We start from the raw sequence: 121896 nt of genomic DNA, 5'->3' as shown, positions 1-121896 counted from the left end.
TTTATTTAACATATGTTAATTAATAATTTTGTGATACAAGTTTTTTTTATTAGGCCGAACAAAAAAGTGGAATTATTGCAAGCCTAATATGTTTAAAACTAATCAGTCTTGATTAATGTTTCCTATATTATATGGCTAAAGTAATTTGTGATTATTTGGGCCAAAATAAAAAAGAGAGATCCCAAGCCCAATAAAATCAAATTCAGCCTTATATAATTCTTGTTATATGATTGTTGGCTGAAAGGTTTTATAAGTTGGGTCAGATTGGATATTATTGCTATAAACCCAAATTAATATTGGTGCTACATGACCTAATACATGATCCGAAAATAATTAACCAGAAAAGCAAATGTTGATATTGCTTTATGCCTTCAACGGATCTCACACTTCACCATGTGATGGAATTCAAATTTCATTATAATAAAGTTAATAAATGCATTGGAACTATGAGAGAGAAAGTTTCACTGTTTGATTGATGGCCTTAATGAAAGGCACGCCACCAAGAAACAAAAGGGAAGTGGACATTTAATTTATTTTGTCTAAATCCTTTAGTTAATGTTCATATCTTCCTTTCTTCTCTCTTTGCTTCTAACCTTTGGTCATAACACAGAGAAAACTATGGAAGCTAGGCATAGCCACCGAAGAGAAAAAGAAGCACGCTACAAGACCATTAAAATAATGGCACGAAAAAGAAAAAGAAAAGTATGCTGTGGTTAAGATTCTTATCACTTGTAGTAAGATTTTGTGATAAGATCTTAGCTTCTCCATACCAAAAATGGTTGAAGAAGATCTTGGCCAGCAAGGTGAAGATCTTTGGAGGGATGATTTGTCTCTGATTTTACTCAACCACCACAGGAAGTAGCTAGGGTGGCTACGTGATGGAAGAGGCAGAGATTGGAGCAGATGAAGCTATCATCATCATGAAGCATCAAGGGCCAGAAATTCATCTTGGAGAGCAAGCCAAGGATGGAGCGCTCGGATTGATGAAGATTAATGACCAAGGAAGAATTAGAAGTATTTGCATGTTGGGTTTTGCATGGGTTACCTCTTCTCTCTCTCTGGCCGAACCGATTACGTGTGAAGGAAAAGAAGTTAAGCTTGGTTTTTAGCTTCAAATGTGGAGGCTTCCATCTTCTATAAAAAGAGAGAACAGCCACTGTTTGGAGCAAGGAGTTAGAAGTAAGCAGTGAGAGTGCAAGGCACAGGATTCTCAGAGTTACCTAAGCAGGGACGGATCCAGAAATGATATTATAGGAGAACCAATAACACATATAATATTAAAAATTATGTAAAAAATATTATATAATATAAGATGTATTACAAAAATATATCGATAGAGAATATATTTTAAAGTAAAAAAAATATGTGTATACTTTTTACTAACGAAGTGGTCGATTTTTCGTATCATAAAATTCACCGATAATGGAATTTGTGTCAATTTTTTCAGTAATTTTCTTTTCAATATAATTAAAATATAATTAACAAGAAATTCATCTTTTATTTTGTTTCTAAGTTATTTTTCACAATATTCATAGTTGAAAAAGATCTCTTAATTGTAGCAGTTGAAACAGAGAGAATTAATACCAAATGAATAAAAAAAGACGGACACAAGAAGAAAAAGAATTCACTTTATGAGATTTGAAAATTTTTATTTAATTAAAAAATATTAGTAATAATATCTTTTTGAGATTTCTTTAATATTGTTACTTACTTTTTAGATATTAAAAATTATTAATATTTAAATTAGACTGGACTTTTATTTATACTAGACTAAATACTAAATAAATTTTTAAAAAAAATTAAATTATACATAATAATTTATTACTATTAAAAAAAGTTGGGGGCCGAGGCCGCCACTCGCCCCCTTATGTCCGTCCCTGTACCTAAACTTATAGATTTTCTTCTCCTTCAATGTATTCTGTTTAGTATTTTTCTGTTTAATTTTGTCATGTCTTGAGTCTCATGGAAAAAAGGCAAACAGTGAGATTTGTATGAAAAAGTCATAGAGCAAAAAAAGGCAAAGAGTGCAAAATTAAAAGAAAAAGCCATAGATGTTCTTAGAGTTCCTTTGTACGTCTATGTTGTGTTTCATGATTCTGTGGGAATCTCCTTGTAAGTTGGGTTAGCACTTTATAGTCTGTAATCAGGAAGATTATAGTGAAATTCCATCATTGTTGTGATGGAGATTGAATGTAGACTGCACTGCACTTAGTAGCTGAACCATGATATATCTGGGTGTAATTTTCTCTCTCTACAACTCCATTTTTTTTTCTACTGCACAGTAGCTAAAACTGAAAAATATCTCGTGCCAAGTGACGAGACAAAAATAAAAGTCTCGTGGCTAAGAACGAGACAAAAATAAAAAAATCTTCTCAAAGACTAGCAAATGTAACTAAGCAAAAATGAACTAAGATTCAACCCCCTTTCTCTTAGTCACTGAAAACATCACAAAGAATTTATCAATTAGCAATATATATGAATAGCGTGTAAATAGGAACGGTAGTTATTTTTATTTCTTCATTGTGATTATGTTTCTGTCTCCTAATTCTTTAGAATACGAACGTATTACTCTTTTTTTTATTGGTGAAATTATAATAGAAGCCTTCTCAGTAGTAAATTTGAAGCCATATATATAGATGTGTGTGTGAAAAGTATACTATATATATTCGTGTACCAAACATTTTTAATATCTATATAAAAATATAGTCATTATAAATTAATTGTGTATTTAAATTATTTTATAATTAATAAAACGAGAAAAACTCGTATATAATTATTAAAAACATATTGGTATCAAAACAATATTATTATAAAAGGGTGTATATATTTTGGAATTTTATATATATATATACCAAACCGCAAACATTATTCACATATGTTCGCAATCTATTAATATCAAATAATAGAGTGAAAGACGCCAACCCAGGGCACTCGCATTTCGCGAACTATTTGTACAACGTATTCTTAAAGATTAATATGTAAAAATTTACGTGTAATTATCTTTTATATTATTAAATAATTATTTAGTTAAATATATTAAATTATTTAATAATTTTTATTTATTAATTTTATATGAATATTTTTTTATTGATCTTTAATATTAAAAAAAAAATTAGACAAACAAAAATATAATTCTAAACGTTATTATGGTAATTATAATTTCTTAATTTTTTAGAATTTATTACAATTTTATAATTGGAATTTATAATGATTAAAAAATACAAAAAATGACACATATTTAACTTGAATATAAACGTTGTTGAGATGTCGGTTTTGCTCTGCTATCCATATCAGTCTTTCTTCTTAGCTCGGTCTAGGGAGTAGGGAGTGATGGAGAATCACGTGTGTTGTGTGTTGAATGAATGAAGGGAACAGCCGAACAGAGACAAAGTATGATTCGAGAGCAAATTGATTTGCAGTTTTTCTTTATTGCCAACCAATGCATTTCGAGTACGTGTATCGGTGTATGTAAGTTGTAACACGGCAATGTGAAATTGCCTTGTTAGAGCTTGTAATTTGTAAGTGAACAAATCAGAAATTTTCAATGTGAAAGCTAAGAGAAGAAAAGAAAAGGGGAAGAAGTCATCTATTTTGACCAGAAAAATATTATACACTAGAAAATACATGGTTAGTTCACTTAGTTGCGGTGGCAATTGCATTTAAGTATATTAGCTAATATTTACTATAGAAAAAATGTTGAGTATTATCGAAATTTTCGTCGATGATAATTAAGTTACTGTTAAATTTATCATAAGAAGAAATAAGATGGTATAAATTTTATCAGTAAATATTTATTGTCGAATTTTTTTGTCTGACGATAATTATTATTAGATTCTGTAATAGATTATCTAGTTAAAAAAAATTAATTATTAACAGATTTTTTTGATGATAATATTAGCACCACAATATATTATTTTCCGCACTATTATTGTCAGAATATTTTTTTGATAAATTTGATGGTAATGTCAATTTAAAAAAATGTGAAATAAATAGTTAATTTTAATTTTTATTTAAATTTATTTTTTACATAATTAATGATCAATTTATAAATAATAAAAACATATTATTTAAAATAAATTATCAAATGTTCACATAAATTAAAAGTCAAGTAAATCAAATAATTACAATAAAACAATAAAACGAAATACTAATCAATAAAGATCTAGGTAGTCTTCGTCGTCATCGTTGTTTTTGTGGTCCTAAAGAGGTCGTGCAGAAAGCGGTGATGTCTGTGTGCTACCAATAAAATCGCTGCTACCAGTAGAGATGATGTCAGCGGCGTGCATTTGAGTTTGGTACATCTCCATCTAAATCTCTGCTGAAGTCGCTTTCAGTTTTTTCATTCAAGTCTGAGATCATTTGTGTCCATTATGTGTGTGAAGATTTTCTGATATCTCTCATTAATCGTTAAGTTCCTTAGTCTGCTGATAAAAATTGCTGATGAATAGTGTAAAACATGTATCTTATAACATGCATAAGATTTTTACCTATTCTGAGTAGTTAAAAGTATTTTTTTTAATCAAACAAATCTTATCAATAGATTCTTCTACTAAATCAAGACCTAATACTTTTATCTTGCTACTCCCAAACCAACCCATTAGAGATCTACATCGACATCTATATAAAGCTTCGAAGGCGTCATCTATATGCTCGTTTGATAAGTGGTGTTGTAAAAGAATTTTATCAACAATGACAATTATTTACTTTAATTCATACTAAAATCTAAGACACATGCTTTCGATATGTGTTCCATAATTTGAATAATCTTTATAAATGTTCATCTGTGTGAGGATCGAATGTAGAGCTGGAAGTGAATCGAGAGATGTTTGTTGAGCTGGGGGATATTCCGGATTTTTTCTATCACTGTTGATGATGCTAGTTCAAATGATGTTGCACTTTCTTACTTGAAAAATAAAATGGAGGATTGGAACTCACATCCATTAAGGGGAGAGTTTTTACATGTTAGATGTTGTGCTCATATTTTAAATCTTGTTGTGAATGATGGGTTGAGAGAAATGCATGAGTCAATTTTAAAGATTAGAAATGCAGTTCGGCATGTGCGTGCATCACTGGGTCGTACTGAGAGGTTTAAAACTATGATTAAGGAAGCTAGAATTCTGGAAAAAGACTGTCCATTTAGATGTTCCTACCAGGTGGAACTCTACCTTTTTAATGCTTGAAAGTGCTTTGAAGTTTCAAAAGGCATTTAAACGTTTGGAGGAGAGAGATTCTGAATATGCTATGATGGCTGGTGGGATTCCTAAGACTGAGGATTGGGAGAATGCAAGACATTTTGTCAAGTTTTTAAAAATATTTTATGAGGTTACTAACAAAGTTTCTGGTTCAACGTTTGTGACATCTTCTCAACACTTTAATGATTTTTGTAAAATATTGTCTACACTTAAGCATTGGATGGGAAGCTTAGATACGGTACTTTCAGGCATGGCTGAGAAAATGAAGTCCAAGTATGATAAGTATTGGGGAAATATAAAAAATACAAACATGATGATTTTCATTGCAGTTGTTATTGATCCTAGGTATAAGCTTCAATTGATTAAGTAGAGTTTTGAAAAGTTGTATGAAAAAGAAGATGCTGAATTCTTAACTTCAAAGGTGAAGGATACGCTTTTTAAGGTGTTTGATAGCTATAGGCTGTTTGGTGGGAACTATCAAAGATCTACTCGGCAAGATCCTCTTGAAATTAGCACACATGAGCTTGAGGTACATGAAACTTCTTTTGCTATGGAATTTGAGAAGGAAATGCAATTCAATGAGATTGCTAACAAGAATGAGGTGGAGTTATATCTTATGGAGGCATTAGAGAAGAGTGGCGTGCAGTTCGACATTCTAAATTGGTGGAAAGTGAATTCCACTAAATATCCAATTCTTGGGCATATTGCAAGAGACGTCTTAGCCATGCCAGTTTCCACAATTGCTTCAGAATCGGCATTTAGTACTGAAGGAAGGATGTTGAATAACTATAGGAGTTCTCTAACTCCGATGACAGCTGAAGCGTTAATCTGTACACAAAATTGGCTCCGAAACTCTCCAAAACTTGTCCTCGAGGAGCTCATCGAGGAATTGGAGAAGTTGGAATTAGGTATGGTTAAGTTTCTACTTATAATTTTCTTTACTTTAATCTGGTTTTTATTAATATATATTATTTGTTATGATTGTTTCTTGATTTATATATTTTGTAGAAGTTGCACCCACTCCTGATCCCAATGAAGAAGATTCTGGTGTTGAGTCTGATTGAGTACATCTTGTTATGGTAGTAATTGTTCTCCTTATATTATTATTATTATTATTATTATTATTATTATTATTATTATTATTGTCGTTGTTGTTCTTATTATGTAATTGTTTTTTTTATTTCAGGTTGGTTTGCATTAAGAAGTTTAGCTATTTTGTTGGAGAAGACACTGTAACTTTGCTATCAGTTTAATGACAATTTACTTTTATTTTCAGTTGTGTTGACTGTTGAACTATTGAACTTCTTTAATTGTCGTATTTGAATTCTGTTGTCGTTAAATTTCATTAGATCAAGACTTTGTTAGCTATTGTGTATTTTGGTTTGTCGATTTCAATGTTATGACTTTGCATAATAGTATGGTAGAAAATTTTTTTTGATTGAAAAAACCGAACAAACCGAACCAAACCAAACCGATTTTAATTGGTTTGGTTTGGTTCGGATGACCTTGACAAAAAAACCGAACAAAATCGAACCGCACTTTAATTAAACGATCGGATCGGATGGCTTTTCCCTCAAAAACCGAACCAAACCGCACCGCGAACACCCCTAGAGTTGAGCTAGACCGAATTTAAACTCGACTCATAAAAATTAAGCTTGGCTTACAGTTCGACTCATTAACAATCGAGTCTATTTCGTAAACTCAAACTCGAATCAACAAAAGCTCACAAGTTGGCTCAAATAATAGAAACATAATCTATAATTATATATCAATAAATTATAACTTATATATATTAAAAAATATTTGAAAAGGATAAATTTTATATATTATCTATCTATCAATTAAAATTTTTTTATTTATATCCTACATCAAAATTATATATAAAAATAACTATAAAATTTTAAATAATTAAAAATATTAATATACTTGTAAAATTATATATTACTATTATACATATATTAAATTATTAATACGTATATCATATATGCATTTAATCTATACTTTTAATATTATATATATAATCGAGTCAACTTACAAGCTAATGAGCTGAGTTAATCCAAGTTCAAGCTCGACTCATTTAATTTATGAATTCAATTCCAAACTCAAACTTAGTTTACCAGCTCACGAGTTCAACTTATCGAGCTATTAATAAGTCGAGCTCGAATTAGCTCATGAGCTGACTTGACTCACTTCTAACCCTAATCGAATGTCATATTAAGATTGAGTAAGTTCCTAAAGTCATGAAAAGCTTTCCAAAAGCGAGAGGTGAATTATGTGCTTTGGTCTGAGATGATAGATAGAGAAGTTCAATAAAACTTAACTATCTCCTCAACATATAACTGATGAGCGTATATTGATGAAATGTAAAGATATTTTTATTCGAAAAAAATATGCTAACTTGGTCTTTCGATCCACTATGACCCATTCTAAGTCAATACCCTTGATGTGTAGTCTTGTAAAAAAATTTATAGTAATTCTTTTCCACTTCTATTCTGGTGTCTAGATTTGTTGGAGTAAACCCAGAGACTTTTTGATGTTCATTCTTGATTTGTTGGCATCAAATATTGTGATAAGAAACCACTAATATCTTTTTAGGTTAATAACTAAATTCGTCTAAAAAAGATTACCTATTTTTTAAATTAGTTCTTAAATAATTTTTTGGATCATATTAGTCTTTAAAAAATAAAATGTAAGTCAAATTTATTTTTTTTAGTCATATTAGTCCTTAAAAAATAAAATTATGGCCTATTACTTTATTTTCCAAGATTGAATTTAATTCATTAATCTTTTTTATTTCCCCAACCAGTAATCTTTTTTATTAAAAAAAATGAGTTAGACTACCCATAAATTAAAAGAAGGAGCACTTATGAACGAAGGAATGAAAATGACAACTAATGAAGACGGGACTATGGTTTTAATGGATGATGTTTTTTATTTCTAAATTTGATTGTATTTAGTTTTAGAGTAAAGTATCGTTTTAGTCCCCAACGTTTGGGGTAAATCCTATTTGTGTTCCTAGCGTTTAAATCGTCCTATTTGTATTCCTAACGTTTGTAAAAGTGATTTAATGTTATCCTGCCGTCAATTACACATCATGAATACTTTAGTTTGTGTTTTAAAAATCTCTTCTTGAAGTTAGAATACAAATGTCTGGGATAGAATCGATGATCCACTCCAAAAAATAGCTCATCAAAAGTTGAAACTAATTCCTACAACATTTACATAATTCATTTTTCTAGGGACATAATTGAATCTAAACACAAATAGTGGGTATAATATTAAAATCGAACACATCCAAGTAAGATCTAATTGAGAATGAATACATCCAAGTGAGAATAATTGAAAAATATAATCTGATTTGTTAGTATAATTGATAGTAGGATAACATTGAATCACTTTTATAAACGTTAGGAATAAAAATAGGATGATTTAAACGTTAGGGACACAAATAGGACTTACCCCAAACGTTAAGGATAAAAACGATACTTTACTCTTAGTTTTATTTATGGTCTTTTATTTTTCTTATTTCTATGTCTTATTTTGCTCTATTGTTGTTTTTTTGGATATCACCGAATTGGTCCTTGTTCCTTGGTTTCATTCACAATGAATTATTTATCTCACAGTTTTTGATGTTTGAAGTATGATAGGCAATCAATGCCCCTGCATAAATTAATGCACATGTTATTTCTTCTCTTCTGATTGCGATCTTATACAATTAGTTTCTGTTATTTTGTAGATTGACATGGCCAACATCCAGAAGAAGATGGAAGAGGAGGTTAGACATTTTACTTTAATTTAGTGTCATGCTTCATTCAACTGATCTGTTAGGAAGAGCAGGTTCAACCTCATGTGATGCAGAGCATACATATACATATATATATATATATATATATATATATATATATATATATATATATATATATATATATATATATACATATATATATATATATTTGTATTGTTAATTAAAATAGTCTAATTTATTATATATTATTATATTATATTATGAGTTAGTTTTATATATTTCAATTCATAAAGATTTTTCTTCTTCTATTAGTATAAATATGCATATGTATCTTTTTAATTTTTTTATCAAGTTGAGTTGATTGAGTTATATATTAAATAAATTATTTATTTATTTTTCTCTAAATTCTTTTGACAACAAAAGATACCTCAAAAATGAATTTTTGGTTATTTTCACTATAATTGAATTGTTAACCTCACAAAAATTGTTCTTTAGACTCAAAATATAAAAGGAGTTATTCAGATAAAGACATTTAAACCTTTTTTTAAATGTTTTTTAGTAATTAAAATTTAATATATATAATTGATTAAATTGTATTATTTTTATCAAAATTAGATCAGATAAACTGATTTGACCGAAAAATCGATGAACTACATCTTGAATCGATCTAAATTAATATTTTTTTATAAAAATAACTACAATATCTCTATTATAAAAAATAACTAAAATACTCTTATTCTTATTATTATTATTATTATTATTATTATTATTATTATTATTATTATTATATGTATAAATTTTGAGAATCCTAAATCCTAAATCCTAATCCTTCTCTTCTTTCTGTACCGTCATAGAGTTGTGATTTATGGTTCTTAAAATTTTAAAATATATATATATAGTAGAAGCATTTTAGTTATTTTCTATAATAGGAGTATTGCAGTCATTTTCTATAAAAAAAAATATTAATTTAAATCGATTCAAAATTTGGTTTATCGATTTTTCGTCATCTAATTTTGACAAAAATAGTGGCTCCCAAATATAAAAAGCTCTTTTGAAATAGTTTATTCAGCTTCCTTTAAAACATAAAGAAAAGGTACATCAAAAAAGTAAAAAAAAAATACAAAAAAAAATAAAAAAAACGAACCAGATTACTCTAGATACTGCATCAGCATGCAGAAAACATAAGGAAGCTAAAATAGATGCATGCAAAACAATTTTTATCTCCAATCTTATTACTTGATCCACATCTTATCTTAACAATCACACTATTATTAAGAAGAAGAAAACGATACATGAGTTCCTAATGTACTGTTGATCTTATAGGAATTACAACCACACCAAACTCACATACAAAGATAAACACAACCTATTGCCTAGTCGAAATAAAAGTGAACACCCTGGTAGAAAAAGAAGAGCATAATGAAATTAATTAAAAGAAGTAACTAGGGCTTCCACTAGAGCAAGAACAAAAGAAACAGGATTTCCAAAAATAGCTGAAAATATTAACTTGAGTACCACTGGTGCTATCTTTACCACTACTATCTTAGCTAGTGATGAAGATCCTTTTGAATTATTTGATGATCCTCCTTCAACTTTCACAACTTTCATATTACTGTCAACAACATTGCTCTGCATTTTTGACACTACAATCTTCTTTTCCGAGAAATAATCATCTCTGATTTTCTCAAGAAACAATTCTTTAAAACAAGAAACATGAAAGCAATCTCCATCGGAAGTTAAATATGACCACCCTTTAACTTTGCTATCGTCCCCAACTTTACGACTCTTGCATTTGACACACTTTTTCTCAACATGTCTTCGCAATGTGAGTGTCTTTGTTGCATTTGAATCGTTATAAGGAATCTTGTGACTTAGCTTCAAACAAGATGGATGCAAATCCAAGCCTGTGTCGTAGACATCTTTTGTAGCATTGCGATGATACACAAAGCCTCGCACGTCCATTCTACAAGCATCACAAACTCTAGGATACCCAAGGGGTTTCTCTAGGAACCAGAATTCTTGGCCTTCGAAAAATGAATGACTTACGTGGTTTTTACGGTGAACAACAGCGTTTGCACATTCTTCATGGAGGACATACCTGCAACCTTTGTTTTCACATCGGTAACTTCGTCCAAACCCTTGTTCCTTACATCCACTGCATCTAAATGGTTCTCTGGCGGCTGACATCATCGTTAAAGCATGTTCATGGAAACGGTCGGGAAGAACAATCTGGTTCTTCTTAATTCCCGTGTCTTCTGTTATGCAGTACAAGGGTAGTAGTTAAATACTCAAATTTTGTTCAAAGATTTACACACAAAAAATATATAATTTATTTTTATATTTATTAAAATTTGTCAATATAAATTAATATAATTTACATTTATATTTATTAAATTTTATACATATAAATTAATAAAATTTATTTATTAAAAATAATTTAATATTTTATATTAGTCAAATACTCATCAAAATAGTTAAAAGACTGTTAGTCACTAAAAATTTCTAAAAGAAAAAAATTAACATAAAACAAATAAAAAAAACTTTTAAAAAAATTCACTCAAACTCAACAATTTTTTATGTGAATGAATATATTAGAAATATAATTATCTATGTATAAAATTATTAGGGGGTCAACATATTTAATAAAAAAAATTAAGTAATGTTAAAAAAATATTGATTACCTAACATTTTTCTAACTGTATATCTTTATTTAAATGTTTTGCAATACTATATAGAAATTAAATCCATGTTATAATTATACATACTTTTTATAGAAGAGGATGAGCTTTGTTGACTCCGTTGTAGCACTGAACTGTATGATCTAAATGTGGTAGACGTAGAAGAGGATGGAAGCCGAGTTGAATGTTGACTCCCATGGTGCCTTGATGAATGTTGACTTGAATGGTATCTGGAATCACCAGATCTTGATGAATGTTGACTTGAATGTTGACTCTCATGATGTTTTGATGAATGTTGACTCTCATGATGTTTTGATGAATGTTGACTCTCATGGTGCCTTGAACCACCAATTCTTGATGAATGTTGACTTGAATGGTATCTGGAATCACCAGATCTTGATGAATGTTGACTCTCATGATGCTTTGAACCACCAGATCTTGATGAATGTTGACTCACATGATGCGGAGTCTCGTGGTGCCTCGAACTATTTGAGGAATGTTGACTATCATGATGCTTTGAATGACTAGATTTTGATGAAGGTTGTCTCTCGTGGTATCTGGAATCAGTAGAGGAACGTCGACCCTCATGGTACCTCGAACCTGACTCATGAGCTTTGCTAGCCATGTCCGAAGATGAAGGATAGAAAGTATAATTGGAGAGTGCATTTAATTTGTGTCTATTTATAGGCAACTAATCCAGGGTAGAGCGTCTACTATACTAATATATGCTGTATGTATCTGACGCAACATGTAATTGCCTTGCTACTGCTTCAAGCAATAACAAATTAGAATTTATCAAGCCATGTAACCGGCAGGAATTTCACATAATAATAATCGTTAATAGCTTTTGTCAACAATGAGATTTAAAATTAATCCAAATTACTTAACTAAATCTTAATATTTGAAAAATCATTCACACACTTAGTAAATTAAACATTGATATATTCATTGTTCACGTTATTTAATATTTTCATTATCTACTTGTATTTTTTCTTTTCATAATAATAATAATAACCCATCTATTTTGACCAGACAAATGCATGAGTGCCAACAACATTTAAAGATATTAATTATAATGATATAACGGGTTAACAACTAAGAAGAATTTAAAACTATAATGATTTTATATATTTGAATCTTTGTTGTCTGATACTCGTGCAATGATAAAGAATTATGATTCGACTTCCATTAAACTTAATAATAATAATAATAATAATAATAATAATAATAATAGCCCAACTATTTTGACCACATAAATGCATGATTGCCAACAACATTTGCTATTATTATTAATCTCAAATATTATTATTATTATTATTATTATTATTATTATTATTATTATTATTATTATTATTATTATTAGTATATTATTATGTTTGTTGTAACTGACGCAACATGTAATTGCCTTGCAAGTGCTTCAAGTACTAAAATAGTAAGAACAAATTAGAATTTATCAAGGCATGTAACTGCCAGGAATTTCACATAATAAGAAATTAAGAATAATAGCCCAACTATTTTGACCAATAAATGCATGATTGCCAACAACATTTGCTATTATTATTAATCTCAAATATTATTATTATTATTATTATTAGTAGTAGTAGTAGTATAATAGTGAGTGAGAAAACACGTCCCTTCTCCCTCTTCCGATCCTCTTTCCGCGATAGACCCCAACCGCGTTGTTCTAACTTTCATACTCGCTTCTTCGTAAGAAGTAGCTCGAAAGTATATATAGAATAACAATTCAATTAATTCCACAAAGATAATTACTAGAATATCTCGTTAGAAATTAGTGAGTGGTGACGACATTCAACTCATCTTTTTAATAATTAAATTAAGAATTAAGTATGATTTTGGTTTCTAAGATAAAAATTGAAAATTTATTTGGTCTTTAGTCTTTTTTTCCATTATAAAATAGTCTCAAAGATTTAATTTAATTTTAAAATTGTTATTTTTATTAAATTTTTTATTTTTATTATTAAATTATTCTTAATAAAAAAATTAAAATAAATAAAAAAAGAAAAAAAACGCGTAAAGAAAAAAGGCGAAGGGAAAACGCGTTAAGGAAGAAGGGAGGGAGGGGATTCAGGGAAGAAAAGGGGGAAGGGTAAGAGAAGGGTTCTCGCTGCCCCCGCCGCTACTCCTTGTCGTTTGGTCTTCATCGTCGCCGCTGGATCTCACCGTTAGAAAAAGTGCCAATGATCCTAATTCAAACTTTTATTGTTTTAAGATTTAACCCGTCCACTCCCGTTGTAACTTCAAAAGAATTGTAAAATCTTCAATTGATAATACAAGATAAACAGAAAGAAGAGATTGATGCGGTTGATCATGCAAGGACAAATGCAAGAACCACACGCCACTAGTAGCTAGTACACAGCAAACAATAAAATAAATAAAACTATGGGTAAAGTAGCGTATCAAACGTACACTATTACACATGGTTTTGAGTGAGTTTTGTCTAATCAAGTAATTATTGATATTATTATTGATTGTTGGTGATTATTGATTGAATGTGGATATAGAATTTTATGCCATGAATGATTGAATTTAAATTTTAAAAGATTCATATTGTATCTTTAATTAATTTTACTTTATATTTTAACAAAATCAGTTCAATTACGGTTGAATCATTAAACTATTGAATCAGTTATTTGACCGATTTAATGATCCGTTCGCTTCTCGCAACCTTATTATTAAATCATGTGATGCATAGTATATATGTTTAGGTGACTACTTGAAGGAAGATTTTATAATTGTCATTATGTAAAGATATTTTATTTTAATTAATAGATGATAAATTGTAAAATTAAATTTTTATATGTTATAAAAGTGTTATTTTTATTTAAAGTGTGGCTAAATAAATAAGTTATATTTTTTAAATAAAAAATATTTTTATTGAAATAGTTATCATATTTTTATGTTTGTATTGTTAATCGAAGTAGTCTAATTTAATATATATTATTGAATTATGTTATGAGTTAGTTTTATATATTTTAAGTCATAAAGATTTTTATTCTTCTACTAATATAAATATGTAAATGTATCTTTTTTTTTATTAAATTAAGTTAATTGAGTTATATATTAAATAAATTATTTATTTATTTTTAAATTTTTTTAAAATAAGAAATACATCTTTGACTTAATCAATTAAAATGAATTTTTGGTAATTTTCACTATACTTAAATTGTTAACCTCGCAAAAATTGTTCTTCAGGCTCAAAATATAAAAGGCTCTTTTGAAATATTTTATTCAGCTTCTTTTAAAATATGGAGAACACTTCCATTAAAAATGTCTTTTTTTAAAAACGTTAATATATATGTCATAATATTATTGGACATCTTTGTTAAACTGGTTAATAATATATTTTTTAATAAATTAGAACAAAATTGATTTATTATAGCAACAATAACAAATCCAATTGTCCGTACTATAATTATTAGATCTAATTTAAACCGACCAATTTACACAATCTAAATCGAATCATATTTAAATTTTTTAATAACAAGACAAATATATCCCTGATTTTTATTTAAAAAAACAAAAAAAACCCATAATCTAGTGAATTATGTAAATTGATTGGTTCGACCAAATCTAATAATAATTGAGTTTATTGTTATTGTTATAAAAAAAATCGATTTTATTATAGTTTATTAAAAAATTTTAAAAATAACCAATTTATTAATATATCTAATGATAATACGACATATAAATATCTTTATAAAAAGATGTTTTATGCATCTTTACGGGAGAAACCTCCTTAAAACATAAAGAAAAGCTACATCAAAGAAGTACGAAAAAAAGAAAAGGGAACCAGATTACTATAGATACTGCATCAGCATGCAGAAAACATAAGGAAGCTAAAATAGATGCATGCAAAACAATTTTTATCTCCAATCTTATTACTTGATCCACATCTTATAATCTTAACAATCACACTATTATTAAGAAGAAGAAAACGATACATGAGTTCCTAATGTACTATTGATCTTATAGGAATTACAACCACACCAAACTCACATACAAAGATAAACACAATCTATTGCCTAGTCGAAATAAAAGTGAACACCCTGGTAGAAAAAGAAGAGCATAATGAAATTAATTAATAGAAGTAGCTAGGGCTTCCACTAGAGCAAGAACAAAAGAAACAGGATCTCCAAAAATAGCTGAAAATATTAACTTGAGTACCACTGGTGCTATCTTTACCACTACTATCTTAGCTAGTGATGAAGATCCTTTTGAATTATTTGATGATCCTCCTCCAACTTTGACAAATTTCGTATTATTCTCAACAATGTTGGTCTGCATTTTTGACACTACAATCTTCTTTTCCGAGAAATAATGATCTCTGATTTTCTCAAGAAACAGTTCCTTAAAACAAGAAACATGAAAGCAATCTCCATCGGAAGTTAAATATGACCACCCTTTAACTTTGCTATCGTCCCCAACTTTACGACTCTTGCATTTGACACACTTTTTCTCAACATTTCTTCGCAATGTGAGTGTCTTTGTTGCATTTGAATCGTTATAAGGAATCTTGTGACTTAGCTTCAAACAACATGGATGCAAATCCAAGCCTGTGTCGTAGACATCTTTTGTAGCTTTGCGATGATACACAAAGCCTCGCACGTCCATTCTACAAGCATCACAAACCCTAGGATACCCAAGGGGTTTCTCTAGGAACCAGAATTCTTGTCCTTCGAAAAATGAATGACTTACGTGGTTTTTACGGTGAACAACAGCGTTTGCACATTCTTCATGGAGGACATACCTGCAACCTTTGTTTTCACATCGGTAACTTCGTCCAAACCCTTGTTCCTTACATCCACTGCATCTATACGGTTCTCTGGCGGCTGACATCATCGTTAAAGCATGTTCATGGAAACGGTCGGGAAGAACAATCTGTTTCTTCGTAATTACCGAGTCTTCTGTTATGCAGTACAAGGGTAGTTGTTAAATTCTCAAATTTTGTTCAAAGATTTACACACAAAAAAATGCATCTTATATTTATTAAAAATAATTTAATATTTATACTAATCAAATACTCATCAAAATTGTTAAAGAACTGTTGGTCACAAAAATTTCTATGAAAAAAAATTTAAGATAAAACAAATAAAAAAAATTGTAAAAAAATTCACTCCAACTCAAAAAAAAATTTTGTGGGAATGAGCATATTAGAATGTGAAAACTCAGGTGAACTCGACTTCACGTGAAGTTATATCTTAGAATCGTTAGATGAAAATTTAGTCAAATCAATCAAATTATTTAACGACTCTTAAGTATCAAGTTCATGTGAAGTCGACTACATGCACTTGAGTTTCCACCATATTAAAATATCATTCATATACTTTCTCTTATTATCGACTTAAATTTTTGAAGAAAATGATTATATGAAGGTTGATATAATAGTATATATAATTATAAAAAGCATTAGGAGGTTAATATTTTCAATAAAAAAAAAATTATGTTAAAATAAATATTGATTACCTATTATTTTTCTAACGGTATATCTTTATTTAAATATTTTGCAATATACTATATAGAAATTAAATTCATGTTATAATTGTACATACTTTTTATAGAAGAGGACGAGCTATGGCTCCCTTGTAGCACTGAACTGTATGATCTAAAAGAGGATGGAAGGATTGGTAGCCGACTTAACGAGGACGATTGCGGATTTTGATGTTGCTTTGAACTACTAACTCTTGATGAATTTTGATTTTCATGATATCTTGAACTATATTGACCCTCCTGATGATGCCTCATGGATGAATATTGACTGTCATGGTGCCTTGATGAATGTTGACTCTCATGGTATCTGGAACCACCTGGTCTCGATGAATGTTGACTTGAATATTGACTCTCATGATGTCTCGAACTATCAGGTCTTGATGAATGTTGACTCTCATAGTGCTTTGAACCACCAAGTCTTGATGAATGTTGACTTTCATGATGCCTCGAAGCGCTAGATCTTGATGAATGTTGACTCTCATGATGCTCTTTTGAACCGTTAGATCTTGAAGAATGTTGAGTCACATGGTGCCTGGAAGTATCAGATCTTGATGAATGTTGACTCTCATGATGCTTTAAACTACCAGATCTTGAGGAATGTTGACTATCATGATGCTTTGAATGACTAGATTTTGATGAAGGTTGTCTGTCGTGGTATCTGGAATCAGTAGAGGAACGTCGACTCTCGTGGTGCCTCGAACCTGACTCATGAGCTTTGCTAGCCATAAGTCTTCTCGGACTAGAAGAGGAAGGATTGAAAGATAGAGAGAAGAGAAAGTATAATTGGAGATATAGCAAATGTGCCATTACTTGTGTCTATTTATAGGTGAAAGTCAGTTACAATGAACTTTTTGTGAAATTGATAACAATTCCGCTAGGTTACCAACAATATTTCTGTCAATATCTGCCAATTCTTATTTATAAGTGTATTTAATAGAAGTGTCTTTGTGGATGTGTCTAATAAAAATGTCTTTTTTATAGTTGTGTTTAATAGAAATGTCTTTATAAATATATTTTTGGATGTGTTTCTTTATATATGTGTTTAAAATATAATAATTAATCTTTATTGGCAATAAATTGGCAGATAATATATTGATACCCTATATTTATTTTTCTAATTGATAATTGAAAACCGCTAGATAATTTGATTAAATTTTTATCTAATTGCTACCTGACTATCCACCAAACCATGTACTATATTATTATGTTTGTTGTAACTGACACAACATGTAATTGCCTTGCTAGTGCTTCAAGTACTAAAAAAGTAATAACAAATTAGAATTTATGAAGGCATGTAACTGCCAGGAATTTCACATAATAAGAAATTAAGAATAATAGCCCAACTATTTTGACCAGATAAATGCATGATTGCCAACAACATTTGCTATTATTATTAATCTCAATTATTATTATTATTATTATTAGTAGTAGTAATATAATAGTGAGTGAGAAAACACGTCCCTTCTCCCTCTTCCGACCCTTTTTCCGCGATAGACCCCAACCGCGTTGTTCTAACTTTCATACTGGCTTCTTCGTAAGAAGTAGCTCGAAAGTATATATAGAATAACAATTCAATTAATTCCATAAACATAATTACTAGAATATCTCGTTAGAAATTAGTGAGTGTGGTGACGACATTCAACTCATCTTTTTAATGATTAAATTAAGGGTTAAATATGATTTTAGTTTTTAAGTAAATGACTGAAAATTTATTTAGTTTTAAGCTTTTTTTATTATAAAATAATTCTAAAAATTTAATTTAATTTTAAAATTGTTATTTTTATCAAATTTTTAATTTTTATTACTAAATTATTCTTAATAAAAAAAACACATAAAAGAAAAAGAGAAAAGGGAAACGCATCAAGGGAGAAGGGAGAGGGGGAGTGTTTCAGGGGGAAGGGAAGGGGAAGGGTTCTCGCCGCCGCCGCTGCTCCTCCTCGTCGTTCGGTCTTTGTCGTCGTCGCTGGATCTTACCGTCAGATCTCGCTACTGCTCTTCTTCTTGGCTTGACGTTGACGCCAGCAGATCCGCGAGGGTGGACATCGCGCGCCGCTTCCCATTTCTGTTTCTTCTCCTTGTTTGGTCGTCGGTCGTCACTGCTCTTCGCCAATTTCTGATTTCGTCTAATTCTGCTGCTTTTGATTATCAATTCTTCTGGTTTTTTCTGTTTTTTTATGATTCCATTATCTATTATTTTTTTTAGTTCTGAATTTTTTATTTTTGTTTTTCTGAGTTTTAGGTTTTAAGTTTTAATGATGATGATGATTTTCTGAGTTCTGTGTTCTTGTTGTTGTTCTTCTGATTCCATTATTCATTGTTGTTGTTGTTCTTTGCTTCTGGTGGTTGTTGTTTCATTGGTGTTGCTTTCTGTTCTACTTCTGTTCTGCTTCAGCTTGATTTATGGGAAGAAGGAGAAGGGTATTTTCGTCCGAAAGATGATTTTAAAACTAAGTTAAACCTTTGGATCATTTTGTAACGAAAAAAGGCCGGGACAAAATAAATTTTTAACCCCTACTTTAGAGACCAAAATTATACTTAACCTTTAAATTAATGTTATGTGTAGGTAGCTAGGATCTTTTTATTACTAAGAAAGCTACCTATAGCTAAATATTATAGGTTAAATTTTTTTTATATGAAAAAAGTTTGTGTGTAATTTATCATTATGGATAATTGGTGTATTTTTCTTTGATATGGATTATTTTTTTTTAAATTTTAAGTAACAAATAGGATCCTCAAATTTTGAGAAGTAAAAAAATTTGAGGATTAGATTTTATGTTGTTACAAATTTGAGGGTCAAATTTGTATATTCAAAAACATTAAAAATAAAAAACTCAAATCTAATCCTTAGATTTATATTTAAAAAAAAAATTAAAAACCACAAATCTGATCCTCATAATTGTGGTATCAACAAAAAAAATTAAAACACCACAAATCTAACCTTTAAATTTGTGGTATCCATGTAAATAAAAAATACACAAACTTTTCACCTTATTAAAAAATATCACTATCACCCCATATTGTATGATTAGAGGTAAATTCATTTTAATATAATTTTAATTTATTTATATACAAATATTTATTAATAAAATATTCTTACAAAAAATATAATATTAGAATTTCATTTGACATTAAGAGCATAAAAAATTGAAACACAAAAAAAAAAAAAATAGGCATAGGAACAAGAACTTGAATATCTTACAACCATGAAAGGCTAAATTTTTTAGTAAGCGCCCAAAATTGCTTTTTTCATCAATGCATGCTATGTACCTAATTTTTACTTAACACTTAAACCTATTAAATATGGGTAATGATAGGAAGACAAAAATAACAGTCAGAACTTATTTTATTTAGCATTCGACAATTAATGAATGCTAAAGAAAAAAAGTTATAGTTGTGTTTGGCTAATATTTTTTCGTTACCGAACATTTCCCATAACTAAATACCAATATAAATAAAGGCATTACATACTTCAGAAGCAGCTTCAGCATGCAGAAAACATTACTTGATCCACACCTTATACATCTTAACAATCAGAGTTAAAAGCAAAAAAGAAATGAACCTCATTAGCATAGATGCTGCTGCATCAGCATGTAGAAAACATAAGGAGGCTAAAATAGATGCATGCAAAACATTTTTGTCTCCAATTCTTATTACTTGATCCACATCTTATAATCTTAACAATCACACTATTATTGGATCAAAAATGCTCCTAAGCTTATGAAGACAGTTCTCAAAATCAGCCGTTTCAACCTTCTGCTGGTTACCATCAAGAAGCTCTCTACCCTCTCCAATTGCAGCCTCTATATTCTTCTTCTGTGATGATTTAATCTTGGAACTAACCTTAGCATCTTCCATAAAAGCACTCATCTTGTACACATATTCCTCCAAAGCAATCTTAGCCTCAACCTTTTCCTTAAACTTGTCATCATCATCCTTATACATCTCAGCTTCTTGAATCATTCTCTTGATTTCTTGTGCTGTAAGTCTCCCTTTCTCATTCACTATAGTAATCTCTTTCTTCTTCCCTGTCTTTGATTCCTCAGCATACACTTTTAGAACACCATTCTCATCCAAATCAAAGCACACTTTTATAGGGTGGCGTCGCGGAGAAGGATTAAGATCAGATAAACAAAACAATCCCAGCAAGTTGTTGTCACTAGCCCTTGTTCTCTCCCCTTCATAAACAGCTATCTTCGCCGCGGATTGGTTGTCTTCGAAAGTCCCAAAGAGTTTTTCATGCTTAGTAGGAATCATAGAATTTCTTGGAATCAATACACACATTATGTCTCCTTTTATAGAAATCCCTAGAGACAGAGGAGTAACATCTAACAGAACCAAATCCGGTGCAATGCTTAAGTTTTCAGCCAATAAAGCAGCTTGAACCGCAGCACCATAAGCAACTGCTTCATCCGGGTTAATGCTCTTGCAAAGATCTTTTCCTAGAAAGAACTCTTGCACAAGATTCTGCAGTTTAGGAATCCTTGAAGATCCACCAACAAGAACAACATCATGAACACTGTTCTTGTCTACTTTAGCATCAGCAAGACACTTCTCAACAGTGTCCATACACTTCACAAATAGGTCCTTGTTGAGTTCCTCAAACTTTGAACGAGTCATCAATGAACAAAAATCAATGCCTTGGAACAAAGAATCAACCTCAATTGTTGTTTCTTTAACAAATGAAAGATTCATTTTAGCCCTCTCACATGCAGTTCTTAACCTCCTAAGAGACCTTGGATTCTCACTAATGTCAACTTTGTTCTTCTTGTTGAAGTCTTTCACAAAGAAATCTATCATTCTGTTATCAAAATCTTCCCCTCCGAGATGAGTGTCTCCGGCAGTAGCCTTAACTTCATAGACATCATCCTTAATGGTAACAAGAGACACATCAAAAGTACCACCACCAAGATCAAAGACAAAAACATTGCGTTCTTCGGAACAGTTTCCTCTCTTCTGAAGGCCATAGGCAAGAGCTGCAGCAGTAGGTTCATTGATGATCTTCATGATATTGAGGCCGGCAATGGCGCCGGCATCTTGGGTAGCTTTTCGCTGAGAGTCATTGAAATAAGCAGGGACAGTAATAACAGCATTCTTCACAGGTGATTCAAGAAAAGCCTCTGCAATTTCCTTCATCTTTGTTAGGATCATAGATGAGATTTCTTCAGCAGCAAGAAGCTTTTCTTCACCTTTGTATTCAACAGAAATCATGGGCTTGTCATTAACACCAGCTACAACTTTGAATGGCCAGAGATTCAAATCAGCTTGAATAATGGAATCACTGAGTTTCCTACCAATCAATCTCTTAGCATCTACCAAACAAAAAAAAAATAATAGTTACCACATGAACAATTTGTGTTATGCTACAAAATTAACAAACATAAAGAAAAAGATATGTTTATTTATACTTATATATTAATGCATTATTACCAAAGATAGTGTTTTTTGGGTTGAATGGTGCCTGATTTTTGGCAGCATCACCAACCAATCTGTGTGAGTCAGTGAAAGCAACACAAGAAGGTGTGGTTCTGTTGCCTTGTTCATTGTGAATGATCTTGGCACCACCATTTTTATCATCCCATACAGCAACACACGAGTACTTTGTACCAAGATCGATCCCTATTGCATGTCCAACATGTTTTGAGGCCATTCTCTATGGTAATGTGATCTTGGATGGTGTCAAATCTGATTAGAACTTGGAACTCCAAAATGTGTAGACTTAAAATAGTCCAAAAGATTTGAGTTTTAAGTTAATCTATCTTGATGCCATAAAATGAATTTATTAGATTTCCTTCTTTCAAAGGTGAGCGTTTAGAATGCAGAGATTTTCTGGCTTTATTCAAGGTTGTGATGACTGATTTTCATTCATTAATGTTTGGTTAATTACTGTTTCGTGACTTTACATTTCTCCTACAATATTTAATCACATGAATGGGGAACGAACAATTAAGCATGACCCTTGATATTAGTATAATAATACATTAATAATAACTAATTCATTTTATGGTTTCAAGGTGCATAAATAAACTTTTATTAGTATATCTTTCTTTCTCTTTCGATATATATGTACACACTCAGAAGCTGTTCATATTCATATTCATATTTCATTTATACACAGTTTTTCACAAAGAGAATTGAAGTATGGCAACAAAACATAAGGGTCGTGCAATAGGAATCGATCTTGGAACTACATACTCCTGTGTTGCTGCATGGGAAGAGCAAAATGGTCGTGCAGAGATTATTGTGAATGATCAAGGCAACAGAACAACACCTTCTTTCGTTGCCTTCACTGATACTCAAAGGTTGATTGGTGATGCTGCTAAAAATCAAGCTGCTGCCAACCCCACTAACACAATCTTTGGTGACATCTTTAGTTTCATCTAACTCACCTTCATGTTAATTTCATGGGCAAATGGCATAATGTTTTGTATCATACGATGATTTGTAGATATATAGTACAAATCTTTGTACTACTTTTTCTCTCTTTGATTACACCAACAACTAATCCTACTGCCAAACTTAGGTTAGTTAAGTTGAACTTAGTTGTCTTTGTTGTGAAGCGTTTATTGTTAGTTACTACATTCATCTAACAATATTATAGTAGTTTGGTTCCTTACTTAAACTACACTGAACAAAGAAAACATGAAAAATATCACAGCTTTCTGTCTTTTAACCTATAATGAAGTTATTTTACTCTTTTGTAGATGCTAAAAGGTTGATTGGCAGAAAATTCAAAGACCCCACAATTGAGAATGATCTTAAGTTGTGGCCTTTTAAGGTTGTATCTGGTGCTGATGACAAACCAATGATTATGGTTACCTACAAAAGAAAAGAAAAGTGTCTTGCTGCTGAAGAAATCTCATCAATAATCCTCACAAAGATGAAGGAGATTGCAGAGGCCTATTTGGAGTCTTCTGTGAACAATGCAGTGATTACAGTCCCTGCCTATTTCAATGACTCGCAGCGAAAAGCCACCAAAGATGCCGGCATCATTGCCGGCCTTAATGTCATCAGAATCATCAATGAACCAACAGCAGCAGCTCTTGCATATGGCCTTCAAAAGAGAGCTAACTGTTCCAAAAAGCGAAATATTTTTGTATTTGATCTTGGTGGTGGTACCTTTGATGTGTCTGTAGTCACAATTGAAGGTGATAACTTAGAAGTTAAGGCCACTGCTGGAGACACTCATCTTGGAGGGGAGGATTTTGATAACAGAATGGTGAGTCACTCGGTACAAGAGTTCCAAAGAAAGAACAAAGTTGACATTACAGGGAATCCCAAATCATTGAGGAGGTTGAGAAACCAATGCGAAAAAGCGAAAAGGACACTTTCACATACTAATGAGACTATAATTGAGATAGATGCTTTATTTCAAGGCATTGATTTTCGTCTATCTATGACGCGTGTGAAGTTTGAGGAACTCAACAAGGACTTGTTTGAGAAGTGCATGGAGATTGCTCAGAAGTGTCTTGATGATGCCAAGATGGCCAAGAGTGATGTACATGATGTTGTCCTTGTTGGTGGATCTTCAAGGATTCCAAAAGTGCAGAGTTTATTGCAGAATTTCTTTGAGGGAAAGGATCTTTGCAATAGTATCAACCCGGATGAAGCAGTTGCTTATGGTGCTGCAGTTCAAGCTGCATTGTTGAGTGAAGACTATAGCATTGTCCCAAACTTGGTTCTGCTTGATGTCACTCCTCTGTCTCTTGGCATATCCACAAAAGGAGATTTAATGAGTGTAGTTATCCCCAAGAATACTGTCATTCCTGTAAAGATGGGTGCTGTTTTTGTCACAATTGAAGATAATCAATCCACTGCTTCATTCCCTGTGTATGAAGGAGAAAGGACAAAAGCCAAGGAAAATAATTTGCTTGGTAAGTTTAAGCTTTTGGGGCTTCCAGTTGTTCCTCGAGGTCATCCTATCAATGTTAGCTTTGAACTTGATTTTGATGGTATCTTAAAGGTTAGTGCTGAGGATGAAACAACTGGTAACAAGAATGGAATCACCATTACCAATGAGAAAGGAAGACTCTCAAGTGCTGAAATTAAGAGAATGATTGAGGAAGCTGCGTTCTTCAGAGAAGAGGATAAGAAGTTCAAGAAGATGGTTAAAGCAAAGAATGCTTTGGATGAATATATTTACAGGATGGAGAAAGCTTTGAAGGATTTTGATGTAAGCTCTAAGGTTTCTCCTTCTGAAAAGCAGAGAATCATGGCTGCATTAAGAGAGGGAAAAAGATTACTCAGGAGTGAGGAGCAGCATATTGAAGCTTCTGTGTTTGAGGACTTCATTAAGAAGTTAGAGAAGATTTGTCAAGTGATAGTGATCAACAAGGTCCGTGAATACAGTGATGAAGATAGTGATTCTGATGATTGTTACTAAGAAAGTTCAGATTGATCATGTTACTTTTGTTCTGCTACTGTTTTGATAGTAAAAGGGAAGGTTCTATTTGGTACTTTAGTTAATAGTTTAAGAATCTAAGACATGATATTGTTTAAAGAATATGAAATGAAGAGTGCTATCCTATTGTGCAATTCACCAAAACCGTTATTGATCTTATTTTTGTAGCTCAAATATTCCAATTTATAATGATTAAATTCCAATTTAAATAAGGATTACCAAGATAATACAGAGACACAGTACTTTGCTCACTTGTGGAGTTTGCATTCCAACACTTGGAGCTTGTTTGGCGCCCTTAATTAGTTGGAAAAGATTTTTTTTTTGTATGTTTCATAAAATTTTAATAGTAAAAATAAAAATGTTAAGAAAATCAAAAAATATACATGACCACGTTATATACCTACTACATATATAGTAAAGTAAATCCTCTTTTCAGACATTAAAATTTACATGCAAACATTATATACATGCTACATAGTGAAAATGTAAATAAGAAGAAATCGAAAATAAGAGCATCTTAAATATTAATATTAATTTTAGTTTTTACGAAATGACATGTAAATATTTGTGAAATTATATATCATAAATAGTAATTTAAAATTATAAATGAGATTTGTTCTTCAATGGTCTGATCTTAAGTTTAATTAAAATTTTATAATATTTTTCATTATTTATTAACATTGTTATGAGTTATAAATTTTTATTGGCTTTTCATTATGGTAATGTTGTTTCTTTAAAATGAGATCAATTTTGTTTCATCTATTAATTTCAATGTAAATTTCAATCATAAATTTGTTTATTTTTTAAAAATATCAGAATTAGAGTTAAATTTTAAAAGTAATCTCTAAAATTACATTTGAATCTTAAAATAGTCTATGAAATTAATATTTACATAAATTTTTCTTTGAAATTGCACTTCAAAATTTATAGTAGTCCCTAATACATTTTTTGTTTATCGCTTGCAATTAAAAAGTTGAGTGGGATTGATTTCCGCAAGTTAATACTGGAATGACTTAGGGATGTCAATGGGGCGGGGCGGGGGCGGGGGATGCTTCCCTACTCCCCGTCCCCGCCCCCAGGATTAATCCCCGTCCCCGCCCCATTTCCCGTCATGGGGGGATAATTGTCCCCATCCCCGTTTCCCGCATTCTCCGCGTTCCCCGCAGGGCCCCATTCCCCATCTCCCTATGTTTAACATTCATATGGAAATTATAGTAAAAAATATCAAAAAAACAAAAAAACAAACTAAAAAATATTATTACAAACACACAAACATATCTTATCTAAGATTATAAGTCCAGAAATACAACATAGCAAATCATAGTCCATAAAATAAAATCTTAAAATGCAACTTCCATTATAAAGAAAGCAATAAAACAAAGTCTTTAACATCAAATATTCTTTCATTGTCGGCATAAAACTTCCAACAAACATCTCCATGTTCTCTGTTAAAACAATAGAGACAAATATGTTAACATACAGTGACGAGAATGGAAACAAACACGCAGATGCAGAAGTGGAGAGGAGAAGGACGCCGTGCCTGAGGAGAGAGAACGACGCGGTGAAGCTGCTAGGGTGACGGCGCAAGAGTGGCCGGTGGCTAGCTGTGAGGGTTTTGAAGTTTGAACAAAGTGGAGAGTGAGTGAGTGACTGGAGTCTAGAGAGTTGGGGTTTGGATGGGAATAGAGAGTTAGAGAGGGCGCAGCAACAAAGGTGAGAAGGGAATATAGGGTTAAGGTTTTTTAATGGGTGAAATTACTAAAATACCCCCTATGTTAGAAATAAAGTAAGAGTATTTAAGTAAGTTTAACAATTTGGGAAATTATCGGGGATGGGGCGGGGATCCCCGCTCGGGTCCCCGCGCCTGTCTCGGGAGAATTTTGCTCCCCATCCCCATCCCCACGGAGAAAACTCCCCACCATCGGGGCCCCATTTGGGGCGGTCCCCGCGGGGATCCCCACCTGCTGGGGATTTTTGACACCCCTAGAATGACTAGTTGATCTGGCAAAAAAAGATAAATTTGAGTAACTATTAACTTCATATCAAACCCAATTTTTTTTTATGAGAAGTGATGAAAAAAAATATTTTAGCGATTGCTATAAATTTTAAAATGCAATATCAAAAACAAATTTAAATAACTATTAATTTTAAAAACTACTCTAAAACTTAACTCTCAGAACTAGAGTTCCTTTTGTCTTCCATACAGATGTTAATGCCTTAAAGGCAACGAATAATTAAGCTTTACCCTCGATATTAGTATAAATGTATAATACCTTAATAAATTCATTTTATGGTTTCCAGGAACATAAATGAACTTTTATTAGTATATCTTTATCTTTCTCTCTCTTTATATATATATATATATATATACTCAGAAGCTATTCATATTCATCTTTCGATAATACACTGCTTCTCAGTTTTCACAAACAAACTTGAAGAATGGCAACAAAACATAAGGGTCGTGCAATAGGAATCGATCTTGGAACTACGTATTTCTGTGTTGCTGCATGGGAAGAACAGAATGGTCGTGCAGAGATTATTGTGAATGATCAAGGCAACAGAACAACACCTTCTTTCGTTGCCTTCACTGATTCTCAAAGATTGATTGGTGATGCTGCTAAAAATCAAGCTGCAGCCAACCCCTCCAACACAGTCTTTGGTAACATCTTTAGTTTCATCTCACTCACCATCATGTTAATTTCATGGGTTAATGGCATAATGTTTTGAACCATAAGATGATTTGTAGATATATAGCACAAATCTTCTTATTACCTTTTTGTCTCTTTGAGACCAACAATTAATCCTACTGCCAAACTTAAGTTAGTTAAGTATATTGCTAGTTACTAAATTCATCTAACTATATTACAGTAGTTTGGTCCATTAAACATGAAAAATATCACATCTTTCTGTCTTTCAACCTGTAATGAAGACATTTTACTTTTTTGTAGATGCTAAAAGGTTGATTGGCAGAAAATTCAAAGACCCCACAATTGAGAATGATCTTAAGTTATGGCCATTCAAGGTTGTATCTGGTGCTGATGACAAACCAATGATTATGGTGAACTACAAAGGCGAGGAAAAGTGTCTTGCTGCTGAAGAAATCTCATCTATGATCCTTACAAAGATGAAGGAGATTGCAGAGGCCTATTTGGAGTCTTCTGTGAAGAATGCAGTGATTACAGTTCCTGCATACTTCAATGACTCGCAGCGAAAAGCCACCAAGGATGCTGGTGTCATTGCTGACCTTAATGTGATTAGAATCATCAACGAACCAACTGCTGCAGCTCTTGCATATGGCCTTCAAAAGAGAGACAAATGTTCCGGAAAGCGAAATGTTTTCATATTTGATCTTGGTGGTGGTACCTTTGATGTGTCTCTAGTCACAATTGAAGGTGACAACATTGAAGTTAAGGCCACTGCCGGAGACACTCATCTGGGAGGGGAAGATTTTGATAACAGAATGGTGAGTCACTTGGTACAAGAGTTCATAAGAAAGAACAAAATAGACATTACTAGCGATCCCAGAGCACTGAGGAGGTTGAGAAATGAATGTGAGAAGGCGAAAAGGACACTCTCATATGCTAATGAGACTACTATTGAGATAGATGCTTTGTTTCAAGGCACTGATTTTCGTTTTTCTTTAACTCGTGCGAGGTTTGAGGAACTCAACAGGGACTTGTTTGAGAAGTGCATGGAGATTGCTCAGAAGTGTCTTGATGATGCTAAGATGCAGAAAAGAGAGATACATGATGTGGTCCTTGTTGGTGGATCTTCTAGAATCCCAAAAGTGCAGTGTTTATTACGCAATTTCTTTGAAGGAAAGGATCTTTGCAAGAGTATCAACCCGGATGAAGCCGTTGCTTATGGCGCCGCCGTCCAAGCTGCATTGTTGAGTAAAGACTACAGCATTGTGCCAAACTTGGTTTTGGTGGATGTCACTCCTCTTTCTCTTGGTACACAAATAAGAGGAGATTTGATGGATGTTGTAATTCCTAGGAATACCATCATTCCTTCAAAAAGAAGTGCTTTATATGGTACAGCTGAAGATTATCAATCCAATGCTTCAATTATGGTGTATGAAGGTGAAAGGACAAAAGCCAGTGACAATAATTTGCTTGGAATGTTTTCGCTTTCGGGCCTTCCTCGGGTTTCTAGAGGCCATCCTATCAATGTTAGCTTTGAACTGGATTTTGATGGTATCTTAAAGGTTAGTGCTGAGGATGAAACAACTGGTAACAAGAATGGAATCACCATTACTAATGAGAAAGGAAGACTCTCAAGTGCTGAAATTAATAGAATGATTGAAGAAGCTGCGTCGTTCAGGGAAGAGGATGAGAATTTCAAGAAGATGGTGGAAGCAAAGAATGCTTTGGATGATTATATTTACGGGATGGAGAAATATATGAAGGATTTTTATGTAAGGTCTAAGATTTCGCCTTCCGAAAAGCAGAGAATTAAGGCTGCATTGAGAGAGGGAAAAAGTATGATTCAGAATGAGCATCAAACTGAAGCTTCTGTGTTTGAGAACTATCTTAAAAAATTGCAGAACATTTGTCAACCAATAGTGAATTTAGTGATCAAAGAGGCTGGATACAGTTTTGATGGTTTTGTCCTTTCGGATTATTATTAGGAAGAAAGTTTAGCGAAATTTCCTTTTGGCATGCATCAACTTCAGCTTACTCTTTATTTTTGTTATGCCTTTGTTTTGTGTTGCATCCTTGATGAAAATGGAAGGCTCTACTTTATCTTTTGTTAATAGTTTAAGCATCAAGACATGACAGTGATTAATGAATGTGAGTAGTGCTACATTTGACCAAAATCTCTCTCATTCTTATTTTTGTTTCTCAAAGATTCCAATATAAATAAGGATTACTAATATGATACATACATATAGTACAGTGCTCAGGTATAAGAAAAGTAGAAAATGTCAACAAAACATAATTGGAACCGATCCTGGAACTATGCACTGGTGTGTTGTTTATCAGCTTATAACTTTCTTTTTTGTATTGTTTATTAATTAAATAAATTTTAATTATCTATTTATTATATTTTATATTGACGGTTGTGATTTAAATTTATAATTTAAGATTTAACATTTTTTTTTATAGATACCGAGACATAGAACCCAAAATAAAAGAAAACCAAATTGTCCTACAGAAAGCAATTTTAATGAAGTATGCATGAAACTTTAAAAAAATACATAAGGACATAGAAAAAAAAAACATTTCAACTGAGATTCATGTTTTTATCATGTCAATTTATCTAAATAAGTATTCATTTCTCAAAATTCATGAAAGATGTTTCAATTGCTTAGTCTAGTGCAACATTTTTTAATAGTCAAAACTAACGCTCTTGTAAAGCGCAATCCGAGGTTTCTTGCGAGGTTTCTTCAAGATAGAGACTTACTGCTACTTTATAATCCACTTCGATGTAAATATTCATGTATCCAAAGTTTAAAGTTAAATCTAACCATAACAGAATACTCTAAAATTCTGCTAAAATCATTGTATACTTGTCTAGATTTGCACTATAACAAGCTCAAAATTTATCTTTATGGTCTCTTAATATACCTCCGTAAGTCGCTTGACTGTCCTTTGTAACAGAGTCATCAGAGTTCAGCTTAGTGAAGCAAGGGTTTGGGAGAATTCAACGGATTTATTTTTCAACAAAGTACCAAACTCTTTTATTTGTCCGAGTTATCTACTCATGTACTGAGTTATACTCTTTAGCTAAGTACACAATCAAACCATGGATATTACCTTCATCTACTGAATTATCCCTCTCAAAAAATGCTTGTTGCAACGATAACAAAGAGAACTTAGAGTGCAGTAAAACACTAGGGCCAAAAAACGCTATGATAATGGGATTAAGATGGTAAGTTCTTTAACAATAAGGAAAAGAGGGGTTGACTAAAGAACGTACTGGAACTCAATGAAGTGTCAATGATCTTTTATATATTTTTTGCAACTCTGCAGTTACGAAGGACGTGGAGCAAAGACTCTGAAAAAGAATCACAAATCAGGTAAGTATCCTCTTTGACATGTGCCTGCGAACTCAAACCTCATTTGTCAAAAAGGCTTCATTAGCAACTAATCAAAGAAAGGTGCGCATCTTTTGGTGGGCTTCAACTTTCCAAATTTTCAAAAAGAAATAAGCCTTAGAGTCCTCAGGGACGTTCAAGTAGATAGAAAACGTTGATTTAATGCTAAATTTACTATTAGAATTAAGAAGTTACGCTACTTAATCATCCCCAAATTTGTTTCCGGAGCTTTCAAGGATGAAAAAATATGGACTTAGTCCTCCTAAAACCTCATCAATTTTACCTAAATTTCAATTGTCATTTTTCGCACTAACCATGTCGTTCGGCATATCATCTGATATTTTTGGTTGAGCAAAATCTTTAAATTTATTCACGCTCGAAATCTAATGATCTTTTCAAAATTGAGTGCTATCACCATCACTGATCCACCATATTAAATTCCTTTTAAATTTGGGCCATACTTAAATGATACCCTTTTTAAGCATTTGAGCAAAATTTGAACTTTTTGACAATGAGCATGGTATTCTCCCCCACATATATATTTTTTCTTCTTATCTATGGAGCATTCCTGTTTCGTACCAAGTTCTATGCTAATTTCATGAAATTAGCATTGTTTATTATTCTGGCTTAACTCGCCAAATTTTTTTTATAAACACTTTTCCCAACTAATCAAATGGACCTTACTACTAGCTCTGCTGCTGTCCTACACAAAATTTTTGCAGACTTGATCAACTTTATTACATATACTGAGTGATAGTCTCATTATTTACATGAGATAAAAAGAGATAGTTGCTAATGCTACCAAAATGACCATACAAGAGAGAATTTTTGTCTTTTCTTAAGTACTAAGCTGACATGTCATTCTATTAACAATAAAATGAAAATCTTTTTTTTTTTAATGCAATAAAGAAATTCTCAAATATTTACTCAAATTAAATGTCGGCTTCATTTCTAAAGCTCTACTCAATTCTAACTTTCTCTACTTAATTCTAACTTTTTTACCAAATATTTTAAAATTTAAAAGTTAGAAGTACTCCATTTTTGATATATTTTGTCGGAATAAATTGTTATTTGTAATATATATATATATATATATATATATATAAAAGGAAACTAGGTTTTTTTTTTGTTAAGATTTAGTTAGTATATATTCTAAGAGTATTAATAAAATTTTTTAATTATTTATTTTAATAAATACATAATAAATACATTAAAAAATAATTTTTTTATAAAAATTTATGATGTCCAAACACTGACACGGACACGGAACACGACATAGGACACGTTGAGACGCGAATTTTAGAATCTTATAAGATACAGACACACGCATACATATAAAATATAAAATATTTTTTAGATAAATCGTAATGATATTTTGATATTTTATTGATATCAAAATATAAATTAATTTTTTAATTATTTTTAATGTCTTATTTTAATAAATAACAAGTTTAATCACCCGTGCCATGCACGTAATAAGATTGAAATTATAATTTTAAGTTTTTATGTTAAATTTCATTTTAATTATAATAATTTAATTAATAAAAGAATAACTTGTATGCGTTGTTTTTCTTTTCTTAATATAGTGTTAATTGTATTAACTATAAAATAGTTATTTAATCTACTTTTTTTCAATAAATCAGGCATATATACTCAATATGATCATAAATAATCTAGTAATACTCAATATGATTTTATAAGTTCTCCTTTTCCGGTTAAGAGTCCAATAACATCTAATTTAAAAAAAAAGACGAATTAAAAGCATGAAATTAAAGACAAATAAATGAAACAACAACAACAACAATAACAACATAATAATAATAATAATAATAATAATAATAATAATAATAATAATAATAATAATTAACTACGCGCCAAATAAGTTAGCTTTTTCATTTGTTTGTCTCAATATATCAGTATAATCGAGAAAATTGAAATGATTGTCAGGAATGTTACGATCATCGATCGTATTTACTATACGTGACTCCTTCTTAAAGGTTATTCTACACACATGTGTAGTCGGAAGATAAATTCCGCTTGATTCCTCAATCAGAAAATTTGAGAAGACATAAACTTTTCCCTCGATCAGATCATTCTCAAACATCTTTGCCAAATAATTCTTCATTGAACAATGGATTTTATCACACTGTAAAACAAATTAAAAACGAAGACTATTAGCACTTACAACTCTATTAAATCGCACTGTGGTTGATTCCTCCAAGAGTTTACTCACGAAATAAAGTTAAAATGTGAACAGTAAATATATATAAACTGGACCTAGCATCACTCGAAGAAATCATGTAGAATAATCAACCTATCTTATCATCCATGAGAACCATTTTTAGATAAGTTGTCTTACTCTTGTCAAATTTGGATGGAACTTTCCATAACCTTATAATCCTTACCTTTATTTTTCAAACCTTTTCATTACATAATCTACTACAGGTAATACTATTGATAAAATCATAACTTGTAGTCATTAGGTATGGAAAATAATAAAAAGAAAAAGAAATACGAATAAGTACGAATTTTGTAAATGAAAAATAATTGAAACAATTGACTATTACGATTTTTATATATATATACTAATTACAAACGATATGAATTTTTAATAGAGATACTTGATACTAATAGAAAAAAATTATATAAATAGAAATTATTTAATTTCAATTTCAATTTCATATAACAAAACAGTGGTTTTCAAAAATTATGGAATCTTTTTTTGACATATGTACTATGCCATACGTATAAATTATACGGGTTATTATATCAATTCATATATATGCATAACAAAACAGTTTAATATTACATATTTTTTACATTAATTATATGCCAATATTTTAAAAAAAGAGATAAAAGAAGAGATATATAAATATGTATAATATTATTGCTATATATGAAGCAGTTTTGTATTGCTTTAATTATAGAGACTTACTATAATTATATAAAATTTAATTTGAGGAAATATTTTCCCTTGTCATAAATAATATACTAAAACTGTTAGTATATTATCTTCTTTATGGTTAATTGAATTTATCAATAATTTTCCTGTGTAAATCGTTATTACCCAGTTTTTAATAATTACTTAATATACAAAATTTGAAATTAGAAATTGTTATTACTAATTCAATTAACTGGTTAATTGAGTAATAATTGTCAAATTATTAAGGTGCAAAATCATTGATTTACTCAATTGATTTTCATATATTATTTATATTTCAAGTAATAATTTGAAATTATATTATTTACCTAGTTAATAATACTATTATTAAAAAAAAATTTTTGCATTGATTTTTAAATCAATTATTAAATAATTATTTTGTTAAGATAATTGTTTATAAATTATTTCAAATTATATTTTGTTAAGATATAATTATTTAGATTATTACTCATGACACAGGTATAATTTTATTTTATACCAATTAATCAATTATAATTATATGACACGGGTGTCATTTCAATTTTATCTACGGATTATTTTCCATAATAATATACAACATATTATTTATCGTGATAATTTGATTTGATTGATTTCTAATTATTTACATACATAAATGATTAAAATATATAACATAAATATCGTTATTATTATAATTCTATGATATAATTATAATTAACATATTTTATCATAATTAAATATTAATTTGATATAATTATAATAAAAATACTTTTCCAAAATAATATAATCTACTATTATTCATCCACTAATTATTTGGCAATAAACCTTAATATGATTTTTTACATTTTCGCTATGGAAAATAACTACTTAGATATACCAAATAATATATAACATATTATTACCTGTATAAGTTAAGGCACAAAGAGAGAATTTAATTAAGGTCATTGAAACTTTCACCAAACAGAATATGACCTCAATCGAATAAAAAATGGTACTCGATTTTGCATTAATTAGCTAGTCGAAGAAATAACATACTCATTCATTATTCATGTTTTATTATATTTTTTAAATAATATATAGAAAACATATATTCTCTGTATAAGAATGTGACTATTAGTAATTTTATTAATAAACCTTTTTTTAAACTATTACTAATTTCAATTTTAATAGAAAATCTAAGGAAATAATTTCGTTTGCCATAAATAATATACTAAAACTGTTAGTATATTATCTTCTATATGGTTAATTGAATTTATCAATGATTTTTCCGTGTAAATCGTTATTACCAGTTTTTAATAACTACTTAATATACAAAACTTGAAATTGGAAATTGTTATTACTAATTCAATTAACTGGTTAATTGAGTAATAATTGTCAAATTATTAAGGTGCAAAATCATTGATTTACTCAATAGATTTCCATATATTATTTATATTTCAAGTAATAATTTGAAATTATATTATTTACCCAGTTAATAATACTATTATTAATAATTATTTTTTGCATTGATTTTTAAATCAATTATTAAATAATTATTTTTGTTAAGATAATTGTTTATAAATTATTTCAAATTATATTTTGTTAAGATATAATTATTTAGATTATTACTCATGGCACGGGTATAATTTCATTTTATACCAATTAATCAATTATAATTATATGACACGGGTGTAATTTTAATTTTATCCACCGATTATTGGCAAATAAATTTTATTCCAATTATAAATAAAATATGTTTCTATTGACAAATAAATTGTCTTTAGATCAACGATTTAATATATGTAGGTTCATTTTTTGTCAAATATAATGAAAATAAAGAAAATAAAGGATAAAAATAAATTTAATAATATCTGACACTACTTTATTTTATTAAATTATTTAAAAATAGCACATCCACAAAGAATAATCGTAATATATAAATTGAGGCAATAATTTAAAATTCTATAATTATAATTTAATCAAATACTAATAGTAAAACCAAATTACCTAAACAATATTGAACCTATTCTAGTCCTTAGTCACCTATAGTATAGAATCATTCTTGTAACGACAACCAACTGAAATAACATCGTAAGTTTCAATATTTAGAATTCGTGCAAAATCAGACCATCCTCTTGTTAGATAAGCTTCATCATCCGCTATCCATGTAATGCGGCAAGGTATAGAATTGCCACACCGAGAAACCAAACTAACTCTTATTCCCCTCAATGGTATTGTATGTGTTACGGTAGGTAACCGGAGATAAATGAGATGGATGGCGTTGAGTGGCCCAAGTGTATGAAGGAGGAGAACTCCGGATGGATCTGCAACTCGGGAGGCTCCGTCCGACTTGCGCGCGTGAGTGAATGGGGGGTGGTACCTGCAAAGACACTCCGATGCCTAAGTTAGCAAGAGTGTGAGCAGGTCTAGAGAGTATTGGGCTTTGAGATACCTGAGGGGTGTCAGTGTACTTATAGTGATGAGCCAATAACCACCGTTGAAGTAGTGCCGCATCTTTAGGATGCTAACCGTCCCATTATCTTAGGGAGGTTAAGATATGGCTTTATGAAGCGGTTAGAGAGATTTTAGGGGCGTTTACTCATTTGAATGAGTGATTATCTGCCAGCTAATCTCATGTCCGACTTCTTTAGAGCAAGTCGTGGTGAACACCGACTTCTTGTGTGAAGGTCGGCGCTTAGCTAGGCTTAACCTGTTAGGCCTTTTAATTGGACCTGGGCCCTTAACATTGGGCCAGGGTATGAACAGTGCCCCTACTTGAGCCCAAGATCCTTTTAAGGCTTGGGTTCAAGTATTTAACTCGGGTTCGTAGCCGACTTTCACGGGTTTTGAAACCGACGTGATTTTCGCGACCTTTTGTTTCTGACAGTTACGTCAATTCAAGCGTCGTGTCCGTTGGGGAAGCGTTTAGGGATTGGGGGCTTTGGTAACGGTGCAATCACATTAATGACTACCTCGTTTTTACCATTATGCCCCTTAGTGTATTTATAAATGTTTTCCCTCTCTTCTATTTTTCCGTTTCTGCAATCTTTCAAACTTCTTTTTCCCTTGCTCGTGCTGTATTCTTGTGTTCGAAGATTTCCGCTCTCTCCAACCTTCATTTCTTGGATAAAGGTTAGTTTTATTTCTTCCATGTCATGCCTTATGTTTGCATGTTTTGTTTTGTGAGTGGATAGGTTGGCCTGTAGATTCTAGCTTCGTATCTCTCCTCTTTAGGGGCCGTGTTTTTTTATTTTTCTTTTTCTTTTTTCCTTTTGTAGGTTTTTGCCACTTTTCTTTATATAAAAAATGGCTTCCGTAGACGTTCTTTCTCAGTGGGTTGATGTTACGGTCCTTGGGGAGGAACCGTTGGTCGATGCTGAGTTTATCACTCATCTTCGTACTCATCACAGGCTCTGTACTTCGGAGGAGGACGAGCCAAAATATGAACTGATAATCCCGGGTCCTGAAGACCGGGTCTATTTTGGGAGAGTTAATGAGGCGGCCCTTCATTTTTTCTTCATGTATGAATGTATGATCACCCGCTTGGGTGTTTTTCTTCCTTTCTCGGATTTCGAGATATCTGTTTTGCGCCACTGTAGAGTTGCCCCTACTCAACTTCACCCCAATTCTTGGGGTTTTTTGAAGATCTATCAGTTTATTAGCCATGCTCTGGACTTTCCGACCTCTTTGAGGATTTTCTTCTTTCTCTTTCATATGACTAAGCCCTTTAGTGGGCTGAATAACAAACAGCAATGGGTATCCTTCCGAGCCATACAAGGTCGGAGGATTTTCACCCTTTTTGACGAATCCTTTCACGACTTCAAAAACTATTTTTTCAAAGTACAAGCTGTAGAGGGTCACCATCCCTTCTTCCTTGATGAGCACTCTTCCCCTCGCTTTCCCCTTTATTGGTTGGCGGCCTCCCCTTGTGAAAAGTATGGTCCAGATGACCTGGACGAGGTGGAGGCTGCCATTGTGGGGTTTTTCCGAGAAGCGTGGGGGAGGGCCCCATACTTGGATACCAGAAAAATCCTCCAGGGAACGCCGACTTTTGTTCAATCTCAATTAGGTAGTGCATGCATTCCTGATTTCCGAGTTGTTTCTACCGACTTGAATGTTGCCGACTTATAACTGTTGGTTGTTTTTCTTGTAGATATGGCAAGGAAGAATGCTCAGGAGGCTTACTAAAGGGTCCGGGAGGCTAAAGCGAAGTCCCGGGCTAGGTCCGGGGGTGCCAGAGCAGTCATCTCCCCTCCTCCTCCTCCTCCTAGGAATGTGGGCACTCCCTCTCAATCCATTGTCATTTCTTCCTCAAGTTTGTCTCGACCACCCCCTTCTGCCCAAATTCTCTCCGAGCCAGAGAAGAAGAAGCGCAAGACTTCAGAGTCTGGCTCTTCTTTGGATGGTGGGGTTAAGGCGGATGCTCTTGCATTCGTCCGAAAGAACATCTATCCTTATATAAGCATGGATGATGTTTCTGTTCGGAACCACCTCACCGCTCTGGCCGAGGAGAGTTTTAGGGCGGCGGGTGTTTGTGGCAAACTTTTGGACATTTTTGAGAAGACTCCCCTCAGCTCTTTGGGGGCATCCTCGAAGGTTGAGGAGTTGGAGGGGAGGCTTCTTATTTTTGAAAAACATGAGAAGGAGTTGAAGGAGGAGAGAGATAAATTGAGGAAGGAGAGGGATCACCTTAGGGAGGAGGTGGGTAAGCTGCGGGCTCAATGTACTTTGGAGGCAAATTTGAGGAAAACAGCACAAGACAGCTATCACAGTTTATTTCAAGATATTGTGGCTGTGAGGAAGGACTTGCTGAATTCTCGGAATGCGTACGCCGAGTTGGAAGATTCTATTGCTGATGGGGCCGAGGAGTCTTGGAGAATTTTCCTTGAACAAGTCAGAGTTATCGCTCCCGACTTGGATCTTTCTCCTTTACATCCTGATAAGGTAGTTATTGATGGTGCAATCGTTGATCATCCTGTCCCCGAGGTTGTTTCTGAGTCGGATCTGAAGACTCGGGGGCAGAGGATTATTGAGTCTCCTCCTCATTCTAAAGATGCTCCGAGTTCTTCCTCCGTTCCTCCGACTGGTCCTGGCGGCGCCCCTCCTGAGTCTGGCGGTGATGATTCCTCTACTCCTTTGAAAAGATAACTTTATTTTTTATGGCTATATGGGGGCTCGGCCTGTGAGCTCCCCCTTTTTTAAACTTGTTTATGTGTTGTTGGTCGTGTGGACAATTTTCCTTTGGCCTTTTAAAGCCGTAAACAAAAGCGTTTTCTGGCGAATGCCCTTTTAAATAAGGGGGTGAATATAAATGCCCTTTTTTGGATAAGGGTTTTGAGTTATCTTGTGCGTGCATGCTTTCTAATTTCGATATTTCAAAAATTCTTTTGATCTCTTTCTGAAAACCTTTTTGTTGGCTTGTATCGTTTTTGTTTAAGGGCTTTTATGCAGCCTTTAAACTCTTCTCAGGTTTTCTAATCTCTCTTTGTTATCCTTTATACTCAGCTTTTGCTTTGGTGAGCTTTTTATGACTTAGATTGTTTTTGTGATGCGTTTTTCATCGACTCGGAGTATTTCCGAGTTTGTTTTACTCGGGTTCATGTCTTGACTTAAGAGTCGGACTGTTCCCGAGTTTTTTACGATCAACTCATACAACCTCTTTACGCCGACTTGTACCTCGTCGTTTTATCCTGACGACCATCTAGGTCGGTTCATGGGATTTTCACGTTTTGTCGAGCTTAAGTCGGCGCGTTTCGTAGGAAAACTTAGAAAAAATAAAGAAGGATACTATAAGAGATATTGTAAATGAAAAAGATCTTTATTAATTAGGAAGGTACCTTCTTGCTACTAAGGGTCTTTGATAGCCTATTTTCCCTTAGCCTCTACTATGATGCCTCGTTAAAAACCCTTCTCCAGAAAAAACCCTTTTGGGAAAAAATCATGAAGTTGGGAAAAGAGTACATCAGGGAGTAGAGTTCGCTTCTAACTGTAGTACCTTTTCATATTACAAGCATGCCACGACCTTGGTAGCTCAGTTCCGCTTAGGTCGGTTATTTTATAATAACCTTTCCCTAATACTTCTTTGATTTTGTATGGTCCCTTCCAATTTGCGGCGAGCTTTCCTTCTCCTGATTTGTTGATTCCAATGTCGTTTCTGATTAGGACCAAGTCGTCTGCTGCAAACGTTCTTCGAATGACTTTCTTATTGTACCTGGCAGTCACCCTTTGTTTTAACGCCGTTTCTTTTATCTGGGCTCTTTCCCGGACTTCGGGGAGCAAGTCGAGCTCCTCTTTGTGTCCTTGTATATTTCCGACCTCATCATGGAGAATTACCCTTGGGCTTTGCTCATTGATTTCTATCGGAATCATGGCTTCCACGCCATAGACTAGTCGGAAGGGTGTTTCTCCTGTGGCGGATTAAGGAGTTGTCCTATAAGCCCATAACACTTGAGGAAGCTCTTCAGCCCAAGCTCCCTTTGCTTCCTGTAGTCTTTTCTTTAATCCTGCCAGTATGACCTTGTTAGCTGCCTCGGCTTGCCCATTGGCTTGTGGATGTTCCACCGAGGTGAACTGGTGCTTGATTTTTAGACTGGCTACTAGATTTCTGAAGGTGGCATCGGTAAATTGGGTTCCATTATCTGTAGTGATGGAACAAGGTATCCCGTATCTTGTGATGATATTTTTGTAGAGGAATCTCCGACTTCTTTGAGCGGTGATGGTGGCCAACGGTTCTGCTTCTATCCACTTTGTGAAGTAATCTATTCCCACGATCAAGTATTTGACTTGTCCTGGTGCTTGGGGAAAAGGACCTAACAAATCCATTCCCCATTTTGCAAAGGGCCAGGGAGAAGTGATACTGATGAGCTCTTCTGGTGGAGCTACGTGGAAATTTGCATGCATCTGACATGGTTGGCACTTTTTCACAAAGTCTGTGGCATCTTTCTGCAAGGTCGGCCAGTAGAATCCAGCTCGGATTACTTTTCTGGCTAATGACCTTGCTCCGAGATGGTTTCCGCAGATCCCACTGTGCACCTCCTCCAACACCTCGGCGGTTCTTGAGGTCGGTACGCATTTTAACAATGGCGTTGATATCCCTCTTCTGTAGAGGACATTTCTCACCAAAGTATAATGCTGTGCTTCCCTTCGGATCTTATTAGCTTCTTTTTCCTCCTTAGGGAGGATGTCGAATTTCAAGTATTCGACTAGGAGATTCATCCATCCGAGGTTTAAACCGACTACCTCAAGTACCTCTTGCTTATCTTCCGTTTTTGCTACTGAGGGTTCTTGGAGGGTTTCTTGAATTAGGCTTCTGTTGTTTCCTCCTGGTTTGGTACTTGCTAACTTGGATAGGGCATCCGCTCTGCTGTTTAGATCCTGAGTTATGTGTTTGACCTCGGTTTCTGCAAAGCGTCTAAGATGCTCCAAAGTTTTTTCCAAGTACTTCTTCATATTTGGGTCCTTTGCCTGATACTCTCCACTTATTTGGGAGGTCACCACTTGCGAGTCGCTGTATATCATCACCTTTGTAGCACTGACTTCTTCTGCTAATTTTAGCCCGGCGATCAAGGCTTCATATTCTGCCTGATTGTTTGAGGCTGGGAATTCAAATTTTAGAGAAACCTCAATCTGGGTTCCTCTTTCATCTACCAATATTATGCCTGCGCCGCTTCCTGTTTTGTTGGAGGATCCGTCTACATAGAGTTCCCATGTAGTCGGCTTTTCCTCTTGGTCTCCTGCGTATTCTGCTACGAAGTCGGCGAGACATTGAGCTTTAATTGCTGTCCGAGTTTCATATTTTAGATCGAATTTGGAGAGCTCTATTGCCCATTGAACCATTCTCCCTGCAACATCCGTCTTTTGGAGGATTTGCTTCATGGGTTGGTTTGTGCGGACTCTTATTGTGTGAGCCTGAAAGTAAGGTCGTAGCCTTCGTGAGGCTATCACTAAGGAGTAGGCAAACTTTTCGAGTTTGTGGTACCTTAGTTCAGGGCCTTGTAGTACCTTACTGATGAAGTAGACCGGGTGTTGTCCGACCTCATCTTCTCTTATCAGGGCTGACGAGACAGCCCTGTTTGCTACGGATAGGTATAGGACGAGGTCTTTTCCCGGTATTGGTCGGGTTAAGATAGGAGGTTGGCTTAGGAACTTTTTGAACTCTTGGAACGCCTCCTCGCATTCCGGAGTCCATTCAAACTGGCATCCCTTTCTTAATAAGGAGAATAGTGGAAGGGATTTTAGTGCCGATCCTGCCAAGAACCTGGAGAGGGCTGCAAGTCGGCCATTGAGCTGTTGAACCTCTCTCAAACAAGTCGGGCTTTTCATTTTTAGGATGGCTCTGCATTTATCGGGATTGGCCTCAATCCCCCTTTGTGTTAGCATGAACCCTAGAAATTTTCCTGCCTCGACCGCGAAGGCGCACTTTGCAGGATTTAGCCTCATCCCATGCAACCTTATAGTGTCAAAGACTTGTGAGAGGTCGGTTAAGAGGTCGATTTCTTCCTTGGTTTTTACTAGCATGTCGTCGACGTATACTTCCATCAAGCTCCCTAGGTGGGGAGAAAACACTTTATTCATCAGTCTTTGATACGTGGCTCCCGCATTCTTTAATCCGAATGGCATGACTACGTAGCAGTAGTTGGCTCTGGGTGTGATGAACGATGTTTTCTCCTGGTCGGGTTCGTACATCGGGATCTGGTTATATCCCGAGTAAGCGTCCATGAATGATAAGTATTGGTACCCCGAGCTGGAATCTACCAGGGTATCAATACTTGGTAAGGGATAAGGGTCCTTAGGACATGCCTTATTCAAGTCGGTATAGTCGACGCACATTCTCCATTTGCCATTCTATTTTTTGACTAGCACTACATTGGCTAGCCATGTTGGATACTTGACCTCTCTAATAAAGCCGGCTTCCAGGAGCGCCTGTACTTACTCTTCTACTATTATGGCTCGTTCTGGGCCGAGCTTGCGTCTTCTTTGCTGTACAGGTCGGGATCCTGGATAAGCCGAGAGCTTGTGGTACATGAGCTCGGGGTCAATCCCAGGCATGTCGGAGGCCTTCCAGGTGAAGAGATCGGAATTATCTCTTAGGAGCTTAGTCAACTCTTGTTTTAGAGTTTCCCCTAGGTTGGCTCCTATGTGAGTGTTTTTTCCTTCCTCCTCACCAACCTGTATCTCCTCGGTTTTTCCTCCCGGTTGTGGTCGCAACTCTTCTCTGGTCCTTGCACCGCCGAGCTCTATGGTATTAACTTCTCTGCCCTTTCCTCTTAGGTTTAGGCTTTCATTGTAGCACTTCCTTGCTAGCTTTTGATCTCCCCTTACCATTGCTATTCCCGCTGAGGTCGGGAATTTCATGCAGAGGTGAGGGGTAGATACCACTGCTCCGAGCCGATTTAGGGTAGTCCTGCCGATTAAGGCATTATATGCTGACCCCACATCGATGACTATGAAGTCTATACTCAGAGTTTTTGATTTTTCCCCTTTTCCAAAAGTAGTGTGAAGGGGTAAGAATCCTAGTGGTTTTATTGGCGTGTCCCCTAATCCGTATAGGGTGTCGGGGTAGGCTCTCAATTCCTTCTCATCTAACCCTAGCTTGTCGAAAGCAGGCTTGAAGAGGATGTCCGCCGAGCTTCCTTGGTCTACTAGGGTTCTGTGGAGATGGGCATTGGCTAGGATCATAGTTATCACTACGGGATCATCGTGCCCGGGAATTATCCCTTGCCCATCTTCTTTTGTAAATGAGATGGTAGGGAGGTCGGGTGATTCTTCTCCGACCTGGTAGACTCTTTTAAGATGTCTTTTGCGAGAGGATTTGGTGAGTCCCCCTCCCGCAAATCCTCCTGAGATCATGTGGATATGTCTTTCTGGGGTTTGCGGTGGTGGTCTCTTCTGTCTATATCATCTCGCTTTCTCTTTCCGTGACCGTCCGACCTTTCTGTGAGATATCTATCAAGCCGACCTTCTCTAGCCAGCTTTTCTATCACATTCTTGAGGTCGTAACAGTCGTTGGTGGAGTGACCATATATTTTATGGTACTCACAGTAGTCGCTGCGGCTCCCCCCTTTTTTATTTTTAATGGGTCTAGGGGGTGGCAGCCTTTCAGTGTGGCAAATCTCTCTGTATACATCCACTATAGAAGTTTTTAGAGGAGTATAAGAGTGATATTTCCTGGACCTCTCGAGACCGAGTTCTTCCTTCTTCTTGGCTTCCCTTTCCCTCTCCTTAGATGAGGGAGGGGGTCCAGGTCGCCAACTCAGGTCTCTTAACTTTGCATTCTCTTCCATATTGATGTACTTTTCGGCCCTTTCTTGTACATCACTTAGAGAAACGGGGTGTCTTTTAGATATGGACTGCGAGAAGGGACCTTCTCTAAGTCAATTGACTAACCCCATTATGACTGCCTCTGTGGGCAGGTCTTGGATCTCTAGACATGCTTTATTGAACCTTTCCATATAGGCTCGTAAAGACTCTCCGACCTCCTGTTTTATTCCCAGGAGGCTCGGTGCATGTTTCACCTTATCTTTCTGAATTGAGAACCTCATCAAAAACTTCCTTGAGAGGTCTTCAAAGCTAGTGATTGATCTCGGGGGAAGGCTATCGAACCACTTCATCGCCGCTTTTGACAAAGTGGTCGGAAAAGCTTTGCATCGAGTAGCGTCGGAGGCATCCGCTAGATACATCCGACTTTTGAAGTTGCTTAGGTGATGCTTCGGGTCTGTGGTCCCATCGTAGAGGTCCATATCAGGGCTTTTGAAGTTTCTCGGAACTTTTGCCCTCATTATGTCCTCGCTGAAAGGATCCTCTCCACCCGAGGGTTGATCTTCTTGATCATCGCGGGAGTTATGACCCTTGAGGGAGGATTCTAGCTGTAAGAGTTTTCTTTCTAACTCTTTTCGCCGTTCTATCTCCTCTTTTAGGTACTTCTCTGTTTTCCTTTGTTTCTCCCGCTCTTGTTCTAACTGCTCCAGACGGCTGTGGACTAACCCCATTAGCTCGGTTATGTGGGATGGTCCGCCTTTTTCCGATTCTCGCTCGTCTGAGGGGTTTGCCTTCGGGTTTTTTTACCCCGGAGGTGCCCTCTCTATGCTGATCATTAACTTCTTGGTGGAGGGTTAAATCCACATTGTCGTTACCTGCGTTCAGATTCTCTTCCTCGGAATCCGTTTCCGCATGGACTTCTTCGTGGAATCTATCCGCCATCAATGGGTGATCTCTCGGGTCCCCGGCAACGGCGCCAATGTTACGGTAGGTAACCGGAGATAAATGAGATGGATGGCGTTGAGTGGCCCAAGTGTATGAAGGAGGAGAACTCCGGATGGATCTGCAACTCGGGAGGCTCCGTCCGACTTGCGCGCGTGAGTGAATGGGGGGTGGTACCTGCAAAGACACTCCGATGCCTAAGTTAGCAAGAGTGTGAGCAGGTCTAGAGAGTATTGGGCTTTGAGATACCTGAGGGGTGTCAGTGTACTTATAGTGGTGAGCCAATAACCACCGTTGAAGTAGTGCCGCATCTTTAGGATGCTAACCGTCCCATTATCTTAGGGAGGTTAAGATATGGCTTTATGAAGCGGTTAGAGAGATTTTAGGGGCGTTTACTCATTTGAATGAGTGATTATCTGCCAGCTAATCTCATGTCCGACTTCTTTAGAGCAAGTCGTGGTGAACACCGACTTCTTGTGTGAAGGTCGGCGCTTAGCTAGGCTTAACCTGTTAGGCCTTTTAATTGGACCTGGGCCCTTAACATTGGGTCAGGGTATGAACAGTATGCATGCAAAAGAAAGCTGGTAATTTCTGAAAAAAATCAAAATATGTTAAAAAATTATTCTAATAATGAACAGCTTAAACTAAGAAAATTTAAATTTATTACCAATAGTTGAAATTGCATATCTGAATTTGTCACGAATTTAGCAAAACTGAACTGAAATTGAGGGAATTCAATTTCATTATGTGCTCTACTTCGAAGATTTTCGGGCAGACGTAAAAAGCATGGAGGGGATGGAACTTGAACTTGCCCTATAAAGTTCCGTGGATGCAATTCCTCAATCAAAAATCGAGCTCCTTCTAAGAAATCTAACTTTAACTACATTCCATTGGGTTGGTCATAATAGGTGAGTAGATCCAACCATCATTCGATAAAGTAGAGACTATTGCCTCTTCTTTGAATGCTTACATCCATGTAGTTGGAACCCGAATCAGTGAAGACAACTCGATGAGGTATTTCATGGATGTGATGCATTGTAAATGATTGTGGCAAAAGACAATCGAACTGGAACATTAGACGATAAGAATAACTTAGAGTAACAACAAATAAAAAATTATCAAAAGAATAATATAATAGAATGAGTATATGAAAAATATTATAAAAAATTATAAATTGTACCTTAAAAGGATCAACTTCAATAAAAAACGAAGAATACATTCTTATTCTATGAAGTAGTAAAAAAAAAAAACACTAAATATAAAATTATGAATTGACTCTCAAATTTAGATTCATGTACCACAGGAAAACACTATATATAGACTTTAGTAAAACAAAAATAAATATATAAATTACCTATTATTAAGGTAATTTTTTAATAATGCATTAAATTTTGATTTGATACAATTATAATGAAGATATGTTTCTAAATTAGTATAATTATATATTATTTATTAAATATTAATTACAATATAATTATATTAAAAATATTTTTATAAAATAATTTAAAAAAATTATTTGATATACGTGAATCGGGTAACAAAAATTTATTATTATTATTATTACTATTATTGATATTATTATTATCATTAAAATTATTAAAAGTATTTTTAATTGATAATTGATAAGTAATTTAATAGTGCATTAAATATTGATTTGATATAATTATAAGAAGATATGTTGCTAAATTAGTATAATTATATATTATTCATTTAGTATTAATTATAATATAATTACAATAAAATAATTTAGAATAAAAAAAAAATTATTCGTTTTGGAGGAAAAACGGAGGCATGAGAGATCGACACGTCACCTTTAGTAGCTGGGGGAAAACCCAGTTTTAGTATATTAAGTAGATAGATAATATATACTATATTTAAACTTATTTCAAGAATATATGTTAAGAATAAGATTAAACATGCTAATATGTGATGGTATTTAGGTGTCTCCAAATGTGTCTGAAATAAAATTTTCTCTTTTTATTAAAAACAGAGACAAACAGTGTTAATGAATATAGTATCCAAAATGTGTAAGACGGATACAATAACTCAACAAAGTGTCAGTGCTTCATAGATACAAACAATATATACCGTATACACTATACATGAGCTAAACCGTTCTATTTATTTCTTTTTGCGGTTACCTTTTTCTCTAGTCCCGGTCCCATGGAGAAACTTGCTTAGGAAGGCGAAGCAGCAAACCAGGCCTCGATTTCTTCTTCGTTGTTTTTGGTTCTGAACTTCTATATTTGTTGGTTTCTTACTTCCACTCATCTAGCCTTTTGAGTTCTAAGGTATGCATAACTTTCCAGAATAATGGTATACTCTATACTTTTATCTTCTGATCATCACAAATGAAAGTTAGCAAATGATGCTTGTTCTTGACACGTTATAATCTCGCTGTCACTTAAATTTTCACTTGCTTCAGTTTGTGATCGGACATGCAAATTAAGTAGAAAGGAGCATGATGAGTTTCCTTCTCATGTACTACTACCCAATAATCCAAAATCGTTCATTTTTAAAACAAGTTTGAAACTTTGCTGCTGTTATCCACAAATACTTGGTGTGCCATGCTCAAGCACTCAAGATTTTTTCAACTGAAATGCAACAAAAAAAAAATTGCTAAAAAAAGATGATAAGAGTTTTATGCCGTCACTCTCAAGTCTTAAACTGTTAGGGCTAGGTTAAAATGTTAGATGCTTTAAGCCTTTAGATGTCACTCTCAATTTGTTAAGAGTTTTAGCATTTTTCATAAATGAACATTCAAATAACATTAATTTACATATTATCTAATCAATTTCTAAATAATTTAGTGCAGGTCAATGCTTAATTGTTTTGTTAATGGGTAATCTTAAGAGTAATTGTAAAGCTTTAAAAGACAATAAACTTTTACATCAATGTATAAGTTTGGTTAGCATACAATGCAAGTATAGTCATAGTCATAAAATACATACTACATAGTAAATAGTTTACTTAGCATAAGAAGAAACAGGAAATAATGTAGTAAGATTCATCATGTAGTTCCTTTTGTCTTCAATACAGATGTTTATGGGAACCAACAATGAAGCTTGACCCTTGATATTATTAATTCATTTTATGGTTTCAAGGAACATAAATAAACCCTTTTGTTAGTATATCGTTCTTTCTCTCTCTATATACATATGTACACACACTCAGAAGCTATTCATATTCATATTTCATTTATACACTGCTTTTGATAAAGGGAATTGAAGAATGGCAACAAAACATAAGGGTCGTGCAATAGGAATCGATCTAGGAACTACATACTCGTGTGTTGCAGCATGGGAAGAGCAAAATGGTCGTGCAGAGATTATTGTGAATGATCAAGGCAATAGAACAACACCTTCTTTCGTTGCCTTCACTGATTCTCAAAGGTTGATTGGTGATGCTGCTAAAAATCAAGCTGCTGCAAATCCGTCTAACACCATCTTTGGTAACATGTTTGATTTGATACCTTCTTAATAATGTTAATCTGATTCAAAGTGTTTATTAGTTAGTTAGTTACTACATTCATCTAACTATAGTACATTAGTTTGATTTGTTATAGAAAATATGAAAATATCACAAGACATTTTGCTATTTTGTAGATGCTAAAAGGTTGATTGGCAGAAAATACAAAGATCCCACAATCCAGAATGATCTTCACTTATGGCCATTCAAGGTTATACCTGGTGTTGATGACAAACCAATGATTATGGTGAACTACAAAGGCAAGGAAAAGTGCCTTGCTGCTGAAGAAATCTCATCTATGATTCTCACAAAGATGAAGGAGATTGCAGAGGCCTATATGGAGTCTTCTGTGAACAATGTAGTGATTACAGTCCCTGCCTATTTCAATGACTCGCAGCGAAAAGCCACCAAAGATGCCGGCATCATTGCCGGCCTTAATGTCATCAGAATCATCAACGAACCAACAGCTGCGGCTCTTGCATATGGCCTTCAAAAGAGAGCCAACTGTTCCAGAAAGCGCAATGTTTTCATATTTGATCTTGGTGGTGGTACCTTTGATGTGTCTCTAGTCACAATTAAAGGTGATAACATTGAAGTCAAGGCCACTGCTGGAGACACTCATCTCGGAGGGGAAGATTTCGACAACAGAATGGTGAGTCACTTGGTACAACAGTTCAAAAGAAAGAACAGAGTTGACATTACTGGGAATCCCAGAGCACTGAGGAGGTTGAGAAACGAATGCGAGAAAGCAAAAAGGACACTTTCACATACTAATGAGACTACAATTGAGATAGATGCTTTGTTTCAAGGCATTGATTTTCATTTTTCAGTAACTCGTGCAAGGTTTGAGGAACTCAACAGGGACTTGTTTGAGAAGTGCATGGAGATCGCTCAGAAGTGTCTTTATGATGCTAAGATGGAAAAAAGAGAGATACATGATGTGGTCCTTGTTGGTGGATCTTCTAGAATCCCAAAAGTGCAGAGTTTATTACACAACTTCTTTGAAGGGAAGGAGCTTTGCAAGAGTATCAACCCGGATGAAGCCGTGATTTTTGGTGCTGCTGTTCAAGCTGCATTGTTGAGTGAAGACTACAGCATTTTCCCAACCTTGGTTCTGGTGGATGTCACTCCTCTGTCTCTTGGTGTACGAACTATAGGAGATTTGATGAGTGTTGTAATTCCTAGGAATACCATCATTCCTGCAAAAAGAAGTGCTATATATCGTACAGCTGAAGATTATCAACCCGCTGCTTCGATAAATGTGTATGAAGGTGAAAGGACAAAAGCCAGTGACAATAATTTGCTGGGTATGTTTTCGCTTTTGGGCCTTCCTCGTGTTTTTAGAGGCCATCCTTTCAATCTTTACTTTGAACTGGATTTTGATGGTATCTTGAAGGTCCGTGCTGTGGATGAAACAACTGGTAGCAAGAATGGAATTACCATTACTAATGAGAAAGGAAGACTCTCAAGTGCTGAAATTAAGAGAATGATTGAGGAAGCTGCGTCGTTCAGAGAAGAGGATAAGAAGTTCAAGAAGATGGTTAACGCAAAGAATGATTTGGATGAATATATTTACAGGATGGAGAAAGCTATGAAGGATTTTGATGTAAGCTCTAAGGTTTCGGCTTCTGAAAAGCAGAGAATTATGACTGCATTAAGAGAGGGAGAAAGATTGCTTCAGAGTGAGCATCAAACTGAGGCTTCTGTGTTTGAAAACTATCTTAAAAACTTGCACAACATTTGTCAACCAATATGTCAACAAGGTCCATGGATACAGTGATGATGAAACTTGGATTATTATTACTAAGACAATTTAGGGAAATTTCAGCATGCTCTTTTTATTTTGTTTTGCTTCTGTTTTGTGTTGCCTCCTTAACAGTAAAAAGGAGAGCTCTATCTTGTGTTTTATCTAATTGTTCAAGGATTAAGACCATGATATTGACTAATGAATATGAATGAAAATAGTGCTATCCTATTGTGCACTTAACCAAAACCTCCTTATTTTGCAGCTAATAGATTCCAATTTATCATGTTTAAATTCCAATATAAATAAGAATCACCAACATATATATATACAGTGCTGTGCTCTTGTGTAACAAAAATAGAAAATACAGTACTATGTTGTTGCATGGAAGCGTGGAACCAATCCTTCATGCGTTGCTTTCACCAAAGCTCAAAGGTTTATTGGTGATTCTGATCAAAACCAGGCTGCAGCTAACCCAACTAACAACACTTCATCTAATTCTCTTGTTAATCTTAATTAATTTGATTTGATTTTGTCAGTTATTTATGTTGAACAGTGGTAGTTAGTTACTGCACTCACCTAGCTATATCAACTTATTCTATAGTGTTTTATATTAACGGTTCTGATTTAAAATTTAAAATTTAAAATTTAAAATTCGAATTTAAAATTTAGAGTTCAACAGAAGTCCTACATTCTTGATCTATATATATATATATATATATATATATATATATAAGGAGATGGGATATTTTTATTATCTTCTTCGTTGTTTTTGGTTCTGATTTCTGAACTTTGATATTTGTTGGTTTCTTGCTTGACTCATCTATCTACCCTTTTGAGTTCTAAGGTATGTGTAACTGTGTCCACAACAATGTTATACTCTATACTTATTTTTTCAGTTTGTGATCAGACATGCAGATTAAGAGTTTTATGCTGTCACTCTCAAGTCTTAAGCTGTTAGGGCTAGGTTAGAATTTTAGATGCTTTAAGCTTTTAGATGTCACTCTCAATTTGCTATGAGTTTTAGCATTTTTCATAAATGAGCATTCAAGTTTAACATTAATTTACATATTAAATCTATATTATTAATTTATTTTATGGTTTCAAGGAATATAAATAAACCCTTTTATTAGTATATATTTCTTTTTCTCTATATATGTACACACTCAGAAGCTATTCATATTCATATTTCATTTATACACTGCTTTTGACAGAGAGAATTGAAGAATGGCAAAAAAACATAAGGGTCGTGCAATAGGAATCGATCTAGGAACTACATACTCATGTGTTGCAGCATGGGAAAAGCAAAATGGTCGTGCAGAGATTATTGTGAATGATCAAGGCAACAGAACTACACCTTCTTTCGTTGCCTTCACTGATTCTCACAGGTTCATTGGTGATGCTGCTAAAAATCAAGCTGCTGCCAACCCCTCTAACACCATCTTTGGTAACATGTTTGATTTCATCTCAGTCTCGTTAATAATATTAATCTGATTCAAAGTGTTAGTTAGTTACTACATTTATCTAACTATAGAACATTGGTTTTGGTTGGTTATAGAAAATATGAAAATATCACAGGAAATTTTACTATTTTGTAGATGCTAAAAGGTTGATTGGCAGAAAATACAAAGATCCCACAATTGAGAATGATCTTAAGTTATGGCCATTCAAGGTTGTATCTGGTGTTGATGACAAACCAATGATTATGGTGAACTACAAAGGCAAGGAAAAGTGCCTTGCTGCTGAAGAAATCTCATCTATGATTCTCACAAAGATGAAGGAGATTGCAGAGGCCTATATGGACTCTTCTGTGAACAATGCAGTGATTACAGTCCCTGCCTATTTCAATGACTCGCAGCGAAAAGCCACCAAAGATGCCGGCATCATTGCCGGCCTTAATGTCATCAGAATCATCAACGAACCAACAGCTGCGGCTCTTGCATATGGCCTTCAAAAGAGAGCCAACTGTTCCAGAAAGCGCAATGTTTTCATATTTGATCTTGGTGGTGGTACCTTTGATGTGTCTCTAGTCACAATTGAAGGTGATAACATTGAAGTTAAGGCCACTGCCGGAGACACTCATCTGGGAGGGGAAGATTTTGATAACAGAATGGTGAGTCACTTGGTACAAGAGTTCAAAAGAAAGAACGGAGTTGACATTACTGGGACTCCCAGAGCACTGAGGAGGTTGAGAAATGAATGCGAGAAAGCAAAAAGGATACTGTCACATACAAATGAGACTACAATTGAGATAGATGCTTTGTTCCAAGGCGTTGATTTTCGATTTTCTTTAACTCGTGCTTGCTTTGAGGAACTCAACAGGGACTTGTTTGAGAAGTGCATGGAGATTGCTCAGAAGTGTCTTGATGATGCTAAGATGAAGAAAAGCAAGATACATGATGTGGTCCTTGTTGGTGGATCTTCAAGAATCCCAAAAGTGCAGAGTTTATTACAGAACTTCTTTTTAGGGAAGGAGCTTTGCAAGAGTATCAACCCGGATGAAGCCGTCGCTTTTGGCGCCGCTGTCCAAGCTGCATTGTTGAGTGAAGACTATAGCTTTGTCCCACCCTTGGTTCTGGTGGATGTAACTCCTCTGTCTCTTGGTATAAAACTGAAAGGAGATTTGATGAGTGTTGTGATTCCTAGGAATACCATCATTCCTGCAAAAAAAAGTGCTATATATGGTACATCTGAAGATTATCAATCCGCTGTTTCAATAAATGTGTATGAAGGTGAAAGGACAAAAGCCAGTGACAATAATTTGCTGGGTACGTTTCCGCTTTCGGGCCTTCCTCTTGTTTTTAGAGGCCATCCTTTCAATGTTTACTTTGAACTGGATTTTGATGGTATCTTGAAGGTCCGTGCTGTGGATGAAACAACTGGTAGCAAGAATGGAATCACCATTACTAATGAGAAAGGAAGACTCTCAAGTGCTGAAATTAAGAGAATGATTGAGGAAGCTGCGTCGTTCAGAGAAGAGGATAAGAAGTTCAAGAAGATGGTTAACGCAAAGAATGATTTGGATGAATATATTTACAGGATGGAGAAAGCTATGAAGGATTTTGATGTAAGCTCTAAGGTTTCGGCTTCTGAAAAGCAGAGAATTATGACTGCATTAAGAGAGGGAGAAAGATTGCTTCAGAGTGAGCATCAAACTGAGGCTTCTGTGTTTGAAAACTATCTTAAAAACTTGCACAACATTTGTCAACCAATATGTCAACAAGGTCCATGGATACAGTGATGATGAAACTTGGATTATTATTACTAAGACAATTTAGGGAAATTTCAGCATGCTCTTTTTATTTTGTTTTGCTTCTGTTTTGTGTTGCCTCCTTAACAGTAAAAAGGAGAGCTCTATCTTGTGTTTTATCTAATTGTTCAAGGATTAAGACCATGATATTGACTAATGAATATGAATGAAAATAGTGCTATCCTATTGTGCACTTAACCAAAACCTCCTTATTTTGCAGCTAATAGATTCCAATTTATCATGTTTAAATTCCAATATAAATAAGAATCACCAACATATATATATACAGTGCTGTGCTCTTGTGTAACAAAAATAGAAAATACAGTACTATGTTGTTGCATGGAAGCGTGGAACCAATCCTTCATGCGTTGCTTTCACCAAAGCTCAAAGGTTTATTGGTGATTCTGATCAAAACCAGGCTGCAGCTAACCCAACTAACAACACTTCATCTAATTCTCTTGTTAATCTTAATTAATTTGATTTGATTTTGTCAGTTATTTATGTTGAACAGTGGTAGTTAGTTACTGCACTCACCTAGCTATATCAACTTATTCTATAGTGTTTTATATTAACGGTTCTGATTTAAAATTTAAAATTTAAAATTTAAAATTCGAATTTAAAATTTAGAGTTCAACAGAAGTCCTACATTCTTGATCTATATATATATATATATATATATATATATATATATATAAGGAGATGGGATATTTTTATTATCTTCTTCGTTGTTTTTGGTTCTGATTTCTGAACTTTGATATTTGTTGGTTTCTTGCTTGACTCATCTATCTACCCTTTTGAGTTCTAAGGTATGTGTAACTGTGTCCACAACAATGTTATACTCTATACTTATTTTTTCAGTTTGTGATCAGACATGCAGATTAAGAGTTTTATGCTGTCACTCTCAAGTCTTAAGCTGTTAGGGCTAGGTTAGAATTTTAGATGCTTTAAGCTTTTAGATGTCACTCTCAATTTGCTATGAGTTTTAGCATTTTTCATAAATGAGCATTCAAGTTTAACATTAATTTACATATTAAATCTATATTATTAATTTATTTTATGGTTTCAAGGAATATAAATAAACCCTTTTATTAGTATATATTTCTTTTTCTCTATATATGTACACACTCAGAAGCTATTCATATTCATATTTCATTTATACACTGCTTTTGACAGAGAGAATTGAAGAATGGCAAAAAAACATAAGGGTCGTGCAATAGGAATCGATCTAGGAACTACATACTCATGTGTTGCAGCATGGGAAAAGCAAAATGGTCGTGCAGAGATTATTGTGAATGATCAAGGCAACAGAACTACACCTTCTTTCGTTGCCTTCACTGATTCTCACAGGTTCATTGGTGATGCTGCTAAAAATCAAGCTGCTGCCAACCCCTCTAACACCATCTTTGGTAACATGTTTGATTTCATCTCAGTCTCGTTAATAATATTAATCTGATTCAAAGTGTTAGTTAGTTACTACATTTATCTAACTATAGAACATTGGTTTTGGTTGGTTATAGAAAATATGAAAATATCACAGGAAATTTTACTATTTTGTAGATGCTAAAAGGTTGATTGGCAGAAAATACAAAGATCCCACAATTGAGAATGATCTTAAGTTATGGCCATTCAAGGTTGTATCTGGTGTTGATGACAAACCAATGATTATGGTGAACTACAAAGGCAAGGAAAAGTGTCTTGCTGCTGAAGAAATCTCATCTATGATTCTCACAAAGATGAAGGAGATTGCAGAGGCCTATATGGACTCTTCTGTGAACAATGCAGTGATTACAGTCCCTGCCTATTTCAATGACTCGCAGCGAAAAGCCACCAAAGATGCCGGCATCATTGCCGGCCTTAATGTCATCAGAATCATCAACGAACCAACAGCTGCGGCTCTTGCATATGGCCTTCAAAAGAAAGCCAACTGTTCCGGAAAGCGCAATGTTTTCATATTTGATCTTGGTGGTGGTACCTTTGATGTGTCTCTAGTCACAATTGAAGGTGATAACATTGAAGTTAAGGCCACTGCCGGAGACACTCATCTGGGAGGGGAAGATTTTGATAACAGAATGGTGAGTCACTTGGTACAAGAGTTCAAAAGAAAGAACGGAGTTGACATTACTGGGACTCCCAGAGCACTGAGGAGGTTGAGAAATGAATGCGAGAAAGCAAAAAGGATACTGTCACATACAAATGAGACTACAATTGAGATAGATGCTTTGTTCCAAGGCGTTGATTTTCGATTTTCTTTAACTCGTGCTTGCTTTGAGGAACTCAACAGGGACTTGTTTGAGAAGTGCATGGAGATTGCTCAGAAGTGTCTTGATGATGCTAAGATGAAGAAAAGCAAGATACATGATGTGGTCCTTGTTGGTGGATCTTCAAGAATCCCAAAAGTGCAGAGTTTATTACAGAACTTCTTTTTAGGGAAGGAGCTTTGCAAGAGTATCAACCCGGATGAAGCCGTCGCTTTTGGCGCCGCTGTCCAAGCTGCATTGTTGAGTGAAGACTATAGCTTTGTCCCACCCTTGGTTCTGGTGGATGTAACTCCTCTGTCTCTTGGTATAAAACTGAAAGGAGATTTGATGAGTGTTGTGATTCCTAGGAATACCATCATTCCTGCAAAAAAAAGTGCTATATATGGTACATCTGAAGATTATCAATCCGCTGTTTCAATAAATGTGTATGAAGGTGAAAGGACAAAAGCCAGTGACAATAATTTGCTGGGTACGTTTCCGCTTTCGGGCCTTCCTCTTGTTTTTAGAGGCCATCCTTTCAATGTTTACTTTGAACTGGATTTTGATGGTATCTTGAAGGTCCGTGCTGTGGATGAAACAACTGGTAGCAAGAATGGAATTACCATTACTAATGAGAAAGGAAGACTCTCAAATGCTGAAATTAATAGAATGGTTAAGGAAGCTGCATTGTTCAAGGAAGAGGATAAGAAGTTCAAGAGGATGGTAGAAGCAAAGAATGCTTTGGACGATTATATTTACAAAATGGAGAAAGCTATGGAGAATTCTGATGTAAGCTCTACGGTTTCGCCTTCCAAAAAGCAGAGAATCATGGCTGCATTCAGTGAGGGAAAAGCTTTGATTCAGAATGAGCATGAAACTGAAGCTTCTGTGTTTGAGAACTATCTTAGAAGTTTACAGAACATTTGTCGACCAATACTGATCAACAAGGTTAATACTTGCTTCAAAATGTTCGGAATATAAAGTGTTTAAGTATTTTTCCAGACTTATTAGTTTATATTTTTAGAATATTTAATTTAATTTGATATATTTTGATTTTTATTTAGTTACCAAAGTTTGGCTTTATATTTGTGGACTCAGAGTTTTTTTTTTATTTTAACTTAATAAAAAATTATAAATATCTCTTAAATTATTTTAGTTTGGTTTTATGTTCCTAGTAATCTTAGTGGGAAAGTAATTAGTTGAAGTTGCTTGTTTTTTGTTGAAAAGTGGTAGTTAGTTACTACATTCACCTAACTATATCACCTTATAACTTTGGAGAGCTAAAATATCTATATAAAGAAAAAACAGCTTAACCTATAGTATTGTATTATCATAGTTTAATTCGTTTGTTGATGACATCAAATGAATTTGTTATATTATATCTCCTTCTTTCAAAGGTGATCATTTAGAATGCAGATATTTTTGTTAGTAACACCACGTCTAACTCAAAAACTTGAAGTGTTAAGTTAATGAGTCTCTTATCTTATAAATTTCTCACTCTTCCTTGTTTTGATGAGTGTGAGACTAATTTTATACGCTCCTCACACTTGCAACATTAACAGTTAAGAGGTTATCGGTAGGAAATATAGGGACCTCATTCTTAAGAATGATCTCATGTTGTGGCCATTTAAGGTCATATCTGGTGTTAATGACAAACCAATGATTGTTGTTAAGGGTCAGGAAAAACGTCTTTCTCCTGAAGAAATCTCAGCTAAGGAAAATACCACTGGCAGTGAGAACCAGATTACCATAACTGATGACAAAGGAAGAATGTCAAGTGAATGAGAAATACAAGGCTGAAGATATGAAGTTTCTTGAAAAGGCTATAGCTATAAATGCTTTGGATAATTATTAATGAACTAAATCTAACATTGCTTTAGTTAAGGTCCATATGAATATTTATTAATGGTGAAAGTTGAACACTATTACATGATAATTCAGTTAAACTTGTCAAATCATTTGACGATAAAGACAACTGCATGTAAGTTTTCACTATTTATGAAATATACTTATTACTGTTACCGGGATGCATGGTTACAAAGGGTAGAAGAAAATCAAGTTCCGATGACATTGATATCTGAGAGAAACAAAGAGAAGAGAGTAAATGCAGAGATTTTTCTTTGCTTTATTCAAGGTCATAGTAGTATCAGTGATGATTCGCATGACTGATAACCATATAGTGTTTGGTTAACTACTGGGGAACGAACAATTAAGCTTCACCCTTGATACTAGTATAATGCATTAATAATTCATTTTATGGTTTCAAGGAACATAAATAAAATTTTATTAGCATATCTTTCTATTTATCTGTGTGTAAATATGAACATTCAGCAGCTATTCGTATTCATATTTCATTTATACACTGCTTTTGTTAAAGGGAATTGAAGAATGGCAACAAAGCATAAGGGTCATGCGATAGGAATCGATCTTGGAACTACATACTCGTGTGTTGCAGCATGGGAAGAACAAAATGGTCGTGCAGAGATTATTGTGAATGATCAAGGCAACAGAACAACACCTTCTTTCGTTGCTTTCACTGATTCTCAAAGGTTGATTGGTGATGCTGCTAAAAATCAAGCCACAGCCAACCCCTCTAACACCATCTTTGGTAACATGTTTGATTTCATCTTAGTCTCATTAATAATGTTAATTTGATTCAAACTGATTGTTAGTTAGTTAGTTAGTTAGTTACCACATTCATCTAACTATAGTACACTAGTTTGGTTCATTATTATTTCTCCTACACAAAGAAAATATGAAAGTAAAACAAGATTACTCTTTTGTAGATGCTAAAAGGTTGATTGGCAGAACATACAAGGATCCTACAATTTACAATGATCTTAAGTTATGGCCATTCAAGGTTGTATCTGGTGTTGATGACAAACCCATGATTATGGTGAACTACAAAGGCAAGGAAAAGTTTCTTGCGGCTGAAGAAATCTCATCAATGATCCTCACAAAGATGAAGGAGATTGCAGAGGCCTATTTGGAGTCTTCTGTGAACAATGCAATGATTACAGTCCCTGCCTATTTCAATGACTCGCAGCGAAAAGCCACCAAAGATGCCGGCATCATTGCCGGCCTTAATGTCATCAGAATCATCAACGAACCAACAGCTGCAGCTCTTGCATATGGCCTTCAAAAGAGAGCCAAATGTTCCGGAAAGCGCAATGTTTTCATATTTGATCTTGGTGGTGGTACCTTTGATGTGTCTCTAGTCACAATTGAAGGTGATAACATTGAAGTTAAGGCCACTGCCGGAGACACTCATCTCGGAGGGGAAGATTTCGATAACAGAATGATGAGTCACTTGGTACAAGAGTTCAAAAGAAAGATCAGAATGGACATTACTCGTGATCCCAGAGCAATGAGGAGGTTGAGAAACGAATGTGAGAAAGCAAAAAGGATACTTTCACATGCTAATGAGACTACTATTGAGATAGATGCTTTGTTTCAAGGCATTGACTTTCGTTTCTCTATAACTCGTGCAAGGTTTGAAGAACTCAACAGGGACTTGTTTGAGAAGTGCATGGAGATTTCTCAGAAGTGCCTTGATGATGCTAACATTGCCAAGAGTGATGTACATGATGTGGTCCTTGTTGGTGGATCTTCAAGGATTCCCAAAGTGCAGAGATTATTGCAGAAATTGTTTGAGGGGAAGGAGCTGCATTAAGAGAGGGAAAAAGATTGCTTCAGAGTGAGCATGAAACTGAGGCTTCTGTGTTTAAGAACTATCTTAAAAAGTTGCAGAACATTTGACAACCAATATGATCAACAAGGTCCATGGATACAGCCATGAAGAAACTGATGATTTGGATTATTATTGGTAAGAATGTTTAGGGAAATTTCCGCTTTACATGCATCAATTTCAGCTTGCTCTTTTAAATTTTGTTATGCTTTCTGCTTAAGGATCAAGACATGATGATATGATACTGACTAATGAATATGAATAGTACTATCCTATTGTGCATTTGACCAAAAACTTTTATCATTCTTGTTTTGTAATTCATAGATTTGTATTTTATGATGATTAATCCGCTTGATGTGTCCTAGTACAGATTAATAAAAAATATTAATATAAAAAAATTGTGTATATTAACAAGTAATAACCAAAGGAGATATGTATGTGTATGTTTTGATTTCTGGAAATACTATGTAACTACGGTGAAAACTCAGGTTCAGTCAACTTCACGTAAAATTAATAGTTGAGAGCCGTTAAATTAGTTGACTAATTTGACTGAATTTTTATCTAACGATTCTCAATTATCAACTTCACATGAAGTTGACTGCACCTGAGTTTCCACATATAATTATACCTCCAAAGATTGGCAGGAGGATCAAACTTTTGAGTTTGAGAAAGTGTCCACATAATATATGAAATAAGATCAACCTAAATAACATGAAATATTTTTAGATGATGATTATTGCTGCATATAATTTAGTATTATCAAGTTAGTAATAATAGTAGTTTCGACTTAAATGTAAAAAAGCAGAGAAAACTTTATATTACACACTGTAAATACAAATTACTTTGATATAGTCTACATCTAACCAACTAATCGTATAATAAAGGTGTTATTTAACTTATTATCATCCTATCATACGTACATTAATTGGAGAACCTGTATATACATACATAATTTTTGGCCATTCGGTACTAACTAACTAACTTTATCCAATTGTTGTCAGTATATACGGTTTAACTTACCTGGTTGAAATTTTTTTCTTTTTTTTAATCAAATTGATATATACCAAGTTACTAACTCATTATGCAGTTTATCCATTCTATTTCATTTTTGTTTTTCACTTCTTTCCTTTCTAGGCTAATAAAATGGAGAGATATATAGAGACATGTAATAATTAAAAAGAGTAAAGTATTGTTTTTGTTCTAAGGTTTGGAAGAAGTTCTAAAGTTGTCCCTAATGTTTCAATCATCCTATTTAAGTCTTTAATGTTTCAAAATTGACTCAATGTTGTCTTGTCGTTAGGGATCCGTTAACAGAATTGACAGTAGGATAAAATTGAGATGAATCCCTAACGACAGGATAACATTGAGTCAATTTTAAAATATTAGGGACTTAAATAGGATGATTGAAATATTATGAACAACATTAAGATTTATCCTAAACGTTAGAGACAAAAATAATACTTTACTCCAATATAATATATGTAATTACTAATTAGTAATTGCTATTGTAATCTTTTATGCTTGCTACGAAAGGAAAGGAATGAACGTATACAAATATTACATGAGATTAATCTAGCTGCCTTTAAAAAGTAAATAAATAAATAAAAGCTTATTACTTGATTGAAATTTATCTATAATATATATAATCGATAATATCCCAAGTAGGTTTATATTATTATTATTATTATTATTATTATTATTATTATTATTATTTTAAAAAATTCTTTATTAGAATCTTAATAGTACCTGTATATGGTAGTTTCTCAGTCTTATCTAATGATCCAGCATTTCTTTCCCATTTTTCTGCATATATATTATACATAATTAATAAACAATTTAAACTAGTGTATATTTTCTAAGAGGAATTGAAGGGCAAAAGAAAATTTAATTAGCTGAATAATTTATTAACAGCAAGGGTATTGGTGCATGGGTTTGGGTTTCCTTTAATTTTATATAAAAAAAAAAACTATATATATATATATATATATATATATATATATATATATATATATATAAAATTAAAAAAAAGGCGGCCCGCGCCCCCTCTTCTTTTATTTCTAACAATATATATTATTTTTATTATTTTTCTCTATCTCATAAATTGTTATTATTGTTGAGTAGCTATGCTCGGAGGAGGAGGTTTCTTGCAAAAACAAATATAGCAGAATTTCGCTATGCAGCATCGATAGCAACCTTTTGGAATCACCAGCTTAACTCCTCCGATCTCACCAGAACCTTCAACTTCATTATCATTTGATTTTGATATTTCTGCTGCAAATTAATTAAATACACAATGACCTTGTGAGTTCTCTTAAACATTATTAAGGTACTAATATTTAGCAAAAATAAATAATATATTGTATTTATATTTTTTAATTAATAATTATTATTCATATATATTGTATTAATTTATTTTGTTATTTTAGAAAAATTAATTTATTAATATTTTAGGAGTAAATATGTTTAAAAGAGTAAAAAAAATATTTTATTGATCTTTTTTTATAAAAATTAGGGGTGAATGCGGATCAGATATGACCAAAATCTCGATTCGATCCACACAAATTATCGGATCGAATCCAATATCCACAAATATTAAGCTTGGATCCGATCCACAAATATGGATCGGATCTCATATAGCTTATATTTTTATTAAAAAATATCAATAAAATCTCTTTTCTTCACTCTTTTAAATAATAAAAATAAAAGAATACAATATATATGATAATTATTAGTTGAAATAAAATATAAAAAAATATTTACTTGTTTATTTATTTATTTTTACAGATTCGCGGGTATGTAAATCGGATATGTGGATTCCTGCATGAATTTCACAATCCAATTCTATTAGTATGCAAATCGAATCCGATCCGAACGATACCTTTGCAAATCGGGTCAATATAAAAAATTTTGGATCGAACTCGGATAAATACCGTGATTCGATCCATAAACACCCCTAATAAAAATAAATTTTTTATTTTGTATATATATTTGATATCCGATCCGAACTGCAAATGTGTAGATAAAATCAAATTCAAACATAAAAAGTGTGAATACGAGATCCAATACAATGAATTTAATATCGATTGATCGAGATTTTATTATATCCAATATGTGAACACCTTTATCGATTACTAAAAATATTTTATTATAAATTAACATTAACATTAGTGAGATAAAAGAATCCTTAATGAAAAAGCTTTATCAATGATTCAAAGATTGTAAGAGTAAAGAAAAAAATAAATGCCAATATAAATTGATTAATTACCTTTCATAGCAAAGTCTCTTGCAGCTGTCATCTTTGATGGAACCAGAACAATCATGGCTAAGAGTCCTAAAATTACTAATGCATACTTTGAAGCCATTTTTTATATAGAGCTATAGCCTATAATCTGATGATAGAAGATTATGAGTTATCAAAAGACCATAAGGATATTTTATATAGGAGAATGATAAGAATACAATGGAGAAATGATAAAATTTAATTAATAACAAATTAATATAGATTTTGTTTGAGATATAATCATAAATAATCTATGTTGCTTTTTTTTATTAATTAGTTAAATTTTTATTGGTGGATTATTATATATACATTTTAAGTTTCTAAAATATTATTGTATAAAAATATGAAAATTTTTTATTATAAGTAATAGAAAAATTAACAAATATCTAAAAATTTATTTTGCTAATAAAAATAATCTAAAAAATATGAATAAAAAACAATTTTATGAAATATTTAAAAACGTAAAAAAAAAACCTATATATTTTTAAGAAAGTCAATTGACAATTTAATAAAAGTTTGGATGAGGATTGACCGAAACAAAAAAAATCTTACCATATCTAAAAAGAGGATTGACTCAAAATATGTCCATATCTAGAAAAGAATTTTATAACTTATTAACTTACCATAATAATAATAATAATAAGTGTCAAGATATATATTTCTAAGGATGTATTGAGTAGAATTTTTTATAAGTATTTTTATAATTGTGAAAACCGAATCGAATCGATTCAACTGAATAAATTTTAAAATTGATAAAAATGTAATTTTAACTTAAATTTTTCTTGTACTGCAATTAAATTATGTTATTTTATATTATTTTATATATTTATTGTTAATTATATAATAAAATTATACAATAATTTTTTTTAAATATTATTTTAATTTTATATATACTTATATTTAAATTAATTATAAATATTATTAAATATGTATAAATAAAAAATATTAAATGTTTTTTTTAATTATAATATAATTATTTTTTATAATTATATGATATTTATTAATATTATTTTTTATTAAATACATATAGTATATAACAATATGATAAATATAAAAATATTTTAATATAAAAATAAAAAAAATTATTATCAAAAGAGATTAAAATTTTATATACTTATTTAATAATAATCGGATTATAATTTGTTGATTATAATTAGTTAAAATTTGATTGTTTTTAAAATATTAATAAAGATATGTATTTTAATGGATGTGTGACATTGAAATTGTCTCAAAAGGTTCGGAGCAAGTGCCTAAAATGTAAGAGTAGGAATGTTGTGAACAAAGTTAAGAGTTGGTCTTATGTCTTGTAATGAGGATAATAATTCTTCTTACCCTGTTTCTTGTGTTAAGGAATTGATTCTTGAGAATTGGAAGAGAGGCTATTTTTCAACTCAAGAACAAAACAATTATTCAATAATTCATCATGAGATGATTGATTATGAATCTCATCAACTTGCTTTAACAAGGTCATCAATTTGATTGGGGACAGTTAAGAAGTATACAAAGATAGCGGTTGTGGTCTTCAAGTTAATATTTTCGGCCATTTTTGGGAACCCAATTTCTGCCATTGCTACTAGGGGTGGCAAAGCGGGTCGGCCCGCCCTAACCCACTCTGTCCCGTTTAGGCCTGCCTCATAAACGGGGCGGATCGACCCGCCCCGCCAACTAAAATGGGTTCAAAATGCTAGCCTGTCTCGCTTTATCGCGAATTGGCGGGTTGGCGGACTAGCCCGCTTGACTCTTCTTTTTTGAAAAATAAAATTTATTAAAATTAACAAAAAAATAATAATTAAAAAATAAAATACAAATAAAAAATAGTCAAATTATAATATAATTTTTTTACTATTTTTTTAATTTTTAACTTTAATAAAATTGTTCAAAATAATATTTGTCAATAAAATCATTTTAATTTTAAAAAATAAGTCACATAATTTGAGCATATATACGAAATTGTAAAATAAAATAAATAAAGTTAATAACTAAAAGAAGAATAAAAACAAAAAATGAAAAAATGTGTTTAAAAATTCTATAATTATTAATTTTATAATAGTAACCACTCTTTTATTTAATAAAAAAAGAAAAATAAAAAACTTCGGCCCGGCGGACCGGTTCGTCCCGCTCCGCAAAAACCCGCCAATTTAGCGTTGCAGATTTGGCGAGTTTTTTAATTTGGCGGGCTCCAAATCCTAGCCCAACCCACATTTTTTAACGAGTTTAGCGGATCGGCCTGACGGACTCGACCCATTTTGCCACCCCTGCCCCTAGTTTAAGATTATTGATAAAGATTTTTAGTCTCCCCCCTTCCCTCCCTTTAATTTTTTCCTTTTTGTTTTAAAAAGACAAAAAGTATTAATAGACTTCAATTTATTTACAATTTTCACTGGAAAATTACATAATGTAAATTTATTAGTAATTTTAGTTTATCTTTTTAATTATTTTTTAAACATAATATATATTTGAATTTTTATTCATTTATTTAAAAATAAAAAATAATTAACAAATAAACTAAACTTTTAGTCATTTTTTTAAGTGGAAGTCTATATCTTCATGCTTAGATAGCACTCTAATAATAAAAAATAAATATAGTGTGTTATTATGATATGACAATTTCTTAATCTTTTTCATGGAAAGTCGGAATCTGTATATCAATATATACATACATAACTTTTTGTCCTTCTGTACTAACTAATAACGTAAAAATTTAGGTATAGTATAGCCAATTTTATATAAAATTAATAATTAAAAATTATTAAATAATTTAATTAATTTGATTAAATTTTTATCTAACGACATATCACTTTACATAAAGTCGATTACAGCTGACTTTTCACCAACTAACAAACTTTATCCGATTGTCAACATATACGCTTTAACTTACCTGGTTGAAATTTTATTTATTTATCAATAATTGATATATACCAAGTTACTAACTCATTTTTGTTTTTCACTTCGTTCCTTTTATTTGTCAGCTCTTATTAATTATATTCTAGGCTAATAAAATGGAGAGATATATAGAGACATGTAATAATTAAAAAAGACTGACTTTATCTTCTTTTATTTCTATTAACATAATTTTTGTTCCATTCCTCTTATTTCAATATTTTATTTTAAAAAGATTTACACACAAACCACGTATATAAAATGTTCATAAATTATTATTCTTGTTCACTGGCCTGGAACCCTCAGCAGCTTAACTCCTCCTATTTCACCAGAAGCTTCTACTTTCATTACCACTTGAATTGGATATTTTTTAATTTCTGCAAATTAATTAAATACGAAATGAACTTTAATTTAGTTATTAAAAATTATTAACGTACTAATATTTAGCAAATAAACAACGTACATAATAACCACCACCAAAAATATTAAATATAATATTTTTAGTGACAATTTACTTTATCTTTAGCCACAATAAAAATAATAATTACGACTCTTTTCATTTAAATAAAAAAAAATAGTTACCAGATTAAACGCAGATATAGAAATATATCATTTTATGTTTTTTATTGTATTTTTGTAGTCAAGAAAAAAAATAAAAAACTGTAATTTTGCACACTTAAGGTTCAAAAATGAGAAAGATTTTTTTTTTCCTATTTTAGAATTCTATGCCTACAAAAACAAGTTGCTTTTAGATTTTGCCATTTTATTGCCTCTTCTCATTGTTAATATGTATAAATTATAAAGCAACATTTTCTTCACTCAAAAAAGACATCTCAAAGTAACTGTGTCGATTTTTTTTTTTGGTAATTACTTATTTATATTATAAGTCAAATACAGAAGTTTTCAATTGATTTGAGCTAAATCCCGATGGAAAGAATGATTTTGATTATTAAAATTTACTTTATTCTTTTTACAGGATTAGTGGAATATCAGATTGATAGGACATTGTATATAGAAAAAGTTGTTTGTTTTTTATTTTATTCATTAAACTATTATTAGTTCAGCAAATAGGTATTTGTAAAAATAGTTAATAATGTTATCTCTTTTCCCCAATTTATGTGTACGAAACTATAGTCTTTTATTTTCGTTTTTCTAAATTACAAAAATATAACTAAATGCACAAAATGATTTCTTTTTTGTATCCATATTTAAACTGATATATAATTAATTTTTTTATTTAAATGAAAAAAAAAACTAATAATAGGCGGTTTAGTAATTTAGTAAATACGACGACCCTGACATGGAATTATATAAAAATGTAGAAATAGGTTTTTAATAGTAATAAAAGAAAAATTTTAGATAATAAATATTTTTTTATTATTGAACTAAAACTAGTTAGTTATCTATTTCTTTACACTTAAAAGTGTTGGTATCCAGATATTTTTTATAATAAAAATATAATTTATGAAGTAATAATAAAATATGAATTTAATTTTAATATACTATCAATGCAAAATAGTTTTACATTTAATCACGTAATATCACATCATTAAAAATAACCATTATTTTTATTGACTACGTGAATAATTATTCAAAAGAACGGATGTAATTGCATGATTATAAAAATTATTTTACACTATTAGTACATCAAAATTAAACTCTATTTTATGTAATTACTATTGTGATCTTTTATGCTTCCTACGAGAGAAATGAACGTATTTAAATATTACGAGATTAATCTAATTGCCTTTAATAAATAAATAAATAAAAGTTTATTACCTAATTGAGATTTATTTATTATATATCTAATTGATACTATCCCAAAGTATGTTTATATTATTTTTTTTTTCAAAGATTCTTAATTAAAATTTGGTAGAAATTTAGGTGCAGTTAATTTCATATAAAGTTGATAATTGAGAGCAGTTAGATAATTTGACTAATTTAACTTTATATCAAGTAAACTGCACGTGAGTTTTCACGTTAAAATTTTAGAAGTCTAACCATACCTGTAGATGATAGTTTGTCGCAACACAGACAGCCGACCCTCCCAATAACAATTGTAACACAGCAATACTGTTTGCACTTTTCGTCTGATAATCCAACATTTCTTTCCCATTTATCTGCATATATATGTTATACACAATTAATAAACATTTTTAACTAGTGTACATTTTCTAAGAGGAACTTGAGGGGCAAAAGAAATTTTAATTTGGCTGAATAATTTATTAACAGCAAGAGTATTGGTGGGTTTGGCTTTCCTTTAATTTTATTTGAAAAAAAAAATCAGTTTTTAATTCGGTGTACTTACGAAAGATAAAATTTGGTGGACAAAATTAATTTTCATATGCTAAAAAATATATTCAAAATTATTAAATTATTCTTCCTAACCTAATTTACTAATATTTTGTATTAATTTATTTTATTATTTTAAAAAATTAATTGACTAATATTTTAAGAGTAAATATATTTAAAAAAATAAAAAAATATTTTATTGATTTTTTTATAAAAATTAGGAGATGAATGCAGATTAGATCAGATTGGATATGACTAAAATCTCAATTCGATCCGCACTAAAATTATCGGATCGGATCCAATATTCTCGTTTTTTTAAATTTGGATCCGATCTGCACATTTACGGATTATATTAGCTCTCAGATATATCCACAAAACATATAAATATTTTAAAAAGTTTATATTATTTTTATTAAAAAATATTAATAAAATATCTTTTTTTTTCAATTATTTTTACATGTTTATTTTTAAAATATTATTAAACATATTTTTCTTAAATAATAAAAATAAAATAATACAATATATATGATAATTATTAGTTGAAATAAAACATAAAAAGAATGTTTACTTATTTATTTATTTATTTTTGCAGATATGCAGATCGGATATGTGGATACCTATATGAATCCACAATCCGATCCTATTAGTATGTGAATCGGGATCCGACAGTAAGGTATCGGATCCGATAGCTTTGCGGATCGAATCGATAGCCGCAATTTTCGGATCGAATTCAGATAAATACTACGGATGTGTGGATCAAATCCAATCTATGAACACCTCTAATAGAAATAAGTTTTTTAATATATTTTTTATTTTGCGAATATTTTCAATATTCGATCCGAACTGCAAATGTGCGGATTTGGATCGAATTCAAGCATAAAAAATTTGGATATAAGATCTAATACAATAAATTTAGTACAAATCGATCGATATTTTAACTATATCCAATACGTGAACACTTTTATTGATTACTATTTTTTTTATTATTATAAATTAATATTGACATTAGTGAGATAAAGAACCCATAATGAAAAAGTTTTATTAACGATTCAAAGAATGAAAGAATAAAGAAAAAGCAAATAAATGGCAATGCAAATTGTTTTAGGCTTTAACACGAGTTAGGACTCTTACATTAAATTATACAAATGTAGAAATTGGTTTTTAATAGTAATGAATACTTTTTTATTTTTGAATTAAAAGTAATTAGCTATCTATTTTTTTTTTTATACTCAAAAGAAGCTAAGTGTTGGTCTCCAAATATTTTTCATAATAAAATATAATTTATGAAGTAGCAATATAATATATGTAATTACTGTTGTAATCTTTTATGCTTGCTACCAGAGGAATGAACGTATACAAATATTACATGAGATTAATCTAGCTGTCTTTAAAAAATAAATAAATAAATAAAAGTTTATTACCTGATTGAGATTTATCTATTATATAACTAATCGATACTATCTCAAGTAGGTTAATATTATTATTATTATTATTATTTTCAGAGATTCTTGATTAGAATTTTAGAAGTCTAACAGTACCTTTAGATGGTAGTTTCTCAGTCTTATCTAACAATTCAGCATTTCTTTCCCACTTTTCTGCATATATATATTATACACAATTAATAAACATTTTTAACTAGTGTACATTTTCTAAGAGGAATTAATTGAGGGGTAAAAGAAAATTTAATTTAGCTGAATAATTTATTAACAGCAAGGGTATTGTTGGGTTTGGGTTTCCTTTAGTTTTATATAAAAAAAAGTTTTAATTGAAAAACTTTTTTACATATTATTCATATAAGTTTTATAATATATATATAAAATTAAAAAAAGGCAGGCTTCCTCTTCTTTTATTTCTAACAATATATATAATTTTTATTATTTTCCTCTATCTCATAAATTGTTATTATTGCTAGGAGGAGGTGGAGGGCAAAAACAAGTAAAGCAGAATTTCCCTTGGCAGCATAGACGGCAACCTTTTGGAATCTCCAGCTTAACTCCTCCTATCTCACCAGAACCTTCAACTTCATTATCATTTGATTTTGATATTTCTCCTACAAATTAATTAAATACACAATGACCTTGTGAGTTCTCTTAAACATTATTAAGGTACTAATATTAGCAAAAATAAATAATATATTGTGTTTATATTTTTCAATTAATAATTATTATTCATATATTTGTTGTATTAATTTATTTTGTTATTTTAGAAAAATTAATTTACTAATATTTTCAAAGTAAATATGTTTAAAAGAATGAAAAAAGTATTAAAGTGAAAAAATGTATTTTATTGACTTTATTTTTTATAAAAATTAGGAGTGAACGCGGATTGGATATGGCCAAAATCTCGATTCGATCTGCGCTAAAATCATCGGATCGGATTCAATATTTGCGATTTTTAAGCTTAGATCCGGTCTAATGCGTACATTTACGGATTGGATCTAAGATATATATACAAAACATATAAATATTTTAAAAAGCTTATATTTTTATTAAAAAAATCAATAAAATCTCTTTTTCTCATTCTTTTAAACATGTTTATTCTTAAAATATTATTAAACATATTTTTCTTAAATAATAAAAATAAAATAATACAATATATATGATAATTATTAGTTGAAATAAAATATAAAAAGAATATTTACTTATTTATTTATATTTGTAGATTCATGGGTATGCAAATCGAATATGCGGATACCTGTATGAAATCCATAATCCGATCCTATTAGTGTGCAAATATCAGATCCGATCTGATAATTTTGTTGATCGGATCGATATTCATAATTCTTGGATCGGATTCAGATAAATATCGCGAATGTGTGGATCAGATTCGATCCATAAACATCCTTAATAGAAATAAGTTTTTTAATATATTTTTTATTTTGCAGATATATTCGATATCCAATTCGAACTACAAATGTATAGATTGGATCAAATTCAAGCATAAAAAATACAAATATGAGATTCAATACGATGAATTTAGTACGAATTGATCGAGATTTTAATCATATCCAATACGTAATATCTTTATCGATTACCAATAATATTTTTTATTATAAGTTAACATTGACATTAGTGAGATAAAACAACCCTTAATGAAAGTTTTATCAATGATTCAAAGATTGTAAGAGTAAAGAAAAAGCAAATAATGCCAATGCAAATTGATTACCTTTCACAGCAAAGTCTCTTGCAGCTGTCATCTTTGATGGAACCAGAACAATCATGGCTAAGAGTCCTAAAATTACTAATGCATACTTTGAAGCCATTTTTATAGAGAGCTATAATCTGATGATAGAAGATGATAAGTTATCAAAAGATCATAAGAATACTTTATATAGGAGAATGACAAGAATATAATGGAAAAATGAAAAAAAAAAATTAATTAATAGTAAATTAATATAAATTTCATTTAAGATATAATTATTTATATTATTTTTTTATTAGTTTAAATTTTTAAAATTTTTTATTTTTATTGGTGGATTATTATGTATACATTTTAAGTTTCTAAAATACTATTGTATACAAATATGAAAATTTTCTATTATAAGTAATATCTAAAAGTTTTATTTTGCTGAAAAAAATAATCTAAAAAAAATATAAATGAATAATAAACAACTCTACGAAATATTTAAAAACGTAAAAAAAATATATTTTTTTAATGAAGTCAACTGACAATTTAATAAAAATTTGGATGAGGATTGACCATATCGTAAGAAAAAAAAAATCTTATCATATGTATATAGAAAGAGGATTGACTACAAAATATGTCCATATCTAGAAAAGAAATTTGTAACTTATTAACTTACCATAATAATAAGTGTCGAGATATATTTGTTAAGGATGTATTGAGTAGAATTTTTTATAAGTATTTTTATAATTGTAAAAATTGGATTGAATTAGTTAATTGAAAAATTGATGAATTGGACCTCCAATTGATTTGGTCCAATTTTAAAATTATCTAAGGTTAAAAATCGGTAAAAACCGATAAAAATTGGTAGAAATTGATTCAATCGAACGATTTGAGAACAAATTTTAAAATTATTGAAGATATGATTTTAACTTAAGTCTTTTTTATACTACATGCTCTCCTTATCACTAAGTTATGTTATTTCATATTATTTTATATATTTATTATTAATTATATAATAAAATTGTACATTAATTTTTGAAAATATTATTTTAATTTTATACTCATTTATATTTAAATTAATTATAAATGTTATTAAACATGTATAAAATGAAAAATATCAAATATTTTTATTAATTACAATATAATTATTTTTTATGATTAAAATATTATTTTTCAATCAATACATATAGTATATAATAATATAATAAATATAAATATTTTAATATAAAAATAAAATTAAAAATTTTTTATTATTAAAAAATATTATAATTTTATATACTTATTTAATAATAACTGAATTATAACTTGTTGATTATAATTTGTTAAAATTTGATTGTTTTTAAAATATTAGTAAAATATATATTTTAAATTTTAATTTTAAATTTTTTATTATTTTTTATTTACATAGAACTGATTCTACCGGTTCAACCAATAATTCATTAATTAAATCAATAAATTAGTAAAAAGATTTTTTAAATTTATCTTAATGTATTAAACGGATGGACTTAAATTGAGATTCACATTGAGAATTTTACAAAAATAATTTATCGAGTATATTTATAATTATATAAATTAAAAATATATTAAATAAGTTAAATATGTTCGAAAATAAGAGACTATATTTTCGCACACCTAAGCTAAAAAAAAAAAAGTAAAATTATCAACTATTTTTGCAAATCTTAGCTGGAAAAAAAAATCAGTTTTAAGATGCCATGCCACGAATATTTGAAACATATATTATTAATATTTTTTTATTTTACATTTAAGTAAACATTAATCCATTTTTTTATATATACTTAAATGCATTGGTCATCAAACATTCTTCTTATATATTATTATATTTTTCAGTGATTTTTAATTAGAAGTCTGACGGTACTAGAAGATGGTGGTTTCTTGCAACAAGGTGAACAGCCCCAAGGGGCACAGCACCATATGCGGCACCGTGGAAACCCTTCTGATCCATAATTTCTTTCCCATATTTCTGCATATATATTATACACAATAACCATTTTTAATTAGTGTTCATCCTTTCTAAAATTTTATCACAGGAATTAAACAGGACAAATTGAAGGCCAAAAAAAAATTTAATTTAAAAAGGTGATTAAGAATATAATTACTCATAACAGCAAATTTATATTGGTGCGATTGGGTCTGTTTTTAATTTTTTTAGGCTTTAGCACGAGTTACGACCCTTACATTAAATTATACAAATGTAGAAATAAGTTTTTAATAGTAATAATAAAAGAAAAATTTTAAGTAATGAATGCTCTTTTTTATTTTTGTTTTATTTGAATAAAAATTAATTAGCTATCTATTTTTTTATACTTAAAAGTGTTGGTATCCAAATATTTTTCATAATTAAAATATAATTTATGAAGTAGCAATATAATATGTGTAATTACTACTGTAATTATCACGAGAAGAATGAATGTGTACAAATATTACATGAGATTAATCTAGCCCTTACTATAAGAAAAATTATATTTATTGACCATTTAATTTATTTTTAGCGACAATAAAAAATAGCCGCTAATACATTTACTGATAATTAAATTTTAGCCGTCTTATACTTTATTTTTAAAAGGTTTTAGCGATAATTATAACATTTGTCGATAAAAACCTTTTTAATATTCACACAAAATATATAATAATATATAATTTTTAGCAGTCATTTTCTTAGTAATTCATATAGCCACCAAAAATAATAAGTTTCCTGCCTTTAAAAAGTAAATAAATAAATAAATAATTATTATCTAATTGAGATTTATCTAATATATATCTAATCGATACTATTATTATTATTATTATTATTATTATTATTATTATTATTATTATTATTATTTCAGAGATTCTTAATTAGAATTTCAGAAGTCTAACGGTACCTGTAAATGGTTGTTTCTCAGTCTTATCTAATGATCCAGCATTTCTTTTCCACTTTTCTGCGTATATATTATATACACAATTAATAAACATTTTTAACTAGTGTACATTTTCTAAGAGGAATTGAGGGACAAAAGAAAATTTAATTTAGCCAAATAATTTCTTAACAGCAAGGGTATTATTGGTGGGTTTGGCTTTCCTTTAGTTTTATAAAAAAAAGACAGTTTAAATTGAAAAACGCTTTTACATATTATTCATATATATATATATATATATAGAATTAAAAAAAAGGCAGGCTTCCTCTTCTTTTATTTCTAACTATATATATAATTTTTATTATTTTCCTCTATCTCATAAATTGTTATTATTGTTCAGTAGCTATGCTAGGAGGCGGAGGAGGTATCGGACAAGAACAAATTTTGCAGAATTTCCCTTGGCAGCATATATGGCAACCTGGTGGAATCTCCAGCTTAACTCCTCCTATCTCACCAGAACCTTCAACTTCATTGTCATTTGATTTTGATATTTCTGTTGCAAATTAATTAAATACACAATGAGCTTGTGAGTTCTCTTAAACATTATTAAGGTACTAATATTTAGCAAATAAATAGCATATATAATAAAAAAAAGTACAGAGTACTAATATATTATCTGCCAATTTATTGTCAACAATAATTAATATTAAATATATTTTTCTAGAAAACACATATATAAAGAAACATATTTAGAAAATATATTCACAAAAACACTTATATTAGACACAGCTATAAAAAAGATATTTTTATTAGACACATCCACAAAAATACTTTTATTAAACACAGTCATAAGCAAGAGTTAACAGAAGTTGGTAGAATCTTTAATTGGTTACGTAGCAAAATTGATATAATAATCGTTACAAGAAAAATCATTTTTAATAATAATTTATTTTATTTTTAACAGCTAAAAATAATCACTAACATATTTACTGTAATTAAAAAATAATCATTTTATACTTTATTATTAAAATATTTTAGTGACAATTATAACAATTATCAATAAAAATGTTTTTAACAGTTATAAAAAATATAATAACTTGTCATTATAACATTCAATAATAAAAAAAATATGTAATGGTCACAACTCACAAAAAGTAAATAAACTAAAATGTCACTAAAATTATTTTTTAGAGGGAGGAGGACATCAGTGCATGACTTTAGACTGAACTTATATACATTTTTAATTAATTCTTCATAAATGATAATTCTTCAATATTTATATAATATCATATATAACCAATAATGAATGTGATTTTTATGATTAGAACAACCATTAATTTGATATAATAATGATTTAAAGTTTGTAAGGATATTTACTAATATTGAAAATTTGAAAGCAAAATAAAGCTCACACTAATCACCTGCTTTAGAGTTAGAAGAAATCTCAGGATAATCTCTAGTAGCAGCTATCTTTGAAGGACTTAGAACAACCATAGCTAATAATAAGAGTCCTAACATAAATATTACATTCTTAGCCATTTTTCTTTTCAGTAAGGAACTAATCAGATTCGAAAGTTATCAAGTGATGAATTGAGGTTGATATATATTTTATATATATAGAGGGAGAGGCAGAGAAGAAAGGACACGTATCATATACACATTAAAAGATATCGATAATGTTAGAGAGATAATATCTAAACTTATCTTATATAAAATCATATTTATAATTTTATATGTAAAATTTTTGTAATTATATATTTATAATATCTAAATTATAGTAATTAATAAATATTAAATAATATAATTTTAGATTATTTAAATTAAAAATAATATTTAAAAAATAAAAAATAGATAAAATTTATTTAATTTAATAATTAATAAATATTAAATAAGATAATTTTTTAATTAATTTTAATTAATTTGTTTTTGTTATTAAATATTTTTATTAAATTATTTTTTTGTTTTTTCTCAAGCATTATTGATGAGAGATAATATGAACAAAGATGACTACAAACATTTATTGTAAGATAATAAATTAAGGAAGAATGATTTATTGCTATTTTCAACCATGCTATTTAATAATTGTATGAGTATGAATTGACTCCGGTATATCCGGCAAAAATTTGGTATATAGCACCAAAGTCGAATTTTTTATTTTATAAATTAAATAAATATAATAATTATCGAAATAAATAATTTAAAAATATTTAACGAAATAAATATCTTTTTTTATTCTGTTTACACGGTAAACGATATAATTTTGCATGTATCTCATTTATAGTGTGAACGAGATAAAACAGGTAGACGCGACACGTATATACGATATATATCTCCTTTATAATGTAAACGAGATATGTGTATATCTCGTTTACATGTATTTAAAAAAATTAAAAATAATAAAAAATATTAATAATATCAATAATCTAAATTTTTAGTATGTAATTAGTACATAAAAAAATTAGTAGAAAAGATTAAAATAGATATGTTTGATCAATTAGTACAACATAAAAAATTTTAGATTAAATTATGATCCAATTGTATTGATTTAAATTTAAAAAATAAAAAATTGGTACGTGTTCAAGGAAATTGTGTCTACTTCTAAAAATTAAAAGATGGGAACGTGAAGTTTATGCACGATGCATAAAATATAAAAAGATGAGACAATCGTTTGCCAATCGTTAGGAGAAGTTGATGGGGATAGTAGGAAGAGAATTAAAACGGTTATCTCGTGGATAGTGGGAGATAACGTGAGAGATAACCGCTTCGATTTTTTTTTCCACCATCCCCAACAATTAGCAAACGGTTATATGTTTTATGTATCGTGCATCAACTTCAGGCTTCCCATCTTTTCATTTTAATCTCTTCTACCAACCTTTTCATGTACTAATTGCATGCTAAAAGTTTGGATTATTGATATTATTAATATTTTTTATTTTCAATTTTTTTTAAATACATGTATTTCGTTTACACTCAAAATGACATATACACGTATTGCGTCCATCTGTCTTATCTCGTTTACACTTTAGTATTTGAGGATGATTCTCTCAATTCTCTACTAATCTTGCTTTCTAAGACTTGCTATTCTTCTACCAATCAACATATATTCAATGCATGGATACACATATCAAGAGGTCTTTTTAAGGGTTGTAATGGGGTTAGGGCTAAATTTAATTTACTTTTCTCCCATTCAATGCCTTGATATGTTTGTTTGAGTGATTTAAAGTTTTGAAGGCAAGAATGACTTGAAAGAAATGGAAAAAAAAAAGCCGCAAATTGGAGAATTTATGAAGAAATGAGAATTTGCTGAATTCATGACGACGCGTCACGTGCACGCGTGAGAGGGAAGTCCGCCAGGCGACGCACGCATGACCCACGCGTACGTGTGATAAGCATTACGAGAGTCACGTCAGATTTTTTGTTGGACCTGACGGAGGCATTTGGATAGAGGAACTGATCCGTCCAGCTATTAAGAATGTCAGGGACTTAAAAATATTTTTCAATGGTAAAAAATAAAAATGTCCGCAAAAAATCCTTTTCTCAAAAAATAAAGAAGTATTAATAGACTTCAACTTTATTATTAACCATTTAACTTATATATAGGTAATTAGATAATAAAAATTGATTAGAAATTTAAAGTAATTTTAAAATATTTAATTTTTTTATTTATTTAAAACTTAAAAGTTAATTAAAAATGAATTAAAGCCTCTAATCATATTATTCTAAGTTAAAATCTATTATCTTGATCCTTATTAAAAAGCACTCTAACCATCTAAAATAAATATAATGTGTATCATACATACATATATTATGGTAAGTTCGTAAGTAATGTTCAATTACCTACTTTTGATTATTATTTCTTATCATATTTTTAAGGGAAATTGGAATCATACACAAACACACCACACGATACGAAATATGCAAACTCACCAATTTTAAAAATTTATAAGACATAAAAATACGATATAACTATATAATATAAAATAATTTTTAGATAAATTATAATAATATTTTAATATTTTATTTATATTAAAATATAAAATAATTTTTTAATTATTTTTATTTTTTTAATTATATAAAATATTTAAAATATTTTTTATTTTAATAAATAATAATATATATTATTTTTAAATTTATTTAAAGAATACATATTAAAAATAAGAGTAGATATATTAATACGTGAATCGTGATAATATTTAAGTGTGTTTAAATATATCTAAAAAAAATTTATACTTTTTTATTAAAATACAGTTAGACACAATAAATGTACATGTCGAACGAGTGTCAACGAATATCGTATCTAAATTATATTAAATACCTAAATACAACCATTTAACAAAATATCCATACATATTTCATCCGTAGATACTTATAACTAACAAAATCTTTATCCAATTGTTAATATATAAGCTTTAATTTACTCGGATGATTTTTTTTTCTTATTGTCAAATTCATACCAAAGTTACTAACTCATGCGAGCGAGTTACTTATTACCAATTTTATTTTATTTTTTGGCTTATTTTCTTTTATTTTTCTGTTCTTATTTTCTAGGCTAATAAATGGAGATATACAGAGAGAGGAACATATGATAATTAAAAAAGGAAGGATGGACTTAATCATCTTTTATTTCGATCAATATACTTCTTTATTCTTGTCCTCTTATTTCAATATTTTATTTTATAAAGTTTACACACGAAGCATATATATATATAGTAATAATTTTCATAAATTGTTATTATTGTTTAGTAGCTTATATGCTACTAGCAACGAGGTGGGTCCCGGCAACAAACTTTTTTGGGGTCACAATGCTTTGGATGCTGGTCAACGCCTACTCCTCCATCAGAACCTTCCACCTCATTATCATTATTTGATTTTGATATTTTTCCTGCAAATTAATTAAATACACAATATAAACTTATTAATTCTCTTAAAAATTATGAAGGTACTAATTTAGCAAATAAGAGACATAATAATTTTCATAAGAAATATTAGTGCATGAGTTTACATACATTTTCTTAAATATTTATATAATAATATCATAGCCAATTATAGTGAATGTGATTTTTATAATTCAACACAAATAAATATATGTGAGAGAACAACTATTTTATATGGAAAGTAAATCTCAAACTAATCACCTGATTTAGCGTAAGAGGAAATTATCTGAGAAAAATCTCTAGCAGCATCAACCTTTGAAGGAATAATGAGAACAACCATAACTAATAATAATAAAAGTCCTAAAATGAGTGTTGCATTCTTAGAAGCCATTTTTCTTTTCGATAAAAAAACTAATATTAGATGCGAAAATTATCAAGTGAACTTGAGATATATATTATTTTACACATATATATAGAGCAAGAAAGTAGTACTATACAAATTAAGAGATAATGTGAACACAGATTATTGACTATTACATTTATTGTAAGATAATAAATTGAAGCATGATTTATTGGTATTAATGACTATTTAATAATAATAATATGCTAAATGCATATTAAAATTAATTATTAAAATTAATTATTGAGTAATTATCCAAATCAATCTCCAAAGATTTTAAAATTGAATATTTTAGTTCCAAAAAAAAATTAATACACAAATCAATCCCTAAGATTTTGTTCCGACAGATAAATCAGTCCCAAGTTCATTTTCCGGCAGAGTGATTACCCAGATCAGTCCCCAAAGATTTTAAAAACGGACATTTTAGCCCCAAAAAAAAATTAATGTACAAATCAATCTCCAATGTTTTTCTCCATTAGACATAACAATCCTCCATCTAAAATAATAATAATAATAATAATAATAATAATAATAATAATAATAATAATAATAATAATTATTATTATTATTATTATAATTATAATTATAATTATAATTATTATTATTATAATTATAATTATAATAATTATTATTATTATTATTATTATTATTAATTGCATAATAATATTGTACTATAATTTTTTATATTTTTTGGACAAAAATAATGATAAATTTATTCATTAAATCATTAAATATATATATATATAGTCACTCAATAATAATAATAATAATAATAATAATAATAATAATTAGAGATTATTTTAAAAGAAATTTAAGATTAAAATTATTTGATATTTTTGTATTTAATATAATCAAAAGATGTCCTATTTTAAAAAACATGTTTGTATTAAAAGAAACATATATTTAATATAAATCTAAATTAAAATATTTTTTTATATATATTTTTTAATACAAATATATTTTTTTTAAAAAAAGACATCTTTTGATTATATTAAATAAAAAATATCAAATAATTTTAACCTTGAATTTATTATTGAATAATCTCTAATAATTTTATTTATTATTATTATTATTATTATTATTATATATATATATATATATATATATATATATATATATATATATAAGAATCTAATGAATAAATTTATCATTATTTTTGTCCAAAAAATACAAAAGAATTATAGTACAGTATTATTGTGCAACTAATAATAATAATAATAATAATAATTATTTTATTTTATTTATTTTTGGACGGAGGATTGTTATGTCTAACGGAGAGAAATGTTGGGGATCGATTTGTACATTAATTTTTTTTGGGACTAAAATGTCCGTTTTTAAAATCTTTGAGGACTGATTTGGGTAATCACTCTGCCGAAAAATGAACTGGGAACTGATTTGTCTGTCGGAGTAAAACCTTGGGGATTAATCTGTATATTAATTTTTCTTAAGAACTAAAATGTCCGATTTTAAAATTTTTAGGGACTGAATTGGGTAATTACTCTTAATTATTAATATATAATTTAAATACATTTTAATATTACACTAATATCTTAAAACAAAAAACAAAAATGGTTATATGTATGTTCGATTTTCATACATATTCTATGTAAATAGAAATTAATTGACTCGATTTATACTAATTCTGTAAATTGAATTAATTAAATTTAATTTGGTTAGAGTAGTAGTAAATCGAATCTAGCTGAATCGATTTACCAATTTTGTAGCATATATATAGTAATTCGAATCATATTGATTCGATTGACTACTTATATAGTTTACTGATATTTTTTACTTTTAAGTTAATTATTTATATTATTTATTCTAGTTAATTTTAAAACATAAATGTCAATAAAAAAATACCCTAATTTATATTCAAATAAAATATTAAAAGAAGAGGAGTGTTAGGAGGCCAACAGGTTTTGTGATTTGTAGCAATTAATTAGTCATCATTAATATTTTAATGGTATGAAATTACATTTAATGGTGTGAAATTTTTTTTACTGGTTAAGTGCTGACCAAATTTTAAAAAGTACTGGCCCTCTAGACTTTCTCTTAAAAAAAATCAAAACAAATAAGAATAGAAATCAAACTTTTATGTTTTAATTCAAATTTCAGACAATCTACATATTTTTATAAACTTATGAATTTAATTGAAACAGTAAATAATTTCTAAAAATTCATTAAAAATAATCATTTAACTTATTAGCATCTAAAGAATTATTATTGAGACTTTTGATATTAAAAAAATTAATATAAAGTATAACCTTTTAAAATAGTATAGGAGTTAAAACTTTATTTTTTTTAAATAAGAAATAATATATAGTAATAAAATATAAAATAACCAATTATATTTATATATATAATATTTTTAATTTAATAATTATATAAATATAAAATTCAATTTTTTTAATCTAATAATTTAATTAATAATATATTTTAGTTCACATTTTTAAATATTAATATTCAACTACTAAATATTTATTACTAAAAATAATAAATTATAATAGTTCTTTAATATTTTTCTTTATTTATATACACAACTTTATATAATAGAATTAGTTATATGATGAAATTCTTTAAATATTATTTTTTATTCACTTACGATGTTAGCTATCTTGGAATTTACTTTGACTACTTTTCATAAAATAAGATACTATTATAACTATTTATCTTTTTTATTTATTCTAATAATGTATTTTGCCAGGTGGTGTATGATTATATAATCACTATAAGAGAAGCGCATATTAGTGGTTTTTTTTTTGGCATTTTATGACGGTCTGAAATCGCCACTAAACAAAATATCAGAGATTTAAAAATCACCTTTTTTTAGTGTAAGGATTAAATTTTGCGGCAGTTATCAGTAATTGCTGGTACAGTATAATCATTTAGGGATGTAAGTTACTGAACCGGACTGAAAATTACCGCAGAATTGAACAGAAATTTACAACAACCGATTGAAAAATTGAAAAAAATGGTTTTTTGTTTGTTTTTTTAACTAAACCGAACGGCTCGGTTCAGTTTTCGGTTGACTTTGCGGAAACCGAACCAAACCGGACCGAACCGAAGAATGAGTGTTGTAAGAACCGCAAGTAATCAATCAGTTAATTAAGCGATTATATTGCCCACATTATGTTCCGAAAAGTTAGAGTGAGAATTTAAGGATTCAAAGGTGATTTTTGGACTCAGTGGGTCTTTCTGAGTCAGAAAATATGTTTTCTGCGAAAAACTGTGAAAAATTGCAAACCGGCCGTTGAACCGGTTAAACCGGTTCAAGTCTGCTCAGTACCGCACGAAAAAAGTGAAAACAGTAAAAAACTTTAGAAAATATTAGAAATGAAAAACTGGGCATTAATTTTAAATGTTTGGCCTGAAGTTGGGCCAAACGGGCTAAAAGCGCTAACGGATTGGACCGGGCCCAGGTTGGGCCCAAACTCAACATATAAAAGGTTCATTAATGAACCCATTTCCAGCACACACACACATAAACACAACACACCCATGCTGAAATAGAAAGGGGAGAAGAGGAAAAAGAAAACACTATTCACCCATCTCTTCTCTTTGCGATATCTCGAGCTACGGTGCTCCAATTTGCATGTCCTCAGCGGCTACGCGTTTCTTGTGAAGAGCTCTACAAAACCGATATAAGAAACTGGTAAGGAAATTTCGAATCCCTCTCAGTTTCTCTATTCAAAATTTTGGGTTTATTAGGGCTTTGGGTTAAATGAGTTTTTGTGATTTTGGATGTTTAGGTTTGCTCTAATCCTTGTTTAGCATTAGATTTTTGCTATCAAATCTATTGGAACAGGTAAGAGCCACTAAATCCTTGTGATTTATGTTTAAATGGAACCCTAGATTGATTTGTGATGGTTTATGCATATATAGTTCGATTAATGTGAGTTTGGAGCTTGTTGGTGCTTGTTGGAGTTACATTAGTGGCTTACTTGTGGTGGAAAACTCAACTTGTGCTGTTTTGAGATTTTGGTGTATATAGAAAATCGGCCAAGGTATGGTTTTTGATTTTCTCTATGTAGTATATAATATTCATGGATACGTAGGCTAGTGACCCATAGGATAGGTTTGTAATAAAATGATTGTTGGTGTGTTGCATGTTGATGAATGATGGTTTATAATGAGTTGATGAATGTTGGGTGCAATTCTGATGGTTTATAATGATATGATGATGCTGAATGATTGTATGGATTAGAAAGATGGTTTATTATGATAGATGTGATGTTAAGTTGATGAAATGGAAAATTTGAATGTGGTTTAATGATAAGTGTTATATAATTGAGGTTGAGGTTGAGAATAGTGAAATGTGAAGGAAAATGGGGTAATGTTGGTGTATTATGACACAAAAAGGTTAATTTTGATGAAAAATAGAGTTTTGAATGGTTTGGTATGGTGTGGAATGTGTATGGTAAGAAATTGTAGAATTTGGTAAAAGTAGATTTTTGGTGAATTTTGTATGATCATAACTTTTATCTCGATTTTTAAAATTGGTTGAAATTTATTTGGAATTAAAATTCATTGAAAACTCTTTTAATCGATATAGAGTTTGTGAAATTTGGAATTTTGTAGAGGAAGTTATGATCATTCAAAGTTGGTGTTAAAAATCTGAAATTCTGCTAAGTTGCAGAATTTTATGATTTCTGATATGTGCGCACGCACAACCCTGCGAAAGTCTTATTCTGTGCGGACGCATAGACCTGTGTGTACGCGCAGGCAGGAAAAGACTTACTGCTTGCAGCGTTAGCACAGCTTGTGCGCGTGCACATCAATGAAGAATTACGACCTGTGCACACGCACAAGTCGGGAAGGACCGTCTGTTGGGAGCGCTAGCACACCCTGTACGAGTGAACAGATCATACAAGTTTTTATACCTATGCGTACGCACACTTTCAAAAAATTTCCTAGGCGTGCACACGCACACCCCTGTGCGGGCGCACACACTCTGTTGCTCAAATTTCACTTGTTTTCAACTACTTTACCTTCCCAACAAGGTTGTAAGCTTCTATAACACCATTTTAAGACTCTTGGGCCTAGTTTTGGGTGTTTAAAACATGGAAAATAATTTAGGGGCCTTAGATGATATTATTTGAAAAAATTTAGAAAAACTGGGGATTAGGTTTCGGGTGTACTGAGGATGGTCTGACGTTATATGAAGGATGATTGATATATGAGATGAGGAATGATGAACTGTTGATGTTGGGAAACTGAAATATGAATTGATAGTGGTTGAGATTAGTCGAGGACTCTGAATGAGATGATGGATCCATGTAAACTGAGAATGTTTTCTAAAAACCACTGAATTACTGATTTGTCCTGAGATTATGAGATGCTATGCCCCCGGCAAGGACGGTGGTTAATCCCGCCTGTCAAGGTAGCGGCGGTGGCGTAAGGACGGTGGTTAATCCCGCTTATGTTGAGATATGAGGTCTGAGGTAAGAGTATCCCGCTCGCATCCCTTTGGATCTATAGAGCGTGCAGGCGCAAAATCCTGGACAGTGATCCGAGCACTATATCTCGGGGGTTCCCATATGATGATTCCGAAGGGCGACATCTTCATGGAGATGTGTCGGGTTTGCAGTTGAACCGACAATGTGATATCACAGCCAGTAGGACAGGCATTTATCATGTGCATTTTCTATCTGTTTGTATACTTTACCTACTTGTTATGGTTTGCCTACTTGTATAACATGTCAAATTGCTATTTGAATTAATTGCTTTATATGCTTCTACTTGTATTTTACTTGCATTGTATATACTTGTAATTTCTACTGGGATTGAGGAGGTTCAGAAGGTGGCGATGGGATCGCATGGATGATGGGTTGGTGAAGGCTGTGGGACAGTGGTGTTTGGTTAGAATAGAAATCCCCCTACGATAAAGTACCCTGTTTATTTTTTATAGTATATTTAATTTATGCCTGTAGAATACAAGTTAACAAAACCCATAGATTAATAATAGTATTATAACTCAAATGACATAGTCTCCTGATACTTATCTAAGAGATCGTGGATTTGAGTCTCCTTATCTTTGGTAAAAAAAAAAAAAATAGTTGCATAGTATGTGTTATGCTAATTATCTGTTCTTATACCATCATGTTAATATATACATGCATGATTGTGTCAATTGAGGGAAAATTAAAGAAAAGTTTCTTCTCATCTCAATTACTCAATATATATAATTGTGATCACGTGCAACATTAGTTCCACATTTCCATGTTATGCATGATCTAGTACTCCATTCTATTGAGCATGTGGAATGCGGATGAGATGATCCTAATATAATGTAGAGTTGTTGATCTTGTTATTTGGGCTTTTTTGGCGGCCGGGTTAGGGAGTAGTTAGAAAAAAAAGTTTCCGGGCTTGTTTGGGCTTGTTGATCTTTTTATTTGGGCTTGTTATGGACATTACCCGTGCATTGAATCAGTTCCTCGAACCCCCCCTTCTCTATAGCCCCTTCCGTCCAATCTTCACGGCGGCTGCTTCTCCGCTGTCGCTGATTCCTCTTTGCTCGTGGTTGTCGCTGCCGTTGTGATCTTTGCGGTCGCCATAGATAAAAAGAACGAATGGCACAGAAGGCTTCTTCAGCTCATGGTTTAGAGAATGTGAAAACGGTGGAGGAAGTCCAAGCTATGATTCAAAAGAGTTTCCGACTTCCAATGGTGAAATTCTTGAGGCAACGCCTGGCAAAAGCTGGGTGTCCTGTGAGTGACAATTTTTTCAAGGCTTCTGAGTGCAAAGGCGCGCATGGCACTGGTGGTTTTGTACCTGGTTCTGGAATATTTGTATGTAGCAACTATATGCGAATTCAAGATGAGGTCGACCAGGTGGTAATTCATGAACTAATTAATGCATTTGATGACTGTCGTGCTGTCAATATAGATTGGAGTGATTGTGCTCACCAAGCTTGTAGTGAGATTCGAGCTGGTCATCTATCTGGTGATTGCCATTTCAAGCGGGAACTACTTCGTGGCCATATGAAATTAAGAGGGCATGAACCCGAATGTATCAAAAGAAGAGTTTTGAAATCTCTCTCTTCAAACCCTAATTGTGCTGGTTCAGCTGCCCAAGATTCTATGGAAGCTGTATGGGATATTTGTTACAATGATACAAAGCCATTTGACAGAGCTCCTTGAGAAATTGCATGGATTGCAAGTTTCAACCGTTAAAGCTAAACAATTTTTGATGGCAACTCCCTACAATCATAATGGACAAACGGTTAGAAAGATACCCCTTTTTTTTTTTATTTGGACTTGTTTGTCTGTGGAGTACTCTTGGAAGTACTGGCCAAATGGTCTAATAACTTTCTTTACATTCTTAAGCATCGTTTGAATTTCCTCAAATTCTGTTAAACTTCTACTTGTTCTTGTTTCTTGTTGTGCGTAATCACTAAAAGAAATGGCTTCATTTGCTCTCATTGGTACAACTTTGGGATAGCAGCAGCTAAGCCTTGAAGTCTTCTGTTCCTTCCTTCATAGTTCATATTAAACACACAAAATGATTTAATTGACTTTATGCATAAAGGGATAACCATGAAAGTAGTTCTGAATATAGCCTTATTTTCTTTCCGTAAGCTAATATTGGTTGACTGCCAACTTATTATGATTTTTATATACATGTATTGAACTATTGATTTGATTCATCAGTCTTCAATCAATTACTTCTTACTACAGATACTGCTTTTCCATGTATGAGTAGTTAATCAAATAGCATCAGGAACTAATGTATTTAGTTGGTTCTATCTAAATTGACATCAATGAGGTGGCTTGATTAAGAATCCAAGTCATAAAATAGAACATAGCTCCTCACAGTGTTGAAGAATATTCAAAGGAGAATCATTAATACTAGAAGATTCATACAATTACTACAAATATAATAGGAACTCCCTGCTTATATATAGCAATACTATAGCACATCCCCTTGGAATAGGATTGGGATGGTGCTGCTGTTTCTGAAATGCAAGAGTGTGAATGTGTTGATGAGTTGAGAGAGAGCTGAGGATGAGGTGAAAGGAAGATTCAGTGTTAACAAGTTTTCTCAGAATTTCAGTCACAACTCACAAGAGTGCAATAGAATAGAAGTGAGCTCAATTGGTTTACCATAAATAATTTAGAATATGTTATTATATTATGTTTTTTTTTTAATTCAATTCATCATATGTTATTATATTTCAACCTAAATCGATCAAAGATTAATAAAAAGACTTAATAATGATGAAAATTATGTGAATAGTATTTAATATTTAATTATTTTTGTACAAAAATTTGAAAAAAAAATATTTTACTCTTTTTGGTAAAAATTGTTCAATTTAAGATTTTAATATTATTTAAATATTATAAATGAGATAAATATTTTAAAAATATAAATATGATAGTCTGATAGATATTATGAAACAAAATGAAGTATTGTTATATTTTGTATGTTTATAACTAATATCCAAATATAATTGTTAACAGATATAACAGAAATATTTTACAATAAGAAATTAGGGTTTACTAATTTCTCAAGTTGGCTATTTTTTAAGTATATATTAAGAATAAAAAAAATGGACCATAAGTATATTTTTCTTCTTTTTTTTTCTTTCTCTTTTTTTGGTATTGGTGTTTCTTTCATTTTTGGGCAAATAATAGAATAGGCCCAAGTTAAAAATAAAAAATAATACTGATAGTGAAGCCCATATGAAGGAGAAAAGACCAAATCACGAGTCCCAACCCACAAAATTGGCCTCATTTGATACAATTAATACATTTCTTGTTTTAAACTTTTTATCTTCAAGAAGAAGAGTAATTGACACCATATGCATTATGCGAAATTACTTAGCTAGGTTAACCATTCATAAGCGTGCCAATTGTTGAGAACGTTGAGAATATTTTGTCACAAGATATTTTTAGTATTCTGGAAGTAATATAGACAAAAATAAACGACAATTACTTGTCAAACTTAAGTATTAGTATTCTGGAAGTAATATAGACATAAAAATAAACGACAATTCTTGTTTTCTCTCTTCTATTGGATAAATCTGAACATTACTAACAATTAGCCAATATCAATCAATATAAATTTTGGATTTATTATTTTGAACTTTTAAAATATTCAAGTACTTTTTATTTTTATTATCTCGGTAACGAGACCATCTTTTTTCATTGTTTTCTATATAAAATTTTGAAGATGGACAGAAATCACAGAATACTAACATGAAATTTGAGAACAAAATAACACAATATCAAGTTAGACACATGACACCAGAAACAAAGTTAAAAACCATGGAAACTCAATAAAGCTAATGGCCTAATGCTACTAAAATAGGAAAACGCAACTAGTAATTGTTAAATATGGTCAGAATTGTTAGAAATTTAATATGCATCTAGCATAATAATAATAATAATAATAATAATAATAATAATAATAATTATATTATTATTATTATTATTATTATTATTATTATTATTATTATAGCAATTTTCCAAGACGACCAGCTACCTAGTCTTGTTTTAGTGTTATATTGTTGTTTGAGAAAATAAAATTTACATTCCAAACTTGTTATTTTCTAAACTAAGAAAACAAAAAGAACATAGGGACTTCAATTCAGGGATGTGATAAATCGATGTGTGAGATTGAGTCAATATAAAAATTATTTTATCGTTATCAAATAGTGCGTAATTCTGTTCAAAGAGAGATACTCTCTCAATCGGTGAAAAATAGTAATTAATAATTATATCACTACTCTTTCAACAGAGGGAAAAATAAAGAAGCAAAAGTTACACTAGAAGATGACATCTAATGTGGCTCCGCCACTGCCAGTGTGAGATGACATCATCTTATGATGTAGGATTACTTAATTTTCTTTTGATGGTTAAGTACTATCTCTAGACTTTTCCATGGAGATAATTATCCAAAAGTCAAACAAGACTCGTTAATACTAGAAGATTCATACAATTACTACACATATAAGAGATATTTCCTGCTTTCATATAGCAATGCTATAGCACATTTCCTTGAAATATCAGAAGTCAGTAATTACTTGTTAGTCAAACTTGCTCACATCAATTTCCGTTCTTGAACATCTACAAGTATACTAGGAAAATCCTTGGTTCAACTCTTCAACTCTCAAAATTGGAAATTCTACTAAACTAAACAATTGTCTAACCAAGAAAAGAAAAAAACTTCAGAAGCAGGGAGCTTAGCCAAGATTACCCATCTTTTCCATCATTATCAGTCAGTCAAAGAAAATCATGTTAACACAATGTTTCTAACATCCAACAATATGATCATTGCAATCAATTCAACATGGAAGACTGGATATTCTACTATAAGATTTAAAAATTATACTCCATATACAAGTAAAGACCACAGTTAGGGACAAGGGCATAACCTCAACAATTTCTCGGGCTCTATCCATATTCTTGCATAGGGGGATGTCAAATTTAAGCATGACAAGCTCATTGTTCCTCTAAGTCCTTTTGATTTCATCCACAACATCTTGTGTAACACCAAAGTTTCTTAACCTTCACCCAAATTATCATCTTCGCAGCCTCACTCCTAAGCCTCTTAAGAAGCACTTCATCAAGAATCAAATCAGCAGCAGTCACAGGCTTTTCCTTCTTCAATCTCGCAAATAAAACACTCTTCTCATCCTTCTCCCATGGCATTCTCCTCTTACTCCTCCTAACCTGCTCCTCAACATCATCCCCATTCTCCTCCAATTTACCAAAATACCCATCAAAGTTTTTATCTTTTGCTAAAGAATCCATCACAGAAACATTCCTCTCCCAAGGCATTCTCTCCTTGCTCCTAACCATAACATTCTCCTCCAATTTCTCCAAGTACCCTTCAAAGCTTTCTTCTTTTACAGAAGAACTCAATTGGGTCTCCGCTGAATTACGATTTCTCCTGAATCTCTCAATGCTTCTGGCGATTCTCTTCATGACCGTCTTCCCTCTGACCTCTTTCCCATGGAGGGCCTTATCAACACGCTCAGATTCTTCTTCTTCTTTATCCATGTGGCGCTTGCTGAGCCTCTTGTTTTTGGGCTTAGAGAGGTCAAGGACGTCGTGAGGTTGGAGAAGAAGGGGACCCTTCATCCATGGAGGTGTTGGAGCTTTGACTTTGATGGTGATGGAGGAAGCATCATAATGAGAATTGTTGGGGTCTTTGGGTATTGGAATGGAATTGGGATGGTGATGCTGATTCTGATTGTTGTTGTTGAATGAAGAGGAAATGCAAGTGTAAGAGTATGAATGTGTTGATGAGTTGAGAGATAGATGAGGATGAAGTGAAAGGAAGAACATGATTCAGTGTCAGCAAGTTTTCTGTCACAACAGCGCCATGGAATAGAAGTGAGCCCAAGATTTTTATTTCTCCAGTAAAACCAAGTTCTGAAAACCAAACCGATTATCAAACTATTCTAATTACTTGTTTATTGGTTCACTAATCCAACTAATTAAATTGTTGGTTCAACCAAAAAACTATTTTATAATAAATAAACATACTTAGAACATAATTATAGACAAATATAAATGTTCAAATATCATCCAAATTTAAAATCCTAAATCAAAAAAGTGAAATATTAGGGTTGCACACGGATCGGATCGGACGGATATAGTTTAAAATTCTATTCGATTTGCACTGCATTTATCGGATCGGATCGGATACTATATCCGCATTTTTTTAGGTCAGATCCGATCCGATCTAATTCGCAAGTATGCGGATCGGACCGGATCGGATATTGGGTATATCCGCATAATTAAAAAAAACTATTTTTAGATTTTGTTTGGTTGTTTTTACAAAAAATATCCAGAAAATTTATTTTTTATCTGTTTAAGCCTATTTACTTCTAAAATATTATCAATAATAATTCTCTTGAATAACAAAACAAAATAATAACACAAGATTTAAGTTTAATTATTTTAAGTTGGAGTAAAACAAAAAAATTAAAAACAAAATATCATAAAATTCATAAAATGACACACTAAAATTCATATCATATTAGAGTTTACTTTCTTAAACTATGCTATTTATATGTGATGTGCGGAGATGCAGATTTGTGAATCGGATCTGCCAAATCTGCAATCCGATCTGACCATAGTGGGGATTGGATAATATCCGTAAAATTCGGATCGGATGCAGATAATTACCGCGGATATGCGGATATTATCTGATCCATGTGCAGCCCTATGAAATATCATCAAATTCGTAAGACTTGCAGAAAAATTTGTTGATGTTTGCTTATTTGGACTGACCACTAATTAAACCGCGTAAGTCTGTTTTCAGAACCTTAATTATAACTATTTATTACAGAAAACTTGGACAACCTGAACAGATTCACAAGAGGAAATCAACTAGTTAACGAATATTGTACATGTAAGTTTAAATTCATTATTTTAGAATGGTGATTTTTTTAGAAAAAAATTCTTATTTATGTTATATTGCATTATTTAACTTATCCTTCTTTTTTTACCCCCTTAAGTAGTATGCATTCATAGCTTCCGTCGAAGTAAGATTGAATTTTGAGAGAATCCGACGAGTGAAATCAAAATTGACTCTATCGGTAACCAACCTAATCTTTAGTTACGGTAGGTATTTAGCTGGATTCAAAATAGATTCACATAGGACTTTTCTCTTTAAATACATACTTGCATCTCTATTATCATTCAAGAAGGAAAAACAAGAGTTACAAGAGTTCCAATTCTTATATTTTTTTTAGTAATATTTTTTATAATTTATTTATTTTCAGCATCATTATGATAATGACCTTTCTGGGGTATTGATATTGTATAACAAGCAATTAATTAATATCAGACAACAATTATTAGAGAAAACGTGTAAATTCATATCTATGTTTGGTCCGGTATATGGGCTAATTATAATTACAACCGATTTCTTTAACTTTGATCATGAGAATTTGGTGTATTCGAGTGAAAGAAGGAGGATCTAATGAATTTCTAAGCTACCATGCTGTATTGATTATTGGGTACAATACAGAACAAGAAACATTTCGTTACCTGAATAGTTGGAGCAATAACTTTGGTAAAAATGGTATTGCTGAGGTAATATTTGATACAGTTGTTCATGTATATGCACCTTTATTTGGGTCGGAGGTGAACTTATACGAAGCCAACACCAAATTTCAACTTGGGACATCCACCTCCTGTTTGAAATGCTGCTACGCTACTTTACTAATCTCTAATTATATACAAATTTTATTGTCATTGTACAATGATACAAAGATTTTGGGGATAATTTTTAAAGAAGTCTCATGCTAAAACCTTCCATGAATTAGCATCTGGTTGTATTCAATTCTTTGTAATTTTTTTTAAAGAGAGATGCAAATTTTAACAAGCATTAAAATTAAGTAAAAAAATTATTATACTTACTACAGAAAAATTATACTAAATTATTAATGATTTTATCTTGTTTTTTCTTAAAAAAATTATGCTGCTTCAATTCCATTGATCATCAATAAATAGTTCTGATAAAGAATGAACAGCATGAAATTTTTTTATTTTGACCTTCATTCTTGAATCTATTTATTGAAAACATTGTATTTATTAAAAACAGGGTTATTTTTTTTAAGTATGCTTATTTTTTACATTTTTAATATTAACATATCAATAATAACATTTTAAATACAATGTTTTACACACTCCTAACCCTTTTACAAATTGATAAGCAATAGAATAATAAATACAAGATTTTTTATTTTTTCCAATAACTTAGCTGACAATGTTCTACACACTCCCAACACTTTACAGATTCAAGGATCAAGGCCAAAATAAAAAAACTTTATGGTATCCATTTTTTATCAAAATCATTTATTGATGATCAGTAAAATTAAAACAACATAATTTTTTTAAAAAAATAAGATAGAGTCATCAATAATTTAGTATAATTTTTGTTTGTAATGCAATAAGTATAATATTTTTTAATTGTCTCTCTTATCTATAAAATAATTGTATGTATCATTAACTTAAAATTAGATTGAAGCTGAAGCGCATTTTAAAAGGATCCTTTGCTAGTATTATTAAAAATTAAGGATGCATAAGTTCAAATTAAGATGAGTAAAATAGTGCTAAGTAGATATAGTGACATGATCAATGACTAAATAAATATAGAAAGTTCTCACTTATATTACATGTGGACACATAATTTTTAATGTATTCATAGGTAGTTGATTCATATAAAAATGTAAAGATAAAAATACTAGTAGATACAACAAGAACATGTGATTTGTGGTGCATAGATCATTGGAAACATCAGATTAGTTGGATCAAAAAATAATACAAACTTTTTTTGTTGACCAAAATCTGAGATTTTAATTGCACAAAAAAGTATCTTTGAAATCGACAAATGATACATACCATTTGTAACTTAATGAGATGTAACTTTATGACAGTTAATGATACATACTATTTGTCAGCATAATAAACTGGATCTGACTTTACACTAACGGATTTTAATCCATAAAATTTAATGTCATGAATCAAATTACTCCATAAGCAAGGGTTTCTTTCCCCTCATTTTCTTTTACAAATTCAAAATTTCTATTTTTTTTAAAACACACTAATTTATTTTTATTTTTGCACAAATTGTTTAAATGTAAGTACTTTTATAAATGTTTTTAAGTTTAAAATTTTGATGGTGCAATTATTTTTACAATAATTTAATTTTATAAATTTTGTAAGAGTAAAATATATTCTTTGTTCTTGAAATTAGTATATGTATTTGACTATGCTAAAAAATTTTTAATTATTTTTTTAGAAGCAAATATTAAAATTAACCTACATTTATATTTTAAGTCAATTTTTTTTTATTTCTTAATCTTTATCTATTTACTATTTTACTTGACAGATTATTTGTAAAAAAAATTACTTTTCTAATAATTTTTTTAGAAAATTTTCAATTTTTTTATTCGTTAAATACAAAATATATATTAAAATGTTAGGTTGGTGCAGCTTTAAAGGTTTATGACATTTGCAGTGCTTATTTGTGGTTCAATAAGATGTTTAGTTAGGAGGACACGAGAAATTGGCTTTAACTTTGACGTCAACATGTTTTGGAGGTGGCAACGAGGCTGAATGAGAACAATTGAAAGTCATAATAATCTACAAATAGAGTTGTTTGACATTTGAAAATACAAAGAGAGTTGTTTGACATTTGAAAAGACTTTCCTTTAACAGAAATTTTATGTAAAAGCGTTTATTATTGTCAATGATTTACAGGATTGTTCTGATTTTATTGATCATTTGGTGTTGAAAATCCAAAATATCATATCTTAAAAATATCATGCTGATCTCTTAAGAGATGCAAATTCAATGACAGTATTCTCCAAATGAAACTTCCGTTGTCTTAAAATGAGTTTGAGAATAATATTTAACATAACTACCTTTTTTAAGCAATTTATTGTCTTTTTTTTTTCTTTCTTAGTCAGTTTATTTTCTTTTCGATCACAAAAAAAAGACGAAACTATTGCCATATAAATGCATACACATGTAGTATATCTAGTTCATCACATAGTTTTTCTCCGAACACAAGTTATAAATAAACCAACTTTATAAACTTTTAAGGACTCCAAAGAAAAGCAAAAGTGAAAAACTTTATAAAGGATGAAAAATAAGAATGAGAATAATACTCTGACAATCGCAGCTTTTGTTTTTGGAACATAAAAAAAATAGAATTTTTATAGTCACATTGTCTAAATTTTAAATTTTCACTTTATAGGATAAAGTAAAATTTCTCATTATTGAATATTTTCTCTTAGTTTCACTTATGAAATAAATGGTGATAGATCATACTTTATCCTCTAAAATGAATTTTAAAATTTAGAAGATCCAAATCCATCACAAATAATTGGTTACCGGCTTTCGAATGAAATGTTTGTATTTAAGACAATTTCTTTCCCGAGTATTGTTTATCTTCCTGGTACCAATGCTATTGGGAATAGTTGTCAAATTAGAATAGCTAAAGTCTCATTTCTCCTCTGAAGATAAATACCTTTGATCAAGAATAAGAATCCAAAAGTTAAAGTTGACAATGAAGAGTCAAAATTAAGGTCCATATTTGAAAAATTTTAAAAGTAATTTTTTGAACTTTTGATTTATAAAAAATAGTAGCATTAATATTTGATACAATTTTTAAAATCAAATTGTAGCTTTTTAAGAAGTTATTTAAGAGTTTATAAAAAAGTTTTAAAAAAATGACTTCTCTCATAATACTACTACTTTTTATCACATTTCTATAAAATAAGTCTTTTCAAAATTACAAATCCAAATACAAAATAACTTATTTATAAGCTACTTTTAATGTAGTCATTTATTGTTTAAGCTATTTTTTAAAAGAGACTTAATTAACTTATTTACCCAAACTCAGCCTCACTAGTACTATATGCTTGGCATATGAGTATGATATCTATGAGGCAATAAATAAATAATAAATAATAATTAAGAAAGTAAACGAATATGAGTTTATCAAACTATAAATAAGAAATTAAGAACATATTGGTTTCTTTCACATTCCTGAGACTGACTTCACTTTCCTTAAGGCATTAATTCATTTGGAAAGAACGATGACAAAAGAATGTGAGGGACATGCAGTGGGAATACACCTTGGAACAACAAATTCTTGTGCTGCAGTGTGGCAGCAACGACATTCTCGAGCTGAGATCATACCCACTGACCAAGGCATCAGGACAACTCCTTGTTACGTTGCTTTCACTGAATATCAAAGGTTGGTTGGTGATGCTGCTAAGAATCAAGCTGACATCAACCCTACCAACACTGTATTTGGTAAGTAATTCATCTTCTGAATCTTTTTCTGTTTCCCACATAAAAACCAATAACAAATTTCTTCCTCCTCAGATATGTTATATAAGCCATGAATGCTGTCAATGTTGTGAAGTTAGTCCCACGTTAAAGAGTAAGGTAGAGTGAGAATTTTATAAGATGAGAGATTCATTAATTTTCTACCTTAAAGTTTTGAGTTGATAGTATGTCTTCTTATCTTATGTTCTCTCCTTGATTCCTCTCTGGGGTCGAATACTCGTGGTGGAGGAGGAGCTAGTTGGTTGGGTTTAGTTAGTTATTGATAGATAACCAGCGACTATGTCAGCTACCATTATAAAATACATTGATTTTATATGTTAATTTTGGTGTACGAATAGCATTTTATAATCGGGTTAGTCTTTGTTATCATAAATTCAAATCTATCTCAATTAGTTTACAAACTATAAATTATACAATGTGAATCAAATCATTTTCTTCATTTCAACCTGTTAATTACTCTTAACAGATGCTAAGAGGATGATTGGAAGGAAATTTGCTGACCCCGGTATTCAGAAAGATAAAGAAGTGTGGCCATTCAGAGTCACTTCTGGTGCTAATGACGAACCGATTGTTGTTGTTAAGTACAAGGATCAGGAAAGATGCCTTTGTCCTGAGGAAATTTCAGCCATGGTTCTCATCAAGATGCGTGAGATTGCAGAGGAATATTTATATGCACCAGTGAAGAATGTGGTTATTACTGTACCGGCCTACTTCAGTGATTCGCAGCGCAAAGCCACCAGAGATGCCGGTGCCATTGCTGGTCTGAATGTTATGAGGTTAATCAATGAACCTACTGCTGCAGCTATTGCTTATGGTCTTGACAAGGTAGGTAATAATAGGCCTGGGGTGAGGAATGTTTTGATTTTCCACCTTGGAGGTGGTACTTTTGATGTAACCCTCCTTACCATCAAGAATAAGTTGTTTCAAGTTAAGGCTTTTGGTGGAAACACTCATCTTGGTGGAAAAGACTTTGATGACAGAATGTTGAAATACTTTATAGAGTTGTTCAACAAGAAGAACAATGTGGACATAAGTGGAAATTCAAGAGCCTTGAGGAGGTTGAGAAGTGCTTGTGAAAGGGCGAAAAGAGTACTCTCATACAATTCCGATGCCTTGATTGGAATAGACAGTTTATTTCAAGGCATTGACTTCTGTTCATCAATCACTCGTGCTAGGTTTGAGGAACTCAACATGGACCTCTTTAGAGAGTGCATAGATACTGTAAGTAAGTGTCTTACTGATGCAGACATGGACAAGAACTGTGTGGACGATGTTGTCCTTGTTGGTGGCTCTTCTAGGATTCTTAAAGTTCAGCAGCTCTTGCAGGAATTCTTCGAGGGGAAGGATCTCTGCAGGAGTATCAACCCTGATGAAGCCTGTTGCATTTGGAGCAGCAGTTCAAGCTGCTTTGTTGAGTGAAGGCTTTAAGAATGTTCCAAATTTGGTGCTGCGTTATGTTACTCCACTATCACTTGGTATATCAACTGAAGATGAAATGAGTGTAATGATCCCTAGGAATACTACTATTCCTGTGAAGAAGAAAAGGAAATATGCTACATTATATGATAATCAAAGCAGAATGATGTTTGAAGTTTTTGAGGGAGAGAGGCCAAGAGCCACCTATAACAACTTGTTGGGTGGGTTAAGCCTTTCAGGCATACCGAAAGGTCCTAAAGGTCACCCTATTATGGTAACTTTTGATATTGATGCCAATGGTATCCTAAAAGTAACTGCAGAGGATGAAAGAACTGGCAACAGCAATGAGATTACAATAATCTATGATAAGGGACGAATGTCGCCTAAAGAAGTTGCCAGATTGATTCAAGAAGCTAGAGATTATGAGACTGAAGACAAAGAGTTTCTTGAGAAGACTAGTGCAAGAAGAGAGTTGGACAATTATGTTTACAAAATGGAAAAAGCTTTGAATTATATGGAAAAGAATAAGGGAAAGATCAGTGATGCAATTGTTAAGGCCAAGAGTTTGCTTGATGATGACATAGACCAGCATAAAAAAGATGTGTTCGAGAAGAGTCTGAAGGTGCTTGAGTTATATTCTGAATCCCTAATTGCTAATCTGAAGAACATGTCACTATCTTAAGCTATATATCAGTTGTTAACTGCTTGTTAAGATTATGTCCTTGAATTGTGTATGAAGGTCCTTTTCATCCTGTTTGATTAACTTCATGTACCAAAAGGAAATATTGTTGCTGTTTAAAACTTTACTGATATAAAATCATGTCTATCTATCTTGAAAGAAATTTAGAACCATCACAGAAGATAGTTTTACTTCAGAAGAAATATTCTTTTCATGATTTGGCGAGAATCATGACTTCATGAGTGGTTAACAAGTTGAAGGTGTTTCAATCATAGTTTGTCATATAAATATATGGTAAATATTTTTCTAGTGAAATCATATGTTTCTAATGGTCTAAAAAGGTAGCAATTGATCAAATTACTTCTGGGTTTACTTTGAAGTTAATTAACATTAACCAATTTTAAATTCTGAGTCTGCCAACGAAAAAGTGATTTTTTATTTTTATTTTAGAAGGCTTTCTTTTTCTACTCATGGACAAATTTTGAAGAGAATTCAAGTTTTTTACTACTAATTTGTTATGGATGAGAATAATATTACTATACTAGTCACATACCGTTTGTTTGAGAATGAATCTTTTCAATTGTTTGATAAAGTCGGATCTCTTATCTTATATTCTTTAAGTGGGACCAACAAAAAATATATGAAAGAAAATATTGAATGATAAAAAATCACACTTGATCAAATAATAAAAAAAAAATTGAGAGAATATACTTTCGTCTCAAATTACCACGTATAGTACATTAATGCAGCCTCCAAAAATGAGAGAATAACTGGTTCCAATACTGTTGGGAATAGTTGCCAAAAGATAGTAATGGCAATACTTCAACCAAAAACAATGCAAATGTTAAAAACTGTGACAAAATTTTATACTTAAGATATCTTTAAGTATTCCAGAACAGAACTCTTAGACTCTGCATTACCTTAGACTGTCTTCTTCACATTTCTTCTGATAACATTCTATTTACTTGGAAGAAAAAATGGCCAAAAAATGTGAGGGACATGCAGTGGGAATAGATCTTGGAACAACATATTCTTGTGTTGCAGTGTGGCAGCAACAACATTCTCGAGCTGAGATCATACCCAATGACCAAGGCAACAGGACAACTCCTTCTTACGTTGCTTTCACTCATAATCAAAGGTTGATTGGTGATGCTGCTAAGAATCAAGCTGCTGTCAACCCTACCAACACAGTCTTTGGTAAGTAATTCATCTTTTTTTATACATGTATTATTTTCACATAAAAACCAATAATTATTGTTATTTTGATTTCATTTTCCTCTTCAGATATGCTATATTAAGCCATGCAACTTATATGATTAGTTGAGTTAATTGAAGTTTGTTATTGATAGATAACCAGGATTAGTCTTTGTTATCATAAGTTCATGTCTAAGTTATTTTACAAGTTAAAGACTCTGTACATAATATGAACAAAATATATATATTTTTTTCTATTTTATTATGTTAATTACTCTTAACAGATGCTAAGAGGATGATTGGTAGAAAATTTGCTGACCCCAATATTCAGAAAGATAAAGTACTGTGGCCATTCAAAGTCATTTCTGGTGCTAATGGCGAACCAATTGTTGTTGTTAAGTACAAGGGTCAGGAGAGACGCCTTTGTCCTGAAGAAATTTCAGCCATGGTTCTGACAAAGATGCGTGAGACTGCAGAGGCATATTTAGATTCACCTGTGGAGTATGCAGTCATTACTGTCCGGCCTACTTCAGTGACTCGCAGCGCAAAGTCACCAGAGATGCCGGTGCCATTGCTGGTCTCACTGTCATGAGGTTAATCAATGAACCTACTGCTGCAGCTATTGCTTATGGTCTTGACAAGAAAGCTGATTGGGTTGGAGAGAGGAATGTTTTGATTTTCGACCTTGGAGGTGGTACTTTTGATGTGACCCTCCTTACCATCAATGATAAGTTGTTTGAAGTTAAGGCCGCTTGTGGAAACACTCATCTTGGTGGAGAAGACTTTGATGACAGGATGATGAAATACTTTATAGAAGAGTTTGAAAAGAAGAACAAAGTTGACATAAGTGGTGATTCAAGAGCCTTGAGGAGGTTGAGAAACGAATGCGAAAGGGCGAAAAGGACACTCTCAAGCTCCATTGATGCCTTCATTGACATAGATTGTTTATTTAAGGGTATTGACTTCTCTTCATCAATCACTCGTGCTAGGTTTGAGGAACTCAACAAGGACCTCTTTGAAGAGTGTATTCAGACAGTAAAGGAATGTCTTACTGTTGCCGATATTGATAAGAGTTGTATAGATGATGTTGTTCTTGTTGGAGGCTCTTCTAGGATCCCCAAAGTGCAACAACTATTGCAGGAATTCTTCCAAGGGAAAAATATGTGCAGGGGAGTTAATCCTGATGAAGCTGTTGCCTATGGAGCTGCCGTTCAAGCTGCTTTGTTGAGTGAAGGCTTTAAGAATGTTCCAAATGTGTTGCTGCATGATGTTACTCCATTGTCACTTGGTGTACACACAAAATATGATGTTATGAGCATAGTAATTCCTAGGAGCTAGTGATAACAGTTTGCTGGGTCGATTTGTGCTTTCTGGTATTCCTCCTGCTCCTCGAGGCCATCATATTAAGATATGCTTCAATATAGACGAAGATGGTATCTTAAATGTATCTGCTGAAGAAGAAACCACTGGTAACAGGAACGAGATTACAATAACCAATGATAAAGGACGAATGTCAGCTAAGGAAATTGCAAGATTAATTCAGGAGGCTAAAACTTATGAGGCTGAAGACACCAAGTTTCTTGAGAAGGCTAGAGCAATGAGGGATTTGGATGACTATGTTTACAAAAAGAGAAAAACTTTAGAAGATATGGAAAAGGACAATGAAAAGATCAATGATGCAATTGCTAAGGCCATGGGCTTACTTAATGATCGTGATAAACATGGAATAGATGTGTTCAAGAAGAATCTGAAGCAGCTCAAGGAAATTTTTGAACCTATGATGAACAAGAATCCATGATTGCCTTAAACATTTTATAATTGCTAAGATCTTTTAATTTTGTATGTAATGCAAATCTTACGTGGCTGATCATGTTATAGTAAGTTCTAGGAGTATCTTGAATTGTCAGTTTCTTGTTAAGATATAATGGGAATGTTTTTCACTTTTTTTATTATTATTACTTTAATAAACAATGATAATGATAAGATAATGATCGGAATGTTAACAATGAAATCTGAGCATAAATGTTTACTTGTAAATTTAGTCAATAAGCACATTAGTTAAAGAAGTGAAAATAGCTTTATGACCTCTTCCATAAAAACCTACTTTAGAGGTAACTAACTTTTGGACTATGTATTCTAATAAAAGAAAATAGAAAACGGCTTTACTAACAAGCCACTAGTATTGCTAATAAATAGGGGAGTCAAGAGCAGAGCCTTTGTACAGAGGAAATTTCATCTATGATTCTCACAAAGATGCGTGAAATTGCAGAAGCATACTTAGATATTGATGCAAATAATGCTGCAGCTACTGACTGTGTTGGAAGAGGAATGTTTTAATCTTTGAGGTTATCCTGTTAGTTAACCTTTGATATTGATGCTGATGGCATCCTCAATGTATTTGCTAAAGACAAACAGTTTCTTGAGAAAGCCAAAGTTAGGGTGAGTACGGGTCGGTTTGATTCGAGTTCATGGTAAAATTAAAATTGAACCGATCAAAATATAATTGGTTTGGTTTAGTTTAGATTTGTATTTTTTTGTACATGTACCCGAACCAAACCAAATCGATTAAGAATGAATTAGTTCGATTCAGGTAATTAGATACCTGATGACTTTGAAATTCATAAAAAAAACCAAATTTTTATTTTAAAAATTCAACAAGTACAATAAATATGTAATATCAATAGAAATAATCTAAACATGTTAAATACCAAATACATTAAAAACTAAACTCATTAAAATCCAAACATATTAATAGTGAATAATCTTTGTCTAATAAAAAAGTCATATATATTTTTTTATTTAATTAATATATGTTCGGATTTACGGGTTGGTTTGGGTTCTGCATCCCAGAGTCGATATCTGAACCAATCACTAATAAAGATCATCAGTTTGGTTCGGGTTAGACCCAATTACCCCTTAGTTCCAGAACCAATTTAATTGGTTCGGTTCGGATTCATACGAGTAATTGGGTGTCCGCTTCCGTGCTCACCCACCCCTAGCTAAAGCAATGATTTCTTTGGATGATTACGTTTATAAAATATAAAAAAGCTTTAGAAGATATGGAAGAAGAACAAGAAAAAAATCAGTGATGCTATTCTTAAGTCCAAGAGTTTGCTTGATTATGATAAAGAGCAACAGAAAAAATATGAAGGCTACCAATATTTTCCCTTGAGAAACTTGATTAATTATAAACAGATTTTATCCGTACCCTTGAGGAATATTATTCTAAACAAAAATGATACAAACAAGTAATAAAACTGATCAAAGTATGTAGCAGAGTAATAACTGGCAAATTAACCAACTTTATCAACTTTTAAGGACCCCAAAGAAAAAGAAAAAGCAAAAGTGAGAAAACAAATTCATGGTCCAATTTTGAAGAAATTCCAATTCTTTTACTACTTTGTAAAGGATGAGAATGAGAATAATACTTCAATAGTCACATCATTTGTTTTTTTGTTTGGAACACAAAGACATTAGAGTTTGTGTAGAGTCACACTGTCACCTATGGTTGGTTACTGGCTTTCAAATGAAATGTTTATATCGAAGACAATTTCTTTCCCTACTGTTGTTTATCTGCCTGGTCCCAATGCTATTGGGAATAGTTTGTCAAATTAGAATAGCAAAAATCCCATTTCTTCTTTAAAAATACTTTTTATCAACAAGAAGAATGCAAAAGTTAAATTTGAGAATGAAGAGTATGCTTGGCTTATGGGTATGAGTTGACTAAATTTTTATTTTGGTCCCTGAGATTCACGTAATTACTCAATTTGGTCCTCAAGATTACTTATACTAATCATCCAGATTTAAGTTCGGGCACCAATATGGTCCCTCAACACTTTCTGCAATGATTAGGCAAACGGAGTGCTAAAAAGGCACCCTCCCTGCTACACTGGATGATGAGTAAACGACGTCGTTTACTCTTAGCGTCCAAACAAATGAAGGGAAGTACCTCGAGTCGATTTTCTGGCAGCTGCATTTCTCGCCTGTAATTGTCTATAGGCATCAGTGTCCCAACGTCTCATCAATTCACCAAGAACTTCTGATGGGATCCAATATGGACGGACACCTTTTTTGCGAATGGCATGGAGCATACCTCGCAAGCGCTTGACAGCTTTAAACCTCCAAACTTGATAGATATCATCATCTTCCGTATCAATAATGTCAAAGCATTTTTATTTTAAAAAAATTCTCTTCCGTATCAATAATGAGACTTAGGTATGGTAGTTTCAATCATTGGAATAAAAAAAATCACATTTTACAATATCACTTAAAATATATGTATGAGCCAAAAAGTTATACAACTATAGAAAACATGAAAGGCATATATATACCATGTGCTCTCTCAAGTATACTATTAGTAGTATATCACATACCATAACATTCCTGCTCTCTCAAGTAAGTCCCTAACATACTTAGATTGAGTGATGTGAATATCATGATCAGATAAGATATTAAATTCTAAGCCTAAGAAAAAATTAACATTGCCTAGATCTTTTAATGCAAAAAAGACTTTATATCAGCAATGAGAGTGCAGATTGTAGAATGATTATCACATGTAATAAGAATATCATCGACATATGCTAAGATATAGATTGTAGAGTATGAATTAAACCTTATAAATAGTATAATCAGGTATAACATTGTTTAGCATTTCAAAAGGTGACTTCATGTTCAATGTAGGAGTTGGTAATCTATTAATTAAAAATGTGGCAGTGAGGAAGGTATCTTCCCAAACAAATCGATTTTAACGACGTCGAATTTCTAAGTTTCAAATGAAGCTTAGTAAAAATCAGATGAGCGAGACTTAGTAGCTTTTTGCTTCTGAATAGTTTTGCCATCTCACTATCCATTGAAACTCAGAATGGTTGGCATCTTTAGAAACTTAGAATCCAGATGATATTATTGACTTTTTTAGTTAAGCTTATTTTGATTCTTGAACACAGCTTTCAGAGTCTTGGCCGTGACCCTAAGCACCTTGTCTTCCAGTATTACCACCGGATACAATAATGCCACAGATACTTTAACTGGGTGAACCTTTTCAAATTGTGACTTAGCTTTGCTAGAGTTTTCAGATAGAGGTGTCTAGAATTTTTAAGCACACTCTTTTGCTTTGGACCACGACTTTAATCGCTCAGTCTCAAGCTTTTCACTTGACACCTTCACACCACAAGCACATGGTTAGAGACAGCTTGGTTTAGCTACTTAGGCCAGGATTTTATTCTTTTGGGCCATCTTATCCATTAGTGCTCAAAGTCTTGGATCATTTTACCCTTACCTTTTGGTTTAAAGGGTTATTGACTTTTTCAATCTGCCCTCCTTTTCCTGCATTTTTGGACAGTAATGAATTTTTCTGCTTTTTTTTCTTTTCCATTTTTTCTTTCTTTTTTTTGCATGCATAAAGTTTTTTTTTTTGCAAATGCTTTTTCTTTTTCTTTTTGCTGCTTAGTTTGCTTTAATGACAATGTCTTTCTTTAGAGAACAATAATATTTCTCTAAGTTTCTATACCTCAGAAATCAAAATTCTTAACTTTAATATCAAATATGCACTGTTTAGTTCATACATTCAGAATCATAGGCAATACCACCACATCAAAGTAATCAGAATACTCATAACATATAACTTAAGTCTCATGCATTTTACTACTTCTTTTCTTTTGTTTTTTTTTTTTAAACTCAGTGAGCAATACATGAGACCTCTTTCAAAATAAAAATAAAATATCAAAATAAATAACTAGGCTAGAAAACAGTAAAGTACTACTACTAGTCATGCAAAGACTTTCAAACAAAAAACAGGAAATAAGATAAACTACTAAAAAACAGAAAACGAAATAGGTAGAAGATAATGAAATTCAACCACCTCAATCATGGTGGCTGCTGCTTCCTCCCAGGAATCCTCTCTAGCACATCAGCTCATCTAAGTCTTGCTTCTGACCCTGCTACTCCTCCACAAACTAACGAAGGAGAGTAGAGTGATCCTGATGCTCTAGCCTCAGCTGGTCGACAGAAGACATCAGCTCCCCAATAGATGTGGTCAACTGATTCCAGTAGTCACGAGGATGGAAATAGAATCCTTAAGGCATCTCTGGCTGCTCATGCTGAGGAGGGAGAACTAGCTCTTAAGATGGTGCATGTCTAAGCTCCCTATCATGCTCCATACCCCTCCTAGTGATAGATCTATCAACATCAATCGAGGTATCTCCATCAATACGAACTCAGACATCCTCACACTGGCAGAGTATGAGGTAGGAGAAGGCAATTGATATTGATCATATTGAAGTTTCACAACATCATCAACATCTTCATTATCATCATCCTCATAATAATCTTCATAATCATCATAGTTAAGTTCATGGTGAGGGTAGTCAATTTCAAGAGTGGTGCTGTCAAATATTTGGACCCCAAAATATGAAGTCACAAGACAGTATTTGAACAACAAAAGGTGGCCGTGTGAGACAGAGTAGTTCTCAAGAAACTCTTTCCATTCCTTCCCAATAAACCAAATGGAACCATTAATTTTGGTCCAATGCACTTTCTTTTGGTTGCCATCTACAACTTTTAGAATATCTGGATTTGGGAGTTTCAATCCACACTTGTTTGTGAATTAGAGGCTGGGTCTTTTACCTTCAAGACCAACGTGGGATGTTGGGCTCTCCAATGGCGTTCTATAGGAAGTATTTTCCAGAGTCGATGAGAGAAACTAAGGATTTAGAGTTTATGCAGCTGAATCAAGACTCGTTGTCTATGGCCGAATACACTAGTAGGTTCGAGAATCTCTGTAGGTTCTCTAGGATATGTCAAGGTGCCCCGGAGTCCTATGAGAGTTGGAAGTGCGTTAAATATCAAGGAGGCTTGGAGGATATCATTATGGCTATTGTGACTCCTTTGGAGATTCGAATCTTTTTCGAGCTTGTGAACAAGGCAAGGGTGGTGGAAGACTGTGCCAAGAAGGAAGCTAAGGTGAGAGGAAATCGTGGTTATACTGACAACCGAGCTCGTGATGATTACCTTGGACCAAGAGGACAGAAATTTAAGAGAAATGGTGAAGCAAAGTCGTCAAGAGCTTACTCCCCTGATTTGAGGTGTCAAGAGTGTGGGAACTACCATTCGAATAAGCCATGATGGTTGGGTATGAAACTATGCTACAAGTGTGGTGCACCGGAACATTTGGTTATAGATTGTCCACACCAAGGAACACATGAGGCAGGTCAATTACAACAACAGGGTTGAGGTAATTATGAAGCCAGTAACCAAACATTAACTTATTTCCAAAGTTGGACCAAACGGGATAAAAACGCTAACGAGTTTGACCGGACTCAAGTTGGGCCCAAGTCCAACATATAAAGGCACACTTAATGAGTTTTTCAGCTTATAAACTCCACAAACACACGCACACGCGCACGCGCGCGCGCTCACACACACACACACACACACACACACAGAGTTGCACACGCACGCACGCACGCGCGCACACACACATGCACACGCACGCACGCACGCGCGCGCACGCACGCACACACACACACACACACACACACACACACACACAGAGCTGCATTGAGATGAGAGGGAGAAGAAAGAGCACTAATGAGAAGTTGGGCAATGGCTTGGGAGTTGTTAACTTCTTTTCGAAAAGCTTCCTTGGTTCATATCCCAAGGGTACAGAACGAGATCGCCAATGAGTTAGCCCAAATTGCTTCAAGATATAGAATCGGCCCAGAAACATTAAGAAACTTGGTCGGTATCCATCAAATTTTGGTGCCTGCAGATGAAAGGGAAATTTTGTGTGTAGGTGAATGGAATTGCTGAGTGTGTTAAGAATTCTAGCATGCCAGTCGATAGAAAGATAAAATTGCGAGCAATGAATTTTGTCTTGATGGCTGATGAGTTGTATAAGAAAGAAATCGACGGGAGTCTTTCGAGATGTCTAAATCAAGAAGATAAAGACATTGCTCTAGGAGAAGTCCATAAAGGCATATGTGGTGCTCATCAGGCTGGGATGAAAATGAAATGGGTACTATATCGAAATCACGTCTATTGGCCCTCCATGATCAAAGATTGTATCGAATATGCAAAGGCGTATCAAGAATGTCAAAGGCATAGGTCAATACAACAGATCCCAACGTCTGAGTTGCATTCGATTATTAAGCCATGGCCGTTTAGAGGTTGGGATCTAGATCTTATTGGATTGATTCGTCCCCCTTCATCGAAACAGCATAAATTTATTTTGGTAGCAATAGATTATTTTACAAAATGGGTCAAAGAAGTTCCTTTAATAGAAATTGGACAAAATGAAATAATAGATTTTATTGAGGAACATATAATCCATCGATTTGGAATTCCTCAAACATTGAGTACTAATCAAGGGACTATGTTTACTAGTCAGCGAATAAAGAATTTTGCAACTTCGAGGAATATTAATATGGTTACTTCAACCCCTTATTATGCACAAGCCAATGGCCAAGTTGAGGCGGCAAATGAAATTTTGATTAGTTTGATAAAAAAAACAAATCGGAAATAGACCTCGAACTTGGCATGAAACGTTAAGTCAAGTATTGTGGGCTTATCGAAGTTCACTAAGAGGATCGACAGGTACGTCCTTATAAATTAGTATATGGTCATGATGCAATGCCACCATTGGAAATTAATCTTAATACTCGGAGGGTGTCAAAACAAAATAATTTTTCAGTCAATGATTATTGGAATGCAATGTTTAATGAGTTGAATGAATTAGACTCAGAGCGAATATTGGCACTTGAAAACATGATTCGGCAAAAAGAAATTGTTGCTCGAAATTACAATCGTCGAATAAAAGAAAAATGCTTCAGTATAGGTGAGTTGGTTTTGAAAGTTATCTTGCCAATGGAAAAGAAATCGAGAGTTCTTGAAAAATGGTCCCATACTTGGGAAGGCCCTTTCCAAGTGATTGGATTATATTCTGGAAATGCATATTGAGTCAAGGATATCGAATCCAAAAATATAATCAATTCAATAAATGGAAAGTATTTGAAACAATATCATTGTTTGCTAAATTAGGATTAAAATTCATAAGTCTGAAGATAAAGGAAATCATTACAAGTATTGAATTCTAAAGTGAAGAAACGTAAGGTGCCATAAGCTCTGTCAAGTCTGAAAGTAACTTAACCCTTTCACTGTCCAGAACTGAAAGTGTTTCGACTTGCTTATATTCTTCATATTGGGCCTTATCAGGTTGCTTCTCACATTCTTCTTGCTTGGCCTCAATAGAACGGATTTCTTGCACAAGCGTTTGTTGTTCTTGCTTGACTAATCAACAAATCTTCCCCTTGAGCATTGGGAAAGAAAGGGAGTTTTTTGTTCGCCCTTTCTAAATTTTCAATAGGACCAATAAAATAATGGGTATTTTCACCCACAGTAAAGAAAATGAGGATCCTAGAGTCATCAAATTGAAGGTGTGGGTCATCGATGACTTTGTCATTTACCTGGTTTAGCACATGTAAGGTCGGAGGAGCTGGTGGTTGCACCATAGGACATTTTCCCTTGTCCTGAGTAGCAATGTGAGACAAAGAAGCAGCCACTAATGAGCAAAGGAATGTAAGAGAAGTTGAGAGAATAAGAATTCGAGAAAATTGAGCAAAGATGGAAGTGTTGAATTTAAAGGGAGTTTTTGTCTAGCTGTTATTACAGACGGAATTCAAAGAGAAAGGAGGTAACTTTGCGAAGAAGGCGAAGTGATGGAGAGAGAGAAAATGTGAATCGTGGGAGACGTGTCAAACGGGTCAGAATTAATGGAGAAGGTAAATGGTAATTATGATCAGTTAGAGTGGCTGAAGACTAGATTAGGATTAAGTGTTTCATCTTCCAATAAATGACTTCGAAGGCAAACACATTAATCCTAGGGGAAAATTTGTTAGTCAAAATAATTACTTTCGAAAGATTAAGCTGATTCGAAATGCCAGTGAAGGGTCAGCAAGGAAGTAGAGGTCGAAAAGACGCACGTGCAATCGTTAAGTGGAAATTATTTGACACGGACTCGATTTCAATACCTTGACAAATCAAACAATTACTCGAACAAAGAATCGAATAGTTTTTCGAATGGAGAATCAAACAGTTACATGAATAGAGAAGTCGAAGGCTTTCTCAGAGTTAGAAAATTATTGGTAACACTCATGAGCAAAAGAGCGGAAACGGTTATCTTAGAATTCGCATACAAGGTAGCATCATGTAATTAATGGTCAGTTATGGAAGTGGGTTATAAATATTAGTAAGTTTTAGAAAATAGAGGTTGGAACTTTTCTTCAGAAACACACTCAAGCACACTCATATCCCAGAAAATTCCTGAGTCTGCATTCGAGTTCAATTTCTATAGGGTTCTATCCATATCTTTAATTTTCTATTTACGATTTCTGTAAACTTTACTTTTCCTGTCCGATTTATCTTCAAAGCATATTTTAATTTCATTGTCAGATTTACATTCAAAGTTTTCTTTACTTATTTGCTCAATTTACGTTTCAGTATCTTTAAGTTTTATGTCAAAAAGCCATTTGATCCAATCGAAGGCATTTTAATCGCTTTCTTTAATATTCAATGCAAACCATTTCGATTTCAGTCAGTTTACTTTTCGAATCCTTTATTTTTCACTTCTTTTAGTCTTTTTCACCTTTTTTTTTATCTTATTTCCTATCTTAATGCTCGTATAATTCGAGGGCCTTTGATGCACTTATAGAAAACTGGTACCTGCAAAAGAGGAGTTAGTTTCGCTCTCAGACCGGTAGAATCGAACCACCATCCATTTGCTAAAAATCGACAAAACACATGTATATTCACAACCCTACTGAGTATAATTAAAAGCAAATAAATAATGGTCATATATAATAATATAATATATATGAAAAAAATTCTACTTTTCTCTCTTGAGAGATGCTAAAATGACACTTTCTTCTCTTTTATTTGTAAAATATACATTTTCTTCCTTTATAACTTTTAAAAAAACCTCCTCTTTAATCCATTTTGAATTTTTTGTGTTAACTAATATTAACTTTATCTATTTTTCAAGAAAAAATAATTTTTTTATGAAAATATTCTTTAGCAAAAAATTTATTTATTTGTTATTAAATTTTGCTTACCAAAATACTTTTTAATAAATTATTTTTTATTAATTAAATTATATTTTTATCAAAATATTTTTAAAAATTTAATATTAAATTATTTTTTTAAATATCCTTTAGTAATTTTTTAGTTATTAAATTATAATTTTACCAAAATTTTTATTAACAATTATAGTTATATTTTACTATTAATTTTTTGATATCAATATATATTATTTTAACATTAAATATAAAAAAGTTAGTAAAATTATTTTTTGATATCAATATAAATTAATTGCTATACATATTAATCATGGTAATATTTTTTTTACTTAATGTTAAAATAATATATATCGATATCAAAAAATTAATAGTAAAAAATAAAACTAATTACTAACAAAAATTTTAGTAAAATCACAATTTAATAATTAAAAAATTATTGAAGAGTATTTTAAAAAAATAATTTAATTATTACATTTTTTAAAATTATTTTGATAAAAATACAATTTAATCAATAAAAAATAATTTATTAAAAAATATTTTGGTATGCAAAATTTAATGACAAAAAAATAAAATTTTTGTTACTCGAGCCCAGAATTTAATTTCGAAGATTAAAATGGTACAATTAAAAACTTATGAATAAAATTAGTGCAACACTTAATATGAAGGATCACTTTAAAAATTTAGCCATAGTATTGTCTAGACACTTTTTTTAATGTTAATGAAACTCAAATAATAAACAAAAAAAATTTGTCCAATAAAAATAATTTTTGAAGCGTATTAAAACTATTTTCTAAATTTTTAGGATATATTTTTGTCACTTCTATATTTTTTATATATATATTTTGTCTATCTACTCAAAAATAAATAATTGACTTGATTCAACTAAAAAAAAGTTTGTTATTAAATTAAGTATTTCTATAGCTCCATGTCTATATTTTTTATTAAACTATCTAAACTATCTGATTCACATAATTTTTTGGGTAAAAAACCATATTAAGCCAAATGAGTCAAAAAATAACGTAAATACGCCAAAGCAAAAATCGTTTCAGCAATAAGCCAGAAGCTATTTTTATATAATTCGAACCAGTTTGGTTCGAACTCCATTTCTACATAATTCGAACCAGCTTGGTTCGAATTATATACAAACACATACACACACATAATTCGAACCAGCTTGGTTCGAATTACACATAATTCGAACCAGCTTGGTTCGAATTACACACAAACACACGCACACACTAATTCGAACCAGCTTGGTTCGAATTACACACAGTAATTCATGGTATAATTCGAATTATGCTGTTAAAAAATTAATAATTTATTAAAAAAATTTATTAAAAAATTTATTAAAAAAATTAATAATTAAAAATATATTTTTATTTCATACGTTAAAAAAAAGTTAACAAATATTTAATTACGAGACTTCTTTAAAATATTAATGAGCTATCAATTTGAATTCCATACAATACTTTCTGTCCATTTTTAATAGTTCATGAATATTTTTTAATAAATTTTTTTAAATTATACTACAAAAAATATTTTATCCTATGCAAAACAATTTAAAAAAATGGCTTAAAAATGTTAGGAGTACTATAAAAATTTGTAATGTTATAATAACTTAGGTAAATACATGCATGTACTCAAATTTTAAATAAAATACTCTACATAGTCAATAATAATTTAAAAATGAAAGAAAATATTTTATTCCATACAAAATAATTAAAAATATATTTTATTCTATACAAAATAATTTTAAAAAATGGCTTAAAAGATGTTATGAGTACTATAAAAGTTTGTAATATTCTAGTGATTTAGGTAAATACATGATAAAATATTTTTTCTTTAATTTCTAAATTATTAGTGACTATGTGGAGTATTTCTTTAATGTCCTAAGTCATTAGGACATTACAAATTTTTATATTACTTCTAACATCCTTTAAGCCATTTTTTAAATTATTTGCATAGAATAAATATTTTTTGTGGTATAATTTAAATAAATTTATTAAAAAATATTCATGAACTATCAAGAATGGGCAGAAGAGTATTGTATAGAATTCGAATTGCTCACCATATAATTTGAATCAGAGTAATTCGAACTTCCCTATGCGTAATTCGAATCATGTAATATCTCACCATAATTTAATAATTTTATTAAAAAATTATCATGAATATTTTTTAATAAATTTATTTAAATTATACCACAAAAATATTTTATTCTATGCAAAATAATTTAAAAATGGCTTAAAGGATGTTAGAAGTAATATAAAAATTTGTAATGTCCTAATGACTTAGGACATTAAAGAAATACTCCACATAGTCACTAATAATTTAGAAATTAAAGAAAAAATTTTTTATCATGTATTTACCTAAATCACTAGAATATTACAAACTTTTATAGTACTCATAACATCTTTTAAGCCATTTTTTAAATTATTTTGTATAGAATAAATATATTTTTTAATTATTTTGTATGGAATAAAATATTTTCTTTCATTTTTAAATTATTATTGACTATGTAGAGTATTTTATTTAAAATTTGAGTACATGCATGTATTTACCTAAGTTATTATAACATTACAAATTTTTATAGTACTCCTAACATTTTTAAGCCATTTTTTTTAAATTGTTTTGCATAGGATAAAATATTTTTGTAGTATAATTTAAAAAATTTATTAAAAATATTCATGAACTATTAAAAATGGACAGAAAAGTATTGTATGGAATTCAAATTGATAGCTCATTAATATTTTAAAGAAGTCTCGTAATTAAATATTTTGTTAACTTTTTTTTAACGTATGAAATAAAAATATATATTTTTTAATTTTTTAATTATTAATTTTTTTAATAAATTTTTTAATAAATTTTTTTAATAAATTATTAATTTTTTAATAGCATAATTCGAATTATACCATGAATTACTGTGTGTAATTCGAACCAAGCTGGTTCGAATTAGTGTGTGCGTGTGTTTGTGTGTAATTCGAACCAAGCTGGTTCGAATTATGTGTGTGTATGTGTTTGTATATAATTCGAACCAAGCTGGTTCGAATTATGTAGAAATGAAGTTCGAACCAAGCTGGTTCGAATTATATAAAAATAGCTTCTGGCTTATTGCTGAAACGATTTTTGCTTTGGCGTATTTACGTTATTTTTTGACTCATTTGACTTAATATGGTTTTTTACCCTAATTTTTTTATATTACGCTAAAACTTGTATATTAAAATAATTTTTAATATAAAATTTTCAGAAATATAAAAACATCACACAAACCATATTCGCTAAATTTGAGTTATAGAACTAAGATTCCTATCACATAGATTTCAATCCTATCCTCCCAAAAACCAAAAAAGAAAGGGAAAAAAAATTAAAATAATCTTATCCTCCCGCAACTTTCACGCATAATGTATTTTATTATTTTAATCTTAGCAATACTGTTAGCTTTTCAGTTCTGTCAATCAGGTACGGATTCATGTGTAAGTAAGTGGGGCAAGTGTGCCGGTAGAATTTAAAATTTTTTTATTTAATATATAGTAAAAAAATTTATTTGCTCCATTATATAATTAAATTTAATTTTACTATAATTTTACTTTATTCATTAACTTTAATTATGTAAAAATAAATAGTAGTTTAAGATTTAAATAAATTTGTTACAATCATCTTTAAAAAAAATGAAATAACTATAGATTTGTTATTTTATAATTATAATTAATAAATAAATTTAAAATTTTAAAAAAGTTATTTATATATTTAATAAATATTACTATTGTAGCGTGTATATATATTATATATATTTGATTATTTGTTCAAAACAGAGGTAACTAATAATTTAATATCTAAAAAATTCACAGACAAAATAATCATTCATTGATTTGAAAATTACGATAAAAATAACTAATAAATATTTTATTTATTGAAAGTGACAAAAAAATTTTGTATTTGACAAATGACATATTCATTTAATCTAAATTATTTTGTCAATATTTGAATAAATATTTAGAAGATACACAAAAATATTTAGAGCAAAATTTAATTTTTAGATATTTTTATTTTTCAAAAAAATTTAATCATTCACAATTAATTTTTTTTTTAAAAATTCAGTTGATATAAAATTATAAATTTTTGAGAATAAAAATATCTTATTTTTTAATATTACTTGAAAATATTTACATCAAAATATGACATCTAAAATCCTTTTTTAGAATATATATTTAGTTTTTCGAAACTTATTTATCGTTAACATCTTTTAGAGTTATTTTTTATTGGCGATGAAAAAAGAACTATTAAATATTAATATTAAATTAAAAATAAATAATAAAAATATTAATCTTACAGTGACTATTAAATAAAAAATGGGTAAATCTATAATAATAACAATAAAATAAGAAATCAAAATAGTATTGTTTATTTATTGGTGTCTTTTTAAGTTAACTTTAGTTATTTTTGGGACAACATCAGTTAAAAATTTTTTTTTTTAAATATGAATATTATAAAGAATCGATTTTGTAATCATATGGAAGATGAATTTTTAAATCGTTATTTAACGACATATATAAAAAGAGAGACATTTGATTGTATTGACAATAAAAAGATTATTTAATCCTTTTAAAAAAATAAAAACTAAAAAAATGAAATTTTAATTTATATATTATTATTTAAATTAGTATTTTAGTATTTTAATTTGTTGATTAGATAATTTAAAGACTAATTATATTTTATAATAACAAATTATAATTATAAAAATTATTATCATATTATGTATATTTTGTTCCATTCACAAAATTTTATGGATCCGTCACTGCTGTCAATGGTTGAAACTTTTTGTACTTGCCCATTATACAAAAAGTCTTAATATGGTTGTAAATAAATAAAAATATTAAATATAAAATAAAGATGTATAAATAAAAGACTCTAATATTAATATAATTAACTCAATAACAATAATTCATATATGTATTTACTAATATTATATGTTATAATGTATATATATAAAGAGAGAGAAGTATTCGCAAAAAGAGAGAGAATTGATTTGTTTATTGCTGTAATTGTGTATATTACTTCATATCAGGTTTTCTATTTATAGGCATACATGAGCATCATTTTCAAACTTCATTAAATATGATTCCCTTTGAAAATTTGAGCCTTGTGGAAAATGGGCATCCATCTCAGGTAATCTTATCACAACACTCTCTCTTGGATGACCATTTAAGAATATGCCTCATTAAAATCTTACTAAAAAAAATTCAGTGGGAAAAAAAATTTTGGTGAAGAAAAAAGAGTACAATATCCTTTGTGATGGAGACTGCCTCATTAAAAACCTTGTCAAGAAAAATCCAATGAAAAAAACCTGACCAAGGAAAAAAGAGTACAGTCTCCCCCTCTTGTCGACATCATTTAATGTCTCGAAATCGGCACATCCCAATCTCATGTACCAATCTTTCAAAGGAGAATTTTGGGAGTGACTTTGTGAATAAATCTACCAGATTGTCACTTGAGCGGATCTGTTGGACATCAATTGTCCCTTGATTTTGAAGATCATTAGTGAAGAAGAATTTAGGAGAAATATGCTTTGTTCTATCACCTTTGATGTATCCACCTTTAAGTTGAGTAATGCATGCTGTATTATCTTCAAACAGGACAGTTGGAGCTATATTATGATCAATCAGTCCACATGATGATAGAAGATATTGGATCAAACTCCTGAGCCAAAAATACTCGCGACTTGCTTCATGAATCGCTAGTATTTTGGCATGATTAGAGGATGTTGCAGCAATTGTCTATTTCGTGGACCTCCATGATATAGCTGTTCCACCATATGTAAACAAGTATCCTGTTTGAGATCTCTCTTTATGTGGATCAGACAAGTATCCGACGTCTGCATTGCCAACTAGTTGTGACTTGGATCTATAGGGATAAAACAATCCCATATCAACCGTTCCATGAAGATATCGGAAGATTTGTTTGATTCCATTCCAATGTCTTCTGATTGGAGAGGAACTATATCTTGCTAGTAAATTCACAGCAAATGATATATCGGGTCGTGTATTATTTGCAAGATATATTAGTGCTCCAATGGCACTAAGATATGGTACTTCAGGACCAAGGATATCTTCATTTTCTTCCTTAGGATGAAATTGATCCTTTTCCATATCCAAAAATCTTACGATCATTAGGGTACTTAATGGATGTGACTTATTCATATAAAATATCTTCAAGATCTTTTCTGTGTATGTGGTTTGATGAATAAAGATCCAATTTTTTTTATGTTCGATCTGCAAGCCGAGACAAAATTTAGTATTTCCAAAATGTTTCATCTCAAACTTTTCTTTTAGAGTTTTTATAATTGTTGGAATCTCTTCAGGAGTCCCAATTATATTTAAATCATCAACGTACACAGCAATTATAATGAATTCAGATGCAGATTTCTTTATGAAAATACATGGACAGATATTATCATTGTTGAATCCATTTTTGGCCAGATACTCAGTAAAACGATTATACCACATTCGTCCAGATTGCTTTAGACCATATAAAGATCTTTGCAATTTAACTGAGTATAACCCCTATGAATATTCATTGGATGGTTTAGATATCTTTAGTCCTTCAGGGACTAGAACTAGTGTTATTTGTAAAAATAAAAAGTGTCCTTGATTGGTCTATTATTCTTATAACAAGAGGCATGCATACTGATAGATTAAGACATTTAATGATGACCATACTTGTGAGAGAAAAACAAAATATAGGTGTGCAACTAGGAAGTAGGTTACTGAAATCCTAATAGAAAAGGTAAAAAAGCAAGCTACTTTTGGGCATTGTGAGGTATTTGACTATTTCAAGAGAAAAACTAGAGTTCAATTATATAGGACCACCATTACAAGATCTTTAAGAGATGCTTGAAATATTTTGAGAGGTGATGAAACAACCCAGTATGCCAAGTTTAGGGATTATACAGAGGAGTTGTTGGGGGTCAAATCCGGAATCTACTGTGAAACTAGGTGTGAATGCATAGCCTAAGGGAGACCCTATCTTTCAGAATTTTTATGTGTGTCTTCATGGTTGCAAGCAAGGGTTTGTACATGGATGTAGACCGTTGATTGATTTGGATGTAGCATTTCTAAAGACTTTCTATAGAGGATGACTGATGTGTGTCGTGGGACAAGATGCAAACAATCATATCTATCCCATAGCATAGGCTATTGTTCTTGTTGAGAACACAACAACTTGGAAGTGGTTCTTAGAACTTTTGCATGAAGACATCGGTCCTTATCAGGAGCATAACTGGTGTTTCTTGAGTGACATGCAAAAGGTACGTATAATGTACTATATATAGAAGCGCGATATATGATATATTGGACTATTTAGATTTAATGATGGTTTTGTTAGGGACTATTTGGATTTAATGAATGTATAGCCAGAGTATATTTTGAGCATTAGGCACTTGTAAATTCTGAACTGGTACCATTCTTATGGCCATTCTGAATTGTTATCATTGTCACTTGTGAATTGCAGGGACTCATATCGACACTGCAGGAGGTTATGCCCAATGTGCATCACAGATTTTGTACATGACACTTGTGGCATAACTTTCAAAAGCGATGGAAGGACAAGCACCTCCTGAAATCATTGTTGTGAGCATGTGTTAGAGCATAGATAGTTCCAGAGTTTAACAAAAACATGCAAACCCTCAAAATTATCAATGTAAAAGCATGAGAGTATCTAGACAATATCCCTAGACAATCTTAGACCAGAGCGCACTACAAAGACACCCCAAAGAACGACAATGTATGCAACAACATGTGTTCATTTGATAGGAATTGAAATGATTTTCTGCTGAAGTATGGTCTTGTGGACAACAATTAGTTTTTAGGTAATGATGTTTAAAATCTGTAGTAGAGGTGTAAATTGCATGTTTTGGGGTGTAATATAGTCTGATTTAGGTGTATTATGCAGATATTTACGAAGACCGTCATATATGGGTTTCAATTTATCTGGATCACCAGTTCTGAGTTGGGATGAGAAGCACACAAAAGAGCGAGAGCATGCATTCATTTTTTTAACAAGTTCATTACCCAGAACAGCTCACTAATCCAATTTGTCAAACAATACAATAATTGCCTCAGAATCAGAGAGCAAATAGAGAGAGAATCGGATGCTACAGATTTTCACACCGTCATACCGTGTGCAACAAAATTCTCCATAGAAGCTTAGTTTCAACATGTGTACACTCACCAAAAGTTTAGGGAAGTCCAAGCACAATTCAGAGGGAAGGCGAATTGCATCACAAGATTAACGAACTCCACTTTAGGCTATTCAGTATACGAAGTTGGAGAATAAGTTTTCAGCTCAATATTCAACAAGTTTACAGTTACTTACGACTCAGTAGCATCCCAAGTGAAATGTCAGTGCTTATTATTTGAGTCAAGAGGGATATTGTACCGTCACGTCCTAAGCGTGTTAAGCTTTGAGCGAGTAACCCAAGTGTCACCAAAATATATATTGGAACGATGGAGCAAGAAGGTAAAGAGGCGACACACACACATCAAGAGTAGCCACGACGAGCCACTGTTGGAGTCAAGAAGCAAGAGGTTTGACGAATTGGTGTTTCGTTCGCAAAATATATGCGAATTCACATCAAAATCTGAGGAGCTGACTGCCATTCTGCACCGTGTCTACGATAACATGCTAGTTGAAATGGAAGAACTAAAAGCCAAAAGGAAGGGGTCATGTTCGTTATCTCACGAAGATTCCAACTTGTTGGAATCTGTTAACGAGTTTCAAAACCCTCCAAGGGTTCGAACAAGAGGACGTCCAAAAAATAAGTTAGGTTCAAAGCTAGATAAACAGATTGCAAATGCCTCAAAAAAGAAGAAAACGAAAGTTCTAAGCGAGGTAAAAGTGATGTTCTTTAAATAGGTGGTGATTGAGTTTAATTTTCTTGTTAATAATTTTGCTAATATGTGAGTTTATTATGTTCAGTTAAACCTTTTTTATACTGCATCAGCCATATGCTTTTTTTATTGATTTGTCTGCCATCTCTAATAAAATGTTTGTAGCTTGTACCTAACAAATTTTCAGTTTTTCTATTATAGAAAGTGACATAAGATTTATGCTTGATTTTAGATCACACAGAACCCTTCTCATTAATAAATTATTACATGCCAAAAAAAATCGAATTCTAAAACACTTACTTATAAGACATATAGCCGTGAACTCAATTTAATGCAACTAATAATATACGTACGCAGAACAGATATTATTATTGATCACTTGTTTTATTCATGATTGGATGTTATATGATGTTCGATCCACTTAGCTAACTTAGATCGATCTTGCACTTTATTCATCAATGACGAGGGAGTGGATGATTGACGAGTTAAACACTTAAACATAACAGACTTTAATTAATGATAAAAATCAGGTGCAGTTGACTTTATGTTATCTAACGACAATTAAGTATTAATTTCACATAAAGTCAACTGCAACTGAATTTTCACCATTTTTTAATGGATCGAAAAAGTTCAATTTGTTAATTATTAGGCGGGGGAGCGACACGGCATCCATGAATCCACGGTCATTCCCCATAGCTTCCAATATCTCATAGGAAAGACAAACCTCAATGTCAACACCATCTTCCGCCCCAGCAAAAACCGTTATCTTACCATGGGTCTTGTTCCCGGCTCCGCTTCTCACTGCCACCGGTTTCCCCCACCCAAAATCATTCCCATAAACATTAAACCTTGGCGAACTGCTTGTCACTAAAGCATTGCTAGCCATGCCTCCCTCGGTCAGAAGCCTAGGGTTCTTTACCCAACCCCTATAATAACTCTTCATCTTCTCCTCCGTGTGCAACTCAACTATCTTTCTCATCTCCAACGCACCCTTTCCAAGCCCTCCTTCTAGAAGCTCTTTAACCTTCATGCTCACTGTTCCATCCTGCACCGCATTCCCAAAATAGTTTTCCGCCAATGCTGGACTCTTCATTCTCCCCCTACCACCTATCAGCAACCTGTAATTCACCTCTTCTTCCGGCTCAAGACCCTGGTTCCGAACCACGGATCTCCACAGGTGAGTCAAAAGCGCTTGCAACGAAGATATTTTGTTTTTGCTTTCGCCTTCAATTTCTGCGTTGGCTTTTGTCTTGAGTCCAGCGATCTTGTCTTTACTGAAATGGAAAACTCTCTCGCGTTGCAGTTCTGAGACGAAACTGTAGAAACCACTTTGAATCATCTTCTCCTTCGTCAAAGGAATCCGTATGGCAGACGCGGAGCAGCCATGGCCGCTGTCAAGGAACCAGCGTTCAAGCACGGGAGGCTTGGACAATTTTTCCGAACCACGTGAGATCTCAGCCCAAGAGTTCATGAAATGCCAAAAGGAAGTTCCGTCTCCAACAACGTGGTTCATGGTGCACCCGATGAAGTAACCGTCGTTGAGCTCCGTGACTTGAACCGCCAACAACGGCTTGGTTGTTCCTTCGTGGTTTCTAACCCTGTTGAGCGGGAACAAAGAGTGCACAAAGCGTGGAGTGTAAACGGAACTAACGATATCGTTAACGGAGTAGTCATCCGCAACTGCATGGACAAACAGCGCTCCGGAGTTGTTGCAAATAACGAAAACGGAGGAAGTGTTGTCGTCATGTTCCGTAACGGAAAGGCGGCCCGCAAGCGGCGGGAAGAAAGAAAGGGTGGATGAAAGGGAATGTTTGAGGTGTTGGATTATGATCGGTGGAGTGACCGGGTCGTTACGGTAGAGGAGGCCCTTTTGAATGGGATCAACTAGGAGGAGTTGGAGATCCCATGGAGTTAACTGAATCTCCTCCTCCACCGTTGAAGCTTTGTTTGCTGCATGGATTGTACTTGTTGAAATGACTTTCACACTCGCCATATCTATGTGTCACAAAATCTAAATATGTTTATGATGTTTTGTCATAGACTTAGTGGGATATATATATGAGAAAGGAAAAGTCTAGGGGCCAGCAGATTTATTGAATGTTGGCCA

At 31.5% G+C, this 121896-nt stretch overlaps 10 protein-coding genes and 1 pseudogene across 12 annotated transcripts; 7 read left to right on the top strand and 4 right to left on the bottom strand.

Moving 5' to 3' along the window:
* Window positions 1-10133: 10133 nt before the first annotated feature.
* LOC130973869 (uncharacterized) lies at window positions 10134-12366 on the bottom strand. Of its 2 annotated transcripts, none has more exons than XM_057898556.1 (2): window positions 11703-12366; window positions 10134-11189 (listed from the first exon to the last, which is right to left on the bottom strand). In XM_057898556.1, exons 1-2 carry the CDS (start codon window positions 12238-12240, stop codon window positions 10363-10365), a joined length of 1365 nt encoding a protein of 454 aa, XP_057754539.1. In that variant the 5' UTR covers window positions 12241-12366; the 3' UTR covers window positions 10134-10362. The 2 variants fall into 2 exon arrangements, with proteins under 2 accessions (XP_057754539.1, XP_057754538.1); XM_057898555.1 differs by having other exon boundaries at window positions 10134-11192; window positions 11703-12358.
* Window positions 12367-15327: 2961 nt separating this feature from the next.
* On the bottom strand, window positions 15328-17927 carry LOC130973868 (uncharacterized). The gene is made up of 2 exons (XM_057898554.1): window positions 17186-17927; window positions 15328-16540 (listed from the first exon to the last, which is right to left on the bottom strand). Exons 1-2 carry the CDS (start codon window positions 17847-17849, stop codon window positions 15711-15713), a joined length of 1494 nt encoding a protein of 497 aa, XP_057754537.1. The 5' UTR covers window positions 17850-17927; the 3' UTR covers window positions 15328-15710.
* Window positions 17928-20804: 2877 nt separating this feature from the next.
* LOC130975955 (heat shock cognate 70 kDa protein-like) lies at window positions 20805-22770 on the bottom strand. Its single transcript, XM_057900666.1, has 2 exons — window positions 22551-22770; window positions 20805-22432 (listed from the first exon to the last, which is right to left on the bottom strand). The coding sequence occupies exons 1-2, from the start codon at window positions 22768-22770 to the stop codon at window positions 20805-20807; spliced, it is 1848 nt and encodes a 615-aa protein (XP_057756649.1).
* A 491-nt stretch (window positions 22771-23261) lies between these two features.
* LOC130974099 (heat shock cognate 70 kDa protein-like) lies at window positions 23262-25554 on the top strand. Of its 2 annotated transcripts, XM_057898851.1 has the most exons (3): window positions 23262-23481; window positions 23825-24764; window positions 25149-25554. In XM_057898851.1, exons 1-3 carry the CDS (start codon window positions 23262-23264, stop codon window positions 25501-25503), a joined length of 1515 nt encoding a protein of 504 aa, XP_057754834.1. In that variant the 3' UTR covers window positions 25504-25554. The 2 variants fall into 2 exon arrangements, with proteins under 2 accessions (XP_057754834.1, XP_057754833.1); XM_057898850.1 differs by having other exon boundaries at window positions 23825-25554.
* A 2403-nt stretch (window positions 25555-27957) lies between these two features.
* LOC130975954 (heat shock cognate 70 kDa protein-like) lies at window positions 27958-30151 on the top strand. The gene is made up of 2 exons (XM_057900665.1): window positions 27958-28180; window positions 28470-30151. The coding sequence occupies exons 1-2, from the start codon at window positions 27961-27963 to the stop codon at window positions 30149-30151; spliced, it is 1902 nt and encodes a 633-aa protein (XP_057756648.1). The 5' UTR covers window positions 27958-27960.
* A 17659-nt stretch (window positions 30152-47810) lies between these two features.
* Window positions 47811-54269, top strand: LOC130975953 (heat shock cognate 70 kDa protein-like). The gene is made up of 7 exons (XM_057900664.1): window positions 47811-47929; window positions 48859-49089; window positions 49244-50882; window positions 52077-52297; window positions 52449-52660; window positions 52709-52737; window positions 53671-54269. Exons 2-7 carry the CDS (start codon window positions 48870-48872, stop codon window positions 54089-54091), a joined length of 2742 nt encoding a protein of 913 aa, XP_057756647.1. The 5' UTR covers window positions 47811-47929; window positions 48859-48869; the 3' UTR covers window positions 54092-54269.
* A 591-nt stretch (window positions 54270-54860) lies between these two features.
* LOC130974274 (heat shock 70 kDa protein 18-like) lies at window positions 54861-60010 on the top strand. The gene is made up of 5 exons (XM_057899075.1): window positions 54861-54906; window positions 55274-55506; window positions 55658-56654; window positions 58725-58945; window positions 59124-60010. The coding sequence occupies exons 2-5, from the start codon at window positions 55287-55289 to the stop codon at window positions 60008-60010; spliced, it is 2325 nt and encodes a 774-aa protein (XP_057755058.1). The 5' UTR covers window positions 54861-54906; window positions 55274-55286.
* Window positions 60011-86162: 26152 nt separating this feature from the next.
* Window positions 86163-87196, top strand: LOC130974275 (mitochondrial inner membrane protease ATP23-like). Its single transcript, XM_057899076.1, has one exon. The coding sequence runs from the start codon at window positions 86302-86304 to the stop codon at window positions 86869-86871; it is 570 nt and encodes a 189-aa protein (XP_057755059.1). The 5' UTR covers window positions 86163-86301; the 3' UTR covers window positions 86872-87196.
* A 9100-nt stretch (window positions 87197-96296) lies between these two features.
* On the top strand, window positions 96297-101179 carry LOC130974273 (heat shock 70 kDa protein 18-like; annotated as a pseudogene).
* A 5316-nt stretch (window positions 101180-106495) lies between these two features.
* LOC130975952 (uncharacterized) lies at window positions 106496-106960 on the top strand. Its single transcript, XM_057900663.1, has one exon. It carries the CDS (start codon window positions 106496-106498, stop codon window positions 106958-106960), a length of 465 nt encoding a protein of 154 aa, XP_057756646.1.
* Window positions 106961-120043: 13083 nt separating this feature from the next.
* On the bottom strand, window positions 120044-121795 carry LOC130976570 (uncharacterized acetyltransferase At3g50280-like). Its single transcript, XM_057901459.1, has one exon. The coding sequence runs from the start codon at window positions 121780-121782 to the stop codon at window positions 120364-120366; it is 1419 nt and encodes a 472-aa protein (XP_057757442.1). The 5' UTR covers window positions 121783-121795; the 3' UTR covers window positions 120044-120363.
* Between the last annotated feature and the right edge of the window lie 101 nt (window positions 121796-121896).

This window comes from Arachis stenosperma, chromosome 4 (genome assembly GCF_014773155.1).
Source record: "Arachis stenosperma cultivar V10309 chromosome 4, arast.V10309.gnm1.PFL2, whole genome shotgun sequence".
NCBI classification, from domain to species: domain Eukaryota; kingdom Viridiplantae; phylum Streptophyta; class Magnoliopsida; order Fabales; family Fabaceae; genus Arachis; species Arachis stenosperma.
This window is presented reverse-complemented; position numbering and strand designations above follow the sequence as displayed.

Bases quoted from the DNA above. Each gene is read 5' to 3' on its own strand.
- LOC130973869 (XM_057898555.1), bottom strand. From the start codon at position 12,240: ATGGCTAGCAAAGCTCATGAGTCAGGTTCGAGGTACCATGAGGGTCGA. The intron at 11,193-11,702 runs GTATGTATAATT...ACTGCATAACAG, and splicing joins CTCATCCTCTTCTATAAAAA to AAGACACGGGAATTAAGAAG.
- LOC130973868 (XM_057898554.1), bottom strand. From the start codon at position 17,849: ATGGCTAGCAAAGCTCATGAGTCAGGTTCGAGGCACCACGAGAGTCGA. The intron at 16,541-17,185 runs GTATGTACAATT...ACTGCATAACAG, and splicing joins CTCGTCCTCTTCTATAAAAA to AAGACTCGGTAATTACGAAG.
- LOC130975955 (XM_057900666.1), bottom strand. From the start codon at position 22,770: ATGGCCTCAAAACATGTTGGACATGCAATAGGGATCGATCTTGGTACA. The intron at 22,433-22,550 runs GTAATAATGCAT...TTTGTTTGGTAG, and splicing joins CCCAAAAAACACTATCTTTG to ATGCTAAGAGATTGATTGGT.
- LOC130974099 (XM_057898850.1), top strand. From the start codon at position 23,262: ATGGCAACAAAACATAAGGGTCGTGCAATAGGAATCGATCTTGGAACT. The intron at 23,482-23,824 runs GTGACATCTTTA...ACTCTTTTGTAG, and splicing joins CCCCACTAACACAATCTTTG to ATGCTAAAAGGTTGATTGGC.
- LOC130975954 (XM_057900665.1), top strand. From the start codon at position 27,961: ATGGCAACAAAACATAAGGGTCGTGCAATAGGAATCGATCTTGGAACT. The intron at 28,181-28,469 runs GTAACATCTTTA...ACTTTTTTGTAG, and splicing joins CCCCTCCAACACAGTCTTTG to ATGCTAAAAGGTTGATTGGC.
- LOC130975953 (XM_057900664.1), top strand. From the start codon at position 48,870: ATGGCAACAAAACATAAGGGTCGTGCAATAGGAATCGATCTAGGAACT. The intron at 52,298-52,448 runs GTAACATGTTTG...ACTATTTTGTAG, and splicing joins CCCCTCTAACACCATCTTTG to ATGCTAAAAGGTTGATTGGC. The intron at 52,738-53,670 runs TGCCGGCCTTAA...CCATCCTTTCAA, and splicing joins ACCAAAGATGCCGGCATCAT to TGTTTACTTTGAACTGGATT.
- LOC130974274 (XM_057899075.1), top strand. From the start codon at position 55,287: ATGGCAAAAAAACATAAGGGTCGTGCAATAGGAATCGATCTAGGAACT. The intron at 56,655-58,724 runs GTCTCTTGGTAT...AGGGAATTGAAG, and splicing joins CTGGTGGATGTAACTCCTCT to AATGGCAACAAAGCATAAGG. The intron at 58,946-59,123 runs GTAACATGTTTG...ACTCTTTTGTAG, and splicing joins CCCCTCTAACACCATCTTTG to ATGCTAAAAGGTTGATTGGC.
- LOC130974275 (XM_057899076.1), top strand. From the start codon at position 86,302: ATGGCACAGAAGGCTTCTTCAGCTCATGGTTTAGAGAATGTGAAAACG.
- LOC130975952 (XM_057900663.1), top strand. From the start codon at position 106,496: ATGGCGTTCTATAGGAAGTATTTTCCAGAGTCGATGAGAGAAACTAAG.
- LOC130976570 (XM_057901459.1), bottom strand. From the start codon at position 121,782: ATGGCGAGTGTGAAAGTCATTTCAACAAGTACAATCCATGCAGCAAAC.